This window comes from Drosophila novamexicana, unplaced genomic scaffold (genome assembly GCF_003285875.2).
Source record: "Drosophila novamexicana strain 15010-1031.04,08,12 unplaced genomic scaffold, DnovRS2.1 tig00001753-arrow-arrow-pilon, whole genome shotgun sequence".
Taxonomy (NCBI): Eukaryota; Metazoa; Arthropoda; class Insecta; order Diptera; family Drosophilidae; genus Drosophila; species Drosophila novamexicana.
The window spans coordinates 11,499-126,822 of record NW_020824887.1 but is presented as its reverse complement, the minus strand read 5'-3'; the positions used below and the strand labels follow the sequence as shown (position 1 = coordinate 126,822).

General features: G+C 38.6%; 7 protein-coding genes across 12 annotated transcripts; 3 read left to right on the top strand and 4 right to left on the bottom strand.

The window, feature by feature from the left end:
* The first annotated feature begins 4,734 nt into the window (after nucleotides 1–4,734).
* On the top strand, nucleotides 4,735–5,889 carry LOC115768355. 4 transcript variants are annotated; one of them, XM_030712923.1, is made up of 3 exons: nucleotides 4,735–4,836; nucleotides 5,023–5,244; nucleotides 5,292–5,889. In XM_030712923.1, exons 1-3 carry the CDS (start codon nucleotides 4,828–4,830, stop codon nucleotides 5,811–5,813), a joined length of 753 nt encoding a protein of 250 aa, XP_030568783.1. In that variant the 5' UTR covers nucleotides 4,735–4,827; the 3' UTR covers nucleotides 5,814–5,889. The 4 variants fall into 4 exon arrangements, with proteins under 4 accessions (XP_030568783.1, XP_030568782.1, XP_030568781.1 ...); XM_030712922.1 differs by having other exon boundaries at nucleotides 4,903–5,244; nucleotides 5,307–5,889; XM_030712921.1 differs by having other exon boundaries at nucleotides 4,903–5,244; nucleotides 5,301–5,889.
* An 85-nt stretch (nucleotides 5,890–5,974) lies between these two features.
* Nucleotides 5,975–8,577, top strand: LOC115768357 (probable insulin-like peptide 7). Its single transcript, XM_030712924.1, has 3 exons — nucleotides 5,975–7,124; nucleotides 8,060–8,226; nucleotides 8,338–8,577. Exons 1-3 carry the CDS (start codon nucleotides 6,982–6,984, stop codon nucleotides 8,511–8,513), a joined length of 486 nt encoding a protein of 161 aa, XP_030568784.1. The 5' UTR covers nucleotides 5,975–6,981; the 3' UTR covers nucleotides 8,514–8,577.
* Nucleotides 8,578–8,908: 331 nt separating this feature from the next.
* On the bottom strand, nucleotides 8,909–12,532 carry LOC115768350 (poly(ADP-ribose) glycohydrolase). Its single transcript, XM_030712913.1, has 3 exons — nucleotides 12,067–12,532; nucleotides 11,336–12,005; nucleotides 8,909–11,254 (listed from the first exon to the last, which is right to left on the bottom strand). Exons 1-3 carry the CDS (start codon nucleotides 12,278–12,280, stop codon nucleotides 9,829–9,831), a joined length of 2,310 nt encoding a protein of 769 aa, XP_030568773.1. The 5' UTR covers nucleotides 12,281–12,532; the 3' UTR covers nucleotides 8,909–9,828.
* Nucleotides 12,533–49,323: 36,791 nt separating this feature from the next.
* On the top strand, nucleotides 49,324–60,617 carry LOC115768363 (uncharacterized protein DDB_G0271670). Of its 2 annotated transcripts, none has more exons than XM_030712933.1 (7): nucleotides 49,324–49,855; nucleotides 56,049–56,295; nucleotides 57,388–57,547; nucleotides 57,638–57,767; nucleotides 58,213–58,355; nucleotides 59,469–60,135; nucleotides 60,204–60,617. In XM_030712933.1, the coding sequence occupies exons 1-7, from the start codon at nucleotides 49,357–49,359 to the stop codon at nucleotides 60,281–60,283; spliced, it is 1,926 nt and encodes a 641-aa protein (XP_030568793.1). In that variant the 5' UTR covers nucleotides 49,324–49,356; the 3' UTR covers nucleotides 60,284–60,617. The 2 variants fall into 2 exon arrangements, with proteins under 2 accessions (XP_030568793.1, XP_030568792.1); XM_030712932.1 differs by having other exon boundaries at nucleotides 55,446–56,295.
* A 6,142-nt stretch (nucleotides 60,618–66,759) lies between these two features.
* LOC115768354 (ras-related protein Ral-a) lies at nucleotides 66,760–90,113 on the bottom strand. Of its 2 annotated transcripts, XM_030712918.1 has the most exons (6): nucleotides 89,931–90,113; nucleotides 72,371–72,707; nucleotides 72,148–72,308; nucleotides 70,359–70,533; nucleotides 68,483–68,606; nucleotides 66,868–66,943 (listed from the first exon to the last, which is right to left on the bottom strand). In XM_030712918.1, the coding sequence occupies exons 2-5, from the start codon at nucleotides 72,521–72,523 to the stop codon at nucleotides 68,490–68,492; spliced, it is 606 nt and encodes a 201-aa protein (XP_030568778.1). In that variant the 5' UTR covers nucleotides 72,524–72,707; nucleotides 89,931–90,113; the 3' UTR covers nucleotides 66,868–66,943; nucleotides 68,483–68,489. The 2 variants fall into 2 exon arrangements, with proteins under 2 accessions (XP_030568779.1, XP_030568778.1); XM_030712919.1 differs by lacking the exon at nucleotides 68,483–68,606 and having other exon boundaries at nucleotides 66,760–66,943; nucleotides 89,931–90,112.
* Nucleotides 90,114–92,092: 1,979 nt separating this feature from the next.
* LOC115768345 (pre-mRNA-splicing factor CWC24-like) lies at nucleotides 92,093–93,323 on the bottom strand. Its single transcript, XM_030712909.1, has 4 exons — nucleotides 93,216–93,323; nucleotides 92,895–93,153; nucleotides 92,721–92,816; nucleotides 92,093–92,645 (listed from the first exon to the last, which is right to left on the bottom strand). The coding sequence occupies exons 1-4, from the start codon at nucleotides 93,261–93,263 to the stop codon at nucleotides 92,242–92,244; spliced, it is 807 nt and encodes a 268-aa protein (XP_030568769.1). The 5' UTR covers nucleotides 93,264–93,323; the 3' UTR covers nucleotides 92,093–92,241.
* An 18,462-nt stretch (nucleotides 93,324–111,785) lies between these two features.
* LOC115768349 lies at nucleotides 111,786–112,605 on the bottom strand. Its single transcript, XM_030712912.1, has 3 exons — nucleotides 112,357–112,605; nucleotides 112,147–112,301; nucleotides 111,786–112,081 (listed from the first exon to the last, which is right to left on the bottom strand). The coding sequence occupies exons 1-3, from the start codon at nucleotides 112,507–112,509 to the stop codon at nucleotides 111,841–111,843; spliced, it is 549 nt and encodes a 182-aa protein (XP_030568772.1). The 5' UTR covers nucleotides 112,510–112,605; the 3' UTR covers nucleotides 111,786–111,840.
* Between the last annotated feature and the right edge of the window lie 2,719 nt (nucleotides 112,606–115,324).

The window sequence follows — 115,324 nt, the reverse complement described above, 5'->3', positions numbered from 1 at the left end:
TTTCCCACTGATTATGTTGGAATATAATTGTCTAAATTTGAGTGAATGATTAATATTATAAATTGCATATATGTATGTCATTGATATAGGCCCTCCGTTAGAAGCGAGCAGCTCGCAAGAAGTGAACGGCGGGCCAGAAACACGGTCTAAGTTCGGGTCATCTTAGACTTGGTAGAGATCAGAAGTAACTAAACGATTCCAGCAGCTAATATCAAATTGAATCTTAACAAAAATAAACACATAATTATACAACACTTGATCGAGTTGATCAAGCCAAATCTGTTTTGCCATATTTTGCCATAATATTCCTTGTTTTTAATTTTGATTTCCTTATAAAATAAAAAAAGATATATTTAATATTATCTCTCCCTCTGCTTCTCCCAAATGGATGAAAAATATATTTTTTGTTTCTGGTAGACCAAGCCTGACCAATTATCGTAGATTGTGCTCGGATTTCGTAAATCCCTGCATTTCATAGGATAAGTCATGTATTGCCATCAGAACTCCCGACACATTTGTAGCTTATTTTGACTAGTTCATGATGCATACAGAATTATCTCATTTATTAATTTATATATACATATTTAATTTCAAGAGAATTTCGTACGCTTTCCGCGAAATAAAACGTATAACAAGAAAAATGAAATACTGCGTACTCAAAGCGCAATTGAAGTTCAACAAGATGAAAATTCAATTCAAATAAGTAATTTTAATATGAAGTACATTTTAATGGATTCATATGTATGTGTGCGTGTGTGTGTGTGTGTCTATAATGGTGAAAAGCAAGCTTATTAAAATAATTGGAAATATGTCGCATTAAATTCAACAATTGAACTGTCCCAATTATATATATACACAAAAAAGTCACAAAGGTATTTGCCAATAAAAGCTGCTAAATAAATTAAATACAAACGCGGTAAATTGGTTGACAGGCTTAAGTAATAATTGACATGCCATTCAAATGGAATTCAAATAATCCAACAATGTTAATTATCAAATTCGTTTACTATGTGTCTAGAAAATAGTTTACATTGCTTATACTGCATATATATGTATATGTATATCATAAATGTATGCATATGTTTGCTTCAAATGGGGAAGGCAATGTGATTAATGAAAAGGGAGCGAGAGAGTGAGAGAGCGAGCGAGAGAGAGCTATATAATAGAAAAACAGTTCACGGTTACGATAAATGTTGTCAGTAATTAAAACTAAAACTAATATTCAAAGTGTGCACATTTGTTGCAAGTTCCAATATATTTAGGTTCCTAAAAACCGAACCAAAAAACAGCTTAAACATTTCAAGCAACAGTGTGCTGTTAACAAAACAAAAGTAAATGTAGTCCAGCTAGTTGTAAAATTACAAACAAAAAAAAAAAAAAAAACAATAAATGTACAAGCAATTTGTAATTGCAAAGATCCATAATATGCTGTTAAATGCAATTACAATTCAAATCATATTATTACCAGCAAGCACAACCTGGCATTCAAATGAAACTCCGGCTGATATTCCACACCTGAGTATTAATTCCAACACGAATTTCATTTAGTCCAACCGTATACTCTATCAAAATTGAGATAAAGTATCCAATTTGATGGCACTTTATGTTAAACCCTTGCAGTTTGTTGTTACAGGAGTATGTTGTATACAAAATAAATAATACAATAAAATATATATATATATTTATCGATCTGTAATGCTGCTATATATTTATAAGCGATTCTTCTTCTTGCTTGTCAAAAGATACTTTTGTTTCCAATTAACTGTAATTAATGCTAGTATTATTTACATCAAATCAAAATGGTTATGACATTGAATTTGTTTCATTTCAGAAATTTATATAGTTGAATTGTCCAAAAGTTAAAAAGTATATTTTTGCCTCTATATAGCTATATGTATTTGCCTCTTGTTAGCCCTTCTGGCTAATTCTAATAAGCCCATAATCGAAAACCTTTCAACTTGAAATATAGTACATAACTATGCATAGATTCATATATATTTCGGGTATTACTACTATAACAAATGCTCACAAAAAATATATATAATTAATGTAGGTTAAATCTGCAAGGGTATTTCAAATTCGACAGACGAAAAACATTTCATTCAGACGTATTTTATCCCTTCGAGCCATCAAATAAATTCAAAATTATTTTCTAAGCAAATGTGAAATTGTTTTACTAAAATTAAAACATATATATATATATAAATTTATAATTAATGTCAAGCAAATGTAAAATGTATTCATTAATATACTAAATAATTATTATGTGTTTTTTAAAACTAAGCATGTAAATTATATTTCAATTGACTAATGCATAAGTGTTTTTTGTTCTCTAGGTTTTTGTCATTGTTTATTACTGCGAATTTGTTTATTTGGCTTCGGCATTGCCGAACTAAAATTTAGCCTAAGTGAACTAAAAAATGTTAAAAAAAAAAAAAAAAACAAAAAAGGAGTAGAAGAAGAAGTAAGCAACTTGTGGATTTCGTGTGTAATTTGCATATATTTTATATTTGTAAATGTTATCTACTGCATTCCTAGCACAGTTGTGGAATTGAACAATATTTGAATTGAAACTTTTGCAAGCCAACAATACAAACCAACAAATACAAATTGAAATATTGTAGAGCTAAGCAAAAACCTAACCAAAACACAAAACAAAAAAAAAAAACAACTCTAAATTATTAGCAACTAAAAGAATTGATTGTAAACATTTTAAATATATACAATTTTTTTTTTTTTTTGAATCAGCAACTCATTTAGATGTTTGTATGAACGTATTTATAGGGTATTCAGCAGTTGCATAAATGCAAGCATATTAAACAATTACATACAAAAATTGGCATGCAATTTTGAAAGCAAAAAACAAAAAACAAAAACAGCAGAACACAAAAGAGAAGTAAATTATTGTATTTAAATATGAATGTTTGTACCATAAATTTGATTCTTGTGTTAATAAAACGTATACTATATGTACAAATTGCGTCTAAATGGACTTGAATTCGTTTCACTTTTTGGCATTCGGCAGACACTGTCTCTTTTGCATGGCCACATCCTGATTAGCTGTCTGACCGTGCGAGCTGACAAGCTATATTTACCTGGAAAATTTGTGCAGCTGTCAAAAATTGTTGGAAACGCAACATTGTTGTTTACTATCTGATCGTCATTAAAGTTATTTTCAAAGTCAAATTCATTGGAAACGTGTTTCACAGTTCTCGGTAAATCCATCTACATGACTGCATCTCCATCTATATTTTGCCAGATCGCACTCATAGCGTGTTTTCAAAAAACAACAACTTATCCAACCGAATACCGAAACTCGGCGATTTTGATAGTCGCACACACATGGCAAATATGTGGAACAAGGTTGTGAAAACTCATTTTGTTAGTTTTCCTATTCGCTGTATACGCATTTTCAAGAAAATATATCAAAAGTCATTGCAGCCTTATTCGGCACTTTTCCGGAATTTGCAGAGGCCACATTTGTTTTTAGTCGTCAACAAAAACATGAGAACTATGTGATTTGGCTTTTGGGAAAGTTATACCCACGGCTAAAATGGTTGACTGCAATATTTTTGTTTCTGGTCCAATTAAATTAATTAATTATATTCATTTAGAGGCGATATCCATGCTTATTTTAAATGTAGGTTTGAGATAATTTCGAGAAGTTACGCTTTTCCAATGGTTGAGAAATGGGAACGCGATGTCTACGATTAAATAAAATAACTAGGCCCCTCCAGCTAATACCCGCCAGTTAAAAATAAATACTTTAATATTTAGAATAGTAATATTATTTAAAAAAAAAAATTATTATAACCAAAATCACAAGGCTTTCACTTGTGCAATCAGTTTGCAACCCTTAGATCTTTTAGTTTTGTCAACTTCTTCTCTTACTAACTATCTTACTCGAGTGCAATAAAGCGACATAAAAGCTATATCTAAGAAACTTGGTATATATCTGATATATATGTATATAGGAATATATATCAGCGAAGGCTTTGTGTAGCTTAAATCAGACTATAAAGTCGTGTATTCAATCATTGTCACACTGAAAACAACAACTTCTCCATGTTTTTCTCAGTATTGCATGTTAAAAGCTTTAAGAAATGAAATATACGTATTTCACCTCTTCAAATTTCACTGGCACTCTCACAAAACAAAAGACAAAACTCAACTGCTTGAGCAACCGATAGACGGTGCCTCGCAATTTCGGGTGCACCATCTTGAAGAAATCCCAATGCGGCACTGAGCCGGGACCAGGGACAACACCAATTGGCAAACAGAACTCCACTCGACATTCGACCTGCGCAGATTTTAGCCATGTAAATTGGCAATACGTGTAAACAGGTCCATTATTTAGCTAAGCAATTGCGTTTCTGTGGGCAGCCGCCCCACTTGACTCCACCGCAGCTGAACTGTGGCACAACAACTATGACTATGCAAGCAAAAACTTACCCTTTATAGAAGGTATAGCAAAACTTTTAGAAAGCTAGGGCTAATGCATGTCGAAGAGTAGAATCACTTGCAAATTTGCGTTATAATTCAATATTCTATATTTTATAAGTCCTCTTCAATCCCCCCTTCAATCAGTTTGCATAGAAACCACCTTCTTACTCAGTTTTTGTTGTAAGGAACAACAATCGTGTATTTCATCGCATAAACTTAATAGTTTTTAATTTGAAATTTAAGTACACTCTGACTTTCTTACTCTCCCAATACAATAATAGTTACTGGACACTAGAGCCTTAAACCAATATCGAACATAGTCAATTTTATATTTTCATAAAATACAACTCCTTTAAAAAGCAACAAAATATATGAGATTCCAACATGGCTCAGGTAAGTGTGAATGGGTCTCCCTGGTAAACAAACTTGATGTCTTCTGTGTCTCATGTGCTGTGCCAGCGACCAAAGTTCAAGGTGCCCAACTACGGCATGGGGCGCAGGTCCTCGGTTATAGCCGTGCTACAAAAACTTAAACCATGCATCTATGAAAAGTACGCTTCTTTTTTGGATGACAAAAAGGACGACGAGAATTCGAAGGAGGCGGAAAAGTTCACTCTAACCGGAAACGCAGCCAAGACGCAGAAGCAGCAGCCGGAGACAAGCCCCAAACTGATGACGGCCAAGTTTGACCCAGCTAAAAGCATTTGGCAGAGTCGAGTAAAACAAGGTTCACCGCAACGTCTGCCGACTATACCCGAGGTTAAGGAGGTCCCCAAAGAGTTCAACGAAACTTCCAACCAGGTAAATATTGACCCGCCTCTCAAGGTAACAGTTAACCTCTCACCAAGCTGCCCAAGAAAAAGAAATCTATATTCACGGATGAAGAGCTGAAGCTTCTTTTACCGATAAGCCGCTATATAGACGACAAGCTGCGGCATCTTGGGGGTGCCATAAAGTCCGACGGGATTTGCGAAAATGTAATTGTTATCGAGAAACAGAACATAAGACCACAATTTGTGGTAGCCTTGCCCGAGCCGCGGTTCGCTTGGCGCATTGAAATCGATCTGGTTACCAATCCCACGGCCATTTATCTCATAAGCTCCGGCATCTTTTGGAAGGAAACAATGCAGCATGCCAATCCCAATAGCGTTATGATGAGAGCCATCGAGCAGACGCTCTACCCCATGGACGATAATCGCAATGACAGGAAACTAAGCAATGCCTGCGAAGGCATTTTGAATACCGTGACTTCCTATTTGACTGATATTCAAACGTTCTGGAAACGCGATACGAACCAATTCATGAAAATTGTTGTTACTTATTTCGTTATACTTTGTTTAGTTGGATTTCTGTTTACCATATATATTTAGGTAAACATCGCGAAATTACCTTTTTTTGTCAAGAAATTATTTTGTTTATTATGTTATAAGTTATTATAAGTATTTAGAATCGGAAAAACATATGTGCCTCGTATAACTCTTCGTATAGTCCATGATAATATTTCTCGCAGCAAGATATTCAAGCAACTGGAAATACCATAACTAGGGGTTCAGTTACATACGCTGAAGGATCTGTAGATAACATCGAAGATTATCAAGCCAAGACTAAAGTTTTGGTCAACGACAAGTCAAGAAATGAGTGATCCTTGAAATATCCTTTCTTATATAAGCCCTTAAAATGATGCCATTTGCAATCTTAGCAGACATGCGTGAATTCTATAAAAAAATAAAATATAGCTTAACTACAATACGAAACCAAGAAAATAGAGTAGCGTCAAGCGAGGCACAGCTTTGATTCATTTCCAAGCATACCAAAAATCTCTATTGGGTCTACATTTACCCGAAGGAAATTACATTAAAAAAAAAAGCTAAAAGTTCAGACTCAGATATTTTGAATAAAAAATCATAGATGTGCACCACTGTGGTGCAAAATTTATGCGAATTTGTTAATGAATATCCGTGAACGCCACGGCCGGGACAGAAGACAACAAGTGTGACTGCTGCTGGAGAGATGGAGGATACCGAGCTGAATTTTACGATGCAAACAAAAAATAATCGTAACGTGGTCAACTTTATGCTGTTTGTTTGTTAGCAGGTAAGCAGCAGCAGCAGCAGCACCAGGTTGGAGTAGGTTGGAGCAGCAATTGGGGTCCAGCGTTGCGGGCAGAGCACACACAGAGCACAGGATACGGGCAGATAAACAAGGCAATAAGCGTCAGGCAGGACACTTGTTGCCATTGCTCCTCATTAGCTGGCGCCCAACTTGCATATGAGTGGGCGTCTGCTTGGCTTTTGCTCCACTCCGGCTCATTAGTTCAAATATAAGGCCAAAGGGCGTTTCATTTAATTATGCGGTCGCCGCCAGTTGGGCCCCACGCTGTTATATTTCAAAACCGGCCAGCGCAGCCAGCAAGCCGTTCAGTCAACCAGTGTCCACCGTGTTAGCCACAACAGACGCCAGCGCGAGAGCTACCAGCCAACCAGCCAAGCCGCCAATCAGCCTACTAGTCCCAAGTCCCAAGAGAACACAGCTCGAGCCATGAGCCAGATCGGCGGAGTTGCCGCAGGGCCACGCAACTGGACGCTGCGCGGCGCTGTTTTGCTCCTGGCCCTGCAGCTGCTCCAGACACCAAATGCACTGCAGCACACCGAGGAGGGTCTCGAGTTGCTCTTTCGCGAGCGGTAAGTCCTTGGATCATTTCAATAGTTCAGTTACGCTGATAGGCAGAAAACCTTTACGGTTCGATACATGCATCTGAATTTAGTTCGAACTTGCAAAATCAATTTTGCATTTAAATTTACTTTTCTTTATTTATGCTTGACGGTTAAAATTTATGCCATTATATTTTCTATTAGCAAAAAAGCAAATTAATTTCCAATCCACCCAATTTGGTTGTAAAATATAAGTCGATTTAGGCTAATTTTTAAGTTATCCGATAAAATGTGCTTTTCAAGTTATGCACTGATCGCCTTACATTAACAAACTGACTTTTCAGGCTAAGATAAAGCTAGGAGAAAAACTGTTATACGGGTATAACATTTGTTAAGGTGCCTAAAAGTATGCCATAAAATTGATTCAAATATGCTCAAGTTCAGATAACTTATTAATATGCAAACAAAATTATATTTGATTTTATGGCGTTAATACGATTAAATGCAGCCGAATATTATAAATTTTAAAAGAAAAAAAGTAGCGAAGTGCTTCTTAAGTAAGGTTCCACAATGCACAAGAACAAATTTTAAATTAAACTCACATATTAAGCTTAGTTATTTTTTTAATACTAAAAACTATTTAAGCTAGCAATACAAGATCGAAAAAAATAATCACAAAGCTTAAAAATAAACAATTTATAGATTTGCATCAAATAATAGGCAAAAGGTAAATAAATAGTTAAGGAAAAAATTTAAAAAAAAATAATAACATTCATTTTAGAATGAACGAGGGAAATATTAATAATATTTAGAAAAAAAAAAAAAAGAAAAAAAAATTAATAATATCTATTAATAATTCAAGTTTTTTAATTAAAGAATTAAAGAAAAAAATAATAATAAACGTAATATTCCCAAAGCTGTTAACTTTATGAGTGAAATTAATAGAACATCAAAAATTTGCACAGCTCACAATCCGATTGGGAGAACGTATGGCATCAGGAAACGCACTCCCGATGCCGGGACAAGCTGGTCCGCCAGCTCTACTGGGCCTGCGAGAAGGACATTTACAGACTAACGCGGCGCAACCGTAAGAGGGGCGGCAATGAGGTCTGGACCAAGAGCAGCTACAATCGTGAGTAAACGTGAACATCATATTAAATTGCAGTGTGCATATTTTTTTTGGCAAAAATTCTTGTGCGAATCGTAATTGAAATTGTTTCCCATCCTATTATCTGCCGAACAGCCGCAGCTGGTTCGGCTGCCTCCACCTGGCTGCATGTGAACTATGCCAACATGTTGCTGCGCAGCAGACGCTCCGATGCGCCCTCCATTACCAACGAGTGCTGCACCAAGACCGGCTGCACCTGGGAGGAGTACGCCGAGTACTGCCCCTCAAACAAGCGCCGCAATCACTACTGAGCTCCTTCAATTGCCGTGGCTATACTCATAAGCCCATAATATTGCCTATATAACTATATACACGATATAGCTCCACTCTTTTTTTTTTGTGTCTGTTGCGTCACGTTTGCAGTTAAATAAAATTTTAGCCACAAAAATACATAGTTTCATTTAACACTAGTCTTAAAAAATTAAAGAAAAACAAGGGGGAGGTATAAAAAATGAAATATTCTCTATCTCCATTCCATTTGGTGGATCTAGCTCTTAGGGTCTTCGAGAATTGCCTAAAAACCCAAATCTCAAAATCAATATTTATCGCCATTATGATGATTGCAAAAGATATCGAAGGGAGATAGCTTTTCTGCGTATGGTACAGGAGAATATATATTTGAAATTTCAATGATTTTTATCTATGCGTAATATCTCATTATCGGACTACATATCATAAAGCTCTAAGCATCTATCGAAAACATTTTTGTTTCTCAACCAAAGTCAGAAATTACAAGGTTCACTATTTTCATAACATTCCTGGTCGTACTGCTTTTCATATAGAACAATCGGTTGGAAATACACTTGCTCTACCAAAACACTCCTAAGTTCCCGGTTTGGGAATTACTTAAATGGGGTTAACACAAGTTTTATTCAAGTAAACTAAGCCCACACAACATAGAAATACATATGAACACGTTTTCACCAACTTGTCGGATACTTCTTTGTATCACAGATGCATTACTAATTAATTATGTAATCAAAATGAATAAGATGCAAAGTAAAGCTAACTTAAACAGGTTAGTTAAAAAACAAACAAAAAAGTCGTTGGATAAATTCAAGTCTAATTTGGTTGTTACTATTTCGTTCGAAATTCGCAAACTGATGCAGAAGCGTCCAAATTAAAAGCATAAACAACTTTTTTTAGAACTAAAACTTAGTAACAATTTGGTGTATAAATATATATGGGTCTACAAACAAACTAGTTATAAGATCCTGTATACAATATATAGCTTATCCCATAAGTAATTACAAATTGTGTATTAACTTCAACTACAGCTGTGTCATATTAAACTACACTTAAAAGAGAGACAACCTACAAAAATCTGATTGTGAATAAATAGGCTAAGCACTACAGACATATATCTATATATATGTACATATAGATATATCTATTGCTCTACATGTATGTAAACTTTAGATGATTACAAATCGATGCCTTACTGCATATACCATTTGTGGAACACACCACACCAAAGCAATAGCAGTCGTACCGAAGCGAAAGAGATGGCAACAGGGTGCAACTGTGAGATTTAGCTTTATAGCATACAGGCATATCGGGCAGTGTCTAATGCCGGCAATTGTTGCCGCTGCTCGCATCGCCATCCTTGCAATCCTTACGCGCCTTGCCGCACTTGTCCGCATTTGTTGACTGATGCTGCCGCTTGGAGCCGTTGGCCTGTCCCTGATCGTAGTGCCGGTCCAGCATTTCGAGCAGCGTCTGCTGACGCTTGCCGCTGGCATGGGCTGGAGAACTGGCAGCACCAGCGACTGCAGCTGCAGTTTGGTTGTTGCTGTTGTTGGTTGTGATGGTAGTGGTGGTGATGCTGCTGCTGCTACTACCGCCGCTCTCAAGACTTGCAGCCAGCATCATGGCATTGGCCTGCTCCTGTTCGGCATCATCATCCGACACTAAAGCACCATTGTTTTGCGAACAGTCCGAGTCGGCAAATAGATCTGGACTCTGCTGTGTTGTTGCGTTTGTAACTGGAACTGAAGTTGGAACTGGAGTTGGAGCTGCAGCTGGAGCTGGAGCTGGAGTTGCTGCCGGAGCTGGTTCCTTTGGTCGAGCGGCTGGCTGCTTGTGTATCCTCTTCAGCTCCTCGAGCACAAATGGATACAACGACTTACTGCCGCCATCTTTCTTGAAGCGACGCAGCACGGAGTAGAGCTGCTGCACAGTGGTGCCATGTGCTCGGAATAGCTGCCAGAGCACGTGCAGATCGTCGCGCAGCTGGCGATTACCAAATGTATAGTAGGCCAAGGGACGACAATGGTGCGCGCAGACCATCATTTGAATGAGCGCCTTGAGGTGCGGATCGCCGCCAAAGGCGCCACAGCCCCAGTTGCCGGTGGCCACGCCCGGCGGCGGAGTAGACAGCCAGTGCCTAAATCCAATGGAGGCCTTGTTCAACTCACGCAACATAAGCTCCTCGCGATACTGATGTGATTGTAGCTCCTGGCCAAAACTCAGTGCATCAATGGCCACAATAGCCGTGTGACGACGTCGCGAGCTGTCGTAGGGTGTGCGGTCATCGTGGTTGCCAGCCCAGGCAAAGCTGCTCGCATAGCCCGTGTAGTTGCTGTAACGCTCGCTGCCAACCATCAGCAGCGCCTCCGTGGGCAGCAGACACTCCGTGAAGAGCTTCGACACCAGAAGCTCCGGGCAGATAACAAAGCGTATTTCCTCCTGTACACAGCCCTGGCCCAGCACACCACCGCCCAGAAATTTATTGGCAAAGTCGACCTGCAGCAGACCAATGCCCTGATCCTCAATGGTGCCACCAGCATTAATATGCATGGGTATGCTGGCCAGAACCGCGCCGCTTGAATACCAGTTAACCTCATCCTCCGGCCTGCCACTGAGCCTCACAAACGTCAGGCAGCCTGCGGGCACGTTGCTGGCGTCCCGTTCCGTGGGACAGACGCGACGAAAGTAATGAAAAATACATTTGAGTTTCTCCAGCACCGCCGCACCGCCCGACTGGTAGAGTCTGTAAAATAAACATACGTATATATGTATTTGTGTATATGGTAAATAGTTTGTTCTCAATGCCCAAACCTAATTCGGTTACCTATTGAAGTTGATATCGGGAAAGTTGCTGTACTCGGATTTGCGCTTGAGAGTATTACGACGAGGATATGTGCAAAGGAATGCGTTTGCCAGCAGGCACGAGATCTGCTCCTGGCTCAGCGACAGGGCAACTGATTGGTTTTGCTTAAGCAACGGAATCGGTGCCTTGATTAGCTCCGGCAAGCGCAGGGCTAGACGGATAATGCGCGGCAGCAGATCCTCAAAGAAGACGCGCGACTCGCTTTCGTCCAGCTCCTCGTTGAATAGCTTGTGCAGCGCACGAAAGCTCCATTGGCCCTTGTACGTGGTATTGTAGGACAGAATTGCCGCCTGCAACTGTTTGCTATTGCTTATCGGTCGTAGTAGGGCGCGCTCTATCATGCCCCAGCGCGATTGAATGTCGGATGTGCCGTCCTCCGCCTCCACTGGATATTTGCTCTCTGCGGCACAAGGGAGGCGTACATGGTCGGCATCCCAACGATGTGGCGCCCGAAACGGACGCGGCGGCTCAACAGCCGGCTCGCGTATTGGATGTCGATACAGCACCTTGTGCTGGCCGCCAGGCTGTACGGCGCTCAAGTGATCCAGTTCGAACGGATGCAAGCCGCGATGCACGGACTCAATGGGCAAACAGCGCCAGTGCCATTGCGGCTCCGGTTCGCCGTCGCTGTCTGTGAAAATGGGCGGAAATCAAAATTGAAAAACTGGCGGAGGAATATTTGCCGGACTCACCATCTGAGCGTTGCGACACAGGCGGCGAGACTTTTCCAGCAACTTTATCCGGCCTCTCCGCATCTATTTCCATGCTGTTATTGCTTTCACTGTCCATTTGATTATCACCGCTGTGCGTATGCTTGAAATCGGCAAGTTGTTTAACAAATTGAAAACGCGACAGCGTTGCCCAATGGAAACGTAGTGCTGGTAAACGTTTACTAAATTTTAACATACTCACGGAGTGATTTTGCAGTATGTGTAATTTTTAATGCGCACACTTGTAAGTATCAAATTCGAAATATCATGTAAATAACGTCTCACAGGAAAAATTACAAGTTGACTTTATTTAACATATTTAGTATGTGTATTAAATATTTGTATTGATGAGAAAAAACGCGCGTTCACAGCCAACTTCACGTGAGTCGAAAATTGCGCGCAGCCAACTTCACGCATGTTCGAATTTGCGCGCGCGCAATCTTACGTGTGTTTTATTATGGCATTTGAAGTAAACATATTACTGAAACAACATAAAATTAGAGAAATATCAGAAAATAAAGTTTGCCTGTGTATGCCTGTGGTCTGCGTAAATAAGAAAATGTACACATTTGCTTATTTGGTTGAACCATGCGAATTTTACGAAACCAATGAGATATACATAGACAAAGAGAGAAAGAGAGCGAACATGTTTAGGTACTTATTTTTGCTACCTGCACTTAAATATACCGTTTGTTTGTACCTTATATTTTGCTGTAGACGCTAGTCTGCCCGCACACATGTCTACAAAAATGTTCGCGTGTATGTGCATATTAAGTACTTTCGCAGAGTTCAACACACCTTTATCGGTGCCTAATCAGCCGCACTAGGCGAGCTGCGCAGTTGCTGGATTTTATTTGGAACTCTTTTTTGCGTTAGCTTCGTGCGAAGCATCGCGTCGCGTCACATGGCGGTCAAATGCGTAAACAAATGAAAACAGCAAAAGAAAGCAGCAACAAAATTATCACAGACATTTTTCGACCCGCGAAACTCAATTAGTTTTCTGGTGTGTGTGTGTGTGTGTGTGTGCGTTGTGTATGTATGTTTTACTGTGTGTGTAGCCTTCAAGTCTACGCCGCAGTCGCCTTGACCATAACCTAGAAATATACATACGCGTTGTGTCGCTCTCAGAGATTGCCCACATGCATATGTATGTGTATGTGTATGTGTATGTGTGTTTACGTCAGCTGCGCAGCTGCAAACAGGTACGCAGGCAGCGGCAGTGACGCCGGCGTCCAATCAGGTGCCAAAAACAAACGACAACAGTGAAAGCAACAGCAACAAAGCGGCAGCATAAGGAGACACACACACACAGGCAATGAAAGCGCTGCCGGCCACAAATACATGTGAATGTATGTACATATGTACATACATATAGAGAGTGCGAAATGTTACTAAACTTTTTCAAGGTCATCTCAAGTATGAACTACAAATCGCAATCACAATTAACGCTGACGCTGACGCCGACGTCGACGTCAGCGCACTCAACTGCAGGCAGCGTCAGCTGCGAACTGCAAATTTTCTTGTTGCTGTGTTTAGGCATAAGAAAATAATTAGAAAATAAATGATGTATCCGAAGTACTCTCTCTTCAATGCATCACAAGAGCCAAGCTTAACGCTTCGCTAATGTAGTTATATTTTTTTATTACCAAATCTTGCATAAGAACTTTTTGTCAGGCAAACTTAATCATGTATTTTACTATATAAACATCTAGTTTACCGTACATCCATATCTATATGTACGGTATTGTTGATATGATAAGTAAATCTATACCTAAAATCATGAACTTGTGTTATTGCATTTATGTTTATGTTATGTTTCAATTCCTTTCGAGTTTTTAGCTATCAATTGTTCAGTTGAAAATTTCACTTTTATTGCTTATCTCATGCAGTGCGAATGGCTCAGAACACCCTGTGCTTGCGGACTGACACCCTGTGAACAACACTCATTGCACTTTGCTCGGATGTTTTCAAAAGCGAAACACAAGCTTTTGGGTGCGTTGTGGTAAGCTTTAAAGCTAAGCCGCATTTGTTTTGCTTTGCTGCTTCTTTTATTTTTGTCATTTTCTGCGCGGGCAATAACAACAACGTTAATTAAATGCGCCAAGTCGCACGTTTGCCAATTTATTGCTGCTGCTGCTGCTGCTTCTGCTGCGTCGCAGCAACAAACACAAAGAAAAACAAAAAAAAAAAAACAAAGAGTTGCGATAATCGAAGCAATCGAATATTATTTTTGATTTGCATTGTTTGCACTTTGTGTTTCTCTCTGTTTTCGCCTTGCCAAACGGTCGATTGCGCCGCGGAGTGGGCAATCGCATGGGTTTTTGGGGCGTGGCAACACAATGCAATTTACGCACACATACACGCACACACACACGCACGCCTGCATACACATATGCATATGTGTACGGGCAGACGCTGCTGCCATCTATAAATAGAAGCAAACTGGATGTGTGAGCTGTTAGTGGGGTGTGGGGGGCTTGCGGTGCTCTTAGTACACGGGGCGTGGCTAACCACGTGTTGCTAGGCGGGTCGCTCAACCCAGCTGCGCTGCCCATTTCTTCTTCTAGCTGCTGCACTTGCTATCAATTTTTATTTCTGTTAGTTACTTAACTTTGGCCCACACACACACACACACACAGAGTCATACAGACACTCATGATTGCGCACATGTGTGTAGGTGTGTGTGTGTGTGTTCCTCAGCTAAATTTTCGCATCGCATGACCTTGAAAATTCTATAGCCATATCTAAAAACGGCTGTGCGCTGTCGACGCCGGCGTCGGCGTCGACGTCAAGTCAACAAACAGCGATAGAGACGCAGGCAAAACAAATTTTTCTTTCTTTATTCTTGTTTGTTGCCCGAAAAACAGAATCACAAATTGTTGCCGACACTTGCACCCATGCATACATACATATGTATGTATGTATGTATGTACATACATACGTACATAGATACATTCATCAATACATATGTTCTGTATGTATTAACACACATTTTTTCAGAAAAGGTACACCAAAAACCAGATTTGGCTCAATTGGGAAGTTTTCACCGATTTCAGTGAAAAACAAGTAAAAGGCTCGAATCGGGAGCCCCCGACTAGGGGATACCCTGCACCCTCTTCTTCCAACACCAAATGCTCGTTTGCTTTAGTAGAAAGAAAATTAAATAAAAAAAAAAAATTGAGTTGACCCGGTAAGGATTCGAACCCACAACAAACCATACTACTTGCCGCCGCCTCTACTTAACAGCCACACCAATAATTGAGTCTTGATGAGAAAAAAACAAATTAGAATAGCAGCACAAGCCCAATTGCAATGCTGTTAATAGAATTCAAAGAAGACAAAATTTAAATTTTGGCTTGATCAAAGATAAAGATAATAAGATACTAAGGCTAACGCTTTAACAGGCCTCTATTTAAACACAAAGGTCATAATCGGATATTTATAAAGAAAACTGGAACAAGCCTTTAAGCCAAAAAACCATGCACATATATGTTTATTTAAATTACATCTAAAAAAAACAGAAAAAGCAGATTGGATCAGATGGAAATAACCCGTCTTTCTCAGGACACAACAAGCGAACTCAGAAACAACTACTCGATTCCACATTATCAAAAAACTGATCTAAATGCTTTAAATATATTCGAAAACCTGGCTATATGAATCTCTCTATATGAATCTTAAGTATACACACAATTGTATATAATTAATTAAGATAATCGATAGAGATAAGGACTACCCCTGCCATTAATTTGAAAAGAATTAATTATATAAGTACGTGGATTGCGCTCATTTATAAATAGATGCGAAATATACGATCTTTTGCCGGAAAATTATTGTAGTTTTTTTTCTTTCAATATTTATTTTATTGTTAACGGTTAAACACTTAATTATTGTTGGCTTTTATTTTATTATTTTGTTTTTATTTTCGTTCGGAAATTGTTTAACGCCCACACGAAAATGTCATTTGGTGCAAAAGTGACAACAATAAAGACGTATTAAAGCAAAAACAACAACAAATTATTGCAAATGAAAGAAAAAACGAGAAAGTACGGCTATCTTCGGCACGCCGAAGATCTAATACCCTTGCAGAGCCAACCTTTTCATAATGCTGATAGTGCTTTGCCCGTTTCTAAGAAGCACAGGGAAAATAGTTAATGCCGAGTTTGGGCAAGATATCTTGATAAACAAAAAAACCTAATTTTCGACCGATTATTCCTATGGCAGCTATATGATATAGTGGTTCGATCCAGCGGGTTTTCACATATGTGCTGCGTGCAACAGAAAGAGGGACTTCTGCAAAATTTCATTAAGAAACAGACAGACGGACATGGCTATATCGACTCGGCTGTTGATGCTGATCAAGAATATATATGCTTTATGGGGTCGGAGATGTCTCCTTCTATGCGTTACACATTTCACGACAAAATTATATTACCCTCTGCAAGGGTATAACAACAAAAGCAAAAACCAAATATTTGGAAAAAGAGAAATCATTTCGCATTTCGCACGTTTTCAAAATAAAGCGCCAGCTATGCATGCATATATATATATATATATATAACTGAATAATATATATATGTAAAAACAACAACATTGATGGCAAAGTCAAGAAGGCCTTAACCCCAATAAATTCGTAAAACAATTAACAAAATACACGCGGGCCCAGCTAAAAATACAAAATTTACACACACATAAATTGAATAAAGTAAAAACAAGTCGAATAATTATGTGGATCGCACGCGTACTTCAGATTGTTTGTTGTGTTTGTATGCCTTGAATGTTGTGGGCGGCTTCATTTCGACTGGGGGCGTGACAGTTTCAAGCGAAAGTCTTTCCATCAAAAACGAATCAAACAGATAACAGATGGCGCCACATGCAAAGCGCTTGCGATTAACTGTACATGATGTGATATCTGTGATATAATCGCATCGGTAACGGGAACTATGCCAGAAAAACCCTAGAGATACGATTGAACCTCGGTTAGGCACTCTTTTGGCTGGGAACATCTGTTAACCTCTGTTAACCAAGACTTAACTCCATTATCCGCAAGCTTTCTCTTTAGCCTGCGGATAATCCCAGTTAACCGAGATATTGAATCGTTCATGGACAAACTACCTCCAAGGAATTTAAAAATATATGTATGCTGTAAAATACAATAAGATATCTATATAAATAGAATGGTAAAATTGTTCTTGTTATAAAAACAAGAAACGATATTTTCGAGCATCACGGATAATCAAGGTTTAACTGTACTCAACTTAACATGAGGTACTCCATCTATCTACATGCTTATGAACATGCCATATCGCCTGTGGAAGCTAGGGCCCCATTTCTTACTGCACCCTTTGCCGCGGAGAGAGGTGTGTAAAGAAGGCAACTTTCTTGATTTCAATATACTCTTTAGATTTTGATTTTGCATCGTTTTCCTAAAAAACGGATCAAGTTATCGTTGGTTGGAAGCTAGCTCGTAATGCAGAGGACCTACATACGTTCCAGAGTTAAGCCATAGGCGGATCTATTCCCTACCCTCAAAAGTTAAGGCCTCTATAAAGTCAAATAATCTGGGTATATATTTGATATATAGAGTAAGAACTAATTGTAATCCCCGGAGACAGTTATGTTTTCGAATTTGGAGGAGGGCTCCGTATGCTTAGCATTAGTCAACTGCCATTGGGCTTATCAGTGTGCTAGAATATGCGAAGCGCACCTCAAGACAAACAACACAAATGCCGTGTTGTCTGTGCCAGTGCCTGGTGACTAATCCCCCCCACTCCCCTCACACACACACACACACACACACACACACACACGCATATGTTGTAGTGTAACTAGCTCGGTCAGGGTCGCCGGCAGCGGCTTTGCCTGATGAAATTCAAAGGCAAAAGCCAAATGCGATTCCAAAGGAGAACCAAAAGAAATAGCAACGCGAACAATGTCAAAAGGCGATAAGCGATTATCAGGTGTAAAGGGTGTTTGCGGGGAGGCGCAAGGTAAGCCGTTCGCAGCGAGCGAAATGTTTCAAATGACGCAGACGACGCCTCAAACGTATGTGGATCAAAAATCGTATTGATATTTGGGCTTGCCACATTAAAACTTTCTTAATATCAAGCTACAGGAAAAAAACGAGTGGACTGAGCGACTAGAGCATACCCTGTGTCCAGCGCCGTCACAAACATGCAAACTTTATTTCATCAAATTACGCAAAAAGTGGGTAAATGCAGTTATTTTGTATACGAAGAATGGACAAACCAAATTATATTCAATCTTATCGATTCTTATCGATTTTGGAAAAACATGAGTTATCGATTATTTTGAATAAGCTCGATGCTCGTGCTCAAAAAGAGCCTATGTTATGTCTACTGATACCTTTCAGGTACATATGTACATACATATGTATATGCATTATGTAAGTCGTGAAAATTTCATAAAAATATCGTAAGTAAATCGAAATCAATTTCGATTTCTGTCAACATTTACAGTTACAATCGAAAGTCCTGGGCAAAAACTTGTGAAAAGCATGTGAAATGGAAATGGACAAGAAACACACACATTTATGAAATGTTTTTTTTTTTTTTTTTGTCAAAAGAAACAAATATGAAAAGGAAATTTGTAGGTGTCACAAGTATATTTTCAATGTCAACGCTTTAATAATTTTCCCAGTCAGAGCAAGAAAATGTTTATTTGGGGGAAATGCCACAAGCTCTCCTTATATACATTTTAATGACAATTTCAATTTATTTTCCCACATTTCGCACATTTTCGACAAACTCGAATATGATTCCTTTCAGCTGTTTGTTGTTGTTATTGTTTTTGTTTTGTTTTTGCATTCGCATTTGCGTCAGAACGCACATCAAAAAGGGCCAGAAAATTACAAAAACAATGTATGTATGTATGCATGTGTGTATGTATGTGTGTATGCATGTGTGCATGTATGTGTGCATGTATTGTCAGTTATTGTGTTATGGGCGGCTGGGCGTAGCTGGACGTTAATTTTGCATTTCGTTAACTGTGCAACACACGCACACACACACTCACATACGCAATATGTTTACGGTCTTTTTAATTATTATACAATATTCGGTGAGTTTTTTTATCGCTCACTTTTTCAATTTCATTTCACGCGTTGCACATTTGCTATTGCCTAGCGTTCCATCATCGCACATACATAGTCACATATGCATGTGTACATCGCACATGGCGGCAGCTCTGTCAATGTATTTGTGTGTTTTTGTGCTTGACTATGTGTTAAGTGTATATGCATGTATGTATATATTGTGTATCTGACATCAGCGACAACAATAACAAAGCAACGTGCGCGTCGCGCAAAAACAAAGCAAAAAACTTATACCGAAACCAGTAAACACGTCAGCGGCATTCAAAAGAGACCAGAAAACTAGAGAGCGAGAGCGAAGGCAGCCAGAAAAAACCGGCTGATAGTTTTCCCAAGACTGAGAAACTGACACGTGAGCTTTGTTAAGTGAAAGAGAGACAGAGAGAGAGAGAGAGAGAGAGAGAGAGAGAGAGAGAGCGCGCGTAGAGCGTGCGTAGACAAAAACAAGTTTTGCATACCAATACTAATGAAAATGAGCATCTTTTTCGTGTTTTGTTTTGGCTGTTTAGCAGAGAGCAAGGCACCCGCTTCAGCACTTGCATTCGCACTGCCAACGACAACACACCCTGACACACATATGCACACACACACACACACACACACACACAAACAGCCATACATATGCCCATATTTGTATGTGTACACCCCCACTCTCACGCATTTGTTAAGTTGTAAACAAGTTTGACATTTTTACGTACATTTTTGTCGCGTGATTTTTTAGACACACAAAAACAAGGCGTTGTTCGTGTGAATGCGCTCAAAAGCAAAACACACATCTCCATCGATCATACAAAATGTTGTTCTCTCTCTCGTCTGCTGTCTTTGTTTTTATCTGTGTGGGTGTCACGCCTGGTCTATTGCCATCTCGCTTTCACGCGTTGCTCGCCACTTTATTATTGTAGGTCATAAATGCATTCACATGACTGCATTTGTTTGTATTAAAACGCCTCTGTCTGTGTGGGTGAGCAACTCAAAAAAGAGAGCAAGAGCACGTTGGAATACATATGTATTTGGTTGTGTCTGTGTGCGTCTCTGTACATGCATGCTTAAATTTCGTGTACAATTTGAGTACGCTACTCTGCAGGGCATGTGAGCGGGTTCTATTTAGTGTGCCAAAATAAGAGCAATTTGTTGTAATCAAGATTTCAATAACAACAATCTAAATAAGCCTATTACTCGCCAGAAAATGCATGTTGCAAATTTAATCAGTCAAATCACAGTTAAGCTTAATAAAATAAACATTTTTGTACCTACAACTGCAATGAGAGAGGTTTGCTTTATGGCTGCGGGTTCACTAAACGTCTCGTCATAGACGTATCAACCAACGGTAATTTTGACTCAAGAGGGCGTTGTGTAGACGCACAAGCAACTGAGAGCATAGCCCAGTCGTCGTAACCTATTGTAGTATGCAAGGCCCAATGTTATTGTTGTTGTTAATAGTCGCTGTCTCGTGGTTTTAATCAAAGCTGACGCATTGCAATTGACACACAGATACTTACACGCACATTGTACGCGCGAATGGGAGAGAGAGAGAGCGAGAGAGGTAGAGAGAGCCACACATACAGAGAAAGCCAGCAAATTTTAAAGAGCGCGCCTTGCATGCAATTGTTTTCCCCCATTCTGTTTGCTTTATTTTCTTTGTTTGCGTTGACTTTGCATGTTTGCTATTTCTCTTTGTAGCATTTGCGTTTGTGTGTGTCTGTGTGAGAGTGTTGGCTCTCAGTTCCTCTCTTTGCTTTGTTTGCTGTTATTATTGTTGCTACTGCTGTTAATGCTGCGCTTAAGAGAGCTCTAATCATTTGTATTTTCACTTTGCGACAATAACAACAACAACAACACCAAAACAATCCGCCAACCTGACAAATAAAAAACAAAAGAAAATCACTTAAAAATTTTAAAGCGAATTTTAAGTGTGACATAAACTAAGTCTTAATATATGAATATGTCTGATTTCTCTCCACATAAATGTACATATGTACATACATGCATGCATATTTACACACTGACACTTGCATGCATGCATGTATGGCTGTGCATACGTTGCAGACTTGGCCAGTGTGGGCTGTGTGAAGTGCCGCAAACACTTAACGTGCAACGTGACGTATGCGCATTGTAGTCATCTTTGGCGGCACCAAAAATGCAGCATGTAGCTGACTGCTTGCTGATTTTTTAGGAGCAAAGTAAAACTAGTGAATGCTATGTGTTATTATTATTTTTATATTTTTTTTTTTTTTTATTGTGTGAGCGACATAAGACTCAGTTGCGTTTGAATTTAAAATGATTTTGTTTTTAAGTCTTACGCTCGATCATTGCCAATGGCAATGTTTGCATGTATGCATGTGTGTATGCGTGCATGCATGTATGTATGGATTGCTGTTGTCACAGTCTGATACGATTAACAGTTTTGCTTCACTGCAATTATTGTCTATTTTGCCTATTAACGTTTCGTTCTTTTGCCTCCAGATTCAGAAGTCGTCGCGTCCGTCTCCGTCTCCTTCGACGTCTTTGTCTCCCTCTCACTCTTCGTGTGTCATTTTGCCATTTGCCAGCGAATACTGTTGCATTCAATTTGACGGAAATTGGTTCTCTATACTGTACGTAATATGTCACATAAAAATACATACGTACCTATGTGTGTGTGTGTGTGTGTGTGTGCATGCGGATACTTTATGCATGTGTGAGTGCATGATCGTATCTAAGTTTTCATTGCTGGTGCATTCCTCAAACAAAGAGCGTTTCGAACAAAACTAGAAAATCCATTTCCTGTACACTTGGCCAACTCAACTGATAACAAATGAATACGAAACATCTACATATATGAATGAGCACAATATATGTATACTATAATATATATATATATATAATATATGTACACAAATATTGTGTGAATGTATTTACAATATGTATTTGAAATGTGAAATGATAATGTTAGTGTCAATGTGCGAAGGTCTCAAGAAAATCTAGGCAAAATATCAAAAATACAATTTCCAAGGGCTTAGACCTTAGGAATTTCTGATACAAAATATTGATGTATCTTTGGGTATATATGCATATGGCATATACTAGCTGGAAAAACTCCGTCTCTAAGTTTTCAGTTTCACATTTTAGAAACCAAATTCAACCGGTTGAAAATTCTACCATTTACCTTTAACCATTTATCTTGAACCCATTCTATATTGAATCTCATGTCTTTAGATATTTGAAAATATTAAACATATTTGATAACATACTGTGAAAGCTCTCATAAGCGGACAGCTACTATCCCGGCTTAACAAAAAACGAAAGTAAACACATATATAATTATATATTTCTAAATTTTTATATATTGACAACACTTTTGCATTATATTGTAAGCAAAAGTTATGAAATATATCTTGTTTATGAGAAACTTTCATCCCGTCTAGTTTAAGACTTTTTATAAAATATTATTAGATAATAATCTGAATAGAAAATTCGTCTAAAAAATACAAACTATTAAACAAATTTCTGGCATATCATTTTCAGGGTAAACATGTGCATACATATATATACCGGTTTTTTTTTTTATTTCTTTAACCTGAGCCCATTGAGAATGGTTGAGAAAGGGTATAATATAGCTATGTAGCATAAGCAGATCAAATATATGTGTGTGCCATGTGTTGCACATACATATATATACACTATATCTGACATATTTAGCTGCAATTCAAAATATCGATCGAAAAATAAACGTTAAAAATAAGAAGAATATTTCTACTAAAACCAAGGGTATTCAATGTTCGGCGCTTCAAAGCTTTGCGACCTCGAAGAACTTTTTAGCATGGAAAAAAAATCTCTAAATCTCTAAACGTGCCACTAAATTAGAAGCCATAAAGGTCCATCAAGCGCCAATTAAAAGTTAATTTGTTGTGTGTGTGTGTGTGTGTGTGTGTGTGTGTGTGTGTGTGTTGTCTTTTCCAACTAATAGAACGGGCCAAATTCCAATTAGAAGTTGCCGAGTTGCTGTAAAACTTTGTCCTGTAATTTTCTACTTTTTTGCATATGCAAAGCGACTGATTGCAACAACAACAACAACTGGCAGCAACTGACCGTGAAACTTGCAACAACAACAGCTTTGACAAGTTGCAAGCAACTCACTTCCAGTTGCAATTTCAGCTCAATTTGCCACTCGCCACTTGCCACATGCGACCTGCAGCTCATGTGCTGGCTTGCCACTTGCAACACAAACGCAGCATTGCCGTCTTATCAGCAGCAGCAGCAGCAGCAGCAGCGGCAGGAACAACAATAACAGCTGCATGCAGCTCTTGTTGGCTGCTGATTATGCTTCTGCCGCTGCCAGCCCCCTCCCCGGCCAACTGCGCTGATAAGTGTTTGCATTTTCCTCTTCTTCTTTTTTATAAACGTGTACATGCCTAAGTCTTGAATCCACAAGGGCGCGAGCAGACGGTGAATGTGATAAATAACAGTGTGTGTGCGCGTATATGTGTGTGTGTGCATGTGTGTGTAAATATGGCACAGGACCGAAAGGCAAATAACAAACGCTGCAATTACAAAATACAAGCACGACTTGCAAATGCACAGAAAACACGTTTGTCGCGAATGCGGATACCCTACATTCAGAACCGCTAAACATACATGTTATCAGACACCTATAAGAAACGGGTATATTGGTTACGGCTATATATGCTGAAAATTAAAAAATTAAGTGTTAAGGCCAGATTTGAACAGAAATCTATATACATGAAAGTGATAGCCCAGTTTTAAGTGTCGAACCTCAAATCGAGGCATGCCATAGGCATCGCAGTTTGATTTTAGGGCTTGCGGTATACTTTTGATAAACTTGCAACAGATAAAAGGTTAGTGTAATTTATTGTGAACATCTTTATTTGCCACATATTGATTGACGTATGAATTTCAAATGCAGCAATTCAGCTGCTGTGCTAAGTGTACACTCATAGCTAATATGCCCACTATAGAAGACCTTATTCTTGTAGGGTAACGGAGCACAGAATTTCGAAAGTGAAAAGCTTGAACAACACAGTACAAAATACGCCTCCGCCCAGAGTCTGGTCCCTGTTTTATTTTTCTTTTTTTTCTTTCGATTTTGTGCCTGCTAATTAGAGTGTCATACTTTGATTATACACACAGGCACACACGTCTATAGGTCTGCATGTGTGTGTGCTTGGCGATTTGAGTTTGACAGGCAGCCGTGCGGCGACGCCGTCGCATTGATAATAATGTTAGCACACGTCTCTTCAGTTGAGGCACTTCGGCTTTGCCATGACTCATGCGACATACAAAATTCTATGGAAATGTTCCTTATTCGGAATGCCTCCGATGTTTCGTTAGGGTTTTCATACGTATTCATGCTTCTACCACAAACTCGAATATTAATATATATTATATATTTTAAGCTTAAGACGTCTCTCTGTTAACACAGTAACAGATAAATATTTATAAATCCGGGATCGAATACCTGGCCAATAAGTTGGTGTAGTTTTGTATTAGGTCATTGCCGTTAGCGCTATTGAAGAATAATAAATACAATAATAATAATGATAATGATAATGATAATGATAATGATAATGATAATGATAATGATAATGATAATGATAATGATAATGATAATGATAATGATAATGATAATGATAATGATAATGATAATGATAATGATAATGATAATGATAATGATAATGATAATGATAATGATAATGATAATGATAATGATAATGATAATGATAATGATAATGATAATGATAATGATAATGATAATGATAATGATAATGATAATGATAATGATAATGATAATGATAATGATAATGATAATGATAATGATAATGATAATGATAATGATAATGATAATGATAATGATAATGATAATGATAATGATAATGATAATGATAATGATAATGATAATGATAATGATAATGATAATGATAATGATAATGATAATGATAATGATAATGATAACAAAAAAAATAATAATAATTACAATAAAAATATCATTAATAAATAAATGAAAACATTCTCCTATTCTAAATAATTAATATATAATGATAACAATTAATTAATAATACAGAATCATAATAATAATAATGATAATAATAATAATAATAATAATAATATCGATAATAATAAATATATGAATACATTTTCAATAGGTTAAGTAGCCAAGTGGAGGCAACACAAACTAAAAATAAATAATAAATAAATCGTGCTCTAGAAAGAATTTGTTTTTCTACTAAAAACTAGCAACATGTTCGATTCTAGAATTACTCAGGCCTTTTTAAAAAGTTTTCTTCCAACAAAGCTCTTAGCTAATGTGACCAATGTCGATTTTAAAAAAGTTCTAACAAACTTTCAAAAACTTGATTTAAATCTTGTTTGTTTGGCGATTTACGCAAATGGATTTTTGGATTCTAATATTTTTCAAGTATCTGTATCGCATTTGTTATATTTCATTTCGTAAACACAACATTCAACACGAAACAACTTTTTTTTTCCTTTTACTTAAATGCATTAAAATTGAAGCGTATTATAAATTCTGTTGCATGTTCATTGCTCCTCGGAAAACATATATGATATATATTTCGTTTGTTGTTGTTGTTATTGTTACCCTTGGTTAATAGCGTCATCAAAACTCGACAGCATTTTGTTTGCCATTGTCGTCATAGCAGTCGCACAGTGGAGCTAAGTCTGTAAATGCAGATGTCCTTTAAATTCGAAAGGTGAAATGGGGTTGAAATTGCAATAAACAAGTAAATACGTAAATACGTAACACTCGTCAGTTCTAGAGTAACTATCGTCTTTATATATATCTTTTACATTAGGGAATTTTATGTTTGACATTATTTTCATTGATGCGATATCCCGATAACTTTTATGTAAGTCTCTCGTATGTTGCCCCAAATTTTAATGGAACTTTTAACAAAGTATTCATATTTCTTGAAACTCGATGGATGTATTGGAACACATTATATAACACACATTCAACTATAGAATACCCTTCTTTATCCAGGCATTACGTTTTTTATCGTCGAGTTGAAAGATCTGGATTCTGACGCTCGTGCGAACTACACAATTATGTCCTGGATTTTTAAAACATGTGCCCCACTGTTCGTTGCGATGCCAAAGTGTGCAATGCATTTAACACTTGAAAGCATTCATGCCCTTTCACCAAAATACTTAAAGGGCATATTTGGATTATTGAACTTCAAAATAAAACGCGATGAAGATATATACATATATATACATATGTTTAGGAGTGTAGAAGTATTAAATGTTCAGAGGAAATGAAATATAAAAGCTCTTGATATGCTTATGATAATGTTATACTCTTCACAGGGTATTGTCTAGTCGAGCATTATTTGTAGCTTGATCGTAAGTACTTGTGAAATTGAAAAGACATGAATACATATGCATACTGTATATATGTAATGCATGCATATATGCTTGTGCTCTTATGTGCGAGAAGTATTGTTGTTGTTGTTGTTGTTGTTGTTGTTGTTGTTGTTGTTGTTGTGTCTAGCCCTATATCAGTATGAGTTATATTTTTGCTCCCTTTTTATATGCGCAAACACTCTGCTTGATTGATTTATGCATGCAAACAGTTGAGAAAACAGCACACCTACCTCCATCCCCTCTCACTGCACACCCCACGCCGTGCAAGCCCTGCCCTGCCCTGCCCTGTGCAGAATCAGCAGCTGTAGCAAAACCAAAACGAATTTCACCTCTATGGATTGTTTATGGACTCGGCACTTGGCACTTGGCACTTGATTCACTCCCTGCAAGCGATGGAGCTGCTTTTGGGCATATGGAGCACGAAACAGGCACGATGTGCTACGGCCTGTACTCAATAGCACGAGATATAAAGGCACTTAGAAGTCCGGCTAATATGTATGCCACATATTCGCCAATATATGTACATATATCGCAGCTAGTTGTTGATACAAGTATTTGAAAGAAATATCTCATTTGCACTATTTAAATAAAAATGTCTCGACATCAAAATTCTGGAAGATGTCGAAAAGATCTAGATAATGAAATTCGTTTTGCTTTCATTGAAATTTTAAAAACATATTCCGTGCGGGCCTGTGTTTTTTTTCAAGTCCTTGATAGTTGCTCGTGCCAGGACCTGCGGCCATCTCTATTCCCTATCAACGGACTTCCGGTCTGTATGTAAATTTTCGTTTGCCCACATGCTAATTACCTCTATAAAGTGGCTTTAGTTTCCATATGACTAACATATTTATGCAGTCCACAAATTTGTATCATTGATAAGACTATAAAATGCTGAATTTCTCAGCTGTTGTCCACTTTTTGTGTGCAACACCCCAAAATGATGTTTAATTAGCGTCTTTCAGATAATTCAAGACAAGAAGCTGCTTTATTAAAATAACTTCATATCAACTTCACATATTGCACCATTCTGTGATGCATGCTTTAGGAATCAGAAGTAGACGGAGCCAAATATGAATTAATGGAGCTTTGTTTTCTCCGATATATATTTGTTGATTGGGATGACGAGGTTGTTGTTGTTTGGTTTTTTTTTCAAGATATCTTAACCAAACCTGCTTCTTCTAGGCCAAGTCCAATTAACATTGTGGCCCTATATAATGAAGCTCTCTAGGAATACTCGATGTAAATTTAGGTTTTGGCTTGGAAAATTGTCATGTTTCTAGAGATATTTTACCCAAATTTAGCAATTGTGATCTTCGCAAGTCACCTCACGTACACGCAAAATCATAAGTCATATGTTGGTAAGGGTATTTAATAATCGGCGTGCCGAATATAGCTTTTATAAGTTGTCTCTTCATCAAATGAAGTGTATCAAATGCAATGTCTTGTTATCATCATGATGATAATCTTCAACATCAGCATCATAAATGGCATCATTAACATCACCAACATCATCATCATGCTTTTCAACATCTTCATCATCATTTGTGCCCATCAACTGTCGCTAATGTTGCGCTAATTATTTGACTGGACTGAAAGGAAGTCTGTTGCATGCCTCTAATTGGGTATTTTGTTGCTCCTCCAAGCACACACCATCATCATCTATAGCTATGCCTGCATTTGATGGCAATCCTTTCAGAGATCCGGAGCACAAATGGTCCATTACATTTGCCGTTGGTCGTGCCTAGCGTTAATTTGAATTTATGTGTAGCCAAAGCTGAAGAGCGAGTTCTCCAGCTCGCTACGGAAAGAACTCGAAAAATGTGTCGCCTTTAATTAAGAAGTGTCTCAAGTGTCTGTTCGTATTGTGTGCCTGGTATAAAGCGAATAAGAACTCTGGCGACGCCTAACATAATATTTCAATAGAGCATTATTTCACTCAAACAAGAGGCATCACTGCATTCGTAAATGCAGTTAAGTTGCAAGTTGCTGGAAGCCCAGTTTAAGCTTAAGAAAAGCTGGGACGTCATAGCGAAGCTTAAATACCCTTTCAATCCTTTGATATAACAGTTCCAGGATGATGACATTCTGATCAATATTTAGTTGAAAAGTTCAGCTCTTAAAGTGAAATTCATTTCTATACAAGCTGTATGATATTGTGGTCCCTAAATATGAACTGCCTGCGCAGTTTCAGGATGATAGCTTTAAGACTTAAACAACAGTTTCTATAGAAACAGAGCGAATATATCACTCAGTAATATATATACTTGATGGGGTCGGTAACCTGCCATTCATTACACAGTCCGTCTAAAGAATAATACCCTCTCTTAGGGATTAATCGGAACACGATTCTTGACATACAGAATAGATAAATTGCAGTCGATATCTCTCGATATTATTTAATGACATGACAGAAATAATCAAATTCTGAATCTTTAATTAAGCTTTTAATTTTTGTTTAGCTTTTAAAGATGCCTGTTATCGATAGCCTGCGATTCTTATCGATAACTTAGAATGATTTCTAAGCACATAAATGATTATACGAATAAAAGATTTACCTAAAAGTAAATCGATTTTTCATGCATTTCGGACTTTCATCTTGCCACCAATTCCACTGCATTCCCCCCCCCCCCCCCCCCCCCCCCCCCCCCCCCCCCCCACCGTCTCCATCGTCTCCACCCACGCAACATCGAAGCCCCCTCCAGGCGCAGTCTATGGCGCGTGCTGATTGCATTTATGTCAACGTACGTTTTCAATGTTAAAAAATGTTGGGTCTGCCAAGGGGAATGGATGGAACTGGAGGAAAAGCGAAATGCAACGCAAAGCAACAGAAATTATGCATGAAAAGAGGAACAAAAATCGACTACATATGTGTGCATCTGTGTGTGTGTGTGTGTATGCACATATATATGTACATGCATATAGGCAACAAACATATCCAAACACATACTCAGATACACACGGGCACAGACTCAGATACAAATGCGGATACAGATACGAATATAGAGGCCGTGTGTGTGTGTGTGTGTGTGTGTGTGTAATTGCAATTGCAATGCAAATGCAGTCGAAAATGGAAAACGCAACAATGGAAATGCTTACCCCACGTATCGCGCCTCTATCTGCATTCATATCACTAACCAGGGCCCCGCATAAATTCCAACACCAACAACAACGGCAACCTATAATCAAAGACCAGAGTCAGGGACTCGGCGCATTGCAATCAGTAGGGTCAGTCAGTCTTTCAATTGTTATACCCTGTATCATTCTATGGTAAATGTGTAAACGGGTATAATAAACCTGACCGAAGAAACATATATTGAATCTTAACAGAGCTAGAAATACAAAATATAGTCATAAAATAGCTTTACGCGATTCTAAAACAGCATAAGAGTTTTGATTATTTTTTATTTAGACCCAACCGAACTTGCTCTGAAATTAAGAATTCTTCTGAGAGTTATATCCTCCATCTTTGGGATGTGCACACATCTCCATGCTATATTTATGCCCTACAAATTGTATGCCCATCGATCAACAAATACAAGAGTTATCTGAGAGGGTTTTACAATATATGTACAGGAATAGGTATCTAAGTGTCATCTGTCAGTTGGACCTGCCCGACCAAGCTTACCGTAATATAGTATATATAGATATATGTGTACATATGTGTGCACTATACAGCCATTACGTGAGCCTCTATATATCGCACATCTAGGGAGGCTGCGGGCATTGTAGGGTGCACAAGTGCGAGCGATGACCGAGCGTTCAAGTTCAATGTAATACGGAATATGCGCATACTTTTCGAATCGGGTGCCGCAACTCAATTGTAGATGTGATGTGATATGATGGGACGCGGTTTTACACTATAAATTAGCAATGTTTTAAATAGAATATATACTAAAATCAGCAATTGAATCAGTTGCGAAGCGCATCATGACCAATATACTCTTAAGTAATAATAATCAGGACTTGCTGTTAAATTTAAAAATGACTACAAATCATAAATTGTTACTTTAAATTGACTCATAAATGACTTTCATAATAATATACTAATATATGCATGCATCGATCTGAGTGAACCAATCATGAAACCAATGGAAAACTTAAATTTTAATCCTTGGGTCGTGCGTTGTCTTGCAAAGTTACTTTGATGGATTCTAAATATATCCTTTAGCCATTTCTATGGAAATCCGGCACACAATTTTTCTAAGAATTCGAGCAATTGCTCTGTATTGGGCCGGCGGAGGCACGCCTGAGTTAGGTAAAGGCTACACGTGAGCAATACTCCTAATAAGACACATGCGTCTACTGTGACATGCGGCTGATGGCACTCGAGCCACCCCATTGCTTGCGATTCGCCAAGATTGTGCGAGCCCACAGCGTTTCTGCCACTCGCCACGTTGCCGTTCCATGAGACATATGGCCAACAGCGCGAAGAGCGGCAACAAAATGCGTGCAGGCGCGCGAGTCGCACAACGTGGCGTATGAGTAACGAGGCCCTGCGAAACAAAACCTGACAAATGCAGTGCAAATTGCAACAACAACAGCAACAACAATCGAGTGCAAAGTTACGCCAAGTGCCTTAACTGCTGCCATTCCATGGAATTTTAATTAAAAACTTAACCAGCTCAAAACGAAAAAAAAAACAAGTAAGAGGTTCTAGTCGGGAACTCCCGACTAGGGGATACCCTGAATCCTCTTCTTCCAACATCAAATGCATATATATATTTATTTTAGAAGCTATATGTCAAGTTTGGCGACTCTAGCTCTTATTATTTACCAAAATTGCCCAAAAAACAGGATATCAATATCGATTTTTATCGATTGCTTGGAAACGGAGTAAGTTTTCGATTATCGGAAACAAACTCGATCTGCGCGGGAACTAGGAGCATCTACATCTTTCAAGACTCTAGCTCTTAAAGGTTCTCAGATCCTTGCGTTCATACATACGGACGGACGGACAGACATGGCTAGATCGACTCGGCTGTTGATGCTGATCAAGAATATACATACTTTATGGGGTCGGAGAAGCTTCCTTCTGCCTGTTACATACATTTGGCTTTCGCACAAATACAATATACCCTTATACCCATTTTTAATGGGTTCAGGGTATCAAAATATGAACTGACAAATGTTGATTGCAAGAACGGATTCCACGATTTGTCGTGCTTGTCTGAAATCCGCTGCGCTACGTGAAAATGCGGACTAAAGCTATAATGGTAAAATGTAAATTGTCTACTGACGGGAAATGGGTGGATTTCTGATGTTGAAAATGAGAATAATAGTAAGAAAACTTGACCGAGACGAGGCCGGGTAATACCCGGCAATTGATTGATTTGTCAAGTTACGAAAAACATATCCTTGACAGTTTCGTGATATAGAGATTCGTTACATGTTGCTTTATCGCATTATCATACCCGCTGCAACGTTGTGAGTGAACAAATAAATAGAGGCAGCAATAGGCAGCCAGGAGTGCGCATTGACTACAGATAGGCAAGGGGCTGGTATTTGAATGTTGGCACATCAAATAATTATATAACAAGAGCAAGAACAATAATATGGACAGCTGACAGCTGTGGTTAAAAATTGCTTTGGGATTGCTTGAACACAATCTATTAGATTGCCACAATCTACCAGATTGAATTATCCTTTCAATATACTTGTCCAAACTCATCCAAGCATTTCATTCGCCGCACATTGAGCTGCCACATGGCAAAGTTGCCACTGCCAGTTGGAAGTGCCATGACTAAGAAATACCCTGTACACAGCAACGAGATTGTTCGTCCTTTATTTTCCAATACTCTTAATCTCTTCAAAATGGCATACGATTCACCAAATTTGTTTCCAGCTTCTAGACAGCTGGCTAAAGCTGGATCGGCTCTGTCTGCCTGTCGCATGCGTCTCCAAAAACACATTATACCCGTCTGCACTTTGAAAAAGTCATAGAGAGTCATAGAGATTGCATAGTTCACGTAACTAGCATGAAAATCGATAAGCTGTAAATGTTCAATTATAAACAATTTGAAAAACATTTAACACAGCTTTTTGCTTCCATTATTAGATTAACATCTGCATTGTAGAATGGACCCTTGCAGTTAACACTAGTTAACAGCATACTCTGCTGATTATAGGATCGAAGGGTTCTTTATCTTAGATTATAAAAAAACAAGCTGCAGGGCTCAGCCACAAACTTAGGCTCTGCCTCGACCAGCTTCGTTAGTTGCTTATAATTCTCAAGTGGTTATAGCTGCGTACTGAGAAGGCCTGCCTTGGTGTGCATACCTATACCCAACATTGTCCTCAAACTGATCGGCTTATAATTAGGTTTATAATTTAACAAAAATAAATGAAGTTGTTTATATATTAGATGTTAAGTCAGCTTTTGGGAGGTATTAAGTGACTGCCCAGTCTCTAATTAACTCTATTTTCAAATTATTCTTCGAGCTAACATAATAATTATTTAATGATCTCAGTATATACCTAAGCGTACAAAATATTATATATATATACATATATATTCCTGCTATGGTTTACCACTAAAATATCAACTTTATTTATAATTGCAGATCCTAAGAAAACTGCATAAGGATTAAGGCCTAGGCTAGTTGACTGTAATGAAATATTGCTCTACAAAAATTGTGAACAATTGTAAATTATTTGTGCAATATATCATATAGAATATCATATAGAAGGTATCTGCGCATGGTGAACGCAAAACTGTAAACAAATCGCGATATGCTCAGCAACCAGATGCAGCATATCGATATTTATCGATATATCGATCTTAAGCAACAAAAAAGATGGAAGCATTCATACAGATAGACAAATGGATGGAATAACTCAGTTTTCAGTTGTCAAATAGATGGAGTTCCAGATAAATTATAATCCACTTTTAAACATTTATTCATTGCATAGGTGCGAGGGTTCAAAAAGAAAGTTATTATCGGTTTGAATCCGGCATTCCAATTCCTTATGAACCGTCACCCACATCTTAAACCAAATAAATTGTACCAAAAACAATAATCGAACTCTATATATGTATATATAAATGTGTATATATATATATATACATATGTACATATTTATTTTTGTTTTGTAATCTAGCCCGCAGCTTCAATATGAAAATAGTAGAATAGTAGAACGGGCATATATAATTACAAAACTGAATTGTTTGATTACAAATTGGAATATCAATGAAAAACCGAAGCATGGACCTGGACTCGTGAATGTGAAAAGCCAGGCAAGGAATTGTTTCGAGCCCCAAGCCGAGCCAGCGACAATTTGTCGTGAGGTTTGCAGCTCGGGCCCTATATGCTTGCTGCAAGTCGAATATATGGCTATATATATATATATATATATATATAAACAGAGGTTCCTTGAGCAGAATGGCTACATTAATACATAATTCGAATGGGGCGCCTGCACTTCCGGCTTTGGGCCCTGTTAACGTAAACGTCTGCTTCACCGGGCTCGACTGCGACTCCGGATACGGGCCCAGGCTCGAGTCCAGAAACTGGGCATTGCCTGGACATTTTATAAATAGAGAGCGTTGCGCGCGCGAGCCAGGAGCAAAAGTCTGCAGCTGAAACTGGACGTAGGCAATGGCGAATCCCCAGGACATTGCAGCCAACCAAAGGAGGCCCAAAGCCGTGTGGGCGATGGCAGCGCTGTCGACGCAGGGGCTTGCGTCATGTCTGATGGGGCGGCGCGACGTTGACAATTTGCTGCCTTCATTGCACAATTTAACAGTTATTGTTGTTGCTATTGCACCGTCTCTCTCTCTCTCTCTCTCTCTCGCTCTCGCTCTCTTTCCCTCACGCCCTCCAATGGCTGGCTGGCTCGCTTATTCGCTTGATGCGCTCTCCGAGCATGTTACGGCAACAAATTGTTGCACAGTCAGCTTCGGAGTTGACGCCAACGCAAACGCCGACGCTGGCGTTTCGCTGTTTTCATTCACATTTAACAGCGTGGCAAATGCGTTCGCTCTCTCTCTCTCTCTCTCTCTCGCTTTTTCGCTGCCCCGCGTCTTCCTGGCTATCGCTCTCTCTCTCTATCTCTCTCTCTCTCTCTGTGTTGGCTATGCACGTTGCACGTTGTTGTTGTTGTTGGCCTTTCTGTTTGTTGTGTGCTTGTTGTCGACTTCTTTAATTTGTTTTCCGGTTTTTATATTTTTCTTCAACTTTTTTACTCTCCACTTGCTGCCACATGTCATATGAATGTCATTACAGTTTAACAGGCGATGGTGCCTAAAACTGTATTGGCCTTCCCACTCACTTTGCTTAGCTTTTGGCTCTCGTCCTGCCGGCCGCCATGACTTGCACTCTGCGCACCTGCGCTGTGTTTTTGCGACGCATTTTCTTGGCTGCTGCTTCACATTGTCTTTCGTCATCCTCTCTCAATTTGTTTGCCCGCTCTTTGCATTAAACGTTTGTTTTTGTTTTCGCACCATGCTCCTTACTCACCCGGTTTTCTGCAGGCTCTCGCTCTCGCTCTCGCCCTCGCTCTCGCCCTCGCTCCCCAGCCACCCAATCGGGCTCTCTGAGCACACAAACATATCAACAATAAACCGTTTACGCTCTCACGCCTGTTTCGACGCGCTCTGCTGTCTGTTGCTGTCTGTGTGTGTGTGTGTGTGTGTGTGTGTGTGTGTGTGTTTGGGTTTGTTGTTGTTTGCCTCGTAATGAACTCCAATTAGAGGACGCGCTCCCGTTGGAGTTTCTAGCCGTGCTCTGCACCGTTGCATCGGCGACGGCTGCTGTTGCGACTGCTGCTGCGGCTTCTTCTTCTGCTCTCTGATCTCTGCTGGCAGAGACACAGAGACAGCTTATAAGCTTTTTGACTGAATATTATTTCCTTACATTTACGGCTTCTACTTTCAAATACCCTGTATCCACTGAATGTGGATAAAACTGGGCATATTGCAGTTGTGCAAATGCATCAAATAAGCAGAAGAAGACAAATTCATGTTTATATTCATTCTATCTTCAGCTCAATGCTGAATCGATATTTATCGATAATTTTAAATAATTTTAATCGGCGTAACGCTTACTCGTAGCGCTTTGTGCTGATCAGGAGTATGAAATGAGATATGCCATCTTATGCCTGTTGCCTATACCCTTTTACATTAGGGTATAAAAAGCATCCGAAATATTAGCGAAATAAAGAATTATATATAAAATCAGTAAAACTAAAAACACGAACTAAATTAATTAAATCAACAATCAACAATTACGCTCGTAATCGAGAGGTGGAGGTACTACTCGGTCATAATACTGGGTCCATCTGCTTCTTACCGCAACAACTAAGCTTTCTGACCACAAACGCACCTCCTCTTCCGTCCAATCGCCTCCAATTGAGCGATCAGCTCCTTGCAGAGCTGGCCTTCTGGTGGACATCCGTCACAGGATCTACCGCCAGGTCCTGGACACCGTGGCTTCTGGGTTGTTGGCTTAGGTGGTGCCCTTGTTGTTGTTGTCGTTGTTCGCTTTGGAGTTGTTGTTGGTTGATTTGGTGTTCTTGTAGCGGCTAGTTTTGTTGCCGCACACTGGTCGACCAGGTTGAAGAGCAGAGAGCTCGCTAAGATAATCAAATATGATCTAGTATGTATTTGACAGACCCCAACTTCTATATAGCTAACCGATAAGAACGGCAATGGTCAGCTTCATGATGATGCTTCTGCCAAGAACAATGCTTGAATCCCTTCACTCGCTAAAAGTGATGAGAACTGATGACTTTAACGGCCCAACTCTCCCGGTCAATATATATGCAAATTATCGATTGTATCCAACCAGGTTCAAGGCTACTTTTAGTATTGATTATCTTATGAGCCAACAGTAACTAGAGCATTGACAATTATGAAGCACAATTTTAAAATATCAACATATGCTTAATAAAGCCTGTGGGCTAAGTTGGGAGTGTCACAAAACCCTGTTTATACGAGGGTTACGAACTGGTTTGAACCCGGCCTTCTTTCTAATTGATAGCTTGCCATGAACCAAACCAGTTGCCCAAAAAACCACCAAGCCGAAGCCCGAACCAAATCATATTATTTTCCTTGATATATATATAATCTGTCTGTCCGTATGTATGAACGCAAGGATCTCATAACCTATTAGAGCTAGACACTTGAAATTGAAGCTGAAGGTCCTCCTAGTACCCGCGCAGCTCGAGTATGTTTCCGATACTCGATAAGTTGTCACGTTTCCAATCGTGTAATCGATAAAAATAGTTATCGATATCCTGTTTTTTTGGGCAATTTTGGTAAATAATAAGAGCTAGAGTCACCAAACTTGACATAAAGCTTCTAAAATAGAATATATATATGCATTTGATGTTGGAAGAAGAGGGTGCACGGTATCCCCTAGTCGGGAGCTCCCGACTAGAACCTCTTACTTGCCTTTTATTGGCGACTACTATAAATCGATTAGTAATCGATAAGATATTCATAGTGCGCCTTGCGAATGTTGTAATCCTAGAAATTGGCTACGGAATTACATTGTCTTAGCCTTAGATAAAAACTGGGTTCCCTTTCATCCGATTTTTTTATCATGTCAGCTACGAGTCGTGACAGTAACAACGCCTCAACTTAATGCAACAACATATATTTGAAAATATTTAAAAGCAAAAATAACAATCATAAAATTAATAATCAACGATTACGAATGTCAATCCGTAGATATCATTCAAATGGTAGTCAACGGGTGGCGGTACTTATCGATCACAATACTGGATCCATCTGCTTCTTACCGCAACAACCAAACCTGTTGACCACAGACACACCTCCTAATCTTTCGTTCAAGCGCCTCCAATTGGGCAATCAGCTCCATGCAGAGCTGTCCTCGTCGTGGACATCCGACACAAGGTTTACCGCCAGGTCCGCATGGCTTCCATGGACACCATGGCTTCTCGGTTGTTGGCGTTGGTGGTGCCCTTGTTGTTGTTGTTCGTGTCGTCGTTGTTGGTGTCGTGGTTGTTGGTGTCGTAGTTGTACGTGTTGTTGTTGTTCGCGTCGTGGTTGTTGGTGTTGTTGTTGTTCGCGTCGTCGTTGTTGGTGTTGTTGTTGTCGGGCAGGGTGTCGTTGTCGGGGTTGTAGTCGTTCGTGTTGTGGTTGTTCGTGTTGTGGTTGTGGGTGTTGTCGTCGTTCTCGTTGTCGTTGTTGGTGTTGTCGTTGTTCGTGTTGTCGTTGTTGTTGTTGGGCATGGTGTCGTTGTTGTTGTTGTTGGGCATGGTGTCGTTGTCGTTGTTGTTGGGCATGGTGTCGTTGTTGTTGTTGGGCATGGCGTTGTTGTTGTTGTTGTTGGGCATGGCGTTGTTGTTGTTGTTGTTGGGCATGGCGGCGTTGTAGTTTCTGGAGAACAGCCGCAACCAGCTAAACAGAGATCAGCACTGCTTAAGAGCGCGATGCTCGCTGAAATGATGAATGTTGTTGCCAAGCGATTCTCAAGACCTTTTGCAATACGACTTTACCAATAAGGCAGGCAGCAGCTAGCTTCATTTCGATGTACTCTCTGAGAGCCCTGTTCGATCCCTTCACTCCTAGAAGTGAAAGTGGAAACTGATAATTTAACAGGCCAACCTACGCTTTATATAGGGCTCATCGTTCTACCGTCGTTGTACACGTGCCATTCATTTTGGAATCGAACAATTGCGCAAATAAATGCAACTAAATTTTTGAGCAAATATTTATTTAATCAGGTTTGCTGCAGGTTGCATGTTAAATATAGACAGAATAATGTCAAAATTGTGGAATATTTGTCAGTACGTATAAATAAACGCATCCAACTCCGGCAATAATTGAGCTAGGGAATTGAGTTTGTTGAAATCGTAAGTTATCGATAACTTGTTCTGCTTCCATGTAATCGATAAGTATCGAAACTGAAAACCTGTTGTCTGAGCTTTTAAGAACTGGAGACACCAAATCTGGTATATACCCTCTCGAATAGTATACACAGATCCAGTTTATTCCACTTTTTGGATACCTAAGTAGGCGGGCCAAGCTATCGACGAATTGAATAAAAATTGATGTACCTGAGCAACAGAAGGAGCTAAATTCCAAACTCTCAACTATTCTGAGATCTGGGTGATACGTGTGCTAAGAATATTGAATAAGTTCTAATAAATATCTTTGAAAACGAGTGTGAAACCGATAACAAACCAACAAGTAAGAGGTAAAAGTCGGGAGCTCCCGACTAGGGGATACCCTGAACCCTCTTCTTCTAACATCAAATGCATATAATTATTCTATTTTAGAAGCTATATGTCAAGTTTGGTGACTCTAGCTCTTATTATTTACCAAAATTGCCCAAAAAACAGGATATCGATATAGATTTTTATCGATTGCTGTGAAACGGAGTAAGTTATCGATAATCGGAAACAAACTCGATCTGCGCGGGAACTAGGAGCATCTACATCTAAAATTTCAGTGTCTAGCTCTTATAGGACGGACGGACAGACGGACAGACATGGCTAGATCGACTCGCCTATTGATGCTGATCAAGAATATACATACTTTATGGGGTCGGAGATGCTTCCTTCTGCCTGTTACATACATTTGGATTTGGCACAAATACATTATACACTTATACCCATTTTTAATGGGTTCAGGGTATAAAAAGTTAAATAGGGTTTTTTTTCCAAAATAAGTTTGATGCAAATCAGAATCGCATTTTACCGAGGAAGCTTGGATTCTGCGAAAAGCGTGAGACACGCCACAAATGATGCTTCGTACAGATCTTTGGAACTAAATTTGAACACGAAACGCCACCCACCAAATCTTTGAATCCCAATTTCCACCAAGGAGGAACAAAGATCGTTGAGTTTGCGGCCGATCGGTTGGTGAACCAGAAAAGTTTCATGCACACGATTTTCGCGATTTTTCCACACTGGCGGGTGGAATTTAGCATGTTTAGCATCCGATCGGAATGAAACTCATTTCAATAGATTATTATTAACATTAATTGTAAACTTGTTTTACTCTTTTCATAAAATCCGACATCTTTAATGAAAGTTTTAAAGTTCCATCGAACGGGTTCAACATTTTCTTTTTAGGGAATACGTTTTTCAGCTATTTTCGTAAATCCACCACCAAGTTCGGAAAATGAGCGGAAAACTGTAGTATGAAACTTTTGTATTTCATCCCATCGACTCGAAACTCAGTTTCGAGAATCTATGTAAGATGTTATTTAAAACGTCACCTACCGATTGCGGAAAGCAAGTAGGAAACTTTGGATATCTGGATATCGCCGGCAAGTACTTTATAAATAGCTGGAAGTCTAGCATTCAACATATTCGATTATAAACTTAATAAGTTGAATGCAATCATTATTAATTGTATTTAGTTTTTTAATAAAAAATTGTCTTAAGTAATAGGCAACAAATTTAGATGAAAGTCAACAGCTATCGTTCAAGGTTTCAGACGTCGGGAAGGTAACCTGTTCCATTTTGTGCTTATATCGACAACCAGGGATCTTGGGCACAGACACATCTTCTAATCTTCCGCTTAAGCGATTCCAATTGGGCCAAGAGCTCCTTGCAGAGCGGTCCTTGTGGTGGACACGCGAAACAAGGCCTACCGCCAGGTCCACATGGCTTGCATGGGCACCCTGGCTTCCGAGTTGTTGTTCGTATCGTTTTTGGTGTTGTTGTTGGTATCGTTTTTGGTGTTGTTGTTGGTATCGTTTTGGGTGTTGTTGTTGGTATCGTTTTTGGTGTTGTTGTTGGTATCGTTTTTGGTGTTGTTGTTGGTATCGTTTTTGGTGTTGTTGTTGGTATCGTTATGGGTGTGGTTGTTGGTATCGTTTTTGGTGTTGTTGTTGGTATCGTTTTTGGTGTTGTTGTTGGTATAGTTTTTGGTGTTGTTGTTGGTATCGTTTTTGGTGTTGTTGTTGGTATCGTTTTTGGTGTTGTTGTTGGTATCGTTTTTGGTGTTGTTGTTGGTATTGTTTTGGATGTTGTTGTTGGTATCGTTTTTGGTGTTGTTGTTGGTATCGTTTTTGGTGTTGTTGTTGGTATCGTTTTGGGTGTGGTTGTTGGCTTTGTCCATCGTGTTGTCGTTGTCTTTGTCTTTCGTGTTGTTGTTGGCTTTGTCTTTCGTGTTGTTGTTGGCTTTCTCCTTCGTGTTGTCGTTGTCTTTGTCTTTCGTGTTGTTGTTGGCTTTGTCTTTCGTGTTGTTGTTGGCTTTCTCCTTCGTGTTGTCGTTGGCTTCGTCTTTCGTGTTGTTGTTGGCTTTCTTCCTCGTGTTGTTGTTGGTTTTCTTCTACGTGTTGTCGTTGTCTTTGTCTTTCGTGTTGTTGTTGGCTTTGTCCTTCGTGTTGGTTTAGTTGGCTTGGTGGGCTTGGTTGGCTTAATTGTTTTTGTTGAGCAACGTGGAGTTGTTACTGGAGGACAAGCGGGTGTCGTTTCAGGTGGGCATGCCTCTGTTGTAGTTGTTACTGGATTTGGTTTTGTTTTTGAGCACTCGCATTCAGCCGAACAGAGCTCAAAGCTGTTCAAAAGCAGGATGCTAGCTGAAAGTATGTATAGTTGTCGTTTGCAATCCCTTAGCCCTAATGCAATTCGGTATTACCAATAAGACAGCCAATAACTAGCTTCATGGCGAAGTATTCAGCAAGAACCCTGTTCGATTCCTTCACACCTAGAAGTGAAAGTGGAAACTGACAAGTTAGTGGGCCAACTTTCCCGTTATATAGAGCTCACCAGGCCGACTCACGTTGAACACGCGTCTTTAATTTTAGAATTTAACAATTGCGCAAATAATTCATATATAAATAAATGCAACTACATGTTTAAGCAAATACTGTTGAAACTCGATTAAACGCAATGCTCGGGAACGAGCTCGGATAGTCGAAAATTCCGATTAAAATAACTCAAATATAAATATTCAACATTTTTTTAAGTTTTCATTATTTCTAATCAAACATTTGGTATTCCAGCTAATAGATGTGTCTGGATAATAGAGATATGCTTGAGAAAACTTTAGCCAGAGTACATGTTAAATATAGCCCATATTTGCTTAGTGCCCTTCACTATGTGTATACTAAGTATGTGTGCCAAAGTGGGTAGTGAAAGTTAATATTTAGTTGAAACTATGTTCTTAGCCATCTCTTATCAGCACAAGGCAAATTAAAGAGGATTCGCATGACTAACAGAACTTGAGATAATCGCATATGAAAAAGTGTACTAATTGCTTTGCATACATACATACATGCATACATGCATACATGCATGTGTACATGACGTATGTATATGTATTGACATGTATCCCTGCAGGGAATAAATCACGCATGTGTACACGATAGGGCTCCCAGAATGTGAGGAGCTATCACATCTGATTTGAGCCTGTTTTTGAGGTCTTCTATTGCGGTTGGCTTTAGTCTTTTCCTGTTTTGCTTTGCACACTTGCAACTTGTTTCGCCAGTTGAATGTGCATGCATACATGCATTCATCTTTGCCCATGTACATGTGTATGTACGCAAATATGTACAAACAGCAATAACTACGCATTTCAAATTGTACATTTTGACCCATATGCACACACACGCACGCATATGGGTGAGCGCGCGACAGAGCATAACATTAAAAAAAAAAAATCTGTAAGATGTTTAGAAGAAGCGCAACAAAGAGGCGAAGACGAAACCCAAAAAAGTACAATGAACCTTCTTCAAACTTCGCTGCGCTGGCAGCGACGCAAGCAGCGACTGCAAGCTGCCCCCCTCCATCCACCCACTTATAAACACACATATGTATGTATATAGTATGCACATCGATAAATACATAAATGCTTACGCACATATGTATGTACAAGTATATAAAGGGAAACGCACAACAAAGTAAAATGCAAGAGGAATTGTAAAAACAAACAATTTGCTGTTGCTGCTGCTGTTGCTGTTGGGGCCGCTGCCGCAGCCGCTGCAGCTATTACATGGGACGGCGGCAGCGCTGCCGCTACGACGAGCCCATGCATATCAAAACAAGTTCCGTTCCACACAAATGCCAGCACGTTTCGAAATTGCCGACGACGACGCATCACAACAATAACAAAAGCCCGGCCAACAAAACATTTTGGAAAACGAAACAGTGCATAAACAGCGGCTGCAGCACTGCAGCAACAGTAACAGCAACAGCAGCAACAACAAAAACAATAACATACAACTGTTGACGCTCCGAACGCAGCAATAATGCAACATAAAGAAGCTGCTGCTGCAGTCGCTGCCGCTGCCGCAATCGCAGTCACAGTCAGCTTCGAAGACGCTGCGACCCAGCATAAGCGCAAGTTAATCGCAGCATCTTAGGGTGGCCCAACACCATTTTTAAGCCTATCCAGAAAGAGATGCTTTTATGATGCGTTATTATTTGAATAAAAGCAGTTTTTATATTTAAAAAAAAAATAACTAACGCTCTGCTTGGATATGTACGCAATTTTGTAAAGTATCTGTATATATTGCAGACACATGGAGTCTTAAACAAAAGATACAATTGTGAGGCCTGAAAGGCAAGTGTCGTAATTGTAACCCAATTCCCAATTAGCAAAGGCAACAGTAGCCTGTAGCCTGTAGTCTGTAGCGCCCCCACTGGCTATTAGCAAATGCGCCTTAAAGTTCATTAAAAATAAAACATGCTCTCGAATTTCCAGTACAATCGGGCTTACAAGCGTATTCGGTGCCACCCTAATGTTCTTGCCGTCGCTGCTATTTACAATTACAGAGCTCTGCCGCGACCGCTGCTGGCGCGACTGCTGCTGCCGCTGTTGTTGTTTTTATTTTCTTCTTCCTGTTTCGCGCTCACACAAACACAAACAAATACACGCACACAATTTAACGGCACCACGTCACGTGCGCTCGCGCTCTCTGCTCTCGCGTATTGCGGCTGCACTGTGCGTTTGCTTTTGTTGTTTTTGCAAATGCTTTTGCTGTTGTTGCCGCTGCTGCTGTTGCTGCTGCTGTTGGCGCAACGCTTGCGACTGCGACTGCGACGGCGGCTGTGCCAGTCAAAGTTAAAGCCAGCCACAGCGCCAGCATTTAGTTTGCTTTTGCTTGTGTCATTGCAGTGTGTGCGGGTAGTAGCAGAAGCTGAGTAACAGAAGCGAAACGATCAAAAATAATTCAAAATACAAAACAAAGCAGCAGCTAGCAAAAAAACCTTTGTTAATTTTTGCAATTTTATCGTTTATTTTTTTCAAGTGGTACATACATATGTATATAAGTTTGTTTCGACGCGCTAGTGTGTGTGTGCGTGTGTGTGTGGAAAATAACAACAAATAAAAACTGTTCATAATATCAACGGTAAATAAAAACAACAAATACATCCATATGTGCAATGTATGTACATACATGCACTACCACATATTCACATACACATACATACATATGTATGTATGTATGTTTAAAAAATACACGTATACATGATTATGTATGTACATACATACATACATACTTACATATTTATGTGTGTAAGAGCAATTTCGGTTCAAAGTGCAGGGCGCAGCAGCAGCGAAGTCGATTTTTGCTGCTGCTGCGGACCAGTTCGTCAGCTTTTGGCTTTGTTTTTAGCATGTGCCCTTTTCAGTGTACAAAACATACATACATACGTTCGGTTATATATGTATGCATGTGTACATTCATATATGTATGTACATGCACACATATATCAGTGTGTGAGTGTGCCAGTGTAGTTTACTTGCAAGGGGCGGGGCGGGGCGCTGCCAGCATGCACAACAGACACATTTTGTACATGGCGCGCGTGCTTTTGGTTTCCTCTTATATTTGCGCTTCTCCCTGTTTCACCTACACACACGCACACACATAGAAGAAAAAAAAAACAGTACAAGCACGCGCAAGCTCCAAGCAGCACTCACTTAAGCGCTTTTGCTCTCTCTCTCTCTCTCCCTCTCTTGCTCTCTCCCACCCTCTTTCGTTAGCTCTCTTTGGTTGGCGCTGTTGGCAGTTTGTCAACGTTGGCGTTGCCGCCTGCCGTTTTCATTATACGTTGTTTAGCCGTGCCGTGCGCGTCGTCGTCGCAGTCGCAGCAAGCAGCAGACGACGTCAGTCCGTTGCGTCAGTAATAACAAATTACTATTTTTTTCCAATTCCTATTTGCCAACAAATGAGATAAAGAAGTAGGTGCAAAACATACAAAATACAACATCTTTTTTGAAACAAACAAAAAAAAAAAAGAAAAACAAAAATGTGTATAAAAAAAAATTAAATAAAAAAAAAACCAAATAGATCAATTTTCGGATTCGTGGTTCAGCTTTTTTCGCTGTTCTCGCCCGTGTGTGTGTGTGTGTGCGTAAGCTTTTTTTTCTCGTGCTCATGCCACAAAGCGCGTGCCTTGGCTCATGCAGCTGTCGTCTTTGTCGTTGTGTGTGTGTTTATTGTTTTTAATAAATTGTATAAATACAAGCATGACAAAAACTCGAAGATGTATTTGTGTATGTTATGCATGCATGTACATGTATGTAGATGTGGTTAACTAACGGCAACAACATTAGCAAAGCAGCGCTGCCAACGTCGCCACAATTCTGACTTAGACTCTCTCATGCACTCTCCCGCTCTTTCTCTGGCAATGTCCTTTATGCTACACCTACACCCACACGCACACACACAGACACGCAATAAACACAAACATCGCTCTCGCGCTGCTTGCCCTGCTCTTTCGGCCGTCAGACAATCATTTTGCTATTTTTATATGCAGTAATAGTATTATTGCTCTCTTCTTGCACGCTGCAAACACTATTATTTTTTTTTGAAATTAGCGACAATAATAAAACGACGTCAAAACGAAATGCAAAGAAAGTGCGTGGCAATGTGTGTGTAGCCTCTCTTTGGCTGCCTGTTGTGTGTACGTGTGTGCGTGTGTACGTGTGTATTGGCTCCATCTCTGGCTCTCACGTTGAATTCGTGTCTCTCTGTGTGCGAAACTGAACCTGAAAGCATTTAGCAAGAAACCCTCGCATCACCAGAATTTTTTTATTTCTTTCTCTGTTTGCTTTCTTCATTTTGCTTTTTTTTATTTTTTTTTTTTGCTTTTATGCTTTAGCCGCTCTTTTGTTTTTATAAGCTCTTCAATCGCTGAATGCTGTTGTTTTGAAATTCACTTTCTTCATTCCCTTTTCAGCTGCTTTACTGCTTTTAACGTCAGTTTTCAATGTTTTTTTCTATACATACATACAAATACATATATGTAAAATGATAAAAACAAATGTGCGTAGAAAGTATCAATGCAAGCACATGCATATTGACGCATGTATATGCGTATGTGCATGTTTCTATTTATGTATGTACATACATATGTATGTGTGTACATACATGTTAAAGTTTACGAACGACTTTGAAAGCAAAGAGCGACAATAACTGGCGCTGTGGCTTGCATCTATGTACATATGTATGTATGTGTGTGTCACTAAGCACAGAATTACTTGCAAGCATGCAGCCGTTCATATACATACATATGTACATACTGCATACATACGTATGCATATATACATATTGCATCTGTTGCGATAACAAGCTTGAAACTAGAGATGGCCACGTGTCAGCACATAACGTGCACGTACGATCACGCACGACTGACAATAATATTGATATGGTAAAAACAAATTGAGATTGCTCGACTAGCATATACCCTACTGGCGCCAAACATGTAGCAAAATATAGAGACATAGAAGTATGAGTATGATTATTTGCCATTCTTTTTGAGTTTCGTGAAGTGTTGGAAAGTGAATAAAAATAGTTGTTTTGATCTGAAAGATCAGCGCATTCGTTCGCCTAAATTACTCATTTTTGAAAAAGGTTTAACTAACCATTTCAATTTCACACAGATGAAATTCAATTTTAGCATATTTATGTATGTATTTGATACAAGCGCTATGACTATACTCGCATTGTCTCACACATACATTACATACCTCTTTTAAGGGGTAGCTTTGAAGAGATGCATGTACATATATTGAACCTGTGCCTGTGTGATTTTCTTATCGAATTGTAAAACGGTACTTCCCCGCAAAATGAACATAAAGCTTTTGAAAGCTTCACGGGAAGACATAACTGTTTTTATTAGAACCTTATTAAACATAGATTTGCTTTGCTGCTTCTTGGATAAGTCGTCTGTCGATGATGAGACACATTTGCGCTCATTGAAACATGCACATATGTATGTCTACATATGTATGTGAATGTACATATGCACATAATTAGGGCACACTTACACAAGTGCAGTTTATTCTTTTTTTTTGTTTTGTTTTGTTTTTTGTTGCTTTATGTACTTAAGAATATTAAGTTTCAAGTGTGATATGTATCGAATGACAACATACAACGGCGATCTACAGCTTTGTTGATTAACGCACACATACTTAGCTTATACATACATACATATGCATGTATGCATGTATGTTTGCACATACACATATGTATGTATGTGTGTGCATTCAATATGGTTGGGCCTTTGGTTATCTGCTGAAGATTCGCGTTTTCTTCCTCCTTTGACTGTGGCTTAATCAACCGCAATGTTAAATAATTTGTGTGCTATTAGTTTTTCCATAAAGCCGAGGAGAGTTTTCTCTCTTTAGATTTCTGCCTTTTGACTTTTAGGTTCTCAGGCGCTGCCGGAACGGATCCGGTTTTAGGGATACTGAAGTGCTTTATAGGAATTTGAATTTGACTGCATTCAGAATGGCAACAACCCCGCTGCCCCCTTCTGCTTAGCTACGGGCTGTTCTCGAAAGGTTTCTTTCACGCGATGCTCTCACCCGAAAAGAAAGATGGAAAGAAAGCCCGACGACAACAATGGGCCGTAAAGTATTGGGAAATACGACGAGGTGCGACCCCGACCCTTGGCCCATGGGGTTGCTTGATATTGTATTGTTGTTTTGCCGATGTTGTAGTTCCTGCCAGGGTACAGGGTCGATTTCTGGTTAAGGTACGAAGAGAGCTGATAAGGCAGCCGTCGCGTCATCGCGTTGCGTTCAAATTTCCAAATGGGGAACGCTGTGGGCGGTTGGGTGAGGGCGGTTAATTGCCAGCTTTGGCTTATTCTTGTTAACTTGGTCAATTATTGCGAATTGTATTCCGTTTAAAGCAAATCGCATTTGAATATTTAATAGAATTTGGACACGCACAAGTTTGTCAACCTTTAACACGCACGCACGCACGCACGCACGCTCTCTTCCAACTTCTTGCTCTCTTTTCTCTTACTCTCTTTTCAATTTGCAATAAGAAATGTCAACGTCGCACCCTGTCACAAAATTACATATATGTGTATGTGCATATGTATTCGTGCGGCAAAGCTCTGCTCCTGGCAACCCTGGGGTTGCCTGAGGACCATCAAATTGCGTTTAATGTCAAGGCAAAGCACACGTACTACAGACCGATACAGTGAGAGAGAGAGAGAGAGAGAGAGAGGGACGACTGACAACAGCGCCCACGCTATATAATAAATAAAGCTCCTGCGCGCTAGAAAGCTTGCGCTCGCTGTAACAGCAGCATTTGCCCCTCGCTGCTTGTCCCCCTCTCAGTTGCGTTCTGTAGCGCTTTGTATGCGGCAGCCGGCTGCAATGTCCTTCTGTTGTCGCCAGGTGCCGACTGTCGAATGCCTCGACCCTTGACCTTTTTATGAATTATGAGCGGGGCTACTTATGACAAAAATACAATGCAGCATTAGTTGTCAATGGTCTGATACACAAACACACACACACACATGCATTTAATATGAGCAGCAGCTGACGTTGCCGACATTCAATTCGCGCACGCGTCAATGTAATTTTCATTGATAGGCGACCGCTGCGTCGGCATCGGCATCGGCGTCGGCGTCGCGGCTCTGCAACTTGTTGGGGCAGCCTCTCTTTGCTGTGTGTCTGTGCGTTTGTTGTGTGTGTTTGTGTTTTTGCCGCCACGCAGCTGTCTGTGCACAAGTACCATGAACACAACAGCTGCCCATGATCGCTGCGACGCCACTGCGCTGCTGCGACACTGCGCTACTGCGCTGCTGCGCATACAGGCGACAAATATTTTAGTTTCGCTATCCCCAAGTACCAATGAACAATGAACATCAAACTTGAATAAATTCAGTTCAGTATTTGAAGAGAACAGAGCAGAGAATTATTATAATACATATATTTGATTTAAATGCTTAAATGCAATAAAATACAAGCTAACGGTATAGCTGTTGTTGTAGCTACATTTATTACAGTTTAAGTACTGAAATCGATTTAGATAGATTTCGAATTTAAAATATAGTATTTACCAGCCAATAAATATAAATATATAAGCAATTATCTTTGTTTTTTTTTGAGAGTGAAAACAGCTACATATGTTTAATTTAAGCTTGATATACAAATATGCGAATCACTTTTAAATCGTATTAATTATTTTTGTTGGTTGTATTAGCTATTTGCTGATTAAATTTGTTCTTAGTCATATTGCATACTAATCGTAGCTTTAATTGCGATTTACTCTCATTTCAGCACACATATGTACATACATACATACATACAAACTTAAACAATATTAATCAAAAGTAACGGGGCCTATTGCTACTGCAATAACCACCAACAGCAAAAACAACAACAAGAACTAGAAGAAGAAGAAAACGAAGCCAAACAACAACAAAACCAACCGAATTTCAACTGTAAACGTGCCGACCCAAATTTGAGTGACTCCCTTTCTCTCTCTCTCTCCCTCTCTTCTACGTTCGTTCGCTCTCTTCGTTTGCGCTGTGTGTGTGTGTGTGTGTGTGTGTGTGTGTGTGGTGTGTGTGTGTGTTTGTGTGTGTAGGCGGCTGTGGGAGACGCGGCTATGTCACAGGACGGCATAACAGAGCTACTGCACGCTGCTCAATACATTGAGCAGCAGGAAAACCTCAAGCGATTACAGCTAACAGTGAACGGCGGGGACGACGTTGCCATCAGTCTTGGCGGGCATTTCATCAATGGCAATGGCTACAGCAGCAAAAGCACTGCTCACAACAACAACAACAGCGCAAGCCAACTCAACAGAAACAACACGCCAACAGCAGCAGCAGCAGCAATTACAACAACAACACCCGCCATCGTAAACAGCCATAATGGACTGACTAACGGCACCGCTGCAGCAGCAGCAACGGTAGAAGCAGCAGCAGTCGGTCTCAGCATTGGCCATAGCAGTCCACGCAGTCAATTAATTGTTACTCACGAATATGAGTACGCTGGCAGCGGCAGCGGCAACGCCGCCGTCGTCGTCACTGGCAGCAATGGGCAATTGGTGGCAGCGGCAGGGACAGCGGGGCGCAGCAGCGAAGGCCGCAGCATCGTTTCGGGTGAGTGTCGAACATTTAACACTAAGCTACAAGTTTCTAACGCAAGTATCATGCATCATCATGCAACATTCCAAAATCAAATTAGGTCCCAGTTTATGACTTCAATTCGCTCTCTTTCTCCCTCTGCTGTTGCATTTAAACTTGCTTTGACCTTGTTTGCGTCGTACAAGCAGTGCACTTTGCGTGGGCGCGCACTGTTCAGCCACACTGGCAGCCAAAATATTGAGCTGCCGGGCCGCGATATCTCTTCGCTCTCTCTCTCTATTTGTCTTGCCCATACGCCGCTCTCTTGCGGCCAGATTGCAAGTGCGGCGGCAGTAGCCGCAGCAGGTACTGTTATATTTTTAGCGATTTTGCTGCTTTCTGTTTGCTCAGCTCAAGCCAGCCAAATTTGCATGTGCTAAATTTGCTGCCTACTTTAGCTGCTGTTGTTATTGTTGCTCTCATTGCTCATTGCCTTGGCTAATGGTAGAAAAAGGGGGTGCGTGGTGGAAGTCACTTTTTAATGTATTTCTTACATACGTTTTATTCGTTTGCGTAGCTTTTGCTGTACTCATTTGGGTGCCACTTACAAAACAGCCTATACATATTTGTACATATGAACGTACATACATACGTATACGTACGTATACAAACACATGCACATGTACATACAAACATACATGTGTATGCTATTACCATTTTGTCTTTGGCTTTTTGCACGTACGCTCGTACTTGTTGCTGTTGTTGTTTGGGGTCACGTCATGTCGCCGCTCGCTCGCTTGTTTGTGCGCTCTCTTTTTCTCTTGCCCGTCGCCAGCCAAGCGCAACCGTGAAAAACAACCAGACAAATTAGTCATAGACCTACATGGCAGCATTCATACACAACACACATATACATACATACATATGTACATACATATAGAAAGAGGCGCGCGAACGCACGCACATAAGCAGCCCCCGTTGTTGTTTATGCGAGCGCTGCCAGCAGCCCCACGTGAGCGGCGCTCCACAGAGCGTGTGAGAGAGTGAGAGAGAGAGAGAGCAGCGGAGCGCGTAGCTCTCACTTTGCTTTGCTGCTTTTGTGTGTTTGTTTTTGTCATTGAAAACACAATGTTCAAACTGCGAGAGGCGCTCTCAACGCTCTTTTTCCCTCTCTCTCTCTCTCACTTTATGTCTTTTGCACGCCGCGGCAGTGTAAAGCAAAGTCAATGAACTTTGTACGCATTTTTATTTATTTTTTTTTTTTTTTGGTTTGTTGTCTTTTTTGGACAGAGCTCGTTCATATTTTTATTAGCGTCTGCCTTTCTTTTTATGTTATTTTTTTGTTTTATGTTTATTTTCTTAACACTTACAGTTTGTGTTGCTGTTGTTGCATGCCCGTTATTTGGCGCTTGTAATATTTGGACAGCTGTCTTAAGCTGCCGCTGCTGCTGGTGCTGCCCCTGTTGTTTTTGTGCTTCGGTACATGTGCATGTGTGTTTGTGTTAGTTTTTAGCCAGCCTGCGCTCAGCTGAGCTCGGCAGAAACAACAACAAACAACAAACTGACGGCAAGCAACTGCAAATGTTATGCAACTCAGAGCAGCTTTTGGCTGCATACATGCACACGTTAGCATGTGTATGTGTGTTTAAGAATAAATAGAAGAGAGTATGGGTTGAGTGCACGAGTGGGTGGCTCTCGAATCAGCCATTACTCTAGCCTGACTTTAGTTTCTATGGAACCATATCATAAATATAATGCATAGCATAAATAATGTCCTCTTGTTAATGCAATTGCATTTGGTTTGTTTCTATATCAATATTCAAATATCGATAGCAATAAATCGAAATGATAGCGATATTTTAAAGGAAATTAGTAAGAATCTACACATTTACTTCTATATGTATCTATGTACATACATGCATACATACATACATACATATGTATATAGCATACGCGAGAATGTGTAATCAACGGTAGTCGAGTCGTCACTTTTCACTCAGCCTCTTTTGTACTCAATGCAATTGCACTTCTGCTCTCTCACGTAATCATGACTTTGTGTGCGAAGAGAGTGTGAATGTTGCGAGCGCTCTTCCACCCCTCCCCCTTTTTTCATGTGTCGCCTAAAAGCACGCAATAGAAATTGACAGCTCTTTACTGTTGATCGATGACAGATGCAATTGTTGTTGTTGTAACTGTAATATGCTAACGTATGCGTATGTTGTTTTTGTTTGTTTTTATTTTCAATTTGCATTATTATGCATTTCGTTGTCAGCTTTGTTAGCGCGCGCAGTTAGAAACACATTTGCCGTTTAGTCGCGCGCTAGGGCTGCCGGCCATTGGGCTCTACCTCTCGCAATTGTTACATTTCGTTCGGTACATGAAAACAGTAATATGTCGCAACAACAGAAACAACAACAATTTGACATTGATTATCTGTCAGCTCAGCGCCAGCTGCTCGCTGAGTTGCTGAGCCGTCTCAGCGCACTTCAAGCTTTGCTGTTAGCGCAACAGTCGCAGTTGCAGTGGCCGTCAACGTCAACGTCAACGTCAGCGTCAGCGTTGGCTGCGGCGCCGCCCAAAAAGAAATGGATTTATCGTCATTATCGTCTTGGTATGTGTATAATGTGTACACACGCGTGCGCGCACGAGTGTGTGAGCGCATGTGTGTGGGGGACCACGTGATGAAAGCGCACGTGGCGATCGAATGCGCCGCAGCAGAGAGAGAGAGAGAGTGAGAGAGGGAGAGTCAGTGAGAGTGAGAGAACATGTGTTAGTGTGCGTGCCAAAAATGTGCAGCTTTAAAAGTTGTTTCTGCATGTGTTTGCTTTTGTTTTTTTTGTTTCCTTTTATATTTATCTTCTTCTTTTTTTGAAAAGGGAGTGCAAAATGTTGCTTGTAGGGAGGGGGACCTGTTCTGCTAACAGCTTGATTTACATCTATGTATGTACATATGTATGCATGTAACTGCACTGTACATCAATGTTACATTCTGTCAGGGATGCTTATGATTGTGGCTTAACTCTATTCTTTTCGGAGAGGAGAAACATCTGTTATTTAACATTAAATTTAATATCTTTTACGATTTTCAATGTTATTAACAGTTTGTGTATTTGATATGATACGAAAATTAGAAAAGTGTCTTATGTCTCGTTTTGATTTTGCCTGCACAAAACTAGATTTTCGTATTAACTTCTGTTAATATTGTTTGCAATCTTGAATGCTTCAAATCATCATGAATGAATCAAATTGCTTTCTCTTATTTTATCTCAGATAAATAACATATTAAAAGGGAACTATAGAACTACATATTATACTAATTTGGACTGTATAACCTATTGATATTATTAGGGTTTATCTAAGGGCAAAATGTTTCAATTCTCTGACCTAGTTTCAAGTCTTATTGCTTGCAACCTGTTCACCTGTTCACCTGTTCAAGTTGTACTGTTGATTGCGAGTTGCTGCTGTTTGTTAATAAACTATATGACAATCTATGTTTGTGTCAAGTCTGATCCAAGGCCCAGGTCTTAAAATCGATATTTATCCAAATTAAGGCAATGGGAAAAGATATCGAAATAATGATAAGCATATCTCTTTCAAACTTCAAGTCTCTAGCATTTGTAGTATCCGAGTTGGATATGAACGGGTTTGGGTTGTAAAAATAAATGCTTTGTATGAAAATTAAATAAGCACGTGAACAGCATGAAATATTGATTGACAATTTGTCGTTGGCTGTGGGAAAATATTTGATTGTTTGAAAAATAATTAGTTTGCAACATTTACATTAAATGTACATACATATGTGTGCAGTTAAACATACACATATAAACATATATATGTATGGACATATATATATGCATAGCACATAGCTAATTTGTTGATTTTGGAGCAAGATTAATCTGATTCATCGCTTGATTCATTTGTATTCACACTTAAAATTAGCATTCCTTGATTATATTATTCATTTTAACATAATTATATATTTTCAAATTCATTATAAGTTATTTATTTGCTTGTTGTTGTTGTTCTTGCTTATTATTTAACAACTTTATTTGTATTTTTGCATTGTTTTCATATGCTCATAATATACCCTGTACTCAGTTGAAAAGGTTTTGAGAGCGGGCTTATTGTTTGTTTTTCTTTCAATACCTATAATATCGATAAATATCTATTTGGAAACTACGTTTTTATGGTTTAACTCATACAGTATAACAGATCGAGACACTAGCTCGAATAGTATAACTGATCGAGACACTAGCTCGAATAGTATAACAGATCGAGACACTAGCTCGAATAGTATAACAGATCGAGACACAAGCTCGAATAGTATAAGAGATCGAGACACTAGCTTGAATAGTATAACAGATCGAGACACTAGCTCGAATAGTATAACAGATCGAGACACTAGCTTGAATAGTATAACAGATCGAGACACTAGCTCGAATAGTATAACTGATCGAGACACAAACTCGAATAGTATAAGAGATCGAGACACTTGCTTAATAGTATAACAGATCGAGACACTAGCTCGAATAGTATAACAGATCGAGACACTAGCTTGAATAGTATAACAGATCGAGACACTAGCTCGAATAGTATAACAGATCGAGACACAAACTCGAATAGTATAAGAGATCGAGACACTAGCTTGAATAGTATAACAGATCGAGACACTAGCTCGAATAGTATAAGAGATCGAGACACTAGCTTGAATAGTATAACAGATCGAGACACTAGCTCGAATAGTATAACTGATCGAGACACAAACTCGAATAGTATAAGAGATCGAGACACTTGCTTAATAGTATAACAGATCGAGACACTAGCTCGAATAGTATAACAGATCGAGACACTAGCTTGAATAGTATAACAGATCGAGACACTAGCTCGAATAGTATAACAGATCGAGACACAATCTCGAATACTATAACAGACACTAGGTCGAATAGCATAACAGATCGAGACACAATCTCGAATAGTATAACAGACACTAGGTCGAATAGTATAACAGATCGAGACACTAGCTCGAATAGTATAAGAGATCGAGACACTAGCTCGAATAGTATAACAGATCGAGACACTAGCTCGAATAGTATAACAGATCGAGACACTAGCTTGAATAGTATAACAGATCGAGACACTAGCTAATAAAGTTAACACAGACTAGGAGCATTTTAACTTTTTGGATACCTCCAAAATTGAACGAAGAAAGAAGAATATTAGATCCTTGTGCCTTGGTTTGAGTGCCAACAAGTTATACAAATATATGACTATAAACCTCGAATAGTTTGTGGAACGCTTTGCCCCTAAAATGGGAGCTACGGGAAGATGAAGCTGGGCATCTTCTAGTTTGGTTGCGTTTGCATTTAAGTTTAGTTAAACAGCTGGTTACCTTTTGTTTAAGTTATTTCTTTGCACTAAAACATTTAATTTATCCGTCTATAAACAAACACACACACCCACACACACAGAATATATCATAATATCAGATTTGTTGACCTTGAATTTCTTTTAGAGTTTTTTTAAAATAATTTTACTTTGCTTTTATTTTATATTTCTTCGCTGGCCTATTGGTATATTTCTTATATTTATTTATTTTGTGTTTTTCTTTCTTTTTATTGTTTTTTAGAGGATGAAAATTCCTCCACAAACTTCAACTCCAAATCCAACTCCTACCCCCAACCACAACCACAACAACAACAACAACAAGTAGCGACAGGCAGAGCAACAACAATAACAACAGCTGCAAATGCAACAAGTGCAACAAAATTAACTGGCGCTGGCCGCTTCGATGGCTCCACCTTTGTGCTGTTGGCGTCGAGCACGTCGCCGTTGCAGGTTCAGGTGCCGGTCACGGGCACGGGCACGGGCACGGTCACGGCTACGGCGACGACCGCGCCCCAGCTGAAGCACAAGCTGCCAGCCGGCGTTGCCAGCGCTGCCTCCGAGTTACCGTGCAAGTATTTCGTGTTGGCGGACGCCAAAGGCGCCTGCCCAACCTCGCAAGGGTCAGTAGCCGGATCCGCAGCCACAGTTGGAGCTGGCATCTCAGCGGCCACAACGAGCGCCAATAAAATCTCTGGCGATAGCGCATTGGCCCCCTTCCAGGCGCAGTCACGCCAAATGCCCAAATCGCAATTAACGCTTACCCCGCCCCCGGTGGCCACTCGGCGTGTGTTTGAGCCGCATGCCAGAATCCGCTCGCATTCAATGTCCTCCCATAAATTTTCAGCGCAATCCCATGGCGCACTCATCGGCTCCGAGGATGCGCACATGAGCTACGGTGGCGCTGGACGAGCCGTAAACGCCACAGCCGTCACCTCGTATCGACAGATTCTCAATGCCCAGCAGCAGCAGCATCACCATCATCAGCAGCATCAGGCATCGGGCGTATCCGTCTCGAGCTCGGCGCCAGTGACGGGATCTCAGCTGACCGGCCACGGCGGTCGCAGGCGTACCATCAGCTCTAATAGCAATGGGTAAGTGAATCCAGCCCAACTAAATTATAAATTATCTAGCATCTGCACATCCTGCGACCCACAGACTATCCGATATGCCCACAGTACTCATAGGGCCCATAGCATTTATAGATACCTATTCGTAATATTGTATGTACCCATACGTACTCAATAAATACTCAGTTTCAGCCATAATCAATCAATATCTTAAATAACTTCAGTGTCTAATTGAAATACAACTGTGTCTTTATCGTTTAGTCGATACCTACGATATGACCATCAGTATATTTATATTCACAATTATCGGTACTTTGAGTATGTCTGTCAATATCGTCGAACTTTTAACAGGACTTTATCCATACATAGTATTCCGTATTCTTATTATTATTCAATTTAAAAACGTATAAGTCCACACTAGGACTATCGATACATTTATAGTTACGATACGTCTATCGATATAATGACGCTCACGTAACGTCTATCGATATAATGACGCTCACGTAACGTCTATCGAAATATTGATACCCACAGTACGTCTATCGATATGTTAATACCCACGCTACTTCTATCGATATATTAAAACCCACTATACGTCTATCGATATGTTAATGTCCACGATTCGTCTATCGATATCGTTTAACTACATCCTTTGCATGTGAATTATTTTATTTTCATTTTATACAATTTGTTCCACACACTGTATTTCGTATTCTTATAAAAATCGAAATAAAAAACTTATATATCGACGTCATGACTATCGATACATTGCACGTTCGATACTTCTATCGATGTTTTGATACCCACGATTCGTCTATCGATGTCGTTTAACTACATCCTTTCCATGCAAATTATTTGATTCTCATTTTACAGATCTTTTTCCGTATTCTTATAATAATCCAATTAACAACTCATACATATATCCAAAATATGTCTATCGATATATTGATGCTCACAATACGTCTTATCGGTTTCGTTCCAAAAAAAAAACCCGTTAAGAACTTCTACGCATGATAACAGGGATAATCGGCAGATATCGATAGTCTTGTTGGCATTTTGTGTAGGGTCATTCAACCTGAACTCGAAGTCTTGAAATGGTTTCTTTGTTTTATTTAGGGCTGGCACGCGCGAGGTGCACAACAAGCTGGAGAAGAATCGGCGGGCCCACCTCAAGGGCTGTTACGAGGTGCTCAAGAACGAGCTGCCGCTCAAGGAGGAGGATCGCAAAAAGACATCCAATTTGATAATACTCGACAAGGCGCACAAATATGTCTTGGTATGTACATATAGCCGTCTCTACCTCGCTCTCTCTTTCTCCCATCCATTGTATCTGGCTCTGTCTGACATGTGTGGTCTCTTGTTATAGCAACTGTCAAAATACGAACGGGATCAGGAGGTAGAGATGGAGCACTTGGCCAAACAAAAGTTTGAGCTGCAGAAACGCCTCAACAGCCTGAAACGCCCCACGGATCAGAGCATTCCACTCAGCGACAAAGGTAATGTGGAACCTCCAAATACAAGGCGGTTGACTGGTAGAGCGATGGGGGGAGGTGTGGGAGGTGTGAGAGTGTGCACAGCCGGCTACTTGGGCAACCATGAAAACGAATGCAACCAAAAACACTTGAGACTTGCGGCAATTTGTCGACATTTGCATTTGCGCTCTCAGCGCAAACAACAAAAAGTAGCTCAAGTTTTGCATATCATTTGAAACCGAACACACGCCAGCCCCTGCCAAACCCCAAACCCCCAAACCCCCGTCACGACCTTCAGCTTATGCAATAGAAATATTTCGATTCGCATCGCATCGAATCAAATCGAATCGGATCGGATCGAATCGGATCGCATTGATCTTCAGTTGCATTTGCCTCGAATATCTATTCCAGAATTGCCTAAATACATTTAACTAAAGCTCTCTCTCTCTCTCGCTTGCTTCCATTTCAGATGTCAATGAAGCCGTTTGCCTGGCAACCACATCGTCGTCATCATCATCAGCGTCGTTGTCGTCGTTATCTCCATCATCAGTAGCCGGAGCAGCCCCACCCATTCTGTTTGATGGCACCACCGCGCCCGTCTGTGCCGTTGTTGTAAGTTGCATTGAATGATATTGATGCAAAGTCTAGAACAGTTCATTAAAGTTCATGTTTGCAAAAACGAGAAGCCTGTTCACATCAAGCTTATCAAGTTGAACCAGTTGTGAATGAATCCTTAACTAGTTTGCAGCTCTTTCGACGACTCTCTACATATTTCAGTTGTTCCAATATGTAGCTCACTTCAGTTCAGCTCATTTTCTGCAGGAGTTGTGTTTGTTTTGAGTTCTAAGATTTTCTTTAACTTCTTCGAGTGCCTTCAAGAACAATTTGGCAATGTTCTACTCAAAAATGTTAATTTCTTTATATTTTTTCATAATTGTGGGCCTAATAACTCAACCATCAGGAACTAGTTCACCAGCTTATTTAACCAGTCTTTGGCTAGGAGCAGAGCAAGGACATATGTGAATTTCCTGTGCAAATAGTTTTTTTTTAAATTAAGGTCTGATCCGAATGATTTGACAAAACAAAAACTAATTCTTGAAACTTGTGTATGAAATGTCCATGAAATAGTACCAAAATTATAATATATATATATATATATATAATAATATAAAAGAAAAGCTCTGGCTGTGCTTCTTCCCTGAGCGCCTCACTTTTTCAAATGCTTGCCTGATTTACTTAGTTGTTTATCGTCCGATGCTTATGAAGTTTAACAGTATAACAAACCCAAGTAAATAGCTCCAAAAAATAGACGTATTCGGCCAGAACGGGGCAATATTATAAGGGAGTAAAAGTACCAAGCAAACAGGATATCGATAACGTTCCGATCAATTGCATTCAAACGGGTCAAGTTAGCAATTGCTTGAGCCAAATTCGTGCTGCAAAATTGCAATTCAATTGTTCTTATGATTAACGAGCTCAACGATAGACAGACGGACGGACAGACATGTCTTAATCGACTCGAAAAGATGTCGCAAATGTTTGCTTTCAGTTCAACTATTTCCAAAAATCGGCCTGTCGATTTTCCATCTATCATATTATTATCTGAATGAACATTGAAAAGAGTTTAACATTAAAAAAATGTCATGCTGACCTCCGTCTCTTTCTCTCCCGCTCTCGCTCTCTCTCTCTCTCTCTCTTTCTCACGCTCTCTCACCATCTATGCAGTTGCAAACGGCTGTGGCAACAACGGCCATGTCACCTGTGATAAGCAAGAGCAACGCGAACAGCAGCAAACACAACAACAACAACAACAACAGCAACAGCAACAACAATGTTACCTCTGCCGCTGCAGTCAACTATGCACAGAATCCGAATCAGCATCAGAGCCCATTACTGAATCCCGATGCCGCTGCAGCTGCTGTTGCTATGAACCTGCTCAAGAACAGCAGCAGCAATAATAACAACAACAACAACAACAACAACCGCTCACCAACAATAGCATTGTCGACGTCGCTGCAGAGCAGCCCAGCGGGCAGTCCAAATGTGACTGGGGCAACGTTAACGACACGCGGCTCCCCAACGCCGTCAACGCCATCGCCCTCGCCGAGCTCCACGTCCAGCGGTGTCTCGTCGTCGGCCTCGTTCATTGGCTCCTCGTCGTCATCGTCGTCCTCATCCTCGTCGTCATCATCGTCCTCGTCCAGCTCATCATCATCGTCGACGGGGTCAACCTCCTCATCGGCCAGCTCCTCGCCGCCGATGATAACGCAGGCGCAGACGCAGGCGACGACGCATTTGCTAAGCGCCAAACGCCATGTCGGCGCTGGCGGTGCGCTCAATGGTGGCGCCACCATTGTGGCAACAACGCCCAACGCGGCCGCAGCAGCAAACGGTAAACAATACACATCATGAAAACCCCATATATATTTGAATATTATTGTATTTTCCGACAATTTGCAGGCCATTCCGCTGGCTTTCATCAGACGGACAAGGATCGCAATTACAACTTCTTGATGCGCAGCGGCACTGCGGCGCAATAGATTGCAACAACTAATGAGGCAACAACAACAATAAATTAATTTTTTTTTAAAATCAACTAAAACAACAACAACAACTGAATTGTGTGCAACAGCTCCCACCTTACTAAAAACAAAAACAAACACAACAACAACAACAACAACAACAACGAACAAACGTCTTGTACTCAACTCTCTGTTTCTTCGATTTCTGTTATACAAACAACAATCGCACACAGCAGCAGCAGCAGCAGCAGCAGCAACAGCAGCAACAACAAAAACATAACAGTTCCGCCCAACATTTAAGCATCGATTTTGAAAATCAAAACAAAAATGAAACACAAAGAAAAATACATATTTAAACAAAAGAGAAAATTATTTTTAATAAATAATTTTATACACAACAAAAATAATATATAAAACACAAGAGCAACAACAACAGCAAATCGCAGACAACAAAAACATCTAGTGGGCTATAGCAGCAACATACACACACACACTCACACACACGCACACACATTTTAAACAAACACATATTAAACAATAAGATCTATTATATAAAGCAAATATTTAGCCACATACCATGTATCTATGCATATATAGTTTATATAGCAAACCTAGCAAAAACTAAAACAATATAAACAAAACAAAATTTGTATATTAGCCAACAACAAATCACATAGCACACACACACGCACGCACACACACACACGCACGCACACACACACACGCACGCACACACACACACGCACGCACACACACACACGCACGCACGCACACACACACACGCACACACACACACACACACACACACACACACACACACACACACACACACACACACACACACACACACACACACACACACACACACACACACACACACACATGAACAGCAATTAATAGTAACTTAAATAACAAAATATTTAAAACAAAAATGCGCTGTTGTAACAGAAACCACCAAATGGGTAACGCTTTATAAAACCGCATGCATATCTATGTATGTATATATATATATATTTATATATATAGATATATATAGTATGTACACATTAAGTATGTATGTATGCACATATATATAGGTGTGTACGTGTCTCACTAGCACTTGATAAGAAAGTTAAACAAAAAAAACATTTTTTTTTGCAAAAATTTGATGTGTGACAAAAACGAATCTGAGACACATTAAATGCATACACTGTGCAAAATCAATTAGCAATATGTGTGCACGTGTGTGTGTGTGTGTGTGTGTATGAGTTAGTTTATAGCAGCGTTTTCTATGACCAAACGAAACCATCTAAAGTAATCAAAAAACACCAAACAAATCTAAGAAAAACTAGAGCAAATTTTTTAAGAACCCACGCAAACCGTTAGATCATATTGTAGATCTTATATATATACACGATAAAGAAGAACAAACCCTGCTTTTGAGTAAACACATTTTATAGAAACAGCTGCAAAATTACATTTATATAGCTATATATATATATGTACATATAGCCACATGTCGATAGTTTTGACCAACTGTCACTGGCCGAACCACCAAAAACCAAAACACGAATCAACTTTTACATTCTGTTGACATATATATTATAATGTGCGTACGTGTGCGTATGTGTGCGTGTGTGTGTGTGTGTGTTAGCGACATACGTTTATATAGACAATGTGTTTGATGTATGTTCAATGTATATGTGTAGTTGTTGTAGTTGATGTAGTGATTGCCTACTCGTACATATATATTGAATGTGTCGTAAGAGCGCATAGCTGCAGCAAATGTTAAAAAAAAAAAACAAAAAAACAAAAAGAAAATAGTGCAATAAGCAACACACAACACGAAACAAGTAAACAATAAAGATACAAACAATAGACTTATAACACACAGTCAAGTAAAACTTCACATGGCATATTATGAGAACTGTCATTTGTGAATAAACGAACCCATTTTTGGCCAATTAACACACAATTCAGCTAAGTCCCCAAGTTTGGTTCTCTTGTTGTTATTGTTTGCCACATAACAAACAGTTATATATCCATGTTATAAGTAAATAGCAAAACTTAAGATTATTTGTACTCTCCATGTTCAGTTTTCTATTCGCTACCCCATTGAAGGGCGCTAGCCAGGGTCACTTTACACACCACTCAAGAGTGTTGTTGCATCCATGGTCACATTTTTGACTAGGAGTTTTGTTAAACTCAACAACTTTAAGTCCAATTTTGCCTTGCAAAGGAGGAGCAACAACTCAATTGAGCACATCCATGGTCAATTAGTTTACAAGAGCTACCCAAAAAGTACGCCCCCCAAGAGACAATACATATTTACCATTAACTACATTAGTCAACTATGAACTATATTGTTTTATATTCACTTTTAAAATGCTTCGTTCTTTCGTTGTTGTGGCTGAAATTCAGATTGGAGCATACTTTTGGTAATCAAAATCATATATATATATATATATATATCTATATCTATATCTATATCTATTTTCAATTTATTTTGTTTAACTCTTGACTTAGTTGTAAATGTTGGACAAGTGGGTGTTGAATGGCCAAATGGACCCTTTCTTTAATATTAATTTTTAGTTTGTTTGTATAATGAGTAGAAATCTGAACAAACGCCTTAAGAGCTCTACTTTAATCACTGATCCAAAATCTAATGTAATTTTTTTAGTCACAGCTACTATATATACATATAAAAATGAAGATCTTGTATGAAATATTTATATACACAACTTTTTGAAATTTAAGCAGAAGACAAAAACTAAACTAAATATTATATTTTGGAGCATTTTTTCAATGTGTATTTGTGTGTGTGTGCGCGAGTGTTAAAGAAAAAGTATTAAACATAAACAAAAACAAAAAGCAACAAAAAAAAGGATTAGGTGTATATCTTTTGAACAATAAAGATTGCTAGAGAATCATGATCGATAAAAATTTCAAAAAAAAAAAAAAAAAAAAAAAAAAAAAAAATAACAAAAAACAAAAAGAAAACTAAACAAAACGAAACATTTTTATTTTTTGGAATCTTTGAAGCTGGGAATAAGAAAATAAAAAATCAAACCAAAATAAAAAACAATCAGCTTTCAATATGCAAATAATATTTCAATTTTATGTTTTCCCATTTGTAAATACTTGATTAAAAAACGTTTAAAACTCGTTTGTGTCAGAAGGCAAGTTGACATTTTTGGCACGTTTAAAAACTGTTAAAAAGAAAAAAAAGCTTAAACAAACTTAAAACGTGTTATATAAAATGCAATTTATATTTTAGTTTCAGGCAATGTTTAAGAGAAAAAAGTTTAGAATTGAGAATTGAAAGTGAAATGAAAGAATGAAAAAGAAATCAAAGTTTATTTTCACACCCGAAACATTTTAAAAAGCAAATGCAACGCAGTTGGTATCTATTTTCAAAAGAATTAGAAAAACACTAAACTTAACAAAAAAAATAAAATAAAATTAAATAAAATAAAGAACAACAAGAACTTAGTGTTACAGCATAAATGTTTGTGTAAATGTTTAAATGTAAATGTAAAATGCTTAGATTTAGGTTCTAAAAAAAAACCGAAAAACCACATAAAAATATATGTAAAAATATAATAACAAAAACTAAAAAAAAAAAAAAAAAACAAAAACAAAAACAAGAAAAACAACATTATTTAAAATGTTTTTAGTTTGTTCGTTTTGAAGATCTGCATATTTATATGTTTTGCTTATTAAGTAATTAATTTAGTATGTGTTTCTAATTTCTTTTTTTTTTTTTTGAATAATTAATTAATTACCTTTAAGTAGCCAAGTAATGAACATAATACTTTATTCTTATATTTACTAAACGATTTCATTTTAGAAATGCTATTATTTGATTTACTTAATTTAAAATTGAAAACAAATCGGGAGTATTGCAAATTATAAACGTATGAATTAAATACAAACACAAACACGAAAAAGTTATAAAACAATGCAGAAAGCAGACAAAAAAAAAAAAAAAAACAAAAACAAAACAATAAATAAAAAACAAAATAATAATAAATAAATACAAAAAAACGAACATCTTTTAGCTGTAAATGTTATATGTAAAATTAATTTTAAAAGCATAAAAAAACCACAAAATAAAAAAAAAAAAAACAAAAACAAAGCAACACAAAAATAACAAAATATATGAGACAAAATATATATATATATATATATATATATATATATATACATATATATGTATATATATATTCTATAAATGTGTAAAGCAAACAAAAATGCAAGAAAAAAAATAAAAAAGTGATTTCAGAGCAATGTAAATTTGTGTAATTTTTTATTGAGTATCCGAGCAAATATTCTTTTTTCAGTCGACAACTTTTCAGATTTATTTAGCTGATTGCTCTAAACATGTTCATACCAGAGAAAATTGCCCGGCGTTGCACCGCCCTGTGCATACACGGAGTACAATATAAGCAACACGACATTGCACCCGAATAACTGCCACAAATCTGGAACTTCAGTGCCGCGTTTTTTCAACAGTTAATGAGAAAAGGCTTTCAAAATTAATATTTCTTAATCATTTTAGCCTGTGCATGCAATTTGTAAGTACAAACATTTTTTTTCTATAATTAAGTATATGGCAAATCACATGCTCATACCCTTAGTTAATGTTTTTCTAGGAAAAAATCGATATATCGATGTCGAGTTTTCTAATACATCGAAGAAAATATTTTTTCCAAAACGATTTTCTAATCCGATATCGGAATGTTACACCTCATGTGCACGTATGTACTTAATATATTGAAAATAATAATTAAAAGCTTAATGAAAGACGTTTTTTATTTGATTTCTCATAGTTTTGTTTTATTTGCAAGCTAAACATATTTTGAATCCAGTTTTACTCATAATCATTATAATAGTTCATAAAAAAATGCTTTGCTATTGCAGCTAAAAAAATGGTTACTCTTATTTAAATTCCGATATATATATATATATGTATATATATATATATATAGTGTTGTATTGTTTTTATAAGTATGAGACTGTGTATTGTGTTTATAGATGAGTGAGAGCAAAAACGAAGTGTGTGCGAAAGAACGCTAAAAAAAATTGGTGTTCGGCTGCTTCGGTTTGTCCAGTTCCCTCTAGGCCCCTTATCATAATATAATATATATATTTATGTATACATAGCAACATTTTTCGCATTTCTGTTCTCGATATATCATACACAAAACAAACAAACAAAAAAAAAAAAACTAACGAAATAATAGAAGGCGAATGCTTAGCAAATTGAATAGCAAAATGCAATGTGGAAATCAAGTAAATTGCATAACTTATATATTTAATAATAATTAGATGTAGGCATTACCATTATAATAATAATATTTATAATCATAATAATAATCATAATAATAGCTTAAACCCTAAAATACAGAATGCAGTTCACAAGAAACAAAAAAAAAAAAAAAAAAAAAAAAAGCGCGAAAGTTTGCAATTATTAATATTTTTAAAACAAGTTTATAATTTGCTGCAGTTGAAGCAAAAAAAAAAGAGAATATTATTAATAAACCATTTCTTGAAACAAACAGTTACAAAAGTTATTTGACATTATTCGTATTTGTAATTTAACATTAAGATTTTTGTTTCGTTTTCTTTTGTTTTTTTTTTGTTTTTCATTTGTGGCTAGTTAGAAAATTACAAAAATCGCATAATAGTTTGCTTTAATTAGAGTACTTTCATTAATTAGTTGTATTAATATCATGATTAGAGATGGAGTTGTTGAGTTTTTGTTTTGTTTTCTTTCTTTTTTGTTATTTCTTTTCAACCTGCAGCTGCATTTTACAATTATATTTTTAAACTATATTTATGTATTTGTTTATATATATATATATATATATATATATGAATTGTGTGTATATATATTTATAAAAAGCTTTTCTGTACGTGTGTGTGTATTTGTTTTTAATTAATTGTTTGACATTTTGCTATTACTTTATACACAACAAATAAAAATGATATTTAAATCAAATTGAATATAATTAAGTGCAGATGTTTATAAATTTGCATTATTTGTTGTTGTTTTAGCTCGCTAAATTGATAACATATGTGTGTATTTATATATATATATATTTATGTGTGTGTGTGTGTGTGTGTGTGTATTTCATTTGATAGTTTAGCAAAGTAAATTGTTAAAATGATTAATTTAAAAGCTGGCGGCGGCTGTGCTTTGAAACATTTCATTTTATTTTTAATTTAAGTTTTATTGTTGTTGTTGTTGCCTAAACAATGGATTTTGTTTTACTTTAGTTTATATGTTTAGAGTTTTATTTAATTATGTATATTACATATAATTCATAATTTATTTAGTTTTAAATCATCGTTGACATGTTGCAAAAAATTTTGATACGATTTTTGTTGTTTGCCTGTTATTAAATATTATTAACATAACACAATTATTATTTTTCTTGTTGTTGTTGTTGTTTCTTTTCTGATTTGTTGTTGTTGCTTGTTTCGGTTTCCGTTGCTGTTGCTGTTGCTTTTGCTTTTGCTGTATATCCATGTGGCCTTTGTTGTTGTTGTTGTTGTTGTCGTGTTGCTGTTGTTCTAGTCGCAGCTGAGTGTTTACAACAATTGGCAGCAAGGAGAAGGCTTCGCCGGCTCTTTCACGTCCATCTGACGTTGTTTTTTGCGTGATGAAATATCCCTGATTAGATCGAAAAATACCTAAGCAATGGAGAACATTATTAATCGAATGCATTTAATTATTCTGTTTTCTTTTTCTTTTTTATGTTAAGTTGGGTTGTTCTAGAATTACATATAATTTTGAAAGTGGCTAAAAACCGAAAGCAAAAAGTTTCATACACCATAAAACGAAATTTGTAAAAGTTAAGAAAACAAAACCAAAAACTAAAAATTTAAATAAACCAAACAAATTACAAAAAAACAAACAAAATATAATAAAATTAGCAAACCAATTTTGCGGCATATTTTTTATTGTTTTAAATATGCCCGCAAGAAAATGACATATATCTAATAAAAATCAATTGTGCTAAATTTATTCAAAATCAATAAGAACTACTTTAATATGTGTGTGTGCGTGTCTGTGTGTCTGTGTATGTGTCGATCTGTGCGTGTATGTACATATGAATGTTGTATTGTGTGTGCGTGTGTGTGTGTGTTTCTGATAATATACAATAACATAAGTTTTTGCCAGTGTATTTTTAAGTCAGTTATTTGGCTGTCCCCCAAAACAAATGTTGTTCATTTTGTTCAATACGTCCGCATCTGAATGCATATGTTAATTCAAAGTTTTACTGTCCATATAAAAAACTCAACTTTAGTGTTGACAAATTTGTTTGCTAACTTGTTAGTGCTGCAAAGTGTTATAAAAGCGACTTCAGCAAAGCTACAATGAAATTAGTGTTAGATATACAGATGAGAATCGATATATTGAACATCGATAAGTATCGAGAATCAATCTAGAAATTTGTATCAAATAGTTGAGCTTTTTGATGACAACTAAAAAAAAAGAGTTTGATGATATTGTGAAGTGTGTTCTTTTTTAAGGCTAAGGATAACATAAATCGATGTTTATATTTTGTATGTTACGAATATTACGAATAACCCTCATTTTGTTGGCTGCTTTTTAGGTAAGCTTCTATTTACTTTCCTTTCAAAAAGAAAATATATTTAAATTTAAAAAAAACGAATAAATTAAAGTATGGAAACAAATTCAGTTTATCAGATTTCAGCATTGCGGCTTTTTTATAACTTTCTCAAATTGAACTAGCGAAAAATGTAGATTACCATCACAAGATTGATCATGAACATGCTGGACTTGTTGGGTAGATCACGGCGCTTATGGTTAGTAAATATCGAAGTTAACCAATATGCAATGGGTTTTCAAGTTGTAGTACTTGTTAATGTTATTGTTGTGTGTTGTGCGTGTTTGCCAAGTTCGAACTCAAGGTTAAAAAGTTAAAAAAAAAAAGGTTAATAAACTCAGAAGCAAGCGGTACTCATATCGAAATCAAAACAAGTTAAAATAAGGGGTAGACATTGTTAAAACTAAAATCGATTTTAGTGTTGCAAAAAGCCAAAAGCGAAAGAAGGTAAGCTACGTAAGTACTTAGGGGGAATATAATAGGGGTATTTACTTTAAGCATAACTAGCGTGTGCTTTTATAAAATTGTTGTAGTTGTTGTTGCTGTTTGTTTAAGTTTTTTTTTTTGTTTTTGTTTTTCAAATAATTTTTGTATGCACCTAATGCCTAAAGTAGGGTACACTTAAGTCTCCGCTTCTTGCATCTATCTTTAGCACGCCCGCTCGTGGCTTTCGAATCTTCGGTTTTTCGTGATCTTATTTCGCGCATCAAATCAAAAAATACCTGCAATTGTGATGGGAATAAAATATACATGTACACATAGATATATATGTATATATTATATATATATAATATAAAGATAGAAAACGCAAATAAGTACTTTTCATACGATTGTTAAGGATAGAGCTAAAATGTGAGTGTGAAAGAGAGGTCATGTATATATGGCATATGTGTATGTGTGTGTGTATGTGTTCGTGCTATGCTTAAACACAGAGTTGCAGAATGTGAGAAATACATAGATGCGCTGGCAATACGAAAATAAAATTCGATTAAAATAAAAAAAAAATGTTAACATTCTTATTGTTTGCCACGTTGCGTTAACAACATCGATAGGCGACGACGATAGCGATAACAGTGTTGGAAAGTATGCTACGATGATCTGTGCGTGCTGACAGGGGCGCATTGTAACGGTATAATGTTATCGATTTCGATGAGTTTGGCAAAAATGCCCAACTTTTTACAATCAGTTCAATATTTCACTGCAAATGATGCAGAACGTGATCTGTTTTTTGTTTAATTTTCGGACATCGCTCAGTTGTTGTTATTTAAATATATACTTTTTGTATGCCTAGATCTTGTTTTGTATATTTAATATGAGTTGTAATGGCATCGCTCGCAAATGAAAACATTAAGCAATGCTTCTTGCTCTTCAAAATGTCAACTATTGAAATTGCTATATTGCTTATAAGACAATTACTAATAAAGGAATATAGTTAACTTTATTTTCAATTGACTTTAATAAATAACATTTGGTGAATGTTGTACAATTCCTAATTCTGGCAGATTTTATCTTGACTGTACTTGCATGTTGTGTGATGGGATGGAAGAAAATATCGATAAATTAATTGAAGCATAGGTTGACTGAAAACTTGCTTAAGTAGAACTCAAATAAGTCTGTATTAAAACAATGCATTTAAATTAAACGTTTGCCGGACTTAAATGAAGCTACGCTTTCTAAGAAACAATAATTCAAACTTTTACTATTTCCCTGCAAAAGTAATCGAAGAACTATCGATTGTCATTCAGACATATTATTTTGGAGTTGCATAGAGATGGCTTTTCAACTAAACGTCGTATTAAGTGAAAAAGAGAACTAAAATTCATCTAAATAAGTGTGAGCTGTACCGTGTTAGGCAAAAACAAGTGTGACTATTAAATATTTGGGCAGTCGCTTTGATAGGAATATTGAATGTGAGTCGTGATAGAACAAGTTAAGTTAGTCAACTTTTTTGAAAAACTATATATTTTATTTTTTTTTTTTTAGCTATTGTTGTGAGTAATTGTATTTGTTGTGGTTGTTGTTGCTGCAGCTGATTACTGTGTACGGTAATCACAAAATACAAAAACACACATAATCATTAATATATATACATATACACATATATATATATATATATCTATATAGATATATTTGGTATTTAGAATATATGCATATATAAAAATAAAAAGAAAAACTTAAAACGAAACAAAAAGTGTGTGCAAATCAATTTTTGCATTTCGTTTTTCTAATAATCTGCACATAATTGTCATTATTATGTTAATCATGATATTTGAATAATTCTTTGGGTTTTGCTTGCTTTAGCCAATTGATGAAGAGCCTTCAAAAATGTCTCTGCAAATGTTTACATTAAATATATATATATATATATATTTGATCTACATATGTCGCGCATTCAAAGAGAGCGAGAGAGTTGGAGAAAATATTTATTTTTCTTCCACTCCCCCAGCTAAACTACCATTCGGCCCCGTACTTACCTTGTCCACATTCTCGCGCGTCTTGGCTGAGGTCTCCACATAGGGCACGGACCACTGCTGCGCCCTCACCTGGCACTCGTTGAGGGGCACCTTGCGTTTGTCATTCAGATCGCATTTGTTGCCCACCAGCAGGAACGGTATGCTCTCATCGTTTTTCACTCGCAATATTTGTTCTCTGTGGGAGTTAATGAGTTAGATGGTCAAATAATTGCCGACGCGGCCGATAAGCAGCTTATCAAATGGTGCCGTGACTCACAAACGCTGTCAACACAACACGCCAGACACTTCACTTCACCTGTGGGGCCTATCGACACTCTTGAGCCACACCCAGGCACACTTCACGGCTGTCATATGTCAGCTACAGGCGTCATGCTTCCCACATCTGCTCCCGCTATGCTCTTAAGGCTTATGCTTTCCTACTCAGATTGAGGTCAAAGGTCAACATAAAAACCGTTAACTAACTAAAAAACAAGTCACGCCCAAATCATAAACATGCACGTTTATACTTAACCAACAACAGTGAACCGGATGAAGGAACAGAGAACTCTCGAAATATAATCGCAAACGACCTATATTTATTTTCTTAATGAGTTATTCAGGTCAAATACAACCCCACTTCACAGGTAAAGTCTAAATCATGAACGATTACAATGTGCAAAAGTGGAACCAGGGAAAAAACAGAAAACAGAAAACAAAAAAAGAAAACAGTTTCCCCGGTAGGGCTCGAACTTGCGACAGACCGCATCACTTGCCATTACCTTTACTTAACACACACTTATCACTAAGTATTGTTGAGAAAAAAAAACGAATTAAAATAGCAGCACAGAAAACAATCGCAAATGCAACGCTGTTGACGCGCATGAATGTGTGTGCGTACATGTATACAGAAATTCTTGAAATTTGGGCTGCCCCATCCAATGCGCAGTAACTTTTTGGGTTTTTCTTAATCGATCTTAATGAAATTTTCTATAGTACCGTACCATAGAACGGACGGACATCACTAGATCGGCTCGGCTGTTGATGTTGATCAAGAATATATATACTTTACATTTGCACAAATACATTATACCCTTTTTATCCACTTTCAATGGGTTCAGAGTATAAAAAAAGAATTGGCAGTTCCAATTTTGAATCTGTTTTCAAACTGTTCTCCAGCAGACGAAACATATTGTAGCATGCATCGTGTCGTTTTAACCAAATTCTTATAATTAAATTTGAGTATGTCTACCCACTTGGGACCTTATTTTAAAGTTGAATAACTTATAGAAAAAAGCATAGATTGCCATTAAAAAAAAAAATGGCTGCAAGAAAGGGATGGATTGAAACTGTTTTGATCGATACGTCCGTACGTAGAGGCCCGAAATTGGCAACATGCTGGCTGTCTACCTAATCGTCTTTAGATTATATCTGAAAAAATTGTCGGTATGGGTTATCTTTCCTGTGATGATATTATATAATGAGGTAACATTCTCCATATCAAAGCAAAGCAAAGCATGTCGAATGCATTTGCACAACTTTGGAGCTGTCGTGAGAAGCAGCACATAATTACAATAGAAATTGTTTGAGCTTTAATTTCAACAACTTTTCTGCGGCAACAATTCGCAACTTGTCGTAAATCCGCCAGCGGCAAGCTATGCGCGTCCAATTAGAAGGTGTTGGCAAGCTACAAGAGGAGCCTGCTGCTGGCACATGTGTGGATATAGATACAGCCACAATTGCAGAGAGACAGCGTAGACGCACTTGGGGTTGACTGACGCGCACTTGACACACTCGAGGCACACGCACTCACCTGAATTCCTGGGTGGCCTGGAAGCTTTCATCGTCTGTAATTGAGAAGACACAGAGAAAACCCTCGCCGCTGCGAAAATAATTATCTCTGATGGCTGCGTAATCCTCCTGGCCGGCTGTGTCTAGTATATCTATTTGTACTTCCTCGCCATCGAGCACAACCTTTGGGGTAGAGAGAAGCGTTTCATAGTGGGACCTCGTCCTCGGCTGGAGTTTGGTTTTACCTTTTTCCTATAGCTATCGGCCTTGGTCGGCTCATAGTCCTCGACGAACTCATCGTACATGAACTGCAAGGTGAGGGCCGATTTGCCAACGCCTCCGCTGCCCACCATGATGACCTTGTGGAGCGCCGGGCCGGCAGTCGGTTTCTTGCTCATTTCGATGCAACGTGTTGGGGGTCTGGCTGGGCGGGTTGATGATGCACACTGCACACTGCACGCTGCACACAGATTTGCTCTTTCGCTGTAGCTCAGTAGCTCTCTCGGTCTATCTCTCTGGCCTGCACTCCTCCTCTCGCACACAAGCTCGCGCTCTCTTTCGCTCTCTTCGAGAGTCTTTTAACTGCAAGTAAGAGAGCAAAATATAGGGTTGAACATTTTGTTTTTCTTTTTTACTATTTTCGACTGGTCTTCCTGTTTTTGGACATGGCTAAAATAGCCGGCGACAGGCAGTTGTTGTCGTTGACTCTTAAGTCATTCAACCGTTCAACAATTGAACCATATAAGGCCTGTGCCCAGTCAGGCTATTGACTTGCCCGCTGCGTTGCGCTGTGTTTCATAACCAAAATATGGAAGAAAAAAAAAACAAATATGCGTCTTATATAAGTAATGTAACACAGTGACACCTGCCTTTAGCGGCGACAGTGCAACCAATTTCCACAGACTTCCTCTATAGCAATTCGTAAACTCACTTTAGTTGTTGTTCACTTTGCGCCTTTTTCGCTGGCATTTTCTTCAGCTGAACATAACTATTTAACTAGTTTCAATTTCTCTATAAAATAACCTACACAAAGCTCAATTCACATTGGCCTGAGCTTATATTTATTTGAGAGTAGCTAACCTTAGGGCAGACAAGTTTCCAAAAAACGACAAGGTCGGTTCACGAGCCATACATTTTTTTCAAAATGGTTTGGTTCTCTATACAATACGCTTTTGGTAGAATGTGAAGCCAGTTTCATACTCCGAACCCAGTCAAGGGTGTTGAATTAGTTTTGGCTTTTCTGCCCTGAATTGAAACACCTGAATTGTTTGAGCCTTTCCTTAGACGATTTTCGAATAGTTCTATTTCTAACTCGACCAAATGTTCATAAAATAACAAAAGTATTCTGGTTCTACTAATGGCAAAGAATGTCCCAATCCCCTCCCATCAACTATCGCATTGATTATTTCCATATAGAGGGTATTATAATACTGTCATATAGCCATATCCGACTGCCCGTCCAGTTTTAAAGATATCGTCTTGAAACTTTGCATAAGTCCGGTTCTCTGATTCAGGCACTACCTATGTCGGAATCGGCCGGATTCGACAACTGTATCATAAAGCTGTCATAGGAATAGTCGGGTGATAAGTAGGTTCTTATACGGAATACATTTTTGTTTCTCAAGATATCTACAACAAACTCGTCATTTTTAGGTTTCACTATGCTCCTTTAATATAGGCAAAATCCAACAAATATCGGACCACTCTATCACATGGTTGCCATATGAACGATAGTTCGAAAAAAGGCTCAATATTCCGTTTCCAAGATATTTTCATTAAGCTCAGCATTCACGAGCTTTACTATATTTGGCCATAAGGCAAATATCCAAAAGGGTATTAACTCTTCGGCGTGCCGAAGATAGCAGTACTCTCTAGTTTTTATTATTCTTAAGACACCTTGACTATTGGTTATATAATTCTGTAAGTTCTAGGTAATATGATACCTGATGTCGATGCCATATATCGTACATTTGAACGCCTATGTTCTATTATTTTTGCGTTCACTGTAAGCAACCTAAATAGAGCTCGTACTTATAAATGTCGAAGCTTTCTTCCAATCGCACCTGCTGACAAAAAGTGTTGCACACTAAAAAACAAACTCAGCCTTGCGGCAATTCGTGAACATTTATCGGGTTTTCTCTTTACAGTCGATGAATTCGGTTAATTGAGTACAAGTTATGTTAGCCAAAGTAAAGACTCAGTGCCCGAATCAAGTAAAATATTTTGTTTATCTTAATATTTCGACTTTTTCCCAAATCGACTTTATATGAAATTCCTTAGCTGGCGTTTGTCCATATAAAGTTGAACTGCATTTAACTTATGCTTCTCATAAAGATCTCCACCCGACTTTTTGCTAGGCGTTTGTCATGGCACAAAATTGTTGTGTTTATAGGGTATTTGAATAGTGAATAGGCAACACACAACAACATGTATATGTGTGTGTGTGTGTGTGTGTGTGCATTCATGTATTGTAAGTACTTGTTGTTGTTGCTCACTTTGTTGCCCATGCTACAGGCAATAGTTAAACGATTCTTGTTTTTGTTGTTTTGTTGTTGTTGCTGTTGTCCGTTGTTAATGCATAAAAACTCTGCTTTTTCTTTGGCTACTTTGCGCAAATCGACAAATGAAGCATAACAACAAATAAGAGTTCTCTAGTCGAGACTATAAGATACCCTATTGTCTAGCGTCGAGCTGCTGTTTTGGGGCTGTGCTTTGTTTCATATATGTATATACAATAAAACATGACTATACAAAATACACTAAAAATGCAGCTTTAATTATTGCGGCATTTACATTCCGATCATGTTATTAGCGAGGATTTCAGCTCTCAAAGTAGATTGTGTTAAATCGAATTGTTGCAACATTATAAACCTATCCATACGATTCCTAATAGCAAATTTTGTGCTTCTAGTTCGTTTAGTCTTCGAGTTACTTTTTATAATTGGATATTTAGCGATAAATAAGACATACGATTATGTGAGAGCGAGGAGAAAGCAGAAAAAGATGATTTCTAATCTCTAGCTCTCAGAACTGGCCTCCACCATGTGCAACCTGTACAGGATAACAAGGGGACATTCGTTACTTGAGAGTTTGAGTTATGAACATAGCTAGCACGCCTCAGCCCATCGAGCTGGTCAGGAATAAACATGGCTTGAAGCAACCTCGTGCTGCTGCTCCACAGACATTTGCACATAATCAACATACCCTTACTTTTTAAACCATTTGCAATGGATACAGGGTAGATGGAAGTAAAAAAAAAAAAAGGTTGAATGAACTTTTTACACACGACAAAACAAAACGGGCAGAAAGCATGCGAATAGCATAATGCAGAGCTGGCCCGGCGAATTGTTGTTGTTGTTGTTTCTGTTTGCGCCATTCGCAATTAGCCTTTTGCGACCGACGCGTCGCCGTCATCGATTGCAATAAATTAAGGCGTGAAATTACGTATGGCCAGCTGCATTGGCATGGGGAATAGAAACAGCAAAAAGGTTGACACACTCTCAAACACACGCACAACACAGTTAGCCAAACGGTCCGGTCCTGACTGACTGGCCACGTGGCCACTTGGCCACTTGGCTAGCTGCCCATTCAGCATTGGGCAAGAGGCGAGATCTCGAAGTTTGTTACAAAGCGAACGAAATAATTACATCGAACCTCCGGCCGATGACTGATGTCATACAGAGTTTTTCTGATATTAAACAGCTGCCAAAAGGGGTTATTTACTACTAACGGTCCGTTCATTCCGTTCGTAACTCAGAGCTAGAAGACAAGAAACTGCTTGGTGCGTGTTTAACAATTTTTTATTGCTCTGACGTTTGTGAAATCTAATCAGCACAAATATGCCTCAAATAACGCAGCTGCATATATTAACTAGTTTTCAAGCAAGGTTCGACACTCGAAAATTCGAATTATCTGTAATGAGAATCGACAACTTTCATCTAGAATCCTAACTTTCATCTTGTTATTATGCAATTTAAGCGAATCTGTATCTTTCATCTAGAATGTCTCATTTTTCAAAATTTCTTAACGTTTCTAAACATATTTCTTCTAGAATCCCAACTATTCGAAATTTCTTGATGTTTTATACTTTGTTCATACTTTTAAAATGTCTTCTTGTTTTTGTTGTTTAAACTTATCAATTGCCATTTTTATTATTCAAAATGTTTCATCTAAAATCCCAACCTTTCAAAACTTCATGTGTTTGTTGTATTTGCTTGTTAAACCATTTTGGAAATATAATTCTCGAGTGATATTATACATTTATGTTTATATATTTTCACTTTTTCCTTGCTTGACGCCAACAACTCTCAACAAGTTAAAGCTTCGACATAGGAAAGGAAAAGGAGTTTGCAAGCCGGGAACCGGTATCAAATTCTGCTGCTGTTCTAACCGCGAATAACTACTGTTGTTTCTGGGCTATTATTTTTACAAAAGAGCTAATAACGAATATTATAATAATATCAATTTGCTCGTATGTAACACATCTGAATTGCAATCAAAGTCACAAAACGCGGTTTGTGGGCTTGGCAGATTTCTATATTATTTGAGCAAAGAATTCTAATATAATTGTCACAGTTCCGACATACTATATGCATTATGACAGTAAAAAGGCAACCAGAAGAAATGCTTATGAAGTGAAATGATTTATGTGTCCATAGGTATATGTGATATTTGGCTTGAATATTAGGCTGTCAGCTGGCGTGAATCAGTTTTGAATGGTGCTCTGCACTTGGATCACAGCTAACAAAATGTGACATTTGTTTCGAACAACAGACGAAAACCTCATTTTAAATACGAGACGCCAAGCCAGAGGCGCATTTGTATTGGTAACCGCAGTTGACCCACAAAATGAACAAATGCAATGTGCGCTGCTCAACTGAACTTGAATTGTTTCTGTGTTGTTGTTGTTGTTGTTGCTGCCGCTATTGGCTAATAAGATGAGTTTCATTTTGGGTTTTCCAATGGCGACGCCTGGGAATTGAAAACAAAAGCAGCAGCTGTCAAATAAACATGCGCAACAAGTACAACAAGCAACAGCAACAACAAACAACTCGACGAGTGCCACGCGGCGTATGAGTAATCGCTGCCAGCAAACGAGCGCCTCAATCAATAGTCTTGAAACGGAAAAACAAAAACAAAAGCACGAGAGTACAAAAAATCGACAACAAAAACTCCCACGCCCAACTTAGCTGGCGGCGCTCAGTCGAGTTAACAGTCACATGGAAAAATAAAGATTCTAACTTCATGTGAAAACTCAAATACTCTCACCAAAAAAAAGGCAGGCATTATTTGAACGTAGGCAAACTCTGTATGAGATATATAAATCAGTTAGAAGCAACAGCTAAGAACTTGTTCACAATCCAATAACAAATCTAAAAGATAACGAACTTCCCGATTTGCTAGATAGGTAGAAGAGTTATGGATTTATATAGTTAGCAGAAGCGCTTCAGTAGTCTTCATTTTCAATTTGTACACTCCAATTCTTTTGCCAAGGAAAACATTGGTTCTATAGGCGAATAGCCAAAGAAATTTTGGCGATACTAAAGAACCTTTCTAGTCGAATCCCTGGCAAAAGCAAAGCATTTATTGAACAAGGAACAAAGTTAGCATTTGTAGGGCAACTCCCAGGCGAAACGCATTTCTATCGCTTCAATGAAGCCCTTTTCTCATGATGCGAGTTCGACCGATTGTTCATACAGCAGCTATATGCTATAGTTGTCCGATATTGATAGAATTTTGCATATATATATGTAAGGAGCATAGTGAAACTTGCAAATGCGGAGTTCAGTTCAAATATCTGGAAAAACAAAGTTTTCCATACAAGAACCCAATTTTCACCCGATTATTCCTATGGCATCTATATGATATAGTTGTCTGATCAGGTTGGTACCGACCAGGCCTATGGAAAGTTTCAACACGTAAACTCAAAGACTATCTCGCATAGAAACCGACGGATGGACATGGCGTTGATGCTGATCTAAAATATATATACTTTATGGGGTTGGAAATGTCTTCTTCTATGCGAAAAATGTAATACCCTCCACAAGTATTAAGCTTCAGGGTTCATACAGACGCCAGACAAACAGATTGAAAGAACATGCCCCAAGCTGATCTCTTTGTACCTATGAGATTACGGATTGTATCTAGGAAAACTATTATGCATACAGATTGCAAAATATTTATTATATAACATCAAATCAGAAGCTAGTCAAAATGATAAGCTGTCAATCCGATAAGGATATACAGACTCATGTTGGGGTTTTCTTATTGCTTGTTTATTAATGAATCACACCTCGTCTAACAATGTGTGTCAATGCATTTTTGCATAGAATCTTTAAACAGGCCATTGTTACGGAAATCGCTTAAAGCGCTTACTTGGCAACTCTTGACTTTCAAGTAATTGATACGATAATTATACGTAAGTGCATTTGATGCTGTCGACAACTCTAAAGAACAACAACAATAATAAATCTACAACATTGGCTAATATTGCCATGTTACTCATACGCAACGTAATCAGCAGCAAACTTAATTGAAAGCTTGCACAGTTAACACGAGGCGCCGCACACTCATTGACTCATCACACACACGCACACCCGCAGACACACATTCATACACACACACACACACAGACACATACACAGACTTGCTACATGAAATTAAATTACGCGTTAATGCAATCAATTTTTGATTATCTTTCTTTTGCACAACGTGTTTCTTTTTTTAACATTTTTTTTTTTCTTTTCTTTGCATTCATCGCATCGTACCGTATATATTATACGATATTTAATCTATGTGTTTGTATAACATATGTTGCCTTCTCTGCGCTTCTCAAATATGTTGTGTATTTTACATAAGCCCAGCATTTGTATATATTTGCTGAGCTTTAGGCAATTTTATTTGATTGATTTCTACGAAATGTTAAATGTTTATTGAGCTTGATTTTTGTTTCTTCTTTTGTATACCCTGTACACAGGGTTTAAAAGGTATATAATTAGATACACAGACATGTATTTGTGTATACTTATCAGCTTTACAGGTGGCCTATTTTCGCTCCTAAGGAACGACTAGATAGTAAAAGAAAGTTGATTAGCACTGTGCTTATATATTTTATGCCAAGAGAATTGGCTACAGAGTATTGCCCAAACATTCTTGAAGCGTTTTCAGCATTTGTGACGCATGAATTGAAATAACTAAAAATGCTAAAACTTTCTCACTTGAAATTGCCGATTAGTTGAATTTAGTTTTCGTTCTGGTTTCTATTTTCTGTGTAGGCCAAGGCTAAACTTTTGATTGCTTTTCAATTTTTAATGGATTTCTAAAGCAGTTTTCAGTTTTACTTTTAACTATGCATTTTGCAAGCAATTTTTGTATAAACTTTTAAGCTAGCAAAAATTGACAGACAGAGAGTCTGTTGTTGGCGATGAAAATCAAATCAATTATTGTGTTGATTGAGTTAAGTATTCCCCGGCCTTGCCCGTGGCAAGTTTTACAAATAACTTTACACTCCAGTTTTCCACCCATTTACCACAATTGCAGGTGGAATTGCCAAAAGCGCTGAAACGAGTATTCTTCTTAGTTAGAGCTTTAAAAATATGCTAGAAAAATATTCATGCATTAGTTTTTTGTGATTTTTCTCTACTTGCAAGTGGTAAGAATAAACAATTTCATACATAGTGTTGAAAAGACAATAACTCCTTTCCAGAAATAACTCTGGCACCGCAACATTATTTATTTGTATTTTTTTTTTTTTTGTTTTTTCGACAGCTTCTATTGCGTTCTGTCAACATCTGCAGTCCATTTTGAACATTTATTGTACTGCTTTAGAAGAAAAGAAAAGCCAGAAATGCCTAATAAAATTTACTGGCGAATGCCAACAAAAATGTTGTATAAAAACAACAAAATGAAACCGCGCAGCACATTTGTTTGTGGGGGCCCATTTTTAAACAAAAAATAAAGTTCAAAAATCCGAAACGAAACGAAACAAAATATAATTGAAATAGAGAAGAAAACAAAAAGCCAACAGCAGAGATGAAATATACAAAAGTAAAACAGTAATTTCTAAACAAAAGAAAAACATTTTCCCAACGTTGTGTTCGCTTTTCAAACGCTGAAAAAGAATCGAGAAAAGCGAACAACTGAACTGGTCTGAAAAAAAAAACAACTCTATTTTTGCCATTTGTTTGTTTGCGGAAATTAATTTTTACTGTACGCAGGAAAACTATTTCACACGCGATGACGTCATCGCGACCTGCTGATAGACAAGCGACCAAACACAGACTGACTAAAGTAATTCCCATTGGAGGGTACACAATTACAAAAGCAGAGTTGAAATTTATACGATTACAATATATCAAAATCTTTGAGCATCTGTTACAATGCGTACATGTGAACAAGTGCATTGCCTTGCTGAAACCTTTACGAATATGAAGCACAAAGCATAATGCAAACAGCAAACGCTTGCTCTCTCAAGAGAGTAAAGCTGTACAACCTTTTTTGAAACACAGTCGTAAGCGTATTAAATACATGAACTTTTTGAATCCGATTGAAAGCGTATTCCGAGTTCGTTCTTCTCTGCACTGCTTCTAGCCATTGCTATTCTATGTGTGGGGTGTGCCGACTTGTGTTTGCCATAATATTGGAAACGACTGGCCAAATATCGAGCAGACCAAATGATATTTATTTGCCTGAAATTGATTTTAAACAGACTTTGGCTAACCAGCCATTTTAGTTCTCGTTTTTGTTTGCAGTGTTTTGATTTGGCAATTTATGAAGTTGTTTTTTTTTTTTGTTTCTTTGCCGCCTTTTAAATTTTCGCTATGCTCTCCAAGTGTATAAGCAATTGATTATATATGTGTATAGACTATGCACATGGGACTCTTGCCTTGCCGGGGTTTATATTCGAGGCGGCTTCATTGGGTGCCCGCTTATTTATTACTCATAATTTCGAATGCTCACTAGTTTTGTGTGTGTTTTGTGCTGCTGCTGCTGCTTCTTCTTAAATGCTTCTTCTGGTGGTTGCACGAATGACGTCACCGACACTGCGGCTCGCTCAAGCGTTAAGTGGCGGGGTCGCCGGCTCATAAAAGGTGTTTGGGCGCGTGCAACCCCCTTCAAGGCACAGTTGAACACGTTAGAAGAATAAGTAAACGTATGCTGACAGTTGTGTGAGTGTGTGTGTGTATGTGTGTGTGTGTGTGTGTGTGCTTGCTTATGCCCCAAAGTGCAGTCAACTTTAAACGCGCAACAAAATTCTCAGCCAAGTTAAGAGCGGGTAGAGGGAAACTGCCAGAGCCAAGTCTATAAGACAGTTGTCAGAGTTCTCTGGCGGCCGTTTTGCTTGCGCTCTTTTTGGCCTGGTTTTGATAATCAACTAACAGTTACATCTTCAGTGCAAACACTCCTCGCTTGCGTGTTCTACGAGTCGCTTGGGCTGTTGGCTATTTTCATTTGCCGACTCTTTTTGGCCGCCATTCGGTCGGCGTTTGCCTTTTGTGAGTTGCGTCTAAGCTAACTGTTAAATTAATGTTTTTGTGCTTTTTTTTTTACCAGATACTCATTAAAAATGGCTACAATTTGTGGGTTTTTTGATTTTGTATCTATCTATCTATCGATCTACCAAAGCTACTCTCTTTGTCTATCTGTCTATTGAAATTTATCTAAGGCAAAAACTATAGGGCTAAGGATTTGAAATATATTTATCTCGAGTAACTTTCTTTTCAACTTCTCCGAAATATTTATCAATTTTGAAACTACGTTTTTTTTTTTGTTAGTTAATCCGAAAATATACAAGCTTAAGACACCAAAAGTTATAGCCCAGCTCTTTGCCCAGAGTGGAAACCCTAGAGTTATGTAAGCATGCATTTGCCACAGTGTAAAGCTGCGGCAAGAAGAAGCACATCAGTTGCATGTATATGTATAACTATGAATAAGTCAAAAGATAGATATGTATAACTAAATGCTTCAAATGCGACATTAAGACACTGAGTCCAGGGTATATGCTAGTCGTGCATTCTGCAATATGCTGCTGCTCTTGCTGTTAGTTAGTTTTTAAGCTAACTGTTTAATATATGTATTAAGTTGAGCTCGTGGTTGCCTCTTATTGCTGTTGTGGTTGTTGTTGTTGTTGTTTTTGTTTGTATTGTGCAACTTGTGGTTTGCTCCCTTGTTGACTGTAACCTTGACGCGATTCCGTGGTTATTTAGCTACAGTCAGCACCGTAATTCTGTACGCACTAAATGTAACCCAAATCGGAGCACGTGTCAATTCAATTCCAATTGAATGGAATATCGATTCATCAGGTATGAATGTTTAATGCCGATTAACTATACAACTCTAATAACTACAATCAAATTGGCACATTCAAAACAAAACCGAAACAAGTAAGAGGTTCTAGTCGGGAGCTCCCGACTAGGGGATACCCTGAACCCTATTCTTCCAACATCAAATGCATATATATATTCTATTTTAGAAGCTATATGTCAACTTTGGTGACTCTAGCTCTTATTTACCAAAATTGCCCAAAAAACAGGATATCGATTTTTATCGATTGCTTGGAAACGGAGTAAGTTATCGAATTTCGGAAACAACCTAGATCTGCGCGGGAACTAGGAGCACCTACATCTAAATTTCTAAATTTCAAGTCTCTAGCTCTTATAGGTTCTGAGATCCTTGCGTTCATACATACGGACGGACGGACGGACAGACAGACAGACGGACATGGCTAGATCGACTCGGCTATTGATGCTGATCAAGAATATATATACTTTATGGGGTCGGAGATGCTTGTTACATACATTTGGCTTTCGCACAAATACAATATACCCTTATACCCATTTTTAATGGGTTCAGGGTATAAAAAAACGCATGAAAATTAGTTCCTTTCCTCAAATGAGATTTCTTTTAGCATTCGGTTTTTTGTACATCAGAATCGTAAGTGTCATTGTGTGTTTTCCATTTCCTTTTCACAGATCTTGAAATCTCTCGTTTCAACACACGTCAATTGTGAATGCGTTGAGTTTGGGTTATTTGGCGAGTGCCACGCCCACAACATTTAAGTCGAGCACAGCAAATGGGCGCACAGCTGAACAGCGAAATGCCATTTGAGTTTTCTTTTGATTTTGTATACCCTGTACCCATTGAAAATGCGCAAAAAAGGGTATAATGCTTTTGTGCAAACGTATGCCACAGGCAGAAGAAAGCATTTTCGAGCCCATAAAGAATATATACATATATATATATATATATATATATTATTAATCAGTCAAAGAGCTAAGTCGATCAGTCTGTCTAAGGCTCTCGATGATATCGAGAACTATAAGAGCTAGAGATTTTAAATATACATATGTATATTCTCGTATACCGATATCGATATTTCCTTACGTTCTCATATTATCGATAAATATCGATTTAGAAACAGCATATATTGGCATTTCCCGTAGAGTAAGAGCTCTTTCCCCTGTAAGGACAAATAGAGTATATAGCTCCTGTAATGGGTGTAGCTTAGCACTTTGATATAGCCATACATGCCAGATTTAAACCTTGAAGTAGCTATTTAATTTCCCATTTGCCATGGTGTGGGCCAGGGGGAAGGGCACAGTTGCTGCATAAAGTGTGCAGCTCGACGCTGGGTACAGTAGGGTATCATCCAGTCGGGCACTACTCACTACCGTACACTCATGTGTTTTTTTTCCTTATATTTCTTTGACAGTTGCCAGTGGCGGACGCGTCTGGAGTCGCTTTGCGCTTTGCTCAACTTCGTCGGCACTTTGGAGCTGCATTTTATTTAGCTGCGCCATTTGCGACTTTTACAACAACAACAACAACAAAAACAACAACAACAACAACAACAACAACAACAACGTAGACAAGCGAGAAGGAAAAAAGATTTTGTTCGACTTCCGCCAAGATTAAGTTCAATAAACCGCATTATGTTGATATAGGGGTAGTCCAAGAGCCACAGATGCCAGTGTCAGAGTCGGTGCAAGAGGAAGAGAAATTATTCACAAGCAGCATTAATAAAGACATTGTATATACGGATACAAATATCCATACACATTGCAATGAACTACTCCGTAAATCATATATGTCTACATATGTATATGATGCATATACGTCTATTAGCCTAGGCTTAAATAATCCACGAATCGCTGACAACAAGCTCAACAAATTAGAATTCTCGTATCGATAGTTCCGGATATACCCTGTACTAATGCCCATAGAGTTGCATGCGAGCTGGGGCAATCGATTGCAGTTCAATGTGAATGGATTTTGAGCATTATCTTAGCCTGATCAAGGGTTGAGAGTTCATCTACCTATCATAGAATGAGCACAGGGTATGCTCAACAGAGGCGGACAACAGCTGCATGATGGTCACCCCCCCCCCCCTCCCACTCACACGTCATGCAACATGCGTCTGTCGTCCATTAGGGGCCAAGCCACGCCCACCTGCTGATTATCTTTACGATGCGAACAACTGCAGCAGCCGACAAATGTTGGGAAATGTCAAGACAAATTGGAATTATTCTTAATTAAAGCACGAGCATTTCAATTGTTTCTCATGTTATTAAGTTCAGTTTTAATTGGAAATATCTGTTAGCCTGATCAATGCATGCCTAGAATATAAATTTAAAGAATTTATTTAGCAACTTTTTCAGTTGTTTCTTTTTCTTCTTGCTTGACCCAAAGACATTAGACATTTAAAACTTGTTAAGCGCAGCCTGAATATTTTTTCTCTTGCCTTTTTTTTGCATTCTATAATAAATATGCGTTTTCCCTCGCTCGACTATGCTGCCGCCTCACCTGCACCCGGCATTACCCCTCAGAGTTCACGTAGCGCATTTGGGACACATTTGACACTTAAGAAGTAGAAGAAGAAGAAGAAGAAAAATAAGCACTATGAAGCACAAAAACTAAGAGAAGAACAATTTTGTATTTCGTTATTTCTGCCGTTTTTCTTATAGCCTTTGCGTTTTGTTAACTGTTAACTGTTAAGTTTTTGCTGCGTTCACTCAGCTGTGACAAAAACAACAACAACAAAAGCAATGGGAGAAAAAGACGCAGCAACAAGCTGAACGCAACTGCTGTTGTAGAGTTTGTGTGTGTGTGTGTGTATGTGTGTGTGTTTGCCGCGTGACTCACGACAATGCTTTGCGGCGAATTCGCCGCCAGCTGCGCAGTCGCGTGCTGTGATGCGCAGCGACAACGGCAGCGTCGGCGTTGCCGTCGGCGCTTTCAATGTCAAGTGGGAGCGACAACAACAAAACAATGCGAATTATGTTAAACAGCTTTTGAAAGCTCTGAGCTTCAATTCATAATAAATTTTTGTCGTTGTTGTTTATGTGTATATGTACATATGTATGCGTATATGTCAGCTCTCAGCGAATCGCATTTGCCATTTGCTCATCTTTTGCATCATTGTCACTATATATAGAGGCGCGATCTGAGCTGAAAAAACTGGTTTAGATGTCGCCCAACTTTCTACGCACATGTTGGCCAAGTTCAAGGCGATTGGCCAGTCAGTGCCGAGCTGAGTATTGTAAGTGTGGCCAAACAAGTGGAATTTCGAACCAAAGATAACGCGAATTTCACACCATACACACACACACACACACACACATACACACACACGCACATAACCCAGGCGTGGGAAGTGTTGCCAGACTAACTAACTAAAGGGGGAAACTATAATTAAAAGCTAGGCAGCAGCTGAGAGAGCGCTGCACGATAAAAAGCCTGATGTGCAGCGGCGAGTTAAGATCTCCAACAGATAAGTTGATGTATGCGTGTATGTGTGTATGCGTGTATGTGTGTGTGTGTGTGTGTGTGTGTGTGTGTGCACATATGTATAATGCTGTCTTAACACGATCATCAGAAGCTATTTTAAAGCTCTGTTCTGACAAGATGTCGGGAATTTGAAGAGAAAGAAAAATGAAAGAAGCGACAGCTTCTCTCTTCCATCATAATTTCACGTGATAAGGCATATGACATAGTAAAAGACTACGACTACGACGACTCTCAGGTCCATGATTTATAGCATATATAGCTCTTTTAAGATCGGATAGAGATCCTGTCACGTTATCAATATAGTCGCAAAGCTAAGAGTATATTTTTTGTACATATATCGTAAGATCTACTAAACGTTCGCTTAACTTTATTACCAGCTTTTTTCCACACACTTAAAACCTATTTTGCCACGAAATTCTTTGGGTAATGATAATGATCGCCGCCGGCTATTCATAACTAATCCAACAAGCATAACTATAATTTAGAAACTTAATCTTCTGACACTACTTCGGGCTCTTAACTCTTAAGGAAACGAACCATTGGCAAGAAAAGCTAGCCAAAAGAACGTTGGTATCTTTTGTTTTTTCTACGTTTTAATGGTCTCTTCTGTCAGCCCGATTCGTAGGGCCAAATTAGAAATTGGCACAGATCGCAACTTGATGGCTATAAATTGGGCTAGTGCCGGTTCGGCGGGCACTTAAATGATGCTTGAGGCGCAGAGAGCAGAGAGCAGGCGAGAGAACTTTGGGAGTCATTTGACAAATAGACAAGCAGAACGGAACGATAAAGTGTAGCTTACTTAAAATAAAACAAAACGACAAAAACAACAAAAAAAAAAAAAAGACGTCAAGCGAATTGTGTCATGCTCATCATTATAATTATCATTATTATTGTTGATTTAAGCATTTACATTCATTCTCACGTCATTGGGAGAGGGAGAGCGAGAGAGAGACAGAGAGAAAGGGAGAGAGACACTCAGAATTGATGCGAAAAAAAATCAGGTTTCCAATTGTTGTTGCTGTAGTTAGCATCAAGTTTAGATACCGAGCTAAGGCCCCAAAATAAAGCGTCATATGCCTTGCGAAGAGAAAAAGTAATAAATAAAAATAAAAAAACAGAAGCGAAAAATTAGCGGCTATCACGAGACCTAAGATCAAGAATTGGAAACAGTGCAACAAAAAACAAGTGAAAGGTTCTAGTCGGGAGCTCCCGACTAGGGGATACCCTGAACCCTCTCTAATAAAATAAAAATAGTTCCCTTGGTAGGGCTCGAACTCCCAACTGATCGCATTACTTGCCGCTAACTCTACTCAGCAGCCACAACAACAATTTAGTCTTAATGAGCAAAAACGAATTAAAATAGCAGAACAGAAAACAATATAATCGCAACTGCAATGCTGTTGATATATACTATTCTAGAAGCTACATGTCAAGTTTGGTGACTCTAGCTCTTATTATTTACGCACTCATCAGCAGAATTTTATTCATAAATCGATAAATAACTTTTTCTGGCTGCCGCTTAATAGTTAAAGGCTTTCGGACGGAACAAACTATTTGGCAGAGTCATTATATTCTCTAGCTCTTAATGATACGCAACAGCAAACTAAACGAAATGCCACTCTGAAGATTTGATATCCTTGGCTTGGCTATAGTAGCCATAAGCTATGGTATTGTCCGATTTACAATATATCTTGTAAAAATAGAAAGGCAGCTTTCCGATTCGGTTAACTTCGAATTATTGAAGCCTGCCCAAAAGACGGAACTGCGAAAAGTTTCATGACGAAAGCCTTACAACTCAAACTGCATCGACTACATATCGACAGCTGTTGATACTGATCGAGAATATATATGCATATACCCTGTCTGCTTCTGTATTCGGTGACTCAATAGGGTACTCCTACAAGGGTATCTGCAAATAATGGACTGATCATTTGTAATAGGTTTGTCAAGCCGATAAAATCACTGTAAGTTTTTATGCGCGTGAGTCAATCAATTAGACATTCCTTAGATAAGCGCCATGAAATGAAAATCCAGTGTACTTGAACTTGTTTTTGGTTTTTGGCCGTCAACGGCTGGCAACGACTTGCTACTCTGATAAGAACTGTAGTTATTACTAATCAGATTTGACTCTCGGAATCGCAGGCATATATATGTTTCATTTTAACAGAAAGTAATAAATTACCTAACTCTTAATAAAAGCCTCATTTAAATTTGATTGACTGGGAATTGGTGGTAAAATCGTAAGATCTCGTGGAAGCTTTTTGTAAAGCAAGAGAAGCTATTCTGAACGATTTGAAGCCCAAAAAAGTGAAAAACTATGGTCTAAATAGTTTATCTTACGCATTCCATTTGGTGCAAACTTATTTTCAAAGTTGCTCAACATGGAGATAATATTAATTTCGACATGTTCCATCTATTTCCAATCAAATGGAGGTCTAATGTTTTGAGCATGTAAAAGCTCTGCATAAAAAGTGATTCAACCCCAACTTTAGCTATAAATATCTACATATATGTACCCCAATGTTCCATGTAAAAGTGCTAGTTGGAATGTTAAACAAAGACGGAATGTTAAAGCATACAGTTTGGTGACTTTAACAGTTCCGGGTTCGAAACTGCAATTCAGATAAAATTTCAAATGCGCAAAGTGCAGAAGTCACGTTTTTGCAAACGCATGAGAAACAGCTGCCATTGGCTGTATGACGTGAGAGGGGGGGGCAGAGGTGACATACATATATGTTCATGTACGATCTAAAATTTGCTGCTGATTGACAGAGAGCAGCAGCAGCAGCAGCAGCAGCAGAGGCAAAGCACGTTGCGTTGATAGTTGGGAGAGAGCTGCGAGAGTTGCAAATAAGCTGCGTTTAAGGCTCGGCCTTAAATAGCAAAAGCTTAACGAAGAGCGAGTGGGTGGAAAGAGAGAGCGAGCGAGCGAGAGAGTAATTTGCTCTCTAGGCGCTTAGAAGAAAAAATGTGAATGCGAATGTGGAATGCGCATTGTGAGAGAATGAGTCAACTTCAGCTCGACAAACAAAAATGCGGGTGATAGACAGCGAGGACGTCAGCAGGCAGGCGGGCGGGCGGTCGGTTGAGTTGCGGTGCATTTAAAGAGAGAAGCCACGCAATGTGTGTGCGTGTGCGTATGCGTGTGCATGAGAGAGTGAATGAGTGGAATAAGGTCAAGCGGGGTGCGGCAAAATGTTTCCGCTGATAGCGTTGATAAAAAAAAAAAAGCTCGCAACAATGTTTGAATGGCAAAAACAGCAGAGAGCAGAGGCGTTGCCAGTGACAGTGCCAACAACAACCGCAGCAACAGTAGTAGCAACAACAACAACAACAACAATGCACAAAGAATGGCAAATAACTGGCACAACAAATTTAAATAATAAAGAAATCCAAGAAGAAATTTCACTTTTGCTATGCGCCATGCGGCGCCGTTATACAGCCGCGGCAGCAGCAGCAACAAATAAATACATGAATACATTGGGCTTGGTTTTTTTTTGCCTTTACTTCGCACACACACACACACACGCACACAAACTGACAGCCAGGCCGCACTTTCTTTGACGCTGACGCTGGCTGCTGCTGCTGCTGCCAACTGAGATCGTTCGCCTTTTGGCGGCTTTTACAAAATTTGTTTATTAAAGCTAACAATGCGCAGGACACATATTGCAATTAATCAATTACTGCATCTATCTCACACACACACACTCACGCACGCACACATAGCGCACCAAATCAAGCGCAAAATGTGTGCCGTTTTTTTTTTTGGGCATTTTTCATCTAAACGATGACGCGTTAGCAAAACACAATGTAAAAAAAAATGTAAGAACAATAAAACGAGACAGACAAAGGGAAATTGCACGCGCAGTACACATTTTGCACATCAATATACAAAAATCACAACAGTATAGCAGCAGCAGCAGCAGCAGCAACACAATAACAACCAAATTGATATTTCGACTACAAAAAAAAAACAACAAAAACTCTTATATGTACTTAGACAAGGCAATAAAAACATACAAATTCGTAATCACTTTGTAGCCGCCTCTTGTTGTTTGTGCTTGTTATTTGCAGCTAACATATATATATATATATACGTATATATATATAGGTTGACTGCAGCGCGTCTTTTACTATAAATTAGTTTTTAATTTTTGTCGAACGCCTCGAAATTGATATAAAGGTAACTCCGCTGCGCACAAAAACCGAAAATGAACTGAGTAGCAACTAGGGATGAGCGATATCTACTTGCCTAGCGATGACAAGCGGTTGTGGATATTATCGATGGTTTCGTGTAAGTATCGATACTTAAAATATCATAGGCAGCCCTAAGGTACTATAAATTCATATCTGGTAACATAAGAAAAATACTTTCCAGTATTTTAATATATTTAATTATTTTTGATTGATTCTAAATACAAAATCCCTTATGTCTGCTGCTTTGTTGTTTTTGAAATGTAATACAACTTTATTTGGGAGTGCAAGTACACACTATCGATAATATCAGTCGATACACATACAAAGGTGGGCTGTCAGCAGCATACAAGGTGCTCAATGCGCAAGTCACTCGCACTGCTTATCAGAGTGACGTCATGAGCTCACTGTTATATTACCTAGCTCAATTCATGTTTAATGTTAAGATTACATATGACGAACCTTTTTATTGCATAGTACGGTTGGCATGCGCATATAGTATAAATATTGGAATAGATTTTTTGCCAGCACCCGTTTTAGCATTCCAGAAATGCGACTTCTTTACGGGGATTGTATATGGTTATTATTTTTGAATCAAAAATCCACTAATTTTGTCAAAATATGCGGAGTACAGTCTTTCAGCTTTAAAACTATCGTTATGAAACTTTGCAAACGTCCCTCTTACTCTTTCTGTTGCACGTAGTACATAGGTACCGGCTGGATCGGACCACTATATCATATAGCTGCCATAGGAACTGTCGGTCGAAAATGAGGTTTTTGTATGAAAAATCTTGTCCAAACTCGGCATTAACTATTTTCGCAGTGCTTCTTAGATTCGAGCAAAGCATTATGAGAATTACGAAACGGTTCGGCCTGCAAGGGTATTAAATATTCGGCGTGCCGAAGATATCCCTTCTTTCGCGTTCAAATGCATTGCAGCTAAATCTCTATACATATCCTGCTGGCATTAAGTCTGTGCATGCAATCGAGTATATTCGAAGTGGGCAAGGGGAAAGGGGTAGTCGATTTAAAAATAAATACAAGAAGTCCTACGCAGTATCAGTTTCTCGTTACATAAAAGGACATTTCTCGGTCACGTTGCGTCAACCGTGGCTGAAAACGTGGCCGCACTCGGTCCCGAGCACGTTGATAACAAACGTGCATTCATAAATATCATCTGTTGAGCTGTCTTGCTGTTGCCGTTGTGGCATCAAATTGAGGCGTAGATAAAACAACAACTGGGATGGCAGCAGACGCATTCCGACGGACGGTTCTTACAACCTGGGCTGTAGTTGCAGCAATTTCAGCAGCTGTTCAAACTGAATTCCTTGCTCTTAGGAGTTCCTCAAATCCATGTAAATTAGGCTTATGTCCGCTTATTCAAATGTCGCTGCCCACAGACAGATAAATGCTCCCAATCTTGCCGCTGCTTGAATTCCACATGGGTAGTTGTTGCTCCAGAGACTCAACAGTCGGGCGATTTCTCGTCGGCTGTAAGATACATATGCTTATAATATCTATGTGGTCAAAGCTGCCAAATACGAAAAACTAAACTAAACCAACCGAACATTTTGTTGTACTTTATATACATACGCTTTTTCGCTTCAGTCAAATGGATCCCGCCCAAACAGACGCGTATGTCAGTAGCTTTAACGGTGTCGAGAACATCAGCTGATCGTTGTAAAATGCGATTGTTATCGATCTGCGCTGTAAAATGCAACAATGCGCTCTTCAGCTGCTACAATAATTTTAAGTTTGCTGTTTAAGATAAATAACTGCTGGCAGATGCTGAATTTGTTTGTATTTATAAACAAATTATGAACTCATAAAAAACAGCAAAATCTACATAAATCAGGCAAAGGCAGCCAAACTCTAGGCCATATTCTAAGCTAGAGTCGTTGCAATTAGAATCCAAACAATAAGAACACAATTCAACGGGTTTTTTATACAACATGTAATTCGATTTTTTTGTTTTTGTTTCGTTACTGAAATAACATGCACAAATTAATAAATATTAAAGCAATTAACTAAAATAGGAATCATAGTAAGTACGTTTAAGTGAAATCTGGATATCATCAAATCATTCATTTCTTACATCCAAATTTGAGTATCTTTTGTAAGGGTAATGTCACATGCTCTAGAAATAAATACGAAAAATGCGACGCAATGTCAACTTCTCGTTGCATAGAGGACACTTTTTGGTCGCACGGACCGCAGCCACAATGCAAGCGTGACAGAAAACGTGACCGCACTCGGTCGTTGCAGGCTCATGGTCGCGGACACTTTCAAAGCACACCGGGCATCTATAAATATCATCTGTTGAGCTGTTGTTGTTTGTCGACGAAGGGGTAGATGCAACAGCCGGGCCGGGCGGGGCCAGAGGTAACCGCTCTTGATGGTTGCTGCGACGATGAAAGAACGCACGTCGGCGAGGGTATTCCGGTGTGCTTAGATCTACAAACGGAATAGGAGTGCGAGGTCTTGGCGGACTTGTATTATCCGAACTGTCCGAAAGACTGATCGAGTCCACTGGCTGTCCAGCTAAAAGGATAACAAACGTAAGTTTGCATATCAAGCGCGCATAGTTGGATGAAAATGTCCTTAAAGTGAACTCACGGTAGGCACCTGGAGCTGGGCTGAGTCGAGCTCTTATGATTCTGGGCGGCGAAACGATGCGAAGCGACTGCCAATCATGATCTCTTACAGTCCTGCCTAAGCTCGCATGTTAATTGCATGGAGAGCAGAGTAGACCACATTAGAGAGATGCATGTTTCTGAAGTGCTTACTTACCCAGGCCATTGGTTGAACTATTACGAACGGTTCCCAATACTGGAGGAGAATCAGGAGTTCCACCGGCTGCAGACGACGAGTCGCTGGTGCTAGCACTCAGGGCGCTGGTGCTGGGAGTGCTTCCATTCATGTTGCTGTCCTGCAGTGCACTACTCTCATTGTTATCAGACTGGACAATGTTACTGTTCTCGTCACTGCCAGAATTCTCTATGGATGCGTTTCCTTCGGGACTGTCAACGGTTCGTCGATTTCTCGACGGCTGTAAGACATTTTTACCATTTGAGCATGCTCTCTACAGTATGGTAGTAATTGTTAGCTAACCGGTGTCAAAGAGGCTGCTGAATTCCAAAAATTAAATAAGCCGAACATCTTGATGCGTTTAATTTATACTTTTTCGCTCGAATCAAATGTATCCCGCCCTAACAGACGCGTATGTCTAAATCTTTAACGGTGTGTCGTGCACAACAGCTGCTCGCTATTAACAACGATTGTTATCGATTTCTACTGTTAAATACAAGCGTACGCTGTTAAATACTATCCAGCTGTAACAACGCATTTGAATTGTGTGCGCAAATATTTGAATATACGAAATATTGTCAAGCGACCCGTATGGAGGTTTGTAAGTAAAACTTTATTGCTTATCAAGATATCTTGATTAGTCTGATCCTTACAAATAGCCAAATCATATTCGCATCGGGCCAATTTATCCTATAAATGCCGTAGAAGCGATCGGTTGGAAGTAAAGCTCAATATATCTCAATTTGCATACTTTTTTTTTCCTTATATGGCAACCGATTGGTGACATAATTCTCTTTGGTAAAGCATTTTATTATTTCACCAGTCTGTAGCCTGTAGCAAATTTAAAAATTTTGCAATTTTCTTAATCCCTATTGATATCACTTTTTGAATATGTTCGTTAAGTGCATTTCGTTAAGTGAGTAAATCTCTATTAGCAGGCCACAGAGTAACGAGTTCATAACATAGCGATAATGAGCGCGATATATATCGATATATTTCGCCTGCTCTTGCGACAGCTGAGCGCATTTTTTAGCACATTTTTGCAACGCGACGCGTTTGTGTAGCTTCTGCTAAACTTTTTTTTACGGTGACAAAAACAACATTAAAGCCAAACGCAAAAAGCCATTTTGTTGTGTGCGTGTGCATCCTGTGCAACACAAATCGTTGCTAATAGGATACTTTTTTTTTGTTTGTTTCTGTTGTTAGCCAAATAAGCTGCCTCTCCAGCACCAACGGATTGCAGCTGCAAAGCAAAAAGACAAACTTAACCTCGCAGCGTTTGCAAAAAAAAAAGAAAAGAAAAGAGAGAAAAACGCAAAGCAAAGTGGCTAAGAAAGAAGCGAGAGAGAGCGAGCTACTTGTGTGAAGAAAAGTGTTTGTTGCAGTACCTATTTTGCCACACCCCCCCCCCTCCCCCCCGCCCATTCCTCCGATTGTTTGAAATCAAAATTCCAACAACAAAATATAAGTAAAATAAACGGCAAGTGAAACAAAAACGAAATAATAAAAAAAAAAACCAAACACCGGCAAGCAAAGCTAAAAGTCACGCATACATATGCACATATGTGTGTGTGTGTGTGTGTGTGTGTGTGTGTGTGTGTATGTCTGTATGTATGCATAAATGTTATTTCGGAATGTTTTCTTATAAAGTCTATTGCGATTTGTATGCAATTATTGATATTTAGCCGGCTTTGTTAAGCGAGCGTCAAATTCGTGAAACATTCGATGTTTTTTGCATTTCAATGGACTGCGATTATTTAACCCTAGATAGCCTATCTCTCAAAGTCTCCAATTGGATTTTCCAGTCAGCTAATTGGCAACAGCTGTGCAACATGCAAATCTTGATAAAAGCCAACTTTGCTTTTACATTGAAAACGTAAGATTTTTGTTCGCATATTGCCTGCGTATTGTCTGGATAAACGCACACAGACACACACATGCGTACGTACATACAGATACACAGACATAACCTTAAATAGAATTAGAGATGTGCGCGGGTCGTGACCTACGCCAATAACACGATCCAGTTAAGTTGTCCGACAGAATAATTGGAAAAGAGGAAAAGCATTTAATTTAATTGTTAATATACTTTTCTTTTCTTTTTATCTCAACGCAAATATTAGCATACTTTTCACATATTTTTTAAAGCCGAAAAAAAGTTTTCATTTAAATTGGTTTTATTGTATATTATTATAAAAAAAACAATATTTCAATTAATAGATCAAACTGAAAGAAATAGTTCATATTTAAAAGAGTCAATCATATTTTTTATTATTTGTATGATAATCAAATATAATTAATTTTCCAAAGAACTGGAATATCATATTTTATAATATATTATATATTAAATTGAACAAATTTATTTAGAGGATTGCGTTCGATTATCATTCCGTGGAAAATGCATCGAATAACCGTTATGTGCGGTGCCAGGTAAACAAGATTTGATAGTTTCTTGTTTATATAACATGTGCAACAATAATTCCAATAAACAAATGCAATTCGACATTCGCAGTTTTTTTTTTTTATTATTATACGTAACGTAATTGAAATTTGTTGTAAATGTTATTAATTATTTAGTGTTTTTTCCGTCTTGCACTTTGTTTAAACCATAAAAAAAAAAAACAATTTTATTTATTTTTTTTATAAAATTGTTGAATAAAAAAAGAAATAAAATTGTTTGTCCCAGTGCAGCTCAAATCTTATCTAAAATGGGTATTTACAGGTTATACACGGCTAAAAGGGGGTGGGGAGGGGGGTATATTGGCTTTGTGCGGGTGTATGTAACCTTTTATGGTATATAGTTTCCTGATCCGAGTCGCAGGAGTCAACCCTGCCTCCTAAGACAGGGTTTCTTTTAATTAATCGATAACTTTTCACGTTTTTGAAAAAAACATCGAAAAAAAAACGTTATCGAAATCTCGGGTCTTACACCAGACCTGCTATGTACCCTCTAAAACTGTGCACACATTTTAGAAACCAAACCAACCCCCCTTTTTTCCCCCCTCAAAACTATGTTTGCGTGCATATAGAAAAGGAGGGGAATGTCAGAGCAGCTTTGTGCTGCTTTCAGGGTATCTGCTAGTCGGGCAAATCCGACCAGACCTCAACTTCTTATAGTCTTAGTGTTAATATCTTTCCATGCTGGACACACGTTTAATATTATTACTAAAAGACCTGCGAAGATCATGAATACATCATAAAGTTGGTCAAAAGCAAGAAGTAAAATTAACTAATAATAATAACAATAATATCATTTAAATAATGATACTAATGCGCACATAACTGTATCATTTTCAGCTTATATGCCGAACGATCGTCATGGCGTTGACAATTGTTGTCATTGCGGTTGCCTCTCAACTCGGGCGATTCGATTGCAAACAGTACAATATTAATAACATTATTAATTGATAAAAAACAAAACAAAAAAATACGTCAAAAAACAAATTTCGGGCAGACAAACAAAAACAACAAATTGATAAAAACAAAACAAAAAAAAAAAAAACGCAAAACATAATTGAAACAAATCGGAAAACCTGAACCAAGGAATAAAATGGATCATTTTCAAACGTCGCTGAATCCGCGCAAACAGGAGCTGCTCGAAGCACGTTTTATTGGCGTCAGGGTAAGTTTTCATATATATTTTGCTACAGCATTACAAATTAACAGCAAAGGGTTCGAACCCCCAACTTAATGCTCAGTTCGAAAGCATTCATTTTCCACTTATTTATCAATTTTTTTTTTTTTTAAATTTATTATTGCTTCAACTTAAACAAATGTAAGTTTTCGAAATCGAACCGGCGACCTGCAAAGAACAATTTTCGTACAACTTTTAGCACCCAAATTCCCCACTTGAAGTTCGATTTTTGAATTTAAATTTACAAAATTAACTTTCATACCATTTGCTCTTAGAATAGAGTATACAAAATTCGCCATAAGCATAAAATCATAATATTCCTTGCACATTTTGTTCATGAATATAAATGAATTGTATATAAGCTGGCTTTGAAAACTTTTGGGTAACTAGGCGCACAGGGGCTAACGTGGGTTAAGGCCCAAGCAGGCCAAACGGTTATTGCACTTTGGAATTGTCAGCAGCTACACAAGTTTAACTTTGTGCATCTTGTTGTTGTTGTTGTTAGGTTGGAAACGGGTGCAGGGGTAGGCCAGTGGCATAGGGAAGGGGTACGGGGGTTGGGAGATGTTTGCTTGTGCAGAAAATGTAGATGGAAGATGAAGATGCTTTTCCCATAGTTTGGTGGGCACTTTGTTGCTGCTGCTTCTTCTTCCACTTCTTCTTCATTTCTTTAGCTTGTTGTTCGCGTAGGGCAAAGAGTTGAACAAAGCGAATGAGATGAAAAGAAATGCACAAGCATAAGCAAATAAATTAGCGTACAAAGGATGTGCGGCAAAAGAAAGCGGGTAGAACATAATAATGTAGCTATGTATGTATGTACACATACATTATGTATTGGCATATGTTTGCATGTGTGTTGTATTGCAAGAATGAAGCGCTTCATTTACACACACACACACACGCACGCTACAGCGGCTCAATTGCTGGGCACTGTTATTGCTGCGCTATTGTTGTTGTTGTTGTCACCATATTGTGTCGTGACGGGCCGTCGTAAACATCACATCCATGAATACATATGCATGTGTATGTGCTTATATTCTTATGTTTATATTGCAAATACATATTATTGCACTGTGCATTGGGTACAAGTTTATATATACATACATACATAGATATAGATTATATGTACATACATACACAAGTTCACATACACATCTTTTTGCATCCGCAAACCATTCGCACAGACCCCCTTGCTTCCAACCCTCTTCCCCAACTACACAAACGCACACATCCCCTACCGTGTGCTTCCCTACACCCATGTCAACCAAACTTTGCCCCACCCTAGCCCCACAAATACATACATATGTACATGTATGTATATCCCTTCTGCCCCCTTCTCCCCTGCTTATTCATACATGCTCTTGCGCTTAGCTAGGCTGCTGGTCGGTGGCTTCTGGGTCTGCCACGTCTCTGTGCGTTTGGTGTTTGAAGAAATGAAAGCAAAAGAACAGCTGATAAGCGAGTCGCTGTCGTCGTCTGTTAACAGTGCGACGCGAATGTAAGTGCCTGTGTGAGCTGTTAATGCTTGTGTTGGATTTGGCGAATGTGGTGAATAGTAAATTCAACTCTTTGTGAACAGCAAGTTAAGGTCTTAGCCGATGATCAGAGCGAACAAAGAGCATTCACAGTGGAACACAAAATGGAATTTCTCTTGATTTCAACTTTAGTTTTAACCAGTTCAAATTCAAATTCAACTAAATATTGCTTTTATTGCTCTTTACGCAGTATCTTTAAAGAAAATGTAAACTTAATGACAGGAAATTGAATCGTATGTTCACTGCTATGGCACCACTGTGCACAAATAAGCAGTGCACTGTTAACGAGCATTGCGCTGTTATAAACATTTGCTGTTACTGTTGTTGCTGGGTGCTGCTGCTGCTGCTGCTGCTGCATTTCTGTGCGCCTCATACACACGTTTAAAAATTGTTTCACTCCATTTGCAAATTAACGCAAATTGCACCGTAAATGTTAATAATAATACGCTGGCAGCAGCATCCCGAACAGACCAAGACCCCCTAAGAACAGAAATCATTAAATATGATGTACATTTAAGCAAACATACATAGCCATGTATGTATACATACATACATAACATAGTATTTAATTGGCCTGCGCCTGTCAACACACATACCACGGCAAAAGCAATCGACGGCGTCTGCGGCAGCGGCTTCCGCATGTTATTAACAGTGACGTTGCCGCCGTCGCCGTTTGCCGGCATGTGCCCAACACACAACAAAAAATGCGAAAAGCAAAAAAAAAAAACAAAAATACAACTACTACAACAACAATGTGTGTTGTGCGCGATGTTTTCTGTTGTAGTCGTAGGTCGCTGCTGGCAGCCATTTTAACAGCGACGCTGTCGCTGCTTTGCTGTTGTTGCTCTCGCGCTGCAAATGCTCTCGCCTCGCTCTTGTGCTCACCATGGCAGTATGTGTGTGTGTGTGTGTGTGCGTATGTTGGGGCCGGCTTGTTAACGGCTGTTTTGGCTTTTGTTACGCATTCGGTCGATGTGGTAAATCAGTTTATTTTTTTTTTTATAGTTAGTTGTTGCTGTTGTTGCTATGGCAACCCGTACGGACGCTTGTGATATTGTTTTATGTTTCTTCTTATTGTTATGAGCTTTACATTGAGTGTGTCTTTGATATCTTCAAAGTTTTTTGAAATTTATGGCTGTCGTTTTAATGCTCATTCATTTTGTATGCCCTTATCAGTCTTATCAGCTGAGCTTTACGAGCCGCGCCTTTGCTTCGGCTACGGCTCGTTATCCCGTTTACACGAAGCCCAAAAAACTAACCACCAAAAATGATTTAGCAATTCGCCGCCAACGCCAATGCTAGCGTCGCCGCCATCGACGCTCACGAAGATCGGGCTAAAAGGCAGAGCCCGGCAAGTGGCAAAACGGAAAATGGTAAACGCCAAACGAAGCTGGGCCCGGCCGGCAGTTGTAAAACGGTCGTTTGGCTTTGCTGGTTGCTGGGCGCTCTCTTGCTCCTTTGCGTCCTGTATGCGTGTGTGTGTGTGTGTGTGTGTGTGTGTGTGTGTGTGTGTCTGTTACATGCAAGTTGCAGCAGCAGCAGCAGCAGCAGCAACAACAACGCCAACACATTGCTGCAGCAGCGGCGCAGTGTTTCGCAGTCAGAGTCAGCGTCAGCGTCGCAGCCGCGACGCCAACATTTTTTTGCTTTTTGTTTTTTACATTTTTCCTTAGTCCAAACTGCAAACTGCATGCAGTTTTTCACTGTTTTCTCAGTTGATTGCCACGCTTCAATGGAGTTTCAGTTCGACTTCGAGTTGTTGTCCATTGTTGTTGTGCTAGTTGTTGTTGTTGTTTTTGTTGTCGTTGACATCGCTGCCTAGCGCACGCGTCTGTATCTATGCATGTATGTGTGTGTACATGTGTGTGAGTGAGCGAGGCCTTTATGTGAGAGCTAAAACTGCAAAAGAAAAACGGTGCAAATATTTAATTTTTTTTCTCTGTGTTTGTGTGTGTGTGTGCTTTTGCATTGTTGCTGCAAAGTGAACTAGAAAAAATAGCGACAGTGGCAACTGCAAATAAAGAGCAGGTACAAACAAAACAGAAAACAAGTGCAAAAGCAATCACAATAACAAAGTGTTTAAGTAGAAGATATTAACAGCCACTTAGCGAAGACACAAACCGCACGCAGCATGCCTGTTATAAAGCAACGGAAAATGAGTCGCTTTAAGGTTAGTACAAAACGTAACATAACGCAGCGAATGAAGAAACAGTGTAAGCCAGAGAGAGAGAGAAAGACAGAGAAAGAGCGAAATATACGTAACAATCTTTTTTTTTTTACTATTTGGCTGCTGATTTTCCGTTTAATTATGTGTGCATGTATGTAGATTTTCGCTCTTGCGATAAAATGAAGTGCATGAGTAGCAGGATAATAAGCAATAAAGCAAAAAGACAAAAGGGAGAGAAAGTGAAAGAGATGGATAGAAGCCAACGGACAGCGAAGAGACAGAGAAAGTGATATGTGAGAGAAGCTGTGAAGAAGCTAAAGAAAATCAGCTAGCGAAATGCACTGCCAATGGGTGAATACCCTACAACTGAGTGGGTGTTGAAGAGGACTCTAGCTTTCGAGTTGGCGCGAACCGGATCACAGGAGTGATATTTTCAGACAGAAGGAAATGGCTCACAATTTATTCACTTACATACATATGTAGATGCATGTATGCATGTATGTATGTACATATGTAAGTCAAAAAATTGTATGTATGATGTATGCATGTATGTATGTATGTAAGAATGTAATCAAAAAATTGTATGTATGTATGTATGCACGTGTGTACATATGTACATATGTATGTAAGAATAAAAGTAAAAATTGTATGTATGTATGCATGTATGGATGTATGTATGTACATATGTAAGTCAAAAAATTGTATGTTTGCTGTATGCATGTATGTATGTATGTAAGAATGTAAGTCAAAAAATTGTATGTATGTATGTATGTACATATGTATGTAAGAATGAAAGTAAAAATTGTATGTATGTATGCATATATGCATGTATGTATGTATGTAAGAATGAAAGTAAAAAAAATGGTATGTATGCATGTAAGAATGTAAGTCAAAAAATGGTATGTATGTGTGTATGTAAGTCAAACAATTTTATGTTGCATGTATGTATGTATGTAAGAATGTAAGTCAAAAATTGTATGTATGTATGTATGCATGTTTGTATGTATGTAAGTCAAAAAATTGTATGTATGTATGTATGCATGTATGCAAGTATGCATGTATGTATGTATATATGTATGCATGTATGTATGTATGTATGCAAGTATGTGTGTATGTAAGTCAAAAAATTGTATGTAAGAATGTATGCATTCGCACATGAAACCGAAAAGAGCTAATGCTCCATAAAAGGCATGTGCATATGAATTAAGTACATAGATTATATGTTATTTGAGTGAAAATAATTAATTCGCGGGGCGTGTAAATAATAATTAAGTAATGTTACTTTAAATTAATAAATATAAATATGTATTCTGACATTTATATGACAATAATTAACGCCTGATTTGTTCGGATCAAGACTTTTGCTCGCTTTGTCTCCAGGTTAAAAGACACTAATCTTCATGTTACAGTTGTCAAGCTTCCATCCAGATTATCTTTAACTTTTTTTCAAAGCTTGTTTAGCTTTAAATACACTATGTTGTAGCTTAAACTAAAACTAAAAATAATAAACATATAAAAAGTAATGCTCTTTGAAAGTGTTGTGGAAAATACTTGAGAATTTTATTTATTAATTTTCATTATTAATATTTTTTATTTTTTTATTTATTTATTTATTTATCAAATAAGAATTGCTACATAGCTTTCATTTTACAATACTACGATTTTTCTGTATATATGTATATACATATTTTGATGCTTGATCTTTGATAATAAGCTTTGCTAATTTTGAAAACTTTAGATTTATTGAGATGCCTGTGTACATAAATATTGAAAATGAGTATAAAACTCTTTAGACTTAAGCTCTTAAGCTCTTTAATTCTTAAAACTGTAATAAAATTAGAATATATATTTAATATATGCCAAGCTAATAACATTTGTGATTCCATGAAATCTCCTAGTCGCACATTATGCTACCAAAAGTTGGGTTAACTTCTTTGTTCTCATTGTAGGATGTACATACATTTATACATATCTGTTAAGTGATAATAATTAAAAATAATACTATACTGAATATGTTGCCCATAAGCGGCTGCAGGGTATCCTTGATTCGGGCAACATCGATTGATATATTTTTTATGGCAACATGATTTGGAACTGACGTACGTTTGTGTGTCTGCATGTATTAGCCAAAGGCAAACGTGATGCATACATATGTACATAGTATGTACGTATGTGTGTATGTATGTATGTATATAAAACCTGTAATGCAGAAGTAGTCGAAAGAGCGCAGACGAAGAATAGGCAGAAGCAGCAGCAGCAGTAGCATAATACATAGCTAAACATCAACAAGAAAACCTAATTTCTCTTTTTCTCGCGTTCGTCTTGCTCGTGTAATACAAAATACAACAACAATAGCGGCAAAAAAAAAAAAAAAAAGTAGGAAAAAAATTCGCAAGTTCATTGAACTTGCCATGAAAATTATACGCTGCGAGCGAACGTAGAAAAAATGAAGGCATGGGCTGCAGCAGCAGCAGCAGCAGCAACAAAAACTAGTCATGCGTCGCTGCCGCAGTCAGCATAGACGTCGACTGCGCTGCATAGATTTGCGACCTGACCTAAAATGCAAAAATGTGCGCTGCCCTCGGACGGTTGTCACACTGCTGTCTTTAACAGAGGCCGCCACTGTTATGTGAAGCATAACAGAGCAGAGCTTTAACTGCAGCAGCTGAGAGAGCGATAGAGAGGGCTCAGCTGTTTAACTTTGCGGCCACTCATTTCGCTCTATCTCTCTCTCTCTGTCTCTCACATTTGGACGTAATTGACAAACCAGGCAAACAACGAGCCACAAATTCGAATTGAAAATAAATTAAATATTTGTACCACAAGGCAAGCAAAGTTTTGCTGTTTTTTTTTTTTATTTTTTTATTGATGATTGACATAAATAAAAATTAAATTTAAATGAAATTTAAACATTTGGTAACAGTTGGGCAGTATTTACTTAATCAATTCGATTGCGATATTTAAATGCCAGCAAACATTCAAATGTGGGTCATTTGCAGTTGTAACAGTTTTCGAATCGAATAAGTTACGTTAAAATAAATAAATTGCAATAATTCTGTGGCTTTTTGGCTTGTTTCTATCAAACTCACTTCTGCCGTGGCATCCCGTCGCTGTGTTTTGTTGCATATAGTTATGCAATTGAAGTTTTCAAGAAGTAACTTCCAGCCAATTCGGCATGGGAGAAATACTTTTCATAGAACTTATGCCCGAAATAAAGCCTATCTGCCCGTGAATTTTGTTGTGTATATCAATCATTAATTATTCTCTTGTACAACTCGGCGTATGCGTATTCTGTAAAAATCACGTATACGCTGCATTGAGTTGGTTCGCAGCATTTTACAACACCATGATTAATTTAGCGTGACACAGTTGTTTACGTTCATAATATTATTCATATTTCAGAGCACTGAACAGTCGCTCATGCATCATCTAGTGTTGTAAAACAGCAAAAGCAGTAAAAGCAGCAAAAGTACGGGGTACATTTTGAATGAGCTGTGCTTGTGTTGTATGGCAGGGAGTAGCGGTAGGGGGGGGGGGGGGGGGGGGGGGGGGGCGGAGTTGTACGAAGTGGTAGGTAGGCTGCGCTTCTCGGATTGTTGGTCGAAAAGGCGCACAGTGGCGCCCCCTAGAGACCGATGAATTTTTGTTGTTGATGCCAACCCGCTTTTTTTCCGTTCTTAGCTGAAGCTTAAATGTTGGGGCTTGCCGTGGCAGGGGTTGCGAGGGTCTGTGTGTTGGGTTCATGTTCACCAGCTGCTGTTGATTTTCCATACCTTGTAGCTGTTAATATGTATCTGTAATGAAGTGGAGCTGTGCTGAGTCTGATGTCTGGAGTAGAAATATGCAATATAGTTTCGTATTTAGTAGTTTTTTTTTTGTTGTTGTAATTTCAACTGAATATCCGGGTTCAGGCGATGTTTGAGCCAACTGGCATGTTACTTTTATTTGGCCTAATGCTGTTGTCGTGTGAGTTGACTTCAAAACGGATATGGAATTTGAAAATTTACTGTTGCTGTTGTGGTTTAATGCATGCAGCTCGCACACATATGCACAGGCAGGCACACATATCCATGTGTGGATGAGTGTGGAGTGGGGCTGGGGGAGGGGGGGGATAGCCTGCGCCCAGTTGTGCCCACTGTACACGCTGCTTATGTAAGCATTTTCAGCATGTTTCCGCTTTTATATGCTCGTAGAATTCACCAGAGAATGTTTGTGTGGGCGGACATGGATAGGGTTTTGCGTGGGTGGGGGGAGGGGTGAAGGTGGGTTCACATAAGCAACCAGCTACAGTGCTCTTGTTCACTCACTCGCGCTCTCCCTCTCGCTCGCTCGCTCTCTCTCTATCTGCTGTCTGTCTGTCTTTCTATGCTTCACTCACACTTTGTATAATTCATTTAACAGTTTTCGCACGCAAAACTGCATTTGGCACACGATTCGAAACGAACACCAGATGGCGCTGTTCTAATTTAAACAGGTTGACAGGTAGCAAAATGGCCTTGGGCCACACAACAATCTGCTCTGATTGTCAGCTGCACAGATATTATTATAAACTTAATATTATGTCTGTCTGACCTAATGGAAGTGTTAGATTGTAGGCAAAACAAAAAGAACAGGATCATGAAGCTGGGCTTCCACATCTTTAAAGCTTTTTGAATTTAAAAGTTGTGCCCCTTGTGCTAAGAATATTGCAAGCTCTACATATATTCATATGCAAAAAGCAGGCTAAACTCGTTCTTCACCCAAAACTAACATCTACCTAGGCTATAATTGGGGCTAAAGTTGTCCATCTTCGGCGCAGGGACTTCTTCAATAGTTTTTTCGAATCAAATCACTTTTTTCTTTGTTTAATGGTTTAGTTCGGGATTCGATTTGGTTACGGTTCTTTGTAAAAATTGGAATTTCGGCCTTAAGCCGGTTCGATTCAAAGTCGGCTCACAGTCTCGGTGTTAACTGTTTTCTGCATTAAACAATTGTGTTCTATTCGCGCACCTGTCCAAATGAAGCGACCAAACTGTATCACAATGAATAGAGAACACTTTGATGCCACCCTAATTTACATAAATTACTTTCAGAGAATATTCAAATGACATTCAAATGTTTTTAGTTCGATGTCAATGTGATGTATGTATGTTTAAATATGCACACTTATCATTGTTAGAATTCCAATTTAGTAATGAGGTAACAACAATTTTTGAATCCTTATTTCTAGCACGTTTTATAACCTATTGTTAGGTTTATAGATGCTTGATCCGCATTCGTATATTATATATACACTATATGGAAAATGAAAAGAATAAAATTGTTATGCCCTTGTAGAGGGTATTATAATTTCGTCATGATATGTTTACTTCCACCCCATAAAGTATATATAGTCCTGATCAATATCAACAGCCATGTGCGTCCGTCTGTCTGCGAACTAGTTTCTTAGATTTAAAGCTTTCGAACTGGCCGGATCGGAACACCGTATCATATAGCTGCCATAGAAACGATTGGTTCAAAAGTAGCTACTCGGTATTTATGCCCCACAAATGTATGCAAAATCTTATCAACATCGGACCACTATATCATATAGCTGCTATAGGAAAGATTGGTTGGATATAAGGACCTTATATGGCAAATGTGTTCAAAGATATTTTCAACAAACTCAGCATTTTCGAGCTTCACGGTTCTCACTTATCCGCAAGAGAGAAATTTCTATATCCCTACTCCTCTTCTTCTCTACTCCTTACAATATCCTATTTAAACTCACCATTAACTAGTTATGCTATTTTCTTAACACAAGAGCGAAAGCTTATCAACATCGGAGGCCTCGTTCTGCGTGTGATAATCCCCGTTGCCATCCATTTAAATACCCCTGTTCCGCTAATCAGGCAGGGTATATCGAATTTGCGCAGACTCAGCTTCACTAAAGATCATGCCACGCCCATATCCGCCACAATATATAGGAGAAGTCGATGTCTACATGTGATTGTTTTGGGCTTAATGTTTTAATGTCAAACAAGCCAATGATCATTAAACAATTATAACGCCGTAAACAGTGTATTGCGCAGTCGGTTTTACCCGAATAAAGAATATTGAATGCCAAAACGAGATTCAAAGGAATATGCATTAACAAAATTAAATAATTGCCATGCTAATTATAATTGTTATGTATTCCGATATGCATAGAAGACACAACACACACACACACACACACACACGCACATACACACACACACACACACGCACGCAACAATAGAATACGCACACATCAAAAAACACAATCACGCCAATTTCGATTGGCTAATTTGACAGTCAACAGTTGCGATTTGCTAATGCAGATTTCAATGTGATTAGACAAATGTGGACTAAGTACGTGGCACATGAACAAATATATATAATATATAATATATGCATATGCACACACAATATAATCATATCTTAATGATTTATGTATTATGACAGTTTCGAACGCACATTTAAGTACATAATTGCATTTTGTATAAGTATTTCTGCGTGTGTGTGTGTGTACATGTGTGTGTGTGTGTGTGTGTGTGTGTGTGTGTGTGTGTGTGCTTGTGTTTATCTAGCAACACTCGCTCATATACATATTGAGGATACAGTAGTCGCTCGCTAAAACTAACTGCGTTTAATGAGAACTTGACGGTTATTTTAACCGAAATTTGTTGAACTTTTTGGCATTTTGGTTAGATTCTTTTAGGCATACTTCTTCTTCGTCTCCTTAGCAGGTTTCTTGCTATGAGACATCTTCGATCCCATAAGCTATATATAGAAATGTATATATTCTTGCTCATATTAACAGTCGCGTTGATATTGCCATATGCCTTGTATTTGTTTTTATACCCTGAACCCATTAAAAATGGGTATAAGGGTATATTGTATTTGTGCAAAATCCAAATGTATGTAACAGGCAGAAGCAAGCATCTCCGACCCCATAAAGTATATATATTCTTGATCAGCATCAATAGCCGAGTCGATCTAGCCATGTCCGTCTGTCTGTCTGTCCATATGTATGAATTCAAGGATATTAGAACCTATAAGACCTAGAGACTTGAAGTTTTAGATGTGTCCTCCGAGTGCCTGAGCACACACAATGACACTTACGATTGTGATTCCCAAACAGCCGAATGCTAAAAGAAATCTCATTTGAGCAAAAGAACTAATTTGCATGCGTTTTTTTATATATAAGGGTATATTCTATTTGTGCAAAATGCAAATGTATGTAACAAGCATCTCCGACCGCATAAAGTATATATATTCTTGATCAGCATCAATAGCCGAGTCGATCTAGCCATGTCCGTCTGTCTGTCTGTCCGTCCGTCCGTATGTATGAACGCAAGGATATCAGAACCTATAAGAGCTAGAGACTTGAAATTTTAAATGTAGGTGCTCCTAGTGCCTGCGCAGATCGAGGTTGTTTCCGATAATCGATAACTTACTCCATTTCCAAGCAATCGATAAAAATCGATATCCTCTTTCTTGGGCAATTTTGGTAAATAATAAGAGCTAGAGTCACCAAACTTGACATATAGCTTCTAAAATAGAATATATATATATGCATTTGATGTTGGAAGAAGAGGGTTCAGGGTATCCCCTAGTCGGGAGCTCCCGACTAGAACCTCTTACTTGATTTTTCTGCTAACTAGTTCCTCAGCTGGTTTATTCAGGTTGAATCGAGACACTTTATCATATGACACATCATAATCTTACAAACTACGGACCTCTATATCATGTATCGAAAAAATCTGGTTTATATAGAGACAACTTTGCTGTTTAAGAAATCTTCTAAAAACTACGCAATTTTGAGTTTTTCTATGCACCCAACATATCTGATAAACTGCATCGACTCGGACTACTATATCTTATGTCTTCTATATTAAGAACAAGGATATTCAATCTTGAGCATTTTAAGAAGCTTGCAAATGGAATATGCTTTTAAATTTGCATCAATAAAGGCATAAGCTAAATATATAGCATATATACACATTTGTTAGATTCCTTAACTGAGAGTGTGTTAAATTTGTAGTACAGTTTAAACTCGATTATGAGTAATGCCTTGGGCCGAGCTCGTCGAGCAGGATAGTCCAGAATGCCTTATACTATTTCATAAAATATATTAATTAAAACAATTCGCATAAGGTTGTCTGTCTGAGGTTCATTTTAAACCTCTGGTAACAGGGATTTACCTTTGTTATCCGTTAGCTAAAGAAATGGCTTTCGGATAATGTTCTGTGGATGATTTTTGGCGCATACGACGAGGTTACACTGTAGCTGTCGCTATAGTTTGATTTGACAGACTCTCGGCTGTTACCTTGCCAACTGTTATACATATTTATACGGCAACTGTTATACATGAGCGCGAGACGCTGGCAACAGCCAACTGGGTAAATATCGAAGCAGCAGCCCCTACACAGCTGCCCAACCTGTCCACCCGACCATCCTCTTGGAGTGGGAGCTTACCCTCGAAGCCATTCTATCACCCCAACCCCCTCCCGCCTACCAAAAGTAGTGAGCCCCAGAATTCTCGAGCTCTCTTTGTGTTTCCCTGATGCTTGCTCCCCTAACCCGCCCCTCCATTGCGTTGTGTGTTGCATCAATGCGTGGCGCGACTCTGCAGCCCAGCAGCATCTGCTGTGTACTGTGAAGCATTATCAGGCAGTTGGCAGGCGTAGGGTGGGGCCTGCCGAGTGCTGTACAGAGTGAAATTCAATACGAACAGTGCTTCAGGCTTGACGGAACAAAGCACACTAAATTTGTATGCATTCAATTGAAGTATTTTTTTTTGGATTTGGTTTATGGCATCAGTGCTCGAGTTCTTTAATTATGTTCGCAGTTAACCAAACCGAAAATTAATCAAAATATTTATGTGCAGGATCAGATCGTATATGTGGAGGATCAGATCAGTCCAAGTGCTTGCGATTTGATTTTCGAGCAGAGAGTTTAGTTGAGTACTGTTTAGTTGATAAAGGGCGAAGATCTTTCATTAGCGCAGTTGTTGCCCAGGGCAAAACACACAGAAAATGCACTCTTCTCAACTAGTTAAAGATTCGAAGTGAAGACAAGGCGTTTGCACTTAAAGGGTTTACTGCTGATAGAAGCAAAAGATGCTTCGTTATAGGTGAATACAGACAATCTGCTCGTTCTTTGCATCTTTCGCTTTTAATTTGTAAAGGAAATGTCTAACATTCCTTTAATTCATAATTCAAATTTTACATTAAGACATGCATCTTATGCAGAGAAATACAAGCTTTAAAAATATCAAGATTGTAAATTCACGAAAATTTGTTGGTGCTTCGGTTCTCGGGCCAAAGCCAAAGCCTCGAGTTCGATTCATGAGCCTGGTTTTTATTTATTAATTGGGATTTATTTTTAAAACACTTTAAAGTAGTCTTACGACGGCTTAAGGCTTATTTTTATGAACGGGTTAGCACTAGATAACATGTTAAGTGATCCTAAGTATTCCGCTTTAAGTGGAGAAAAACATCCCCCCCCCCCCCCCCCCCCCTCCGATCCTCACATATCAGCTGTAAGTAAAAGAATTTTAATACCAAACAAGAAATTCATTTAAAGTTAAGGGCGACAAATTGTGATATATTTTCGGTGTATATTGTACCACTGTGCCCGGTTAGGTAATAGTGGCCATGGTTATAGGGAGCGAGGGGCGGTGTTTTGCGTGCAGGGGGCGGGGGGGGGGGGGGGGGGGGGGGGGGGATTGTTGGGTTTGGGTGTGCTAGTCGGTTAGGCGCTTTGTCAACCTTTTTTGGCCGTTCAACTTGCATTTGGTGCAGATTGTCGGCCCGCGCTTTGAGTCGAAAGTTGACTTGGATTTGTCGCTGGGCTGTCGTCAGGCGTCGCTAATGTGCGTACGTATGTGTGCGCGCGCTCGTGTGTGTGTGTGTGTGTGTGTGTGTGTACTGGTGTGTGCATGGCAACGCATTTTCGTTGGTAGTCTCCCAGGCGTATATATATATACATATATATATATATAAATATATATATAGATATGTATCTGTGCGTGGCTGAGTGTGTCTTTGTGGGTGGCGAGTGCAGCAGGTCGTGGAATTGCAGAGTTGTAGACGGACGGACAGACAGACGGACATATCAGCATTGCCCCAACATCACCCCGGCATCGCACTTTGCGCATTGCTTTTTCCAGTTACCCGGCCTCAGATACAGATGCAGATGCAGATGCACAGGCAGAGATACTTTTATATATACATGCATGCTATATAGCTACATAGCTGTAGGTATCTGTCTATATATGTCTGTCTGTGTGTGTGTGTGTGTGTATGTATGTAAATGTACTCATATGTAAGTCATGTATCAAATGAAGAGCTCAACTGCTGCCTGCATTTTTTTTCTCCTAATGGGCCACAATATTCCATATTCCTTTGAGCTACGTTTTGGCTTGGCTTCCATTTGTTGCGTTTATAGAAGCGTTAACACAGGCAAATATTGCGTATACGCAATGTAAGCACTTTGCAAATGGATACCAAAATCGTTGGTAAGAGATTAATGCTACCTTTCTACAGATTCCGTATATATATATATATATATATATATATATATATATATATATGCTGGCTGGGATTGTCCGTCCTTGTCAGGGGCAAATCGTGTTTATAAATATTTATCTAACCTGTTCACAATTCGAACGTTTGATTTTCTGCAATTTGTAAGTCTTAGAAGTGCTTTTGTACAAACACTTTATTTCCTACCAACTATTTTAAACTAACAAAGTTTATATATTCCTGGTCAGCATCAAAAGTCGAGTCGACCTAGCCCTCTCCGTCCGTCCGTCCATCCGTATGTTTGAGTCGATCTAAGCACGTAAAGCTAAAGCTATAGACTTGAATCTTGTGAGTAGGTCTTCCTAGTGCCCGAGCAGTACAAATTTATTTACGAGTATCGATAACTTGCTTTGTTTCGAAGCGAGCAATAAAAGTCAACATCGGAATCGGAATACATATCTCTCAGGTTTTAAGAGCTAGAGTCATCGAACTGGGCATGTAGTTGTTTCATTATTCGATGCAAAGATTAGGCATATTTCATTTTTGGAATACCGCAAAACACTTTCTATGGGAATCACAGAACATCTCGTATCCCCAATTGTACTTACGAATATTACATGGCACAAAAGGCGAATTGACTTTTAGTTCAAGTAGTTCGCTCGGTGCAAGTTCGACGCCGTGGGAGGGCAGTTCTGACCGATCGATATAGAGGTCCGATCTGGCCAGTAAAATATTGTATAATATATTAAAATATATATTACATACTAGTTTATTATTTAACAAATGTGCTAAGCCTACTCATGTTTATATCGTGAGATCGTATCTAGAGTAAGCCTGATCTGCAGTGGAATCAAGAAATACGTATCGAGCCTTTGAGATAGAGATGCTAAAGTTTTTAATATTTCAATCGGTCGGAAAACTATCTGAACTTTTTCCCATTGATTCAAATACGTACTCGGATGATTTGCTTATATAATCATTTAAGCTAAATTGTGTAAAGATTAACTGCAAAAATAAGCAATAGCAAGATTGATGGCATCGATGGCATTTTATTATGTTCTTGAATTATCAGATGTGCGGTCTATAAGGTTGACTTCTTGAACGTGGCCTTCTTTTCGTCCTTGGATGACATTTGAACAGGCTTGATATTCTTCTTCTGTTTAGGGTCAACGATGAAACTTTTTTTTGTTTCCGATGTCTTCATTGGAACATTGGTTGGGTTAGTTTCATGCTTAGGCATGGCTACTTTAGGGCTAGACTTTGGTTTGGCTATTTTAGAGGCGAGCTGTGCACGGGGCAATATCTCTGCATCAGCTTTATTGCTATTAAATAAAGTAAATGGTTGGCAATCTATATATGTTAAATGAAAAATGTTTATCCGACATACATTATCCGATCTTTGTTGTTGTTCATATACTTTTTGGTTAGTTCCGTCAGTTTGTTATTCGCCATTTCCAGTCGTTCGTGTTCTATTTTCCATTCCTCGCTGATTTCTTCAGTTCTCTTTCCTATTTTCATTGTACTTTCCCACAATTTGTTCAACTAATTGCAAGTATTTCGTCAAGATATTAACCGAAAAGATTCTCGAACTACTTGCCTGTCGTCGGTAATGCTTCAGCCTACAACGGTTGTCACGACTCTTATCCTCATCCGTATCTATATCACTTTCCTCGCCGGTGTCCCTTTCGCTATCCTCGCTTTCTGGCGGAGGCTTGACTATCATATTCGCTGCCTGTCTCTTCTTTTCCATGTTGATGGACCTTATTATGTTTAATATATATGTTTTCCAGCGCACAGTTTGTACATTTAGACTCAAGAAATATACGTTAACTGATAATTTCCTCGATCTAGCAAAAATATTATTATACTGCCTGCTGTGTTCAAACTTTTTTCAAAAATAAAACGCTTACTGCAAAATGCCTGAAATCGATATGTATCGAATTTAGGGAAAGCAGACAGGTAAGAGGACTTTACCAAACCAGTTAGACGCAAGTTTGCACAACTTTACTGAACAATTAGTTAATAGCATTTCTTTTTAAGTTGGCATCTCCGATCTTATGAAGAGCCCATTATGTATGTCATATATATAATATATATGTCTGAGCACCAGGAACTAGTTACCTTCTCATATCTGACAGTCCGTCCTTGCAACGGTAAGACTTTAAGCAAGAGACTCTAAATTTGGAAGAACATATGTATACTAGTCGCATTCAAAGTTCATTTCGCTTCCCTTCATTCAATCGTTTTTCGCAAATCGATAATTATCGATTTATAGTTTTTGAGCAAGTTTGGTCGGTTTTTAGAAGCTTTGGGTTTGGGTTAATTATTATCGATTTTAAGCCTGTTTATTTAAGCTTCTTAAGATGGTTTATTAAGTATATATTATATTAGTACATATATATAATAGTATATATGGTATATGGCTTATAAAGTATATATATTCTTGATCAGTCCGTCTGTCCGTCCGTCCGTATGTATAAACGCAAGGATCTCAGAACCTATAAGAGATAGAGACTTGAAATTTTAGATGTAGATGCTCCTAGCTCCCGCGCAGATCGAGTTTGTTTTCGATAATCGATAACTTGCCCCGTTTCCAAGTAATCGATAAAAATCGATATCGATATCCTGTTTTTGAGCAATTTTGTTAAATAATAAGAGCTAGAGTCACCAAACTTGACATATAGCTTCTAAAATAGAATATCTATATGCATTTGATGTTGGAAGAAGAGGGTTCAGGGTATCCCCTAGTCGGGAGCTCCCGACTAAAACCTCTTACTTGTTTTGGCCTTTATCTCAGCGAGATAAATTGTGTTTTATTGAACATAACTTTCAATCTACGAGAAAGAAAGAATATCTTCGGCACGCCCGCGAAGATTTAATAAGCTCGTAAATGATGAGTGTGATACAAGTACCTATGTTTCGACCGATCGTTCCTTGCCAGCCATATGATATAGTGGTCCGATCAGGCCGGCTCCGACATATGATCTGCCTGAAAAGAAAGACGGACCTATGCAAAGTTTCTGGACAAAAGCTTTAAAACAGAGAGACTAGTTCGCATAGAAACAGACAGGGGGACAAACGGACTAAGGCGTTTTCAACTCGATGCTTTAATGCTGATCTAGAATATATATACTTTAAAATTATAATACCCTCTAGACGTGTACAAAAATCCAAGACCGAGAGCCGGGCAAACCAAAAATCTTCTAAAACTAATAAATAGGTCCCGAAATGCCAACAATAGTTAATTATTATTACTATTAAACATATTATGTTCCTTTTATGTATGATTATTTTTTATTATTTTAATTATTAAACAAATTTATAACATTTTGCAATAGCAACAAAGGCAGCATATCGTTAAAAGTGGGCGTGGCCGCACACGTATGAACCCCATGCAGAAAGGCAGCAGGTGCCACTTTGGTGCTGCGCGTGGGGGGGGGGGGGGGGGGGGGGGGGTTGGTGTGGTGGACTATCTGTGGATGAAGATGTGATGTGATGGTGGAAGGGCGATGGAGGGGGGGTTCTCAATACAAGGGAAGGAGGCCTTTCTAATAACATATCGCTAACATGCACGCAATGTGAGTAAGCGCAAAGGGGAAGAAGCACAGTAAAAGAAAAGCCAATGGAGTTTTGACGGTGAGAGGGGGGGGGGGGGGGGGCTATGGGAGGCTGCGTTGGCATGTGTAAAGTCGGCAGAGGGCTGGTTGATGGGGTTGGTGTTTGGGGGTTAAGTGCAAAAGTTGCACAACAAAAAAATTGAATTTTTAATTTGCTCGCATAGCGCACAGCAACAAGAAGCGCAGCACAAAGCGTAAACGAAGGAGGCGAGCAGAGAGACAGGCGAACTAACGGAGGGAAAGAGAAAGCTAGACGTGGAGAACCTGATGCAAAACGATGAAAAGTTGACTTTTACGAATAAAGCGAAGAACAGAAACAACAACAACAACAACAACAACAATTGCACACGACGAATATGAAGGGAAACGCAAGCCAGAAATAAACTTTTTACATTGAAGCACACACACACACACACACACACACACACACACACACACACACACGCACACACGCTCGCAAATTAGTGTGCGTGTTTGCGAATCTACTTTAACATTTTCATATACATATGTATATGTTTGTACATGCTAACACACATATTTATGTACTCCCGTCGCATGTTACCAACCCCCCCCCCCCCCCCCCTCCTCCCCATTCCCCATCCAAAAATGAGAAGTTGAGTTTTCCAGTTCCGAGTTGAGTTTCATTTTAACGTTCGATTTCGTATGGCGTGCATTTCAGCCTGTAAAACAAAATGTATTCGAAAACAGCCGACACACAGTTTCGGTTTGCCCGACTACAAGATACCCTACACATAGTTTTGAATTTCCCGACTATGAGATGCCTTACAAGCAGTTTGAATTTCCCGACGTTGAGCTTAACTACACACAATTTTCAGTTGCCGGACTATAAGATACCCTACATGCAGTTACGAACTGCCCGACAACCACATAGTTTCGAATCGACCTACTCTGAAATACCCCAGGAAATATACATATATATATTGAGGT

What these genes read in the sequence shown, in the direction of transcription:
- LOC115768350 (XM_030712913.1), bottom strand. Translation starts at nt 12,280, where the DNA reads ATGTTAAAATTTAGTAAACGTTTACCAGCACTACGTTTCCATTGGGCA. An exon ending in TGTGTCGCAACGCTCAGATG is followed by an intron (nt 12,006 to 12,066) that starts GTGAGTCCGGCA and finishes CCATTTTCACAG; the next exon opens with ACAGCGACGGCGAACCGGAG. An exon ending in CCCGATATCAACTTCAATAG is followed by an intron (nt 11,255 to 11,335) that starts GTAACCGAATTA and finishes TTTATTTTACAG; the next exon opens with ACTCTACCAGTCGGGCGGTG.
- LOC115768354 (XM_030712918.1), bottom strand. Translation starts at nt 72,523, where the DNA reads ATGAGCAAGAAACCGACTGCCGGCCCGGCGCTCCACAAGGTCATCATG. An exon ending in CAGGCCACCCAGGAATTCAG is followed by an intron (nt 70,534 to 72,147) that starts GTGAGTGCGTGT and finishes TAACTCCCACAG; the next exon opens with AGAACAAATATTGCGAGTGA. An exon ending in CGCGCGAGAATGTGGACAAG is followed by an intron (nt 68,607 to 70,358) that starts GTAAGTACGGGG and finishes TCACAATTGCAG; the next exon opens with GTATTTTTTGATTTGATGCG.
- LOC115768355 (XM_030712920.1), top strand. An exon ending in TCAACGAAACTTCCAACCAG is followed by an intron (nt 5,245 to 5,291) that starts GTAAATATTGAC and finishes CCTCTCACCAAG; the next exon opens with CTGCCCAAGAAAAAGAAATC.
- LOC115768363 (XM_030712932.1), top strand. Translation starts at nt 49,357, where the DNA reads ATGTCACAGGACGGCATAACAGAGCTACTGCACGCTGCTCAATACATT. An exon ending in AGGCGCACAAATATGTCTTG is followed by an intron (nt 57,548 to 57,637) that starts GTATGTACATAT and finishes CTCTTGTTATAG; the next exon opens with CAACTGTCAAAATACGAACG. An exon ending in CGCGGCCGCAGCAGCAAACG is followed by an intron (nt 60,136 to 60,203) that starts GTAAACAATACA and finishes GACAATTTGCAG; the next exon opens with GCCATTCCGCTGGCTTTCAT.
- LOC115768345 (XM_030712909.1), bottom strand. Translation starts at nt 93,263, where the DNA reads ATGTTCGGCTTATTTAATTTTTGGAATTCAGCAGCCTCTTTGACACCG. An exon ending in CAGCAGCCTCTTTGACACCG is followed by an intron (nt 93,154 to 93,215) that starts GTTAGCTAACAA and finishes AATGTCTTACAG; the next exon opens with CCGTCGAGAAATCGACGAAC. An exon ending in CCCAGCTCCAGGTGCCTACC is followed by an intron (nt 92,646 to 92,720) that starts GTGAGTTCACTT and finishes TTATCCTTTTAG; the next exon opens with CTGGACAGCCAGTGGACTCG.
- LOC115768349 (XM_030712912.1), bottom strand. Translation starts at nt 112,509, where the DNA reads ATGGAAAAGAAGAGACAGGCAGCGAATATGATAGTCAAGCCTCCGCCA. An exon ending in TGAAGCATTACCGACGACAG is followed by an intron (nt 112,302 to 112,356) that starts GCAAGTAGTTCG and finishes ACTTGCAATTAG; the next exon opens with TTGAACAAATTGTGGGAAAG. An exon ending in AACAACAAAGATCGGATAAT is followed by an intron (nt 112,082 to 112,146) that starts GTATGTCGGATA and finishes TTTATTTAATAG; the next exon opens with CAATAAAGCTGATGCAGAGA.
- LOC115768357 (XM_030712924.1), top strand. Translation starts at nt 6,982, where the DNA reads ATGAGCCAGATCGGCGGAGTTGCCGCAGGGCCACGCAACTGGACGCTG. An exon ending in GAGTTGCTCTTTCGCGAGCG is followed by an intron (nt 7,125 to 8,059) that starts GTAAGTCCTTGG and finishes AAATTTGCACAG; the next exon opens with CTCACAATCCGATTGGGAGA. An exon ending in GACCAAGAGCAGCTACAATC is followed by an intron (nt 8,227 to 8,337) that starts GTGAGTAAACGT and finishes TCTGCCGAACAG; the next exon opens with CCGCAGCTGGTTCGGCTGCC.